The 144,179-nt window shown below is 39.4% G+C and overlaps 2 protein-coding genes across 9 annotated transcripts; both read left to right on the top strand.

Moving 5' to 3' along the window:
* Nucleotides 1–44,179: 44,179 nt before the first annotated feature.
* On the top strand, nt 44,180–50,425 carry LOC104589521 (putative mediator of RNA polymerase II transcription subunit 26b). The gene is made up of 9 exons (XM_010247868.3): nt 44,180–45,470; nt 46,132–46,200; nt 46,385–46,467; nt 47,348–47,400; nt 47,505–47,617; nt 48,994–49,021; nt 49,114–49,424; nt 49,511–49,601; nt 49,717–50,425. The coding sequence occupies exons 1-9, from the start codon at nt 45,024–45,026 to the stop codon at nt 49,839–49,841; spliced, it is 1,320 nt and encodes a 439-aa protein (XP_010246170.1). The 5' UTR covers nt 44,180–45,023; the 3' UTR covers nt 49,842–50,425.
* A 15,831-nt stretch (nt 50,426–66,256) lies between these two features.
* LOC104589532 (histidine-containing phosphotransfer protein 2-like) lies at nt 66,257–124,914 on the top strand. 8 transcript variants are annotated; one of them, XM_088899336.1, is made up of 9 exons: nt 66,257–67,125; nt 67,335–67,482; nt 72,096–72,155; nt 73,761–73,849; nt 74,061–74,191; nt 74,288–74,356; nt 79,074–79,145; nt 111,660–111,732; nt 124,675–124,914. In XM_088899336.1, exons 4-9 carry the CDS (start codon nt 73,790–73,792, stop codon nt 124,714–124,716), a joined length of 447 nt encoding a protein of 148 aa, XP_088755462.1. In that variant the 5' UTR covers nt 66,257–67,125; nt 67,335–67,482; nt 72,096–72,155; nt 73,761–73,789; the 3' UTR covers nt 124,717–124,914. The 8 variants fall into 8 exon arrangements, with proteins under 8 accessions (XP_088755462.1, XP_088755463.1, XP_088755461.1 ...); XM_088899335.1 differs by lacking the exon at nt 72,096–72,155 and having other exon boundaries at nt 66,265–66,906; nt 111,670–111,732; XM_088899334.1 differs by lacking the exon at nt 72,096–72,155 and having other exon boundaries at nt 66,265–67,125; nt 111,670–111,732.
* Nucleotides 124,915–144,179: the final 19,265 nt, after the last annotated feature.

The raw sequence follows: 144,179 nt of genomic DNA, 5'->3' as shown, positions 1-144,179 counted from the left end.
TTGACCACTTTAAGATGAAGGACGCACACCTAGCAAATCTCACCTAAGTGTTTCTCGATAGAAGACATTCTATCAAGATACAGGGGGGCTAAACATTAAAATAGTCAACTACTCATTTCACTTGTTTCTTAATACAATGACTTCTATCAAAAAACAGGGGGGATAAAGTACAGAAACCATTGAACTATACCTACATTCTCCTATGATTTTCTCGTCACTTACATCTTCAAAAATTCCTATGACCCAGAAAGTAAGTACGAGTCAACACGATACCTTGTCAAAAAGACAGGCTGAATCACATAACGAAAAACTCTTAATTCCCATCCAAAAACATTACTAAGTTGAATACCAAATGAGCATGGGGCTACCAAACATACGCAAATAATTTTTTTTCCGCACACAAAGTTTACAAAGGATCTCATTAACAACAGGAACAATCACCAGAGCTAATGCAACATCGCCCCATCGCAAAACCCCAAAGCAAACATAAGCAGGGGCTAATGTAGGTACATAGTGGTCGCTAATACCATCAAAGTACAAAGAGTGTCAAACCAACGCTACATGGATGCTTGCAATGAATCCATAACCCATCGCATGTTTGCAATAAGTTCATCACAGATCTGCAATTGCGATGAACTCATACTCGAAACGGGCTGCAATGAACATCGGTTAACGTGAATCTACAATGATCTATAAAAGACGCGCATGGATTCGCGATGAACTTTGGATGCATGCAAAGTTGTGATGAACCTGAGACCATTATAGAACCATGGAATCACAGTTACACATGCATCTTTAAATTACACATGCGGGTTTAATGAAAGTATGCCCACCAAACGATGACGTCACTCGCGCCATGTCAGTATAATAGAGTCACATATGGAGAGAATCTGTAAGGGATAGGATTCTCTAATAATGTTCCCTTAATAGTCAAACAAAAGGAAAGATCTGCTTTCCTAACAGAAAAGATCATCTTTCCTAACAAGAAAGAACTCCTTCCTTGATAGCCTTAACTTTTTCTCTATAAAAGGGGGAGAGAAATTCTTCCCCAGTAGACAACACAATATGCAACTTTGACCTAGGGTTTCTCATAGGAGACTCTTCCTTCTCTCCTCTCTCATTCGCTCTTCCTCATGTCCTCTTTCTTTCCCATTGCCATCTCCGGACTTTTGGAGACAGACCATTCCCACATTGCCTGATCACCTCCTACTTACACTAGGTGTCTAGCTCTATATAAGATACAACGTAGGGGAGTTGAGAAATAACAATATCATTAAGAATAGTTCTCCCAATACCCTAGTTTGGCTAAGGTTGAACGGAGATTCTTTTTCTCTCTTTTATTTTGAGTTTTTTTAGAAAAAAAACCTAGTCTTTTAAGTGATTAGTAGTTGTAGACCACTTAGATTCAATTAATCCATTGGAGTGCAAATCATCAAGGTTTAATTCTTACAAAGTTTGACCTACATTGAGTTCTTGAATCAAGTTGTGCCATTTTCAGCTTGGAGCTCGAGTTCTGTTGATTCCTTGGGCATGTTACACGATTTTGGAAGCTACATTGTGGCATCATTCTAGCCCATTCAACAGGTGTGGCATGTCGTCCCAAAATGGAGAAACTCTTTCAAAGAACAACCAACAACAACATAATGCCGCAACAACCAATGAACTAGAGCAGTAGGAAAGCACTATCTTCTTGGTTTTGTAACTCGTCAAGGGTAGCGACCTTAGTCTTTACACTTTGGTCCCCAAACATTAAAATGCGACAATTCAACTTTCAAAACATGACAATCTAGTTCCTACCATTGACTAGTTGTTAGTCATTAAGTGACACTTTAAAACGACATAAATGCCCTTCGAGTGTCATCTAATTTTCTTTATCAACTACTCAAACATTGCAAAAAAATTAATATTCCAAAATCCTTGCCTCTTCTATTCAAGAAAGTTAGGGTCACCAGAATAACCACTCAAATGTGACCCCAACTTTCTTGAATGGAAGAAGCAAGGATTTGGGACTGCTAATTTTTTGTCAACGTTTAGATGGTTGATAAAGAAAATTAGATGACACTCGAAGGGCACTTGTGTCTTTTTAAAATGTTACTTTACGACAGATTAACTACTAGTTAATGGCAAGTATTGGATTGTCACGTTTTGAAAGTTCAGGTATTGAATTGTCGCATTTTAGGTTTGGGGACCAAAGTGACACTAAACCCAAAGTACAGGGTACTAATCGGGAATTTTCCCTAAATTTTTTAAAATAAAAATAAATATAAAATTTTAAAAAGTAGAAAAAGTAGACAAATTTATGATATTTTTATTAATCAAAATAAAATAAGAAGTGTAATAAACAAGAATCATTTTTATTGATAGTGAAAATGAAATACAAAATTTAGAACTGACCAAAAATGAATTATTTTACTATTTGGCAAAGATCAATAGTTCAACTTTTGGATCAAATGTGTTAACCTTTAAATATAAAACTTCATAAAATATAAAAATACATAAATTTTGCAAGAAATAACATTCAAGCACATTATCATATTAAACAAAAAAGTAAGTGTGACATATCAAAATTATTTTTACACATAGATATACAAAAACAATTACAGAAAAAAATTGAACACATCTATAATTCTATATTTACACTACTATCAAAAATATGAATAAGATTGTGGAACTTTCTTTTGACTAAAGTACTCATTTTTTAATCTAGTCTCTATTTAATCATGAAGATTAAATTGTAAAGTGAACTACTATTTTTCACCTCATTTAATTCCCTCTAATAAATGAACAAAAAAAATATAAACAAATAATATAAAACATTACAAAAAGAAGAGTTTAACCAAGCAGGTAAGCCTATCAATGATATTTGAAACTTCACAACTCCATCCGATTATCACATATTCGGATGAGGCATTTATGTAATCAGATTTGGATTTTGCAATCAACACCTGATTAATAATAGAAAACAAAAAATATATAAAGAAAAATAAAAAACACATAAAGTTTATATATAAAAAATTTTGGATACATTATTACTCTCATTATCATCATCTAGAATTGTTATGTGCAAAGCACGTGCACACTTACTAGTTTAAGTAAAATGTCTCACATTTTCTCGCAACATTTTAAATAAGTTTTTGGTTATTATATAAAAACTCATCCCCTTTATCTTTCGATAATTCTAATGACCCCTTATCACATAATTTCATTTTTACACGTTCCTATCCATAAAGAGTGATGGTTCCCCCTCCTTCTATAGGTGCATAGTGCTCACTCAGTCCTTCAGAGCATAGTAAACACTAGATTGATACCACATGGACGCTCACGATTAGCCTGCAGCCCATCTTTCCTTTGCGAAGAACCTACAGTGCATCATAGGTCTGTGATGAACACGCTTGCGATGAACCTATTCTTAGCACAAGCCCAAAGAAAACTCACGTTGAACCCACGATGAGGATTCACACGCACCCGGCCCCAGGATAAACCCTCAATCGCTACAGGATCCCGATTCATTAAGAACCGGGCCCGGATATTACCTACACGTGAAACTTCATAGTGATGAACATGACAAGGTGCCATATAAGTCTAATAAGACATCGTCCACCAAACAATGTTATCGCTAGTGCCATGTTAGTTAAGCAAGGCGCAAAAAAGGGTAGTAGCGCACATGGGATATGAGGATCTCCGAGTGAAAGGAAAGTCAATCCTCGGAAAGATTCCCATAAGGACACGTGGCGAAACCCCAACAATGCTCCTTAATGATTGGCAACGAATCAAATATTCCCTTTCCTATTAGAAAACAAACACCTTTAAATCCATCCTTTCAGGATCTCGGGATCTTCCCCATAAATAGAGATCCTTCTCACAGCAAAGACCATCCATATCCAATCACTGGTTACCCTTATCACTAATCTCCTCACTCAACCACCCCATTACTTCCCTTTACCATAGCCTCCCAGTTCTCGGCCTTCCTCTATCCTTCAAAGAGACCACCTCCCTAACCTAGACACCACCTTACCTACACCTTCATTGTTGATCTTCTTCTTTTAGCCCCAAAATTTACTCCCGATGGAGGGGAGGCAGTTCATTGTAGATCTTCAGGTGAGTGATACGTAATTTTTTGAGTTGAATGAATCTTAACCAAAGGGACTCAAAAAATAAAAATAAATAATTAAAAAAAGAGTTGTGGCCCATATGCACCATTATTATGAGAAAGCTAATCCTAACAAGAAATTTTACCATTTTAATAAATATTATATTTATATGTCAAAAATGCCCTTACTCATTTTTCTCTTTTTTTCACTCCTATCACAACACACCAATAGTTTAATTTCAAAGAATGGATTATTCTATCTTTAGAGTTTTGGTTCAAAAGATACTTTTGCAAAAGGCAAAAAAATGAAAAATCACAAAAACAGAATAAAACAGAGGGATATCATTGTAATCTTACAAAATGCATTTGTTTTCCACTAGTAAGAAAATGGATAAATTTAAGAGAATACTTGCAAAATTTGCTTTATCTTGTTCTTGAGTTCAAACTTGGTTCTCGCCTCTTCATTTTATTTAAAATTAGTTGATTGATGAATGAATTGATTTACCTCTGGCCTTTAAAAAGCTTTCACATATTAACCCAAAATCTTAATTCCTTTAGATTAATTACTATTTAACCCTATTAGAGTCCACTTCATTTCCAAATAATCACCTTGATTGAGAAATCCTAGCCATAGGATCAAAATTAAATCAAAATCATTATAATTAACTACATTATATCAGCATAACCTCTAGAGCTATTTATCTATACTATATTATATAGTGCTTAAGTCCCATGTCAAAAGGTCTCTCCTTCTCCCATTCCCCCTTCTCTCATCTCTCCTTAGGCCCAGTTTGATGATTAAGTGGTTGTTAAAAGTACTTGTTAGAAGTATATTCAGAAAATACTTCCTTGAAGCACTTCTTAGAAGTACTTATTTTAACAACCACTTAACGTTGTTTGGTGACCCACTTACCAAATCACCTATTATGTTTTTAAGCACTTATATTGACACAAATGACAATTTTAGCCCTCACTTCACTCATACATATATACAATGCTTTTTAACATATTATACTATACATTTCAATGAAAAATGCCACATCATGACAATTGAGAGCCCACGTGGACCCACACGTGAAGCACTATGTGGACCCAATTAATAATAATAATAATAATAATAATAATAATAATAAAATAAAAATAATAATTGTGAGCATCGAAAAATGGCTCACTTGCCACTTGGGCTGGGAATGGAGTCGCCACCCATCAGATTAGGAAATGGAGGTGATGGAACCCCCGAGAATGGTATCAAAATTGTTTTGGTTCAATAGTGACTCCAGTAGCCCAAGGCACCAGTTAAACCAGTCTGAGTAGGTCTCGGATGGGAGAGGGAAGGGGTAAGCACCCCTCTCCCAGGTCCAAGGTGGGGCCCACAAGGTAATACATGAATTATATCAAGATAACACATGAAACAAGAATTCTGCCTACAAACTCGATGAGCTTAACAATTATTTAATCCAGATTCAAGAAAAGAAATAAAAGAGTAGTTAACCTGTCACTACCTAAACAAGTAAATTCTAGATGAGCATCAGCAAGCACTAATACGCACTCCAGCAATGGACTAAGGACTAAAACATATCAGCTAAAAAAATCTAACAACAAACTAAGAACAAAGACATTGATGGAATCAACTACAACACAAAGAAGATTGACTAAAGAAGAAGAAAAACAAAAAAAAAATATTCAAAGAAAAAGAGGATGAATAAACGTCGAGAGACTAAGAGTTCAAAAATTACTGTTGAACTAATACAATCTACTAGCCAATTTATGACTAAACTAAATTCAAATCTAATTATCGTAGGGGAGGGAGCAACAAAGTTCAAATCGGATTGGATTGAATACAAGAGGTCTACAGGGGTGAGTTCGATGGAACCCACTCCATCGGCCTCCACTACAATCTCAAATCCTCCCAGTAAAGAAAAATAAAATAGAGCAGGTTCAGTTTTAATCTACCTGAGTGATGTCCTAGCTGACTACTAGATGCATTTTCACCTTCAGAGCACTGGAAGACCTGGAATAACCTCTGCAATTCGCCTTACCCGAACTCATGAACAGGGGAGGTTTCAATCTATTGTAGAATGCCCAGATCAAAAGGCGATGTTTAACTTGATGCAAACCGATGAATGAACCAACCTCTCTGAACTAGACAATTACTGAGATCGACTTAGGTTAAGTGCGATAAGTCAGTAGTCGTTTTCAGGTGCGCGGGGTTGGGATTTCAGCCAGAGATGGATGATGCTGCAGTGTTGTCATTGCTACCGGAAGTCAAAGTAGCGGTGATCAACAGGATGAAGTTGAATTGGATGATAGAACTAATAATTTGTTCAGGTTGTTGGGAGCTGAAAGTGACGGTGATCGGTGACAGTAATACGAAGCTGAGAAGACGGAGGGAGACTGACTGTTAACACAGTGAGAAGAGGAAACTAGGAAAACTGGAGAATAGGAGAGAGTAAGAAATAGAGAGAGAGAAAGAATAAGAAAGCTAAAGGGAGCCAGCTAAAGATGGAAAAGGAATAGGGGGAAGGAAAGATAAAGAGAGAGAAGGAGAGAGATCTGTGGGGAGGAGGTCGGAGAAGAGATCGTCGATGACTTCAAATTCGCCGCTGCAACCAGAGGAAGGGAAGAAGAAGAAGAAGAAGAAGAAGAAGAAGAAGAAGAAGAAGAAGAAGAAGAAGAAGAGATTGTAAGACAGTGTATGCCTTTAGATCCAATCAACATGATGTACATTATGACATTTATTGCAAATGAATAAAGTACATATTTGATTCATGTTATTATGGTGATTTTCTGTGTAAACCCCTAGACTCAATTATGATACTGCACTAGGTGTCAGATTGGGCTATCTTTGATATGCCAATTAGTGAGATCCTTAGAGGGGGTCAAAACCTGGGTATGTTGGGACAGTCCAAGAATTCATCCGAGTGGGTGATCATAGTGACATGATCAACCCCTTTGTCGGACAAAGTGAATCATAAAAACATGTTTGCAAAAGATTTTAATTCCTGGGATCCATGTGAGTAGAGAGTGCAGTACTGCACCTTGCAGCCGAGGGAGAGGTCCTCTCTTGTCAGGCAGTGTTTGATCATTATGAATTGAGAGGTTAAGTGTAAGACCATTGAGGGTTATACCTGATGGGCTAATTTTGCATCTACTCGCAGTCCTTGGACCTTCATAAGATGGCTGGACCCAATGACCATTTAGTGTAAATGTTGGGCCCATAATAAGAGCCCATAATGATGGACTCAAGGGTTCACTACATCCAACAGTGAATTCGGCCAGGACTTGTAACAGAGGCTAGGCTGAACCCATGTGGCTGATGTGTAAATCAATGATAGGGTCCCACGCCATACAAAGAGAGCCAAACTAGCCACCATTAAAGAGGAAGTGAGACTGAAAACTTAATGGGCCTAAAAGCCCATTTCGAGCTGGGTTAATTAGATTAATTAAATAGGGGAGGATTTGGGATTTGGATCAGCAGATAAGATAAGGGATTATCCTTATCCACTTAAAGAGTCCAGATCCAAATAAAGATTTGGATAAAAAAACTCCTAATTTGATTAGGAAGGCTGATCTTTATCTACAGATAAGATAAGGGATTATCCTTATCACTTAAAGAGTCTAGATCCAAATAAAGATTTGGATCAGGAAACTCCTAATGAGATTAGGAGATTGTCTCTTTAAGACTATAAATAAGAGAGCAGGGTGAACCTTGAAAACACACTCACTCAATACAGAGAGAAGAAAACACAGTTAGACTGCTCTTGCCTTCTGCTCTTTTCCTTCCTGATCTTGCCGCCCTACCCTGTTCGATCTCCAGTTCTTGGATTGCATCAAGATTCGATCTTGATATTGTTTCTTACTTTCTAAAATGGGAATAGGATTCCCGGATGGCAGTAAAGAAATTTTTGAAATTTTTCCTAACCTTCCTATAGGGTTCGGTCATCCATATGATGGATCTCTCATCCCTTTAAGAGAAAAAGAGTGGAGATCAAATAGGGTTTCTGGTTTGCCGCCACCGCTCTATGTCTAGGTTCGAACGGGGGAAGAGAATGAATAGTGGATTAGGGCAAATGGTTAACATAAGTTGAATTTATATAGGGTAGGGATATTTTTGTAATTTTAGGAAATTTGAGAGGTATTTTGGTAATTTTTGGTAAGTTGGGCTAAACCGGGTCATAGGGTGGTTAAATTGAGGTTCTGGACAGGTTGCTGAGATTTTTGGTCAAAGATGGAGGGTTGAGATGGGTCTGACTACAGAGGGGGGTTTGCGTTAATGGGCTAACAAGATTAGTTGAAATGGAATCCTTTTTATATGGAAGGGTAAATGTGGGTATTTTTGGCTAAAATTTGGCAAGGTGGGATTTTCAAGGATTCTGGGTTGATTAGTGGGGTCAGATTGGCCCAAATGGGCCCGGATTAGGCAGATCTGGATAGGGCTTGGTTCGGCTAATCTGGAGCCTCAGAATGGAATCTATGTTCGATGAAGGGGTAAACGAAGGTAGTTTTGGGAGAAATTTTACAAGGTAGGGTTGTTGGGTAGTGATGGAGGATGATTTGGCCTGACCTCATAGTGGGGGGACACATGGACATGAATCGACATAAGTGACAACTCGGCATGACAGCCTGGCCGTAACTCAGCATGATGAGCTCGCTGGAGCCTAGCTTGATAGCTCGGCACGGGCAGTAGCTCGCTACAAGGTGGTACTTAGGTTACCCCGAGCTCACTCCCAAAGGGGAAGCGACCCGAAGTCCCTCCAAATAAGGAGCTCCGAGGTTCTCCCAAGTAAGGAGCCCCCGAGATCCCCCTTAGTGAGGAGCCCCGAGCTCCTCCCAAGAAAGGAGCCCCCGAGCTCCCCCTCAAGAAGGGAGCACCCCGATCTAAGATCTCTAGGCAAGGGACATCCCGAGGAAGGAAAGACCAGTTACCCTGGCCTTGTCGCGCACAGTCAGGTCAGGAGGGTCCCAGCCTACCAGGCCCGCATCACCTCAGCTTTCCGAGTTCGTGGCCCCGCTTGTGGAGAATCGGTTTGAGGTCTTGGCTGTAGACTCTAGGAAAGATCCCTCTATCCGTAGCCATCACCAGCAGTCCATCCCCTTCCCTATGAAAACTATGTCCGACAATACCGAGGCCAGCAGCACCAATGCGGAGCCCGTAAAAAAGCAGCGGAGACGTCGCCGAGCTCGTCGAACTACAACGCACAACCTGCCCGAGCTCAAGGGTAAGGAAGAGGTAAGCTCAGGCGAAGTGAAAGCCACTCCGCTCCTCTTTGTACCATCCCCTCTGTCTCCTGAACTCTTGGTTGTCCCAATGCCCAAGGACTTCAAACTACCTCCCCTGGACAAATATGATGGATCGTTCGACCCGAACGACCGTGTTAACGCCTTCCAATCACAGATGCACCTGGCAAGGGCCAGTGAGTCCTGCATGTGCATGGCTTTCTCCACCACTTTCAAATGAGTGGCCCGCACATGGTACAGAAAGTGGTGCCCGAGGACCCAAGAGAGCCTCCTTGGCATAGTCTAGAGGGAAGGAGAATCTATTCGATGTTACATCAAGCGGTTTAATGACGCTTGTTTACAGATACTCAACCTAGACCCCGCAGTTCGGCTTACCGCAGCCAAGAGAGGCATCACGCACAAAGACTTCAAGTGGCACGTGGTTGTTAATCGGCCCAAGACGGTAGCCGAGTTCCTCCAGCTCGCAGACCAGTTTATAGGGACGGAGAGGAGGAAATCTACTAGAAGGGTGAGCAGATCCCAGAAAAAAGAAAAATGGAAGTCGAGTCCTTGACCCAGGGGGACAACAAGAAGAAAAAAGATCTAGCTCGGGGGACAAGGCCAGGTCAGCCTTTCTGAGTTCCACCAATAGAGAGGACAGACTACATGCCCCTGAACGCGAAGCGGGCCGAGATCCTTATGGCAATCAAGGATGCCCCGTACGTAAAGGCAGCCCCTGAAAGAGAGACCAGTTCGGGGGACTATCCATGTGATCGTCAGAGGGTCGATCGTCGCAAGCTGGAGCTCGGACATCAGCCCGCGAGGTCGGACGCGCACGGGGTCCACTACCCCCATGATGATGCGCTCATCGTGAAGATAAGGATCAATGACTTCGAAGTCAAGCATGTCCTCGTCGACACCAGCAGCTCGGCAGACATTCTCTTCAAGGCGACATTTGACAAGATCCAACTCCAAGAAAGCGACCTCAAGCCCGCAAGTACTCCCTTGGTGGGTTTCAGCGGAGAGGAAGTCAGGCCCTTGGGGAGAATTACTGTACCTGTGGAGGTCGGCACCTGGCCTAGCATAGTGAGGCTCAACCATGACTTCTTGGTGGTCGCGACTCCCTCCCCGTACAACGCCATAATAGGTCGGCCCATCACCCACGCCCTACGTGCGGTGGTCTCCAACTACTATCTGGCGATGAAGTTCCCTACAGACTTCGGAGTTGGGGTGGTGCGAGGCAATCATCTTGAGTCTCATAAGTGCTATGTCGCTGCACCCACAGAAGATACCGTCTCCATCCCGACTTCGACAGAGGATCTAGCTCGGACACTCCAAATTGGCACTCCAATCGAGGAGCCTCTGCGATCCCAATTGGAAAATTTTTTACTTGAAAATTTAGATGTTTTTGCATGGTCCGCGGCAGAGATGCCCGGCATAGACCCAAGCATCATAACTCACAAGCTGAATATTGAACCTGTAGTTAAGCCCGTTAGACAGAATAAATGCAACTTAGCCCCAGAGCGCTGGAAAGCAGTTGACAAGGAGGTCGGGAAGCTCCTCGCAGCCGACTTTATCAGGGAAGTCCATTACCCGAGCTGGGTGGCCAACCCCGTTCTGGTAAAAAGGGTAACGGTAAATGGTGCATGTGCGTCGATTACACCAACCTGAACCAAGCTTGCCCAAAGGAAAAGCTTCCCACTCCCCAGGATCGACCGTCTGGTAGACGCGACCTCAGGGCATGAGTTGTTGAGTTTCTTAGATACCTATTCGGGCTACAACCAGATCAGGATGGACCCTGCTGATGAAGAAAAGACAACCTTCATAACCGAGCTCGGCCTGTACTGCTACAAGGTCATGCCCTTCGGACTGAAAAATGCCAGGGCAACATTCCAAAGACTTGTAAATAAATTGTTTGAGCCATTAATTGACAGAAATTGAAGGAGGTTCAGAGGTTGAATGGCCGCACAGCCGCTTTGAGTCACTTCATGTCCAAATCAGCAGACTGCTACCTGCCTTTCTTTAAGGCGATTAAAAGCAAAGGCTTTGAATGGAACAAAGAATGCCAGCTCGCGTTCGACGAGCTCAAAAAGTACCTCGCCAGTATCCCGGTTTTAACCCGACCCAAGGAGGGTGATGTTTTGGAGATGTACCTCTCTGCAAGTGACGAGGTGGTAAGCTCGGTACTGATAAGAGAGGTAGATAGGGTCCAACGACCTTTCTACTATGTTAGCAAAGTGTTGTAGGGAGCAGAGACGAGATATACAGAGATCGAAAAGTTGGCATATTCTCAAGTTATTGCAGCTCGAAAGCTTCGCCCATATTTTTGAAGCTCATACTGTCGTCGTCCTCACCAACAAGCCCTTGAGGCAAGTAATACTCAAGCCCAAGGTCTCCGGTAGGTTGACAAAGTGGGCCATCAAACCCAGCGAGTACGACCTCCAGTACAAGCTAGGAACTGCTATCAAGGCCCAAGCCTTAGCCAACTTTGTCATGGAATTCACTTTCAGCACCGAAGTCCCCAAGCCGGTCGAGCCCAAGGCCCCTAGGTCGGGTGAGCCCAAGGTTCCCAGGCCGGTTGAGCTCGAGCACCGTGAGATATCAACCAGTGCGGCTTCTCTCCTAGTTAGATCAAACCCGAGCTGGGATGAGGAACCCTGGATTCTTCACGTAGATGGCTCGTCCAACCAGCATGGCAACGGAGCTGGAATCGTTTTGAATGGGCCAAGCAAGGTGAAACTGGAGTATGCACTACGCTTTGAGTTTGCGGCATCCAACAATGAAGCAGAGTACGAGGCATTACTAGCCAGGCTGGCCCTAGCAAATGAAGTGAAAGTCATGCACATCATCATATGTAGTGATTCTCAGCTCGTAGTCAACCAAGTTACTGGTGAATACGAAGCTCGCGAGACAACCATGATCGCCTACTTAGCTAAAGTCAGAGAGGCTCTGCTCAACTTCCAGTCTCATTTCATCAAGCAAATCCCGAGATCTGAGAACGCTGAGGCCGACGCTCTGTCCCGATTAGCCAGCACTAGGGATAATACCATGAGAACCGTGTATATAGAGAACTTGCCTCGACCTAGCATTCTCAGGAGGGCAGAGGAGGTCGCTCCTGTCGTTCAAGCAGAGCCAAGCTGGATTGATCCGCTCGTGAGCTTCCTGCTACACGGGACCCTCCCTGCAGATCGCAATGCTGCCAGAAGGGTAGAGCACCAAGCGGCCAAATATGTCATAATAGACGAACGGCTGTACCGAAGATCTTACATGCTCCCCTACCTGCGTTGCTTGGGACCTTCCAAGGCCGAGCTCGTGCTCTGCGACACTCATGGGGGCCTGAGCAGCGGACACTTGGGGGGAAGGCTCTCGCCCAGAAAGCGCTACGACAGGGATACTACTGGCCAACGGTGAAGGCAGACGCGATTGAGCTCATCAGGAGATGTGACAAGTGCCAGAAGCACGCCAACATCCACCACCAGCCTGCCGCCGACCTGAAGTATCTCACCAACCCGTGGCCTTTCGCATAGTGGGGAATCGATATACTCGGACCATTTCCGCCAGTGACGGGGCAAAGAAGGTTCTTAGTGGTGGCAGTTGATTATTTCACTAAGTGGGTAGAAGTTGAACCCCTTACAACGATCACAACCCGGAATGTGCAGAACTTTTTCTAGAAGAGTATAGTGTGCCGTTTCGGACTACCCCGAGTACTGATCTCTGATAATGGTAAGCAGCTCGACGATAATAAATTCCAGGACTGGTGCGAAGATATGGGAATCCAACAAAACTTCACCTCGGTGGTGCACCCTCAAGCAAATGGCCAAGCAGAGGTCACGAACAGAGCCATTCTCCGCGGACTGAAGGCACGCCTCGATCGAACTGACTATGGGTAGATGAGCTACCCAGTGTACTATGGGCTTATCAGACCACGGTGAAGACCGCAACAGGCAAGACCCCCTTCAACCTCACTTATGGCACAGAGGCAGTCATCCCATCCGAGATCGAGGTCCCCACGCTACATCTAGAATTGTACGATGACAAAGCAAACGAAGACGAGCTACGCACCAACCTCGACCTACTTTACGAGGTACGGGACCTCGCATACATTAGGACCGCGGCCTACTAGCAAAGAGTAGCTTGGCACTATAACGCCAGGGTCAGGAAGCGGAACCTCCACGTCGGAGACCTGGCTCTTCGTAAAGTTATGGTACCTGAGCCCGGTGTTGGTAAGCTCGGGCCAAATTGGAAAGGACCCAACCGAGTCAAGCGGGTGCTTGGGGAAGGAACGCATGAGCTCGAAACCCTAGAAGGGAAACAAGTACCTCGGTCATGGAATATTGTCAACTTAAGACAATATTACCTATAATTACCGAGCTGAGTGGACCATAAGTCACTCCCAGGGCCTAAGGGGCAAAAAGCCAAGATAAAGACCTCGGCACCCAGTTGCCTCTTCGGCATGGGCAAACTCCATGAGAGTGGACTATTAAGTCACTCCCCCAGCCTAAGGGCTAAAAAGCCGAGCTAAGGACCTCGGCACCCAATCGCTTCTTCGGTAAGGGCGAACTCTAGGAGAGCGGACTATAACTCGCTGCCCCAGTCTAAGGGCTAAAGCGCCAAGCTAACAAAAGACCTCGCCACCACATAAGACCTCATTGGCATGGGCTAAGTACTTTTAATGCCAAGGCACGGACAGATCGGGTGTAAACCCTATGATGCATAGTCCGCCCCGGCATACAGCAGGTTGAACCCGTTAGGGACAACTGATGTCAACTTAAGTAGCCCGAGTGCTGACAGTTCGAGCATATACCCTACTATGTTGCTCGCCCCGGTGTACATCCTGAAGTTACCCCTACTAAGTACTGGGAGACAGTTCGGGGTAACAACAGTTGAGAAACCTCCACTCCGGGTACTTAGCTCGATAGCTTGACAGTTCAGGGAAATCCATACTCCCGTTATTCCAATCAAAAAGAACAATCGCACAAGAAGGTCAAATGCATAACACCTAGCTAAAAATATATTTCATTACCAGAGTTTCATTAGGAAGAGTTTGGTACAAAAAGAGAAGAAAGGAGAAACTGAGCTAATGGGCTCAAAGTACAAAGGCTGAGACTACTCGTCACCATCTCTGGCAGAAGTCTCCACAGGAGTGCCAGCTCGGTCGGCAACCTCCTCGACGTCTGCGACTTCCTCCTCCTCCTCGGAGTCCGGGTCCTCGGCAGCTAAGCGGGCTACCTCTTCTGTGACCAGTGAGGTAGTGATAGCGCTTACGTCGAGCTATGGGAATTCGCGCTTTATCAACCACCAACTGAGCTTGAAGCCCTTGTGGAAGGCATCTACCATCACCCCGTCGAACTCCTCCAACTTGACATAGTCTTGGACAGCCTTGGCCTTGGCCTCCTCCATAGTGCCAAGAAGGATCTTAATTTGCTCCTTAACGTCAGCTTCGAGGTTCTCCACCTTGCGTAGCAACTCCTCCTTCTCTGATGACAATGATGTAACTAGCTCCTTTTGAGCCAGCACGTCACCCTCTAGCTAGTGGATTTTGTCGTGAGCTAGTTTCAGATTGGAGTGGGCTGCACGGGTTGAGTCTTCGGCAGCTAGAGCTCGCTTTAAATGCTGCTCAGATTGGTAGGACAGGGCGTGCACGCATTGTTCACCAGCCAAGAGAATGCCAGTGAGCATAAGTAAGGCAATAATTGTAGGAATTGAAGTCGAAGTTCAACAAGACTTACCACCATGCAGTGGGTAGCCGCTCAAGCTCCGAGCTGAGTGAGCGTTAGCTCGGCCCAGCTAGAGACCTCCTCGGCACACGCAGCCCCTTTGCTCTTCCATAGGCTGTACTATGGGTTCAGAATACTCTGGGCTGGTCCTCGGGCTGATCCCCCACTTCCCGAAGTAGTAGCAACAGTCTCAGGAGCGGGCTCTATAGTTGTCTCGGGAACAGGCTCCGCAATTGCCTCAGGCTCCCGAGGTGAGGGGTTCTCCGACTCCTCCAAGTTAATCACCAGAGGAACATCAGCAGGCCGCTCAGCAGGTCCCTCAGCAAGCCTCTCAAGCTCGGGAGTCAAAACCCGTGGAGACTCAATACGAGCTCTCTTTGTAGCTCGCTTCTTGTCCCCTTCATCTTGCCGAAGAGTTTTTCTGCGCTGAATTTCTCCATGCGGCCTGCAAAAGAGTTCAGCGTCAATAATACTACCAAGAAGTAGAAACTGGCTACTAAAGGAAAAAATACTAACTCTTGACAAGGCAACCCACCGAGACTCAAACCGGCCTCAATGAGCTTGTTCTCGGCGAGGTTGTCCTTGTAGTCGAAGCCAAGCAGCGCCCAAGAATGAAATACCTCACTTGTTTTCTTGTCCAGCCTAATGCCGGAGTCTTGAATGGGCACCATCCAGTGAGTAGGGAAGGGCCACCCCGCAGTGTTACGAACTACAAAGTAGTCCCATTTCTAGGTCGGGACTTTACTAGGAAGTTTGTGTAATAATTTAAAGCCCGGGCGGGGGGACAGGTAGTAAGTCCGCCTGTGCTCGGGAAGAACGCTAGATGCATTCTTCTTTATTGATAAGATAGAAGAAAAAATGTCAAGATCAAGAGGAAGGGCGTAGTCGAAACAGAGGGAAATTGTACCGACCACGTTCTGGACAGAGTTCGGGTGGAGCTGATCTATGGTTACATCGAAGTGATTCAACACTTCAACAATGAGAGGGTGCAGTGGAAGGCAGAGCCTAGCCGCGAGCTATTCCTCAAAAATTACGATCTCATCATGACCGTGTTCCCAAGGGAAGTCGCCCATAGGAAGGTGGTAAGTGTACTCCCTAGGGAGGTTGTACCGAGCTATCAGACCCCTAAGCCTGTCTACCATCATGGTAGAAGGACCAAACTTGTCCGGTACCCGACCTCGATTAGAGGTGGATGCCGGGCTACCCGAGGTCCTCCGCACCTCATAAGTGGAATGTGCCTCGGAGGCACCTACTTGACCCGAGGTACCCACCTTGGGTTCATCTAAGAGACTGTCAACTGGAGCCGGGGCACCCACCTCAGGCTCGTCTAAGAGACTGTCGAAGCTATGGTCTAACATAGCTACGGACTGAGAAATGGGCTAAAGGACGCTAACTACTAAATTGAAAAACTGGAAACGAACTGGAAGGAGCTAGGGAGACTTACCAAGGAAACGCAACCGGACTAGGAAAGTTAGACAAGCTGAAGAACCCAAGCTGAGGACTTTTTGCGCGACCTCAAGGCGAATGCTAAAAACATATGGCAGGGAAAAATGACCCAGGACCCCCACTATTTATAGCTGCAATGCTCGGGCATCAACGGCCAAGATCAAGATGATCTGATGGCTCTCAAGAAAACCGGCTACGCAACCCCCAAGGTGAAATCGGTTTAGCGTGTTTTTTTATGTCCGCGGAGTCTATAAATTGTGTGACGTCTGCGCGTGAACTGTACACGGCTCGGGTCACGCTTGATTGAGTCGAACAGTGAACTGGTTTGACCAACGAACTGCCTAACTAGACGCCTGAACTCCGAACCAAATTCACTCGTCGTACCGTGAACTCCCCGCGCTGGGTCAAGACCCCTAGCACGGGGAATGGGGGCAATTGGTGGAGAATAATTTGGCCCGACCTCATAATGGGGGGACACGTGGACATGACTTGACATAAGTGACAGCTCGGCATGACAGCCTGGCCGCAACTCAGCGTGATGAGCTCGCTGGAGCCCAACCTGATAGCTCGGCACGGGCAGCAGCTCGCTACAAGGTGGTACTTAGGTTACCCCGAGCTCTCTCCCAAAGGGGAAGCGACCCGAGGTCCCTCCAAATAAGGAGCTCTGAGGTTCTCCCAAGTAAGGAGCCCCTGAGCTCCCCCTCAGTGAGGAACCCCGAGCTCCTCCCAAGTAAGGAGCCCCCGAGCTTCCCCTCAATGACGAGCCCCGAGCTCCTCCCAAGCAAGGAGCCCCCGAGCTCCCCCTCAAGAAGGGTGCACCCTGATCTAAGATCCATAGGCAAGGGACATCCCGAACTGAAGACACTTCGGGTAAGCCCGCCGGTAAGCTCCTGCCCAAGCCTAAGTAGCCAACTCAGACTTATTTTGGGCAGAAGCATCTCAGTATTTCAATAGTAGCTCGGTACCAGGTAACTCGGTGTATCGCTTGACAACCGTACCTGCCAGATCTGGAGACTGCACCCACGTCTCTGGCTAGGCGGCATCGTGCCAGCCAGGCTCTGACAAGCGTCCCTTGTCTGGCAGGGTCGTACCCTGCAACGGTTACCTGCACCCACTACCTCAGGTCTTACAATAACGACTGCATGCTGCAGCTGCAACAGAGTATCAGTGGCAGTTACGCTAGAATTGACAGGGCATTAGTATAAAATGGCATCGATCCCCGAGAGAGAGGTAATTTTGGATCTCGCGCTATCTGCACTCTTAGCTCTCCTTGTATTCTCTACAATTCTCTCTCAAAGTTCTAACTTGATCATCGAAGTGTTCCCGTCGGGTGAGCTCCCCGGGAATCCTTCACTGTCTTCTCCATCTCAGGTAGTCCTTTGCCAGTTAGGAGCCAGGCATCGCTAGTTAGGAATGACCGGATCGTGCTACATCAGGTAGTCTAATGTGATTGGTAAGGTTAAATTGGGCCAAATGGGCCCAAAGCGGATGGATTTGGAATCCAGTCAATCTGGAGCCTTAAATGAGATCTTGGTGCGATGGAGGGGTAAGCAAAGGTGTCTTGGGATAAAATTTTATAGGTGGTATTTGAAGGTGTCTAGGAGATCTTGGGTCTGATGGTTGTGTTTTGGGAGATCCTGGGTCTTGAATAGAAATTTTACGGGTTGGTGTTTTGGGAGATCATGGGTCTGATGGTTGTGTCAGATCTAGTGGTTGAGGTGTAAGTGGAGGTCGATCGTGGCCATCATATTGGGATCGGACAAGTTTAACGGTGGATCTGAGGGCTCTCGGGGTGAAACTTGGGGTTTCTAGGTTTCTGGGTGTTTCAGAGAGATCGGAAGGCTCTAATCGGGTGTTTGGGGTGAATTCGAGGCTCAGGCGGTGGACCAAGCAAAAAATGGGTGCTGATAATAATAATAATAATAATAATAATAATAATAATAATAATAATAATAATAATAATAATAATAATAATAATAATAATAATAATAATAATAGTAATAATAATAATAATATATAATAATAACAATAACAATATTAATAATAATAATAACAAATAATGAATAATATTGATAAATAACAATAATAATAATTTAACAAGTATTGAATAATATTTCTAGAAAGTACTTTCAATGCACAATTTTCACAAAACACTTTCAGAAAGTGCTTTTAAGGCGCGGTTTTCATAAAATACTTTTAGAAAGCACTTTCAAGGCACAATTTTCACAAAAATACTTCCAGAAAGTGCTTTTAAAGCGTAGTTTTCACAACATACTTCCAAAAAGCACTTTCAAGGCACACTTTTCACAAAATACTTCTACAAAGTGCTTTTAAGGTGTAGTTTTTACAAAATGATTCCAGAAAGCACTTTTAAGGCACAGTTTTACAAAATACTTTCAAAAAGTGCTTATAAGGCATAGTTTTCACAAAATACATCCAAAAATCACTCACAAGGTGTAATTTTCACAAAATACTTCCAAAAAGAACATTTAAGGTGCATTTTCATAAAATACTTCCACATAGTTCTTTTAAGGTGCAATTTTCAAAAATTTAAAAAACACCACCCTTTTTAAAAAATAAAATAGGATAATGCAACAAATTAAAATTCGGATTATTCAAAAAAAATCACAAAAAAGATCACTAATACCAATGAGAATTTAAAGAAAAATAAAATAGGATAATATTAAGTATACATGTTAATAATAAATCAAAAAATGAAATTTTGATTATTCAAGAAAATATAAAAAACACCACCAATATCCTTTCTAAAAAATTAAATTGGATAATGCAAGAAAATAAAATTCGGATTATTCAAAAAATTCACAAAAAAGATCACCAATACTAATGAGAATTTACAGAAAAATAAAATAGGATAATATTAAGTATACATGTTAATAATAAATCAAAAGATGAAATTTTGATTATTCAAGAAAATATAAAAAACACCACCAATATCCTATCTAAAAAAATAAAATAGGATAATGCAACAAATTAAAATTCGGATTATTCAAAAAAAATCACAAAAACATATACAAAACATAACATAACAAATATTCACAAGTTGTCAACAAATAATTCAAACAATGTTTGCAGTATTGTTTGCATCATTTTCAGCATATGTTTGCATCAAAAATAATGTTTGCATCAAAAATAATTCAAACAATGTCAAATAATATACAAAAATCAAGAAAAAAATCTGTAACTCACATATTTCAGCATATGTTTGCATCATTTTTAAAAAGAAAACGGAAAAAGAACAGTATCACACTTTTTGCTCGGGTGGATCCTAGGAATTTAAACATTTTTTAAACATTTTTCATAAAACATAATATACATACATATATGTATGTATGTATGTGTATATATATATATATACCATATAAATATATTTTGCAAAACCAAATCTAAAATATAGTTGAAATCCACTACCAGCAGTTTAGGCTTCCATCAGAAAGAGTGTAACCCCTATCATTAACTTTGTCCGACAAAGGGGTTAATCCTATTACTATGATTACCCATTCAGATGAATTCTCAAACTACCTCGACATACCCAGGTTTTGACCATTAATGGATCTCATTGATTGGCGTATCAAAGACAGTCAAATCCAAAACTTAGTGTAGTACCATAATCAAGTGTAGGGGTTATGTGTAACTTTCTAGTTTTATCCATTAATCACCAATATCCAAGGCATAATTGGAAAATGGTCATGGTTCAGTGTTTCATCCAAACACACACTGCATGTGATTTAAGTCTAACACTAGCAATTAAGACAAGTTGCCCCAACTTCGTTGGCAGCACACCAGTGTTAGCCTTGGTATGATAAAGTGCCCAAGTCTATCCAATGGTTGAGAACATTCTAAATTCTAGAACGAATTTCTTCATCCATACTACTTATTAGGCAGCCTCAATTATAGCAATGTGCTTGGTCTCGGTCGTAGATTATATTTTTCTTACTACCAAATTATCCAAATATAGACTTTTTATCATTTGGGTCATGCCAGAAACAGGCATCAGTATAATCAACCATCTATAGTGAACTACCATTGAAGATAAGACAATAATCTTTAGTCCTCTGTAGGTACTTTAGTATGTTTTCTACAATAATCCAATGCTCTTGTCTTGGGTATGATTGATATCTACTTACAACACTAACGACTTGAGCAATGTCTGGCCGAGTACACAACATAGCATACATGATGCTCCCTAAAGATGAGGCATAGGGAACCTCTCTCATGTCCTCAATCTCCTTAGAATTCTAAAGTGACATTCCTTTGGAAAAAGTGACTCCATGCCTAAAAAGAACAAAATCCCTTTTTGGAGTTCTACATGTTGTATCTATTGACGATCTTGTCAACGTAAGTAGATTGGAATAATCCAATTATCCTCTTTGATCTTACTCTATAAAGTCGAAGTCCCAAGATATAAGAATCCTCTCTAAGATCTTTGATGGAGAATTGCCGTAAAAGCCATTCATTCACAATAATCAACATTCCTACATCATTTCCAACAAGCAAAATGTCGTCTACATATAGAATCATAAATGTAACCTTACCTTTCATTGTCTTTTTGTAAACACATGGTTCATCTGGATTCTACTCAAATTCAAACTATTTGACTATTGAATCAAATTGGTGTTCTAGCTTCTAGAAGTTTGCTTCAATACATAAATGGATCTATTCAACTTACACACCATGTGTTCCTAACCCTTAGCAACAAAGTCTTATGGCTTCTGTATATAGTTATCTTCAGTAAGATCTCTATTCAGAAACACAGTTTTGACGTTCATATGCAAAATATCACAACCGTAGTGTGTAGCTATAACTAATAATATCCTTATAGATTTAAGCATGGCCACTTATGAAAAAGTTTCCTCATAATCGACTCATTTTTTAGTGTACCTGTTCACTACAAGCCGAGCATTATAAGTCTCAATTTTTCCATCAAAGCCCTTCTTCCTCTTGTAGATCTACTTGCAACCGATTGCTTTCACCCCAAGGCTAGGCCTACGAGAGTCTAAACTCCGTTGATTTTCATCGAATCCATCTTGACTTTCATGGCATCTATCCACTTCAGGGAGTCTATGTCTAACATAGCTTCCATATAAGTTACAAGATCTTCGTCACTATTCGTAGCTTCCATCAAGTAACTTTCTTGATCATAGTTATAACATATTGGAGGTTTAAAAACCTGGGTAGATCTTCTAAGCTGGATATTATTATCTGGAATATGTGGGTTATCTCCCACTACTCCTGAGCTCTCTTCATCAAGAACAATTTCCTGATGATGATTGTTTAGGATGTAGTTCTCTTCCAAGAATTAGACATTCCGATTAACAAACATTTTTTGTTCCCATGGATCATAGGAGAGATACCTTGCATAGTCCTTGGATAGCCTACAAATAGGCAATGACTGGTTTTGGATTCCAATTTGTCCACACTTGTCTTTTTGGCGTGTGCTGGACAACCCCATATTTTCAAATTCTTTGTTTCTTGCCGTCCATAGCACGTAAGGAGTCTTAGGAACCGACTTGGTTGGAACCTAGTTCAGCATGTAAATTGCAGTCTCTAATACATACCCCCTATGGGATATAAGTAACTCTGAATGTATGAGGAGTGATCAGACCATATCTAATCAGGTTTGATTTCCTCTCTTTGACACATCGTTTAATTATGGTGTAGCAAGAGGAGAAAACTATGATATAATCCCATTTTCTTTTAGGTAGTCCCTGAATTCATTAGAGATATATTCACCTCCTCGATGATCGAATGGATTTGATTTGTCTCTCTGACTATTTCTTGATTTATTGTCTAAAAACCTTAAACTTTTCAAAGGATTGAGACTGTCTTATTAGGTACATGTAACCATACTGAGAATAATCATCGGTAAAATTTACTAAATAACAATGTTGATTTTGGGTCCTAACAATCATGAGACCACATACATCAGTATATATAAGGTCAAGTGTGCTTTTAGTTTTTTTAGACTTACTTGTAAATGAAGGAAGGGGAAATCCATCATATGGAAGGCCAAACCATGCAGGATGGTAGGGCGAAATTTCAAAAATTTCTTTTTACCCTTCCGAGAATCAAATTCCTAGTTTTAGAAAAACTGTATTTTTCAAGGATCGTTCTTACATCGAATCGGACTAGATCTGAAACCAAAAAACGGGAGAAGGATACCCGATACGGAATCCACACAAGTAGTTCCCAAAGTGGTAGTTCACGCCCAAAGAGGGTACCAAAACTTGCTTCCATTGAAGATGGCGCAACTTGAATTGAAGTCAATTCAGCAACATAGTCGTTCAGCAAGAACTATATAATCCAACAGCTTGGATCGAGCAAGGGAGGTGAGCATGAATTAAATCTGATATTTTCTTTCAAAAATCAGAAATCAAGACTAATCAAGATCAATCACCAAGTGGAGAATGAACTAGGGTTTGGGCGGTAAGATCAGAAGGAGAGAACTGAGAGCATATTGTGTCTGGAGTAGTTCGCACCCTCCTCCTTTTATAAGCCTTAAAAATCAACTCACCTAATCCAATTAGGAGGAGTCTTTAATCCAAATTTTATTTGAATCTGGACTCTATTAGTGTATAAGAATTATCATCTAATCCTAATTGTTGATCTGTACCCATATTCGCCCAAGTCACATGACCTCAAAAAATCCCATATGGGTTCGGCCCAACTTCTGTGAAACAGCTTGGCCGAATTTACTAATAAGCATAGTGAAGATGGAGCAGTGTAGGATCGAGCAGAATCAACAGTGTTCTCTCCAAAAACCTAATCCTTCGCAAGAAGTAACAGGATGGCACGTGAGCACAGCTTCCTATCAGTCCCTTCACAAGGAACTGATGTCAAGATCGAATCTTGATTTCTTCCACTGAACTGGAGATCAAACTGGTTGGGTAGGCGGCAATAAGAACGAAGCGGCAAGAAAAAATTTCACAGGGTTGCTTAATTCTTCCTTCTGTGATTTCAGCTCTAAAGAGGATGTGAATATGTGTCTTCTAAAGGCTACCGCCCCTTCCTTCTTTTGTAACCATAAAAGATCAATTCATAATCCCATTAGGAGTTTCTGATCCAAATCATATTTGGATCAGACATCCCTTTAGGTGATAAGGATAAACCCTTATCTTATCTGCAGATTAGATCAGCATTCACTTAATCTTATTAGGAGGTTTCCAGATCTGAATCACATTCAAATCTGGACTCTCTGAGTGGATTGGGTTAAGACCCTATCCTATCTACTAATCCATTCCAGAATTCACCCCATATTTAACTAATTAAATTAGCCCAGTTCGAAATGGGCTTTAGGCCCATTAAGGACATGTGCTCACTTAGCCTTCCTAACTGCTGCCCAGTTGGGCTTCCTTGTATGGCGTGGGACCCAAACATTGATCTACACATCAGCCACATGGGTTCAGCCCAACCTTTGTTACAAGGCCTGGCCGAATACACTGTTATGGATAGTGCACCCCCTGAAACCCATCATATGGGCACTATGGGCCCAACACTTACCCTAAGTGGTCCCTGGGCCAAGCCACCTTGTAACACCTAGGGACTGTGGGCAGATGCAAGATTAACCCATCAGGTATTAATTTGTATTGTCTTACACTTAACCACTCAGCCCATAATGATCAAACACTGCCTGACAAGAGAGGACCTCTCCCTCGGCTGCAAGGAACAGTGTTGCACTCTCTGCTTATATGGATCCCAGGAATTAAAACCTTTTGCAAAACATTTCGGAAACCATAATATATATACTTTTATATCTCATATAAAATATATTTTGCAAAACAAATCTCAACGGTTGAAGTCAGTTGCCGGTAGTCTTGGTTTCCATCAATGAGAGTGCATCCCCGATCATTACCTTTGTCCGACAAAGGGGCTGATCCTGTCACTATGATCACCCACTCAGATGAATTCTCAGACTGTGCCAACATACCCAGGTTTTGACCCCCGCTAAGGATCTCACTGATTGGTACATCAAAGACAACCCAATCCGACACCTAGTGCAGTATCATAATTGAGTCTAGGGGTCGGGTGTAACTTTCCAGTTTTGCCCATTAATCTCCAAGGTCCAGCATAATACAGGAAATCTGGTCCGGTTCAAAGATCCAATTAATCCTACACTACATGTGCCTAGGGTCTCACCTTGGCGGCTGAGACAGACCACCCCAACCGACTTGGTGGCACATCAGTGTTAGCCTTATCAGGATAGGTCTCCCCAAACCGACCCACTGGCTGTGAACATTCTAAACTAACACGAGTCTCATTAAGTATCCAGTTTAAGGGTACTACACAAAAACATACCAAAGGAACATAAATCAAATATTTACTTTATTCATTTACAATAAACTCATAATGTACATCATTCTGATTGAAGCTAAAAGCATACAAAAACTGTCTAACAGCTCCCACTTGCACTTATGTCAAATCTGGTACAAGCCGGAGTCTTATGCTTTCCACGTGTTTCTCAAACACTTTCTGTGATAGTGGCTTCATCAATGGGTCTGCTACATTTTCCGCTGATGCTACCTTCTGAATTAGGACATCCCCTCTACCAAAAATCTCCCGCAATACGTGGTACTTCCTCTCGGTGTGCTTCGACTTCGAGAGGGTTCATGGCTCCTTAGCTTGAGCAATGGCTCCATTGTTGTGTGACAACAATGGGATGGGTGATGTGCTGGACGAAACTGCTCCCAACTCGTAAACGAACTTCTTCATCCACACGGCTTCTTTGACAGCCTCACTTGCGGCAATGTATTCGGTTTCGGACGTGGAGTCTACAGTGGACCCCTGTTTTTTCCAGCAAATAGCACACAATCCTATCATGAAAACATATCCAGATGTAGACTTTCTATCATCTGGATCTGACTGGAAATCGGCATCAGTATACCCTTGGATCTGTAGCGAACTACCACCGAATACCAGACAAAACTCTTTTGTCCTTCGAAGGTACACGTAACCATATCGTGAGAAATCATCTTTAAAGGTGATGAAATACACGTGTTGATTCCGTGTCCTAACACTCAGGGGACCACATACATCACTATGTATAAGGTCAAGTGTGCCTGTACATCTTTCAGGCTTACCATTAAATGGTCATTTCGTCATCTTACCTTGTAGGCAAGGTTCACAATTGGGAAGATCTTCTACAGTTAGAAAATCCAAAGGACCATCCTTTACTAGCCTTGTGATTCGGTCAACACCGATATGACCAAGTCGGTAATGCCACAAGCACGTGGGTTTAACTATATCACGGACTCTTTTCTTGGGGATTTCAGCCAACGTAGTTTCAGTTATGTTAGTTTCTAGTGAAGGATGTAGAACATAGAGACCATTCTCTAGTTCCCATTTTCTGGTGAAGCCCCTCCCACATCGGTCTATGACGCCCCTATCATCTTATGAAACACTCAGACAAGCCCAACAGCAAATGAATAGCCCATTTTCTAGTGCGTTTCCTCATTACGGAAGGACCCATCCTCATGCTAATGATGGAAGGCCTTTAGAGAGTTCTTCATATGAATCTTCCTATCACATGCACTCATATTAGCTGGAGGGAATAGAAAATTACGCCCTAGTTTGATCTAGGTCAAACCAAAGTGGCTCCCACTGACTTTCATAAAGTCAGATTTTGGTGGGCCCAAATCAGCTAGGGTTCCACACGTAACCTCTCCATGAGGTGTGGGGCCCACCATTGAGGGAGGTCATACAATGACCAAAAGGGACACCATGGCAATGATGTGCATTCAGCCATGGTGTGTGCAAGAGCCACTATCGATTCAACATGGGCCAAGCACTTGTGGCCCATGTACGTACCACATCACACATCCATACATCACATGCAAGGATAAAATGATCCAATCAATTAAATATTTGTAAAGCCCATTTGAAGCCCATTTTAAATCCATAATATTAATCATTAATATTATCCAGGTATATGGGTTGAATTAGGGTTGATCAGTTCGGTCCATATAGCTTTATCCGCAGAGTGGGCTTTTAGCAGTTATAACAATTTAAAATTGGGCCTTTACAGGTTGGGCCGAATTAAGCATTCAATTAATTATCAATCCCCAGGCCCATTTTGGGAAAAATTAGGGCTGACATTCAACCTTGATCGAACCCTAGATTCGGTCCAAACAATTTGAACCAATCTTGGTTCGAATGGGTCTAGGGTTTCATCTTTAATTAAATCTTTAATTCAAGAAAATAATCTGAAATTAAATACTGATAAAAGAACAAGCAAGAATCAATCAAATAGGGCTGTTCGCACAATCCATCCTGCAAAACAGAGGTTAGATCACAGTTTGCAGTTTCATAAATTGCAAATCATAGATAACGATTCTCCCATCTATGAAATCTCCTTCCTAGTGCCGCCAGCTTCGATCCAAAATAAAATAAATAGAAATCCTAATTTCTATTAATATTACATTAGATCGAATACCTATACATTCAGCCTAAAAAATTAAAAAAAAAATTATTTTACAAACCAAAAGTAATAAAAATATCTAGAAACTGCAAAATCGTAGGTTCCCTGCGCAAATCAAGATTTTGATCTCCTTTTGTACGAATAACCTATAAATCAAGAAAATCATAAAGAACAATTCTAAATAATAATCAGATTTATATAAAAATTAATTTCAGATTATTCGCCCATAATTTTGGGAACAATTTCCCAAAACCCTTCTCTGCGCAAATCGGGTAGAACGCCTTCTGCCCAATTGCGTAGGCTCAGATCTGAAATAAAGTGGTTCAAGATTTGAATCATGGCTCTGATACCACTGAAGTGATGAGAGATCCGTCGTATGGATGCCCAAATCTTGCAGAATAAAGTGGGCGAATTTCAAAAATTTTTCTCCCTTCAATTGGGAATTGCATTCCCTATTTTAGAAAATCATATTTTCAATGATCAATCTTGAACCATAAACTGAATCAGATCTGAACAAAAGTAGTAGAGGAGGATTATACCTGATGCGGAGAAATAATATCTCCCAACGAACGTGTTCACGCCCAAGGAAGGATCCAAAGACTGCTCCCACTGAAGATGGCTCAGTGTAGGATGGAGCAGAATCAGTAGTGTTCTCTCCAAAAACCTAATCCTTCGCAAGAAGTAGCAGGATGGCACGTGAGCACAGCTTCCTATCAGTCCCTTCACAAGGAACTGATGTCAAAATTGAATCTTGATTTCTCCCACTGAACTGGAGATCGAACTGGCAGGGTAGGTGGCAATAGGAAGAAGGCGGCAAGAAAGAATTTCATAGGGTTGCTTAATTCTTTCTTCTGTGATTTCAGCTCTAAAGAGGATGTGAATATGTGTCTTCTAAAGGCTGCCGCCCCTTCCTTCTTTTGTAACCTTAAAGGATCAACTCCTAATCCCATTAGGAGTTGCTGATCCAAATCATATTTGGATTAGACATCCCTTTAGGTGATAAGGATAAACCCTTATCTTATCAGCAGATTAGATCAGCCTTCTCCTAATCTTATTAGGAGGTTTCCATATCTGAATAACATTCAGATCTAGACTCTCTGAGTGGATTGGGTTAAGACCCTATCCTATCTGCTAATCCATTCCAGAATTCGCCCCATTTTTAACTAATTAAATTAGCCCAGTTCGAAATGGACTTTAGGCCCATTAAGGTCATGTGCTCACTTAGCCTTTCTAACTGTTGCCCAGTTGGGCTTCCTTGTATGGCGGGGACCCAAACATTGATCTACACATCAGGCACATGGGTTCAGCCCAGCCTTTGTTACAAGGCCTGGCCGAATACACTGTTATGGACAGTGCATCCCCTGAAACCCATCATATGGGCTCTATGGGCCCAACACTTACCCTAAGTGGTCCCTGGGCCAAGCCACCTTGTAACACCTAGGGACTGTGGGCAGATGCAAGATTAGCCCATCAGGTATTACCCTCTATGGTCTTACACTTAACCTCTCAGCCCATAAGGATCAAACACTGCCCGACAAGAGAGGACATCTCCCTCGGCTGCAAGGAACAATGTTGCACTCTTTGCTTATATGGATCCTGGGAATTAAAACCTTTTGCAAAACATTTCGGAAACCATAATATATATACTTTTATATCTCATATAAAATATATTTTGCAAAACAAATCTCAACGATTGAAGTCGGTTGCCGGTAGTCTTGGTTTCCATCAGTGAGATTGCATCCCCGATCATTACCTTTGTCCGACAAAGGGGCTGATCCTGTCACTATGATCACTCACTCAGATGAATTCTCAGACTATCCCAACATACCCAGGTTTTGACCCCCGCTAAGGATCTCACTGATTGGTACATCAAAGACAGCCAAATTCGACACCTAGTGCAGTATCATAATTGAGTCTAGGGGTCGGGTGTAAACATTTTACAAACCATAATATATACTTTTATATCTCATATAAAATATACTTTGCAAAAGCAAATCTCAACGGTTGAAATCGGCTGCCAGCAGTCTTGGTTTCCATTAGAGAGAGTGCATCCCCGATCATTACCTTTGTCCGACAAAGGGGCTGACCCTTTCACTATGATCACCCACACAGATGAATTCTCGGATTGTCTCAACATACCCAGGTTTTGACCCTTGCTAAGGATCTCACTGATTGGTACATCAAAGACAGCCCAATCCGACATCTAGTGTAGTATCATAATCGAGTCTAGGGGTTAGGTGTAACTTTCCAGTTTTGCCCATTAATCTCTAAGATCTAGGGCAATATTGGAAATCTGGTCCGGTTCAAAGATCCAATTAATCTTACATTGCATGTGCCTAGGTCTCACCCTGGCGGCTGAGACAGGCCACCCCAACCGACTTGGTGGCACATCAATGTTAGCGTTATCAGGATATGTCTCCCCAGACCGACCCACTGGCTGTGAACGTTCTAAACTAACACGAGTCTCATTAAGTGTCCAGTTTAAGGGTATTACACAGAAACACACCAAAGGAACATGAATCAAAGATTTACTTTATTCATTTACAATAAACTCATAATGTACATCATTCTGATTAAAGCTAAGGGCATACAAAAACTGTCTAACACACGCCTAGGGTTGCCAGGTGATATGAGCGCACTTGGGGTTGCTAGGAACTTCCTGGGGTTTCCAGAAAATATGAGCGTGCTTGGGGTTGCCAGGGTATATATGAGCATGCCTGGGGTTGCCAGGGTATATATGAGCACGCCTGGGGTTGCTAGAGAATCTTTGAGCGTGCCTGGGGTTGCCAGGGAATCTGTGAGTGTGCCTGGGGTTTTCAGGAAATTTAAGAGTGCAATCCTGGGGTTGCCAAGAGATATGAACGCGCCTAGGGTTCCCAAGGCCTTCAGATGGAGCATGTGGCATTGTGGAACCAGCCACAGCATCACGGAACATGTCACGACATCCTAGAACAGCCAGGGAAAGTATGTGATGTTGCAAGAAATGCGTCAGGGAACTACAAGTAATGCAATGAATGGGGTGAAATCTATTTTAAAATCCATGTGGTGAATGAATAAACATTTGTTTAAAATCCATTTTAAAATTCATAAATCGATTCAGATCCATAGTAAAAGACTATATTTGAAAACATGTTCTTTATAAACAGTGATTGAACATAATTTCTAAACCAAATAATAAGATATTTTGGGAAGCAGTATTGAAAGCATTTTTTTTTTAGATTAACTATTTGATTGGGAAGACCTTGCTGAAATAGTGTTTTCAGACTAGAAACGGAATCGGATCCCGATTTATGTTGTTTGGGTCATTAAGAGGCTGAAATTGGAATCAGCCATGATTTCCAATTTTGCCCTTAATCAAAATAAAAAGCAGAAAATGCATGAAAATAGCAAAAAATACAGAAATTGCAGAAATTTTGCAGGAAAATGCAAATTTTTCAATAACTTTGTAGAAAACTCAGAAAAATGCATGAAAATACTAGAAATTTTGTAGGAAATTGCAGAAAATGCATGAAAATATCTGAGACAGTGTTTGGCATTGCTTTGTTTTATGCCATAGCAGATTCACCATAATCAGCACTGCCCTAGTGTTTATGCAATGCTTCTACCAAAAAAAAAAACTCATTTGGTAGGGACAATGCTGTCTAAATCTACTACTTTTGGTTATTAAAGGTTTTGCTGCAATTGGTATGTGGCAACTCAGAAAAATGCTCTGCATTTTCACATTTGAAAGTTTCAATGTGCCACATCAGAGGGAGGTTGCTGCAACATGCTACACCCCCAATCAAGTTAGTCCAGAAAATTGAAAAGCACTGATGAGTACCTAGGTACCCACCTGAATCCAAATCTAATAATGAGTAAGCTGCACCACTTATCTTCCCTCTATACTTTTGGTGAGACACTGATACATTACAGTTTACAACTATGCATGACTTTTGAGAATCATAAGTTCCCATTATCTTCTCGCCCGGCCATTGATGGACACTTTTATGGTGCGAGGGTTGCAACTCAAGCTACAAAACACTTGGGAAGGGGGAGGGGGTGGTGACTGGTGAGTTAATAAGCAATCAACAAAAATGGTGTTTATGGACTATATGTCCTGGTGCTAGTTTCCACCCATCGGTTCCCTGCTTTTTGCTCTTTTGACCAGAATCATCCTGACAGACCATCGTGAGCATCAAAGGAATCTGGGTTGTGGGTGTTAAGAACTAAGAAAAAGAGACATATATTGAGGAGAAAGAAATTATCTTCATCAAACTGAGAACAACACTGGCTATTTAAATAGCCTTACATAACAAACTGAACAAGAATTAAGCAACCCATGTCTAACAACTCCTAGAAACATGGTAAGACTAAAACAAACAACTAATGACTCACTTAAGAATAGGGATTTATTGGACTAAGCAGTAACAAACCAACTCATCATTTCCTCCCTTAAACTGAATGCCATAAGCATCAGTTTATATCATTTTCATAACATACTCCTAATGATGCTCGCAGCTTCAAGAAAACATCTAGCTTGAGTGGATTTGTCATTATATCAGCTAATTGATCTTGTGTGCTACAATAAACTAATTCCACAGTACCAGCCTTTGTGAGCTCTCGAAGGAAATAAAAACGCACATCTATATGCTTACTACGACCATGCATTACTGGATTTTTCGAAAGCTTGATTGCAGAACTACTATCACAATTAATAATAGTTGTCTTGCCTTGATTCTGACCCAGTTTTTCCAACACTCTTTTCAACCATACAGTTTGGCAAGCACACGAAGCTGCAGCGATAAATTCAGCCTTAGTGGTAGATAGACTTACTACTGGTTGCTTTTTTGATAGCCAAGATACTGCTCCTGAACTCAATAAAAATACATAACCTGAAGTGTTTTTTCTATTTTCCAAATCTCCAGCATAATCACTACCTGTGTAAGCAATAAGTTCATTGTTTCCTCCCTTCTAATAGAAGATTCCAAAATCAAATGTTCCCTTCAAATATCTCAGCACCCTTTTTGCCACTTGTAAATGAAGCTCAGTAGGATTCTCCATATACCTACTTATAAGACCAACTACGAACATCACATCTAGTCGAGTAGCAGTTAGATACATGAGACTACCCACCATCTGTTTAAAGTGAGTCTTGTCTACCTTAACTCCACTTGCATCATTCACCAGCTTACAACCTAGAACAATAGGATTGTGAATTGAATTGCTTCTATCCATTTCAAACCTTTGCAACACCTCTGACGCATACTTTTTCTGATTAATAAACACACCATTTGATTTCTGCAACACTTTGAGACCAAGAAAATACCTCATTTTGCCAAGATCAGTCATGTCGAACTCATTCTTCATGGAATCTTTAAATTCTGAGGCCATCAATTCATCATTTCCAATAAAGATGAGATCATCAACATACAAACTGATAATCAAAACTTTACCTTATTTTCCTGTCTTGATGAACAAAGTATGCTCGTAGTCACATCTTTCAAAACCTTCTTTCATGAAATATGCTTCTATACGACTGTACCAAGCACGAGGTGCTTGCTTAAGCCCATAAAGTGCCTTTTTTAATTTATAAACCTTGTGTAAATGTCCTTTTTGCACATAACCACAAGGTTGTTCCACAAAAACCTCTTCTTTTAACTCACCTAGAGAAACGCAGACTTTACGTCTAGCTGATAGATAGCCCATCCTCTTTGAGCTGCAAGAGCCACCACCAAACGAATTGTTTCCATACGTGCCACAGGTGCAAATACTTCTGTATAATCTACTCCATACTGCTGAGAATATCCCTTCACTACAAGCCTCGCCTTGTACTTGTCTACTTCTCCATTTTCATTAAATTTTGTTTTATAAACCCACTTCACTCCAACTTTCTTTCCGCCTTCAGGTAACTCCATTAATTCCCATGTGCCATTCCTCTTTATTGCTTCCATTTCCGCATCCATGGCTTTCCTCCATTTCTCGCTTTTTACTGCATCTTCAAAACGAATAGGATCAATAGTTGCACACATGGCCAGTTAAGTTTCATTGTCTTCTTCAGAGTGTCCTTCTCCTGTTTCATAGTCTTGCATCCAAACTGGTGGTCTCCTATTCCTCCCTTCATTCGAGCTAGGTGAATTTTCGACCAAAGAATCAGGGGAAAGATTCTCCTCTTCTTCTACATTAGCATCAATATCAGACTCACTTCTCTCTTCATTGTCATAAAAAATAGTCGCTTCCTCCTCTCGATCACCCCATTCCAAATCACACCCAATTGCTTCTTCATACTTCTTGTCCCAATCCCAGCTCTTGTCTTCTTCGAACACAACATCCCTACTTATTATGATCCTTTGTGAAGTAGGATCATAAAGTTGGTAAGCCTTTGATTCCTCACTGACTCCCAGTAAAACACATCTCAAGCTTTTATCATCTAATTTTGTTCTTTTACTATCAGGTACATGAACATGAGAGATACAGCCAAAAACTCTGAAATACGCAACCGAAGGTTTGATTCCACTCCAAGCTTATTCTAGAGTCTTATTTCTTACGGCCAATGTTGGACTTCGATTCAAGATATGCACCGTCCAATTGACTGCTTCAGGCCATAAGGTTTTAGGAATTTTCTTTTCTGAAAGCATACTACATAATATTCATAATGGTTCTATTCTTTTGTTCCGCAACTCCGTTTTGTTGCGGCGTGTATGCGACTATCAACTGTCTTCGTATACCATTTACATCACAAAAGTTATTGAATTTTTGTGACGTAAACTCTCCTCCTCGATCAATACATAAGCCTCTAATGGATGTGTTTGTCTCATTTTCAACATGAACCTTAAATCTTTTGAAAGCATCAAAGGCTTCTAATTTTTCTGTCAAAAAGAAAACCCATGTTTTTCTACTAAAATCATCTGTAAAGGTGAGCAAATACCTTTTCTTGCTGTTGGAGATGGGCTTGTTCGGTCCACAAATATCAGCATGTACTAACTGGAGAATTTGTGAAGCTCTCCAGGTGCTCTTCTTTGGAAATGAATCTCTTTGTTGCTTTCCTGTCAAACAATCCTTGCATAGCCTTGAAGGAGACTTAAGTTGAGGTAAATCATTTACCATTTTCTTTTGCTGAAGAGTTTTCAAGCCCATAAAACTCAAGTGTCCATATCTGCAATGCCAAAGCTGCACCAAATCCTCAGTGATTGTGTTGAAACACGCAGATTTAAAGGCTAAGATATAGCATGTAGCACAAACATTCTATTTACAGACATCTTCGTATCCATGATCAAGCCTCTCTCATGATGAAACACCTTACACCTTCCATGTTGAAACAGAATAGCAAGCCCCTTTTCTTGCAATTGCCCAATGCTCAATAGGTTGTTCTTCAGCTCCGGTACATAGAATACTCCTATGATAATATGTGCTATTCCATTCACCTGCAACCTGACGTTACCCTTTCCCATTACAGCCATGCTTGAGTTGTTGCCTAACTTCACTGAATCTCTGAAATTCTCATTCAGATCTAAGAAGTATTCTTTCTTCCCACACATATGATTGCCGCATCCGGAGTCAAGGAACCACAAATATTCATTGCTGGCTTTGTTCATATCCATGTGTGCCATCAACAACATCTCTTCTTGAGTTTCTGCATAATTGGCCTCCTTCTCCTTGCTTGGACATTCCCATTGAAAATGCCCAAGTTTGTGACAATTGTAACATTCCGCTGTGGTTTTGTCGAAGTTTTGTCTGCCTCTTCCTCTAGAACTTCCACGTCCTCGACCCCTTCCTCCTAATTGATATCCATGAGTGATCTTCAAAGCATGTTCCTCTTCAACATGGGCACTCATACATTGTTCATGCACAAGCAGGCTGCTTTGCAACTCATCAATGGTTAAGGTGTCTATATCCCTAAACTCCTCAATGGAACATACAACATAATCAAATTTGGGAGTCATAGATCTCAAAATCTTTTCAACAACAACAACATCTCCTTTGTTTTCACCATTTGCTTTCATCTTATTGGCTATGGTAAGAGTTCGAGCAAAATACTCGTTCATTGATTCTCCTGCCTTCATGTGGAGAATTTCAAATCCCTTCCGAAGTGCTTGCAACTGTGCACACTTGACTCAAGTCGTTCCTTGATATTTTTGTTTCATGGAATCCCATATGTTCTTTGTTTTATCCTTGTTAAAGATCATTTCTAGGATTGAACGATCTAATGCTTGAAATAGATAGTTCTTCGCCTTCAAATCTTTCAGCTTCTGATCTTCAATGTTCTTTCTTTGTGCATCTGTGAGAACAACACCTTCTGTTGCTACAGGAATTCCATTCTCTATTAAGCCCCAATATTCCTTTAAACGCAAGAAGTTCTCCATGAGCATTGCCCAATGATCATAATGCCCATCGAATCGTGGGATTGCTGGTTGCACAAATGAACTTTCTGCCGTCATACATTTGAAGACTACTGCTTCAAACTTTAATCAGGCCCCTTGGAGCTCTAATACCAAATGTTAAGAATTAAGAAAAAGAAGAGACAAATATTGAGAAGAAATAAATTATCTTCATCAAACTGAGAACAACATTAGCTATTTAAATAGCCTTACATAACAAACTGAACAAGAATTAAGCAACCCATGTCTAACAACTCCTAGAAACATGGTAAGACTAAAACAAACAAATAATGACTCCCTTAAGAATAGGGATTTATTGGACTAAGCAGTAACAAACCAACTCAACAGTGGGTGTTTGGGTTAGCGAGAGGGCTCAAAATGAAATATCTGCTTGATGAGAAGGTAAACAGATGAATCTTGAGTTGAAGTTTGATGAATATGTATTTCAAGAGGTCTTAAGCCTGATGGTGGTGTTTGATCTAATGGTTGAGGTGTAGATGGAGGTTAATCAGGACCATCAAATTGGCCTTGAGTAGGTTTAACGATAATTTTGGGGGCTTCCGAGTTAAAATTCAGGGTTGTTTATGTTTTTTGGCATTTTGGAGAGATTGGAAAGGTCTGGTTGGGTGTTTAGGGTGAAATGGGAGTTTAGACAGTGGATCAAGTAAAAATCGGGTGTTGACACTACCTTACCCGTTTCCAGTTCTCTGATTCTCTTTCTCTTTCCTCCTTTTCCCTTACCAAAGCCTTCCAATAGACCACATGGCAAGAGAACTCTCTATTTGCCAACTAACATGACCTATTAGGAAACAAATTCATAATGATTTCAACACTTTCAAAGCAAATTCTTCGTTTTCATCATGGTTGGAGACGTGCTCCCCTGCTTAACTCACTCGATGGCAGTTGTGATCCAAACGGATTTCCTACTCATTTTTCCTACCTACTCTCTACCCGTGATGAAAATAGAGATGTGTGGCTAAAATTCACGATGAATAGGAAAAGTGAGTAAGAAATCTGGTTTCGTTGTGATCAGCAACCCAGGTATGTATTCGTTATTTTGATTTTTTTTTTTTCTTCATTTATTTGAATTATTTTCTTCATTTTACATTTTTAAACTATTTATTTGTTCAAATGGGGGAGAAATCAGTTGATTTTAACATTTCGACTGCCCTTGATATGCTATTGTTGCATTGTTGCATTGTTGCCACTCTGTCAAGCGAACGACGTAATGGTAATCAGGTTAAGAAAATAAGAAGACAACTGTCTTCGGGTCGGGTTGGATTTTATTACCAGGTTAGGCTAGCTTTGTTTAAGCCATCAACCAATTACCAACCTATTAGTTAGTATATAGGTGTAACAACGCGTGCTGCAAATGTTTTTGTTATGTCAACTGATAAGATGAGACGACACGTTTTGCTTTGTGTTGTAGTATATAAATGTTGTTGTACACGTTACATGCGTTAATAAATTAATTAAGTCTATAGTGATAAATAATTAAATTATTAATTAGCAGTATTAATTAAATTTACACTGTTAATATTGTTAGTATTTACTGTTAATACTGTTAATTAATAAATTAATTAATACTGTTAATATATTACAAATAGATTTTTATTAATAAATATAAGTTTGATAAATATTATTAATAAAAAACACCAAAAAGACTATACTTTTGAAAAATTATTGATATAATAAATAATAATAATTGTATTTATTTATTTATGATTATTTTAAATTATTTTGAGTGATTTTTTGAAATTTTATGTAATGTTTAAACTATTTTTGGTAATTATTTAAATATTGTTAATAATAAATTAAGCAATAGGAATTATATGAAAATAACTTAATAGTAAATAATCATAGTGATTGTTAATTAATTACTTTAATTAGTTAATTTATTGTTCAATTGAAAGTAGTTAATTACTTATGAATTAATAATTATGGAGTAATTACTCTAATTAATTTAATTATTATTGATCAAAGTCAATCTAAGTTGAGTTGAGTTCCCACTGGCAATGATAGCTTGGAGCTCGTTAGATGAGATCAATAAGTCGAGTCTGCAAGACTAAACACGTTAGAGAGCCCGGGGGATGATTCGGGGACTCTGACGGTAAAAACGTGAGAGAGCCCGGGGACTTTGAGGCTCGGTTGTAGCATGCCCAACACATTTGGAGATGATAAGGCTTATCCGTCCATTGCTTACTAAGTACGCCCGCATAGCGTCGTGGTTGCCCTTATCTTGTTCCTCAGGTGGGTGTCACATCCGCACGTCTCAAGGGCGCTAAGTCGTATGAATGGATTAGAAGGAACATGCCATGTAGGTCGGAGTCATCCTAAGGTTAATGTGATCTCTCAGGTTGCAGATTGCCTGGGTCAAAGAGGTAGGTTGGTGTTCGAAGAGTCGGACGTGCGTCCTGGTAAGGTCGAAGCTCACTTTCGCCACATGAGCCAATCTATTGAGGCACGTTCAAACGAGGTCATGCCACATGTGATGCCGAGGTGTCGTAAGACGGTTTTGGTTGCCACTGATAGATTGTGACTAGGCCCTCATCAATTTTATTTAATCATGAATTAATTATTATAATTAGTTTACATCTAATTCATTATAATTAATAATGTTTTAAAATTTGACTTAGAACTAGAACATCATTAACCATTGATTTCTGGGTCATCAATTCGATCATCTAATTCAAATGGATTAGCTTGTGTCATTTTAATAAATTAAAAGAAATTAAAAAAATAAAATAAAAATTCGACATACTAGAACTTGCCACATCAAATGGCTTCTTCTTTCTCTATTACCCAAACTGAACAATTATAGAGGGGGTGCAAGATTCCTTCTAGAAGCCCATGGAGTAGTCACCTGGCATGGCAATCTCCCCTTTTTTGCTCCATTAATTTAAGGAGAAAACCCAATAAATTAGAAAGATAATTTATCGCAATTCTGAATCATGATAAAACAAGAAGAAAACAACCCAACATTATTCTTTCTATCATCTTGTACCCTCTTTGAAAGTAACCCCATTCACCATTATTCTATTCCCATTGCTCTCCATTCTCGACAAAGTAGGGGTAGTACTTCTCTCAACCCAAAATAACACTCCTACTTTCCTAAGCTATTCATATCCTCTCCTAATGCATCCCACATTCTTTCTCTTCCAAGTGAAACACCGACATCTTCTCTTCTTTCAGTTCAACAAAGAGAACCCATTCTAAGGGGGCGTTCTTTTTTTGGATTTGGAGAGGGGGGAAAGTTGGTCAATGGGATGCTACAGTTGCAGCACCATTTTTTGTTTGGAATCATTGCTGCCAGTTGGGACGTTTCTTGGAACAACAACTTTTTCTATTTGGTACCAATGCTCCATGAAACATTTTTTGCACTTCTACCCATTATCCACTACCACATCACTGCCCTATTGGCAACAATGAGCTACAGCTTCAGAAAACGCCAAATTTGGTATTGCTCCAAGCCATACCTTCCCGATTTCCAAGGCGTGGCTTGGAGCACCGTTTTCTATGAAAAAATGGTTTCAAACAAATGACTATTTTCTACAGCATCGTTTTTTCCTATATGGCACTAATGTGGCACATAGCAATGGTTCCAAACAGACATTAAGAATCCCATGTTCTTTTCTTAGTTTTATGTGGGGATGAGGGTAAGTTTATTTTCCTAAGTCACTTATCTGGGAAAGTGATACTCATCTCTTAGATGGATAAATAACTTTCCCATATAAGAGAAAAGTTATCTACACTTGAATAAGACAAAAATGATTATTTTAATAATGATTTTTATGACTAAAATAATCATTACTTTGAATAAACACTTAGCTACATAATTACATTTACCCGAATGAGTAACTTACGAAAACTAAACAGGCCCTAAAGGTAATGCAAGAATTTTTTTCGTTTTTCTCCTATTACACGACGAAATAGGGGCTCCTCCCATTGTGTATGCAACTTATCATATTCTCCTATTGTAGTTCATCCATAAACAGTAGACCACCAGTAGGCATCCTTCCGCTCCTCTCTCACAAACTGTAACCTTATTGTATCGTTGTTGTATTAAAGTACCCTTATTGTCATAATCAGCTCACTTGTCTTCACCTCAACGCCGGTGCTTTTCGTCTAAAACGTAGGGTGCATGTACTTGCCATCTGAACCTCAGGAGCATGTGCTGGAGACGCAGCAACCAAAGCGGATCCCCACCGCATAAAAGGGGTAGAAAGTTATGTCAGAACGGACGTTGGCGAGAAGGAAAGAGGGGAAGAAGAAGAGAGATGGAAGGAAGAGGAAGAGAAAAAGGGAAAAGAGAGAAAGAGTGGCCAGACGGGTGAGGATTGTCGGTGCCGCTGTTCGGGTGTCGCGAGGTCAGGGAAAATGAACAGTATCTTTCCGATTGATTCTGGTAAACACCGGATCCCTGCCAGAGTCGCAGCAAACAAATGATGGGTCTCAGCAACAAAAGCGGCGACCATTTCTCTATCACCCACACAACACCACCGTCGGAACCGCTGCTGCAGCCCTGCCGGACTGACGTACTCGTTGTTAGGTTTGCTGGTTGAAACCGATGGGACCGCAGGCTGCTTGATTCGTGCTCTATCTTTCCCATGGATATTCATGTGGCCACACCGAACATGGGATCGGCGCTTCGAGAGGGTACCATGGGGGCTCTGATCTACAGCTTGAGAGGGTGAGTGTCTACTGCATCAAGAAAAGTTGTAGTCAGTTCATTCCTCGAGCGGTTCTTATGGATCGTCGCCCCTTCACCGGCTCCTTGCATTTAGCGTGAAACAGGGGGAAGACAAGGACGAAAACAGAGGAAGATATCCTCCAATGATGACCTCTGTTTGCAACTCTGCAAGGCTGCAACTCAGACGAGTACCGGGAAGCTTTGAGATTTCCTCAAGATCTTCCACCTCACTCTTCAACTCCCTGAATTGTTGGACTACAATCTGGTATTTGGCTTCGAGCATCTCGATCTCAGTCTTGTGAGCTAAGATCTTGAAGTTCAACAATGCGTTCTTCTTGTGCGTTCATGGCCACTTTTCTCAGTCTCGTGAGCTAAGATTACAAGGAGCCACCACCAGCTCTATGGTTTGAGCTCGAGGAGTTGAAATCGTGGTCGTTTAGGAGAGCTGGAATTGTAGTGTTCATGGCCACTTTTCTCTTCTTGAGCATAGCCATTTTAACCGTGATGGGTGTGGGAAGGGCTCCAATAAGTGTGCTTCGGTGGGTATTCAAGGGCTTGCCAGGGCTTTTGGAGGCATGATCTTTAACCCTTGTCTAGTGCACCGCTGGTATCTCAGGTTTGCAACATGTTTCCTTTATTTAATTCTTGAATTTTTCTGTTTGCGCTTCAGTTGACGTTATCCTCGATGACGCCCTTTCTTGAATCTCATCAAACATTTTTTGCATAAATTGTTGGGTTCTTCATATTAGAAGATCGGACATTGAGGACAGGTGGTGGTCTGATTACGAACTTTGAAGTCGAGAATTAATGGGAGACTAAAATGTGTTGGGGAACGAAAGATGTGAACGTTTCCGATGGAAAATGGAGAGACGGAGGCAGAGGTGGAGACGAAAACGGAGACGAAGATGGAGTAGCAATCTGCTTTCTATTTCTAAATTTTTTTATAAATTGAGTTTTATTTTGAAAATTTGAGAAATAACGAAGGAGTAATTTCGACATTTTGTTTTCCTGTTAGTACTCAGAAACAATAGATGTGGTCTAAGACCATAGTTAAACGGTAAGGGTAGAGTTTGTCAATTAGCTAAACAGTATGGGTAGATTAAGAAATTTGTCCATGTAATTAAATCACATTATAATTAATTAACGCTAAAGGATAAAATAATTAATTAGGTTAATACAAAGGTTCATATTATTTGATAATTTGAAGTAATTATCATCCTAAGTTTTACTAATTTTTAGAATTTAATGGTTATTTTTATAAAGTTATACTAATTTCATCTATTTTATCATATTTTATGGAAATTAGTGGTTATTTTTCCCTAAGTTCTTCTAATTTCTGGTAATTTCTATTATATAATAATTTATGATATTTCTTGGTAAATATAATATTTTATGGAAATTAGTGATTATTTTTGGCTAAGTTGTACTAATTTCTAGTAATTTCTATTATACTAATTTATGAGAATTCTTGGTCAATATATACTTATTTTTTATACTTATTATATGATAGTTTATTGGTCAATTAGTGGAAATTAGTTCTATTATATAATTTCTACTAATTTCTGGTAATTTCTATTATATACCAATTTCTTGGTAAATATATACTAATGTTATATTTATTATATGATAGTTTAATTATAGTAATTTATCGATTTTATGGATTTTAGTAGCTATTTTTGGAAATTTCTACTAATTTATGATAATTTTTCGCAAATTATTTTAATGTATTTAGGATTATATTATTTGATAATTTCAAGTAATTATCATCCTAAAGTCTACTAATTTGTGATAATATCTTTTGATTTATTTTTAGTAAATATTGGTAATTTATGTCTGATAATGGTAATTTCTTTTAATTTATATTTGATAATTTTTATAATTATTTGACAAAATTTAAAAAAAAATCAAATAGCAATATTTTTAACTTATAATATGTAACAATCTTCACAGCACAAAATCTATAAATGTAAACCAAAGCAATTCAAGGTTCAAAGTATCTACACATATCAACTTGTATCGGCCAATATATATCATGTCGGTGGCTTCCTGATATGCCCCTATAGGGGTTGTATCAGGTCAGCCACTGGTTCAAAGAGTAGCCAAACCTTAAACCAGCCCCTCTGAACCGATTTTGAAGAAAAAAAAATTAAAACAAAAAAAGCACCGACATAGGGTATATTATTACCCAGTGCCAATATTTAGAACCTTGAAGCAATTCATTAAGCTAATAACATTTTTAACTAACATTGTGTAACAATCTTCAAAGCACAAAACCCAAAAATTTAAACCAAAGAAATTCAATAAGCAAAAAGACAAACATTATTTTTGCTGATTTTTTTTAACATTATTTATTAAATATTTAATTATTAACAACATTTATCAATAATAGTAAGTAATTATAATATTTTATTAAATAATCAGTAATGATAGCTTTAATAATATTATTTAATTATTTTTAATATAACAATAATTATTAAATTTATGAATAGGGTTGATTAACAATATTCATTAAATTAATAATTACCAAAATTAAATTAAATTAACAGTATTTATAATTTTAATTTAAAGTAAATATCTATTTATTAACAATATTTATAATAACAGTAATTATTAATTATACTCACTAATTATATATTTATTAAATTACTGTAATAATCAGTAATTATTAAAATCGGGTTAAAATAAATAGATTATAGTATTCCATTTGGCGAAAGGGGAGACCACCCCTTTCGTATTAATATATATATATATATAGTAAAGATATGTTAATTTAATATAACACATTAATTTAATTTGATTTATTATTTCCAAATTATAGTTAGATTTTATGTACTTAGACTTGGTTAATTAAACTTTATATTAATTTAGTGTATAATATTTAATATTTTAATTAACTTAAAACTAATTAGTTATGTTAGTTTAGATAATATATTAATTTCTACCAAATTATTAAGTGATTAAGTATCTCATTCATTGATCTATTAGCATTATATTTTTTATTAATTATAATTGTAGGGATGGTGATTTTCCCCGTAAAAATGGGGTCTTGCCCCACTTCACCCCGAATGGGGTAAGTTTTCCCCGATCTTAAACGGGGATGGGACAAGGACAAGGTGGGAATAGTAAAAATATTTTTGCCCCAACTAGGCAAAAACTCATGTAACTCTAATTAAACAGCAAAAATATTTTAATTACATTTTATAATAACATGTTTATTGTTTACAAAAACAAAAATATTGTTAAGTAAACATTTGAGAATTAATTCTTAGTTGACTTCTGGTTAATATTAAAAATTAAAAATAAAAAAATAAAAAATACTCAATATAATAATTCATGTACAATAGTTGCATATGTTTTGTGCCTTGAAATTTAGCAGAAATAACATAATAATAGCTTTATGCATTTACTAATTTGTAAAAAATTATATATTATATGTTATAGTATTCTTGATTGATGCATTATTAATAAAATTTTATGATTTTTATGCATCCAATGTATTAACTATAGTATATTTCTTCACATATATTTTTAGAATATACATTTTTTATATATTTATAATTAATTATAGCTATATTAATCTTAAATATAATGTTATTAATATATTTATGGAATTTATATGCATTTTTGGCGTATCCATGTTTTTTTGTCTGTATCCATGTATTTCCAAAGCGTATCCATATCCGTATCCGTATCCGAACGGTCCAATACAAAACTCAATAAAGATACTTTAATCCTTGTGTTTGGAATTAATATAGTTTCTTGAGAGGCACCTTTCAGAAAAAAAGATGCTATATAGGCATGTTGTTTTCTCAAAAAACGTTTTTTAGATTTTTTTATTTTTTTTTATTGTTGCCACATAAGCATTTTTCAATGCCATATCAGCAGCTATTGCTATTAGAAAAAACGGAAAAACGATAAAAAACATTTTCTCATATCACACATTTTCCAATTTCTAAAATGGGGTTTAAGAAAATATTTTTCGGAAAAATGACTAACCAAAGTAACAAACATCATGCATTTTCTGAAAAGATGGGTTTCAAATGTGGCGCTGATGTAATGCCGTTTTTTAAAGAGACGGCATTGATGCCAAACACATTTAATTCCTCTCAAATCTTAATTAATTACTCAAATCTTAAATTATTAATTATAATCAGAGACACTCAATGAAACAAATAAAATCTTAAGTTCTTAACCAGAAAGGCAGAAACAAAGTCGGTTTGATCTGGTTTCTGAGTCTCGGATCATCGAAACCCAAATCCAAGTGTTTGTGCCTCAACAGGACCCATGGCCATGGGCATCAGGGCATGAACTAGGGACAAGTCAAAAGACGCGGCGATCGAAACTTCGAAAGGAAATATTAAGAGAGATTTTCACGAGCCCGCTTTTATCTCTTTCGTCTCTACAAAAATTCGCGTCGTTTTCAAGTCCCAGCAATATCATTATATTTTTCCGGAATTAGAGCGGAACAGAGAGATTTTCTCTCATCCCCTCCTGCCTGAAATTAGAAAATTTTCTCCTTCCGAAGAAGCCTAAATTCTCAGTGGGTCTCTTTCTCTGTTTTGGTTTCTCCGATCGAAATCCGGAATCAAGTTTTGATGCGAGCGGTAACAAGTGATACCTATTTGGAATTTTCTGGATTGGAATCGTGAGGAACTCGGCCTTCCGTTTCTGGGTCGGATTACGAGAGCTTTTTACGCTGTAATCTGATCCGGGAGCGGTTTGGGAGGCGGTTTCTTGATTTGGTGATTGCTATAGAGATCGGTTTGGTTGGAAGTCGGAGTACCCATTTGCGTTTTCTGATCATTACCGTTCAAATTTCGATTGAAACCGCAATAGCTTTTGCTTTTTGGTTCTGGGTCGTTTTGTTGAGTGGTTTTTATTCTTTTTTTTTTTTTTTCTGACAAAAGTGCGTTCGATTACGGCTGACAAACGTAACTGATATCTAGTTATTTTGATCAAAACATGCGAAGATCGGTCATCTGTTTCTGGGCATTTTCCTCTCGGTCGTAAGAAGATAAAGACCGCTTACTGGTTAGTCTGTATTGTTGGAATCTGACTCCCGGCGCCGATTTTCATCATGGATGCGAAATCCGGCGGCCTTGATTACTGGAGGAAGTATTTCCGGGGTGCTACTTCGGATATCTTTGAGGTTATTGAGCATGCGATCACGGTCGCTTCTTCAGATTGTCCAGAAGAGTTCAAAATGAGAAGGGATCGAATTGCAGAGATGCTCTTCTGCTGTCGAATGGCCAGGTGTTTTGGATGTAATCGTGTGGAGTTGCAAGTACCAGCCGAGGAGGAAGGGGATGGAGATTGTAAGAATGGTGGTGATTTTGTGGGTCGTAGCGGTAAAGAAAGCAAGGTTAATAGCAGCTCCAATGGTAACAATCAAATGAACACTATCCGAGTTAGCAATTACAGCTATGATGAAACGGAGGCACTGACGGAGGAGATTGAAGAGGAGAGTCAGATTGTTAAGGAGGTTCTAAGGATCAAAGATGTTCTTTCAAATAGTCAAGATGAGGTCTGTCTCATTGAAACCACTGCCACCACTACTGCTGCTGTTGTTACTTTGTTAATCTGTTCTGAGCTAGTTATCTGTTATTGCAGCTTGGTTATAGCTTGAAAGGGTTGGTAGAGAACATCTTTCTGAGTATTATTCTGGAGTCTCATTGTTGTTGACCAGATTGTTTTTGCTGAAATTTAACTTGGGTTTGAAGAGTTTTCCGTTATAGGGATATTTACTGCTTTCTATTGGCTAGACTGGAGAATTTGTTCCTGTAGTCTAGTTGGAAGACTTAAATAACATATAGCTCTTTCAAAACTTTCAGTTCTGATTGAATTGGTCTAATTGTTGATTGTTGGTAGACTGATTACAGTTTGGCTGTTCCAATGCAGCTGGAGGATCCAAGTAACTTGATTTTAACTTCTATGGTTACCATTTGGCTGCTCTAGTTCAGTTAGAAGATCAAATTAACCTAAGTTTCATGATCAGGAAAAAAAAAACTAATTGTTGCTTTTCTGTGCTTTCCTCTGTTGGTCGGACTGCTTTGATTGCTTTTGCGGGATAGGTTGTTTGGTTAGAATTTGGCATCTCCATGGAGTTGGAACTTCTCATAGACTAAAATTTTAGCTTTTCTGAGTTTTTATTTCTGATTAGATTTCTCTGGTTGCTGGTTTTGCAGTCTGAAGGGGTAATTTTTGAGTCATTAAGGAGGCTTCAACTGATGGCACTCTCTGTGGAGACTCTGAAGGTTCATATTGAATTTAGTGATATCTTGTTCATTATGTCTAAGGAAATTCGAATGTCTGAGAAGATGGAACTTTCTTTTCTTATTCCTTGAACGTTGAGAAGTTAGAATTTTCTTTGCTAGACTTAGCTTTCTATTTTCTTTTAGTCAACTTGGTCAATTCTCTCATTGAGTTCCGTCTACTCAGGCAACAGAGATTGGAAGGGCTGTAAACAATGTCCGTAAACATGGATCAAAGAAGATTCGCCATCTTGCACGGACTCTAATTGAGTATGAAATTAGTGATGCTGGCTAGTGGTTCTAATTCTGTTTTTTACTTGCGTATTGTTTGTAGATTTAGGATCCATTCAGGCATAATTTATGCATTTCATGCTATCTGGAAACTTCAAAAGGGGGGGTCATGTTTCAGACACTTGAATTTATGGTGTAAATTTTGTGTTGGTTACCCATGTCCTGTCCTTGCAGTACCTGAGTACCATCTTATAGATTACACCTAATTTGCAGTGCATCATACTTCCAAATTTATTGATATGGATAATTTGTTTGGTTTGTTCCTGAAATTGCCATTGCTTTGTTTGTTCCAGAAATAGCCTTGCCTTCCAGCTCATTCTATGCCTTCTTGACATATAGGCTTCTTGTTTCTACTAAATTTTCTGGTAGACTGATACACCCAACTCTTCAACTTCTCTGTATATACACATATGATCCAATTCCATTTAAATAGATGCAATAACTTCAGTATCAAGCTTCTGTGGATATAAATCTTCAACTTACCTTTAGTGATAAATGAAGATTTTAAGTCCAAGGAAACTTTAGGAATTCCGTTCTGTTTTTGAAAATCATCGGAACAAAATGGGTTGGAAATTTATATGTAAGAGATTAAAGCAAAATAGAAGGATCGTTAGAGATATAGATCATGAAATGAGAAGAAATTTGAAGTGGATCTGTATTGGATAAGAATAAGTTAGAAAATAGGAAAAAATATGGGATTTTGTTAGAAATAATATGATTTCATTTCTTGTTTTTTAGGCCAAAATTTCAAAACTTGAATGCAATTCTTTTCTTTAATAGCAACTATGGATCATCAGACCTATGGTTTGTTAATTAAAATGGTTCCACTTACAGTTCAACTCTTTATTGTCAATTGCAGTGGGTGGAAGGTTATGGTAGATGAGTGGGTAAGGTACGCTAATGCTATTGCAGGTAGATATTTATTCCTCATGTTAATTTCTAGAAATGTTCTATGCTTTCTCTAAACTGTCTATTGTCGACCAATAGCTGAATTACTTGTGAATTGATGGGTGCAGAAGGTTCCCCTGACTCTGTGAAGCCTTCTATTGATGAGGAAGGTCTCCCATCCCCTCCATTGGATGAGGGGGCTTTTTTCGCTACACAGACAACTGGGATAGAGCTTTCTCAGGTAGATGTTTTATAACAACTCACATTTTTAACTTGTGAATGTAGAGATATGGAGTGATATGACCATGATTATATTGTACGTTGCTTGTAGAGATATGGGGTGTTAGCAAAAATGACCACAATGCATATGATTTTGGCTGTCTCTATTCTCTACTATTAAGAAGTGGGTTATTTATCAGATGGATGTGAAAAATGCCTTCTTGCATGGAGATTTGAAGGAGATAGTTTATATAAAGCCACCTCCTAGGTATAATGTTATACCTAAGATGGTTTGTTGATTGAAAGTCTTTGTATGGCCTCAAATAAGTGCCTAGTGCCTGGTTTGAGAAATTTAGGTCCATCATTACTGATGTTAGGTTTACTTAGAGTTCTGCAAACTACTTCCTATGGCATCACTCTGTTGTTGGTATATGTGGATGATATTTTGATTACTGGAGATGATGTTGATGGTATTTCTTCCTTGAAACAAACTCTAAGTTGCTTGTTCAAGATGAAAGATTTTGGTCCTCTGTCTTACTTCTTAGGCTTGGAAGTGTCTCATGATTATTCTAATCATGGGTACTTTGTCAACCAACAAAAGTACGCTCTTGATTTAGTAAAATCAGCTTCTCTGACAGATGATAAACAGGTTGATACACCTCTTAAACTTAGCCATAAACTCTCTAAGGGAGATGGTGAACTCCTTGCTGATGCTACCTCATACCAGCATTTGGTCAATGGTCCCATACAATGACTCAACCAGGCATTTCATATGCAGTTCAGATTGTCAGTCAGTTTGTCTCTACCTCGCAGAAGCCTCTTATGTCAACAATTCATCGGATTATTTGTTACATTTGGGGTACCCTGTCTCATGGCCTCTTCTTTTCTTAAAGCCTATGTTGATGTTGATTGGGCTGGGTGCCCTGACACTAGACGCTTTACTATGGGGTGGTGCTAGACGCTTTACTATGGGGTGGTGCATTCTTCTTGGAGCACTGAGCAATGTCCTTGGCCTGTAGTGAATTGGTGTGGCTCCGTGCTCTCCTGAATGACATTAGTCTTTCTTCTTCTTCTCCCATCCTTCTCTATGATGATAATATCAGTGCAATCAAGATTGCCTCCAACCCGGTATTCAATGAAAGAATAGAGCTCTAACATGTGCTCGTGGGCCATATTACCCTTCCTCATGTGTCTTCCGTTCTTCAACTGGCAGATCTCTTTACCATGTGCTCACCATTAATTTCTCAGCGACAAACTGATGCTTATTTCCCAGCATCAGTTTGACTGAGGGTGTAGAGATATGGGGTATGGGACCAAGTTTATATTGCACATTGCTTGTATTTTATCTTGTCTAACTGAACTTTGCTTCTCTTGTTTTTTAACTGCACCGGCATGAAGTTTTTTGATGGCATGGATGATGATGGAAGTAAGTCAAATTTGAGAAAGTTTTCTTCCTTTTCTCTTCTTCAATTCAATATCCAGGCAACTCATTATCTTGGTCTGTTAACATTAATGTAGATCCTCGAAACAGTGAGGAACTTGACAAGAATTGTGAGAATGGAAGAAAGACATCACTGGATCACAATATCATCCCTAAGAGGAAGCAGCAGCCTCTCCATGAGGCAAACATGTTAGCTAGGGAGAATAAAGACCAACAGGTCTGCAAACCAGAACCAGTAATCAAACAAACAAAGCCCTTGCCCCCCAACTCTGGGCCAGGGAGACATCCAAAACTTGGATCAGAGCACAAAGCCAATAATGTAACAAAGTCTCAGCAAAAACCAGATCTGGTTGGAATTCAAAGGAGGTTGCCAGCTGGTCAACAAGATGTAAGTATTGCAAGTAACAGTTGACTGAAGATCTATACAATTCATTCTTTGTCCTCCATCTGATCCTGGCCTTTTTTAACCATCAGAAGCCAAAGTGCTCAGACGAACTTTCAGTCCGAGTAAAATTGGAAGCTACTAAGAGGAAGCTTCAGGAAGGGTACCAACAAGCTGAGAATGGTTTGTCAAATCCTTACCTGCTTTTACATTGGATTCTCTGCTACGATTCCCATGTGTTTTAGTAGTAAATATCTAGAACTGAATATGATGTAGTATGTCTTTCTTCTTTATGAAGCAAAGAAGCAACGGACAATACAGGTTATGGAGTTACATGATCTCCCTAAGCAGGGAATGGGTCATAGGAATCCCCAAGTGAGACCTGGTAACCATAGCCGGCATTGGGCAAATGGACGGCGTTAATGGCTCCAATTTTTGTGAACCGGATTTCATTACAACGTTGTTTCTTTCCTTTTCAAAACCAGTAATGGAAGAGCAGCAAAACCCCTCTGGCATGCTGTGAGTTTTGACTCGGCTCATTTTATACATTGAAATACCAAACATACCCAACAATTTGCTGGAGTGCGGAAAAGATGATTGGAGAACTTGTCCAAGGGACCAGGCCTTTGAGATCTTATTTGAACTTCAAGATACAATGTGGCCAGGCACATTGAGGTATAGCCATGGTTTCGGTTCTTTCAAATTGCAATCGACATGGAACCTTAATGTGAATCTGTCCATGTGACAGTTACCTCTGAAAAACCTTTTTCTCTTCCCTTCATTTGCAACTCTTTCAATAAATTACTGGATGATATAAATACCATTACACTGATCAACTCCGGAGTTATCCATATATGTATAGTCTTTTTGCTTCTAGCTTAGGCAATCAATGAATCCAAAAGCTCTGTATCTAATACTTAACCCAAATTCAAGGAAGAAATTCTGTAAATTCGGTGTTGGGATCTCCTTATGTTTGAGATGAGGTGATTTGTAGTAGTTCTTCGAAATAACCTTTGTAAGCATTATATTTGAGATGAGGTGATTTGTAGTAGTTCTTCGGAATAACCTTTGTAAGCAATACTGTTTTGAAGAGAATGAAGTAGTTGAAGATAGTTTGGTCGTCGCATTGCAAGGGCCAGGCGGCCGCTTACATTGGTTTGGATTGACTGTTCCCTTCAATTTGATGGGGACATGAATTTGAGAATTGACCATGAGATGAGACTATTCACAATTTCACATTAATTGGTCACAATGATGGGAACCTCAAGGGTTGAGGCCGGCGATTGACCAGTACGATCTCGTGGTTCAGGTCTTAGACAACGCCATTATTAGCGGGAAAAACATGCCTAACTAATTTTTCTTCAGAAACAATTTACTAGAAATCCTGGTAAACAATGAGTTCATGCAGCTTCTGGTTCTTCCCCCAATAAACAAGGTGGGGCCCACGACAAACAATCTCCAAGTTTCCTACTTAGTCTTATATTGCGTCTTTGTCCATAAGAACTCGAGTTGTATATATAATCTCGTTACTTACCAACACTTTTCAAGAATTTAACAGCCTGAATAGGGGTCTGGAACCAGAATCAGAATGACCCATTTTGGTTCCAACCGTTTGGCTGAGTGGAATTAGAATTTTATTTCCATTCATGGTGGAATGGCATTCCTCCATTTGAGGGAATGGCCATTCCTTTGATCTTATTATAGTTTATTCAATTTCTAGTTCGGATTCCCGTCTGAACCAATTATACTAATGGTCTGTTTGGTTGTCAAGAAAGGATGGGATGAAAAAGGAATATATATTTTTTTCCTATTTTTGTCTCAAGTGTTTTTTTTTTTTGTGTGTTTTCTAAGAAAATTTAATAGGAAACATATTAAATCAAATTTGTCATCCTTTCCCACCTTCAATGCCGCCGTGGTGCAGAAACTCTGTTGTGATATACATACAGAATTGGTGTATAGCTTCTTCATATGTGGTGTACGAGCAATAAATTGCTCCGCTAAATTGGTGTACCTACATGCATGGGAGCCACTGAATCCCATGCACTTGGTTCTAACTAGCTAGTAAACAATCAAAGAGATGAAAACCTGCTCAATGTATCAATCTAATAGATGAACATTTGTTCACCCACTCATGGTAGGGTTGGTTAAGAAAACCTGTTCAAACTCATGGTAGAATTCATTCATGCAAAAAATTCATTTGACAAACCATTTACATAACACCTGCCAATCATTTACATAACACCTATCAATCATAAACCCATTCATTATAGATCTAATAGATGAACACCTGCCAACCTATTGACCTAACATATCACAAAAGGGAAGCTTGTTTAAATTCAACCATCAAAGTAATCATTCTCTCATCTATGCATGAGAGCTATTGGATCCCATAAAATGAGATCTTAACCTGCTAGTCAAGGAGTTCAAAACCTGTTCAAATCAAACAAATTTTCAACTATTCAGAACCCAACTATGTTATATAGCAAGTTTAAGTCCAATAGTGTTTCAAAAAAGGAAGGGTCAATCATGTCAAGTTTAAGTCAGCAATGTTTCCAAAAAACATACTTAGTCATGGCAAGTTTAATTTCAGTAGTGTTTCCAAAAAAGGTTTAGTCATGGCAAGTTTAAGTTCAGTCACTCAGGCCCAACTTTATGTCCAACCAAGCCTTCATAAACCCTAGAGCCAATGCATAAAATTCTATTGCCCAGTTTTCAGATTCCGGCAAGTAGTCGATTACCTTTATGAGGAAAGCAGGGTTATGATCCCCCAAACTAAGTACATCCTCGTAAATCTTTTCCTTCCTCAACAACCCAATCCCCTTCTCAACAACAGTTGCTAGTGTCTTAATGCTTGCTGCGATCTTGTGGACCTCTTCAGTAACTGTAGTTGCGTATGACTTCCTCTTCCCTAACTTCTTCCATTTAGCTGAGCTACCCTCTTCTGGTGGCTTAGCCTGAAGGGTGGAATCACCAATATTGTCACCCTCATCAACCTCATCGAACATTGGTTCCTACATCGTTGGCATACTTGTTTCATTCATGGGTGTTGCCTCACGCCTATTCATTTCTTTAGCAATGAATGCCCCAGATCCAGTGACTTGATCATTCCCACACACTATGGCAAGTTGGTCATAGTTGGGGATGGGCTTTCTCCTAAATTGCTTAGCTTCTAGGTGCCCCTATTCATTCATTATGGATCAATCTAATAAGGTCGAATCTATTTTACATATTTTAATGATAAGTTTACATATCGTATTAAAGTTTACCTAGATATATTCAGCCCAAACACGGGGTTCTACATCAATTGTCTTGGTGATGTTGTTCCAAGAAAATCGACTTGATTTGATTATGTTGGAAATGGTAATGAAATTCTTCTTTATTGTCTTCATACGGTTTCTAATATGATTATGATTGCATTCCAAACCAAATTTATTGCTTATCGCTTTTGTAGTTGCATTGTATGCCAGGGCTTTAAAGCTTTTGTCTACTTTGTAGCCAAGAGTGGCCTGTTCTACTAGAGTATTAATCAATGTATTGTCCATCTCAGAAGTCCAGCTCATATTAGACTTACTCATCCTACCATCGGTTTCACTGAACTGAGTATCCATATCTGATTCACACCAAACAAGCAACATCACACATCTAACATGACAATTCAACCAAGTCATAGCAACATCTGAGACATTCAACCATACATATAAGCCAAGTTCTTTTAAAAGTTAGGCTTGTTTAAATACTAGGGTGCAGTGGCAGTTTCATAATTTTTGGAAAATTCGGGGATATTTTTGTAATTTTGGGATTGGGTCAAATCGGATCCAGGGGTCAATCCAGAGATTCTGGTTCAATGGTAGGGATTTTTGGGCAAAAAATGGAGGGTTGAGATTGGTCTGACCACAAAAGGGGTTTTGTGTGTGTGAGTTAGCAAAATTGACCAAAATGGAATCTTTTTATATGAGAGGGTAAATGATGGTAATTTTGGCTAAAACTTCACAGGGTAGGATTTGATAGGGTTGGATTGGCCCAATTGGGCCTAGATTGGACAGATTTGGAAAGGGCTTGATTTGGTCAATCTAGAGCCACATAACAGAATCTTGGCACAACGAAGGGGCAAATAAAGGCAGTTTGGGGTGAAATTTCACAGGGTAGGGTTTTTGGGTAGTTTGAGATGATTGGAAGGGTTAGATTGGGATAACTGGGCCTTTGAATGTTGGGATCTAGAAAAAGTGGTCTTCTAATGTTGGACACATCTCAATTTCCCCAAAGGAGAAGACCATTTTCTTTGAATCACAAACTCAAAGGCCGTCTTTAGCAAATGCCATTCTAATTGTGCCAATGATAAGTTCATAACATTTTCCCAATGTGGTGTCCCTTCAATGGCTCTAGTGTCATCTACTTTTTCGATAATTTGATCTCTAAGGGGTGCACAATATCCTAGATATTCAAAAAAGGCTTGGTCCATTTTCTTTCAAAAAAGAAAAGAGTTAGGTGGCCATTACTGTAACACCCTTAGTTTATTTTAAATAAAAGAGCGTGTACACCAATGAAGTATCATTTAATACTGATTAAAGGATGATTAGTCATTTAGCCATATTTGTACTTATTGGATACTTCTAGATTTTGAAGCCACAATGGTTATGCAAAGGAGCAGTGTATCTTTTAGTATTAGTTAAAGGGGTGTCAAACCCTTTACCATACGTATACCTACTAGACATTCTAGAATTTAGAAGCCATAGGGCAAGGTCGAAGCGCACTTACTTATTCTAGGTTAGTCAAGAGATGAATTATCTTTTGATATTGGTCAAAGGAGGGTTAGACCCTTGCCATATGCGTACCTACTAAATATTCTAAGAAATAAGGAATGTCAAAATGGTCTTTTGATGCTACTTCTCAAGAGTTTAACTCTTAAAGTTATGCATTTACTTAGTCTTAAGATGGCCATAGAATGAAGCACAAAAGATGTCAAAAATGGCCTTTTGATGTTACTTCTCAAAAGCTGATCTTATAAAGGAATGCATCTACTTAGCCTTAAGATGGGCACAAGATGAAGCACAAAAGATGTCAAAATTGGCCTTTTGGTGCTACTTCTCAAGAGATGATCTCATAAAGGGATGCATTTACTTAGCCTTAAGAACAACAACCTTGAGTGGCAACATAGGCTTCTTTAAGTATTTCAAATGAGAGCTTTAGATTTTGAGAATTTACAGGATTTTGATCTTGATTGAGCTTTTTTTTTCATTATTTCTACTATCACTAGACTTTGATCTTGGGTGTAACATTGATAGCTTAAAAGATATTTTGATGTTTTTAGATTAGATTTTTTTTTTCTCTTAAGGGATTTAATGTTTATTTTGATCTTTACCTCTAAGGATGGCAACCTCATGGTGTAACATTCTTAGTGTCATAGTCTTAATTACCCTAAGGTTCTTCTATCTTGCTTCCATCTGAGGCTTCTATTTATGGATAATCTAGGTGCAATGCATGAAATTATTAGAGGAGTGCTAGACTCTGAAGTTCCAACAATGTTGCTAGCCTTCAAACCTCCAACCATGGACAAATGGGCTTCTTTGGTTGGTGGCTAGTTTGAAGGCTTTTGGTGGAGCCTTTAAGGACCAAAATGCAAAGGCACACACCTACTATCCTTCCTTTAATAGGTGAGACGAGATTCTAATTCTATTTACATGAGAGTATGTGTGAATTGCGAGTATTCAAGCATGCAAGAAAGATACAAAGGCAAAGCAAAGAGTAAGGGGAGAGTGTAGCCATGTGTTCGAGTTTATAGATAATCTTACAAATTTCTAGATGGCTACACTTGGGGACTAATAGAAGCTAATTCCTTTTGATGCTCGTTCATCTAAAACATAGAAAAAGAAAGAGCAGAACAAGAAACAAATATAATTTATTCTTAGTTAGAGACAAGGCTAATCACATTCAGTTATAGAGGAAGAAAAAACCACAATTCTTGAGAGATCACCAAAGGAAAAGATGGAAGGGGAGAAGAAAAAACCCAAAAAAAAAACAAAAAAACAAGGGGGCTGCCATCCATAAATTGTAAAATTTTTTTGCAATACTGAAGGCTAATTGAGATAGAGATCCAATGCGCTACGATGGAGGATATGGTGCGACAACAGAGTGCAAGAAAGGTAGACAGGGTGATTTTAGGTGCAATGAAGGCTTTGAGAGGTGAATTGTTGACGTTTTGAGGTGCAATAAGCAAGTTTCAGGGCGAGATGAGTAAGTTTTCAAGTGTGATGAGCAAGTTTTCAGGTGCGATGAGCAATTTTTCAGATGTGATGAGCAAGTTTTCAGGTGCGATGAGCAAATTCTGAGGTGTGATGATGATGAAAGGAGGTACGATTTTGGTGTTCTAGGTTGCGATGGGACTAAACCAGGAGCAATTTTGGACTCTTACTCTGCAACTGAGATGAAATGGGGTGAGATTTTGAAGAAGATGTGTTTTTAGGTGAGACCCTGTGAGCGATTTGGCAAAGGTACTATTTTGGATGAAACCTTTTTGCAATTTTGATAAAGAGGTGGTTCTGGGTGTGATTTCAATTAGTGAGGGAGGGATTTGTTGCGCCAACCAACACTAAAACATGATTTTGAACCATGCTGGGAAGGTCTATCACACCCAGCCTTCCTGAGGTACGATTTCAAATCACAACCTGGCAAGAACAATTTTTTTTTAAATTGTTAAGTCTTCACAATGCACAACGAAAAGGCGTGAAGTTGAGCCCAAACGTCTCCCTATAAGGTCCGAAGGACTCCCTAGTGGAGTTGCCGACTATGAACTCTAGAAAGCTCATGGGTGGCTCAATGAAATGGAGTCGCCACCCATTTTTAGAGGAAATGGGACCTCATTTCAGATTCGAAAATTCAATTTACTAGCTTTAATAGTGACTCTGTTCTCCCTAGAAAAAGCACACAACCAAGAGATTCTAAATTCGGAAGGATTGGGAGAGGGAAGGTGGTAGGCACCCCTCTCTCCAAGCTGGTGTAGCAGCCCAAAACAGGAGCAATTTAGGCTCAATTTCTAACAAAACACCAATGAAAAGGGTTACTCAAAACTCTAGAAATCAGGTGAAAACACTCCCAACTTTACCCAGAATTAATTTGAGGTGATATTATCGGATCTTAAGTACTGATTTCCCTAAGACCCTCACCTCTCTACCTCTTTTTCTCAATCCAGATAAAATTGGGAATGCAAGTTTCCCATGGTTTTGGAACCTCAAGCAACCTAGAACACTAAAATCAAAGAGTTGCGAATGAAAGACTTACCTCTTGTGTGCAACCTTGAGGAAGGTTTTTCAATAACTAGAAAAAAAACTTTAAATGAAGCTTGGGCAAACTATCGAGTTGGGATGAGTGTTTCTGGCTTTAAGTCTTCAGTTTAGAAAGCAGTGGAAGCAGATTTGGGGCTTGAATTTTAAGGACTTTGGGATTTTAGGTAAAATACATGTATTACAAAGGCTATGACAATGCTCTTCTCTTTTCCCTTCCTCAAGCTCGAGTTGGCCTCAATTTATAGAGGAAAAAGAAGGGAAATGGGTTTGAAACTTGTCCAGCTACAGTGCCTGGGATTCAACAAAACTCTTTCACTGAAATAGGCAAGGTTTTTTAGAGGAAAGGGCCTTTAGTTGACCCTTTATTCTTTGTGCAACAGATTTTCTTGAGTTTGGAATGGTTTTTATGGATTTCATGCGTCCAATGAGGGCCTGAGAATGTATGGAGATGGTAAAGTGAGGGAGGTTTAAGGTTTTCCTTCGAGTCGTCCCGAGTTCGAAGCGGGGGAAGGAATAATTAGGATGAAAGGAGATGAAAATGAGAGGTTTATCATTTTTCAGAGAAAAGAAGGAAATGGAAGTTGCAGATCAAAACATAGTAGATTAGTAAGAGCGAGGGAGGGAGAACCGTTGGTTGTAAATTTATTGTTTCCCTCCCTATGTTGTAAATTATGTGATATATTTAATTAATTAAGGAATCCAAGCCCAAGTTATAGAAAAAAAAATTGATTATTTTCTGTGTGTAAATTTTACAGTTTAATTTTGCTTATTGCAATATAACTTTTGTTTTCTGGGGGAGAGAATCCGTGAGCCACAGATGGAAGATTGAGGGAGCATTTCCAATTTTCCATATTGGATCTCCTCTTCAACTCCCATCCAAATATGCAATCCACGTCAAACAACCTCTCTCGGCTTCTTTTCTCTCTCTCTGAACCGCGTACCTCTGGTAGATTTCATTTCAGTTCAGTCCTCAGTCCTCAGCTGAGATTATATATGATGCGGCGCGATCCAGGCACTCTTAGCTGGCGGCTGACAGGCTCCTTGCTGGCAACGAGCGGCACCTGAGAAGATGAAAGGAAGGATTCCCGGGGGCTTGCCCGGTGGGAATACTCCGATGCTTAAGTTAGTACTGTGTATGGAAGTAAAGAGGGCAAATGAAAGCTAAGAGTGGAGGTCGCGCTTATCACTATATTCAAGAGGTTGGAGGGCTCAAAAAGAAGTTTCTCCTCTGCCCTGAGGACTTTTATAAGAGCGCTCTTGTGAGATCGGGCATAACCGCCACTGGGTCCCTGCCACAGCCGTTACCTGCCAGGGCTGCGCAAGTGGCCATTGGGACGTACTCCTTACCCAGGCGAGTGACACGTCCCCAAAGTGACAGGCACGCCTCCGCCTATTGAGAGACGTGGGCGCAGACTGTCGAAAGGACAGGGACTGCGCCGTCAGTTAGGGACGTGGCCCAATCTGACTGGTACGGCCTATTAAATAGAAGCTTCCTGAGGAATGCTCGTGCGATTCGCGAGCTACTTTGCAACGAGCTTCGAATACTTCAGAAGTACCTTTAGTAGAATTGGTCATCGGTTGACTTGCCTTGTTCGGGAGCTCGGGCGAGTTGGCTTTCTTAGCTCGCAAGTTAAATTTTGCCTCGGAATATCCCTTGAGATAGCTCGGGGGACCTAGAGCTCGCATTGTGGCGAGCCCCCCCTTTACCCCGCTACCATGTAGCGAGCTGCTTTATGAACCTATCACTTAGCCGTACCAGAATACGATGTTGAGCTGTCGCTTACGCTGAATCAGCGTCCACATGTCGCCGTTTCATAGGTCGGGTCAAATCATCCTTCATCAATATATATTATGATATTCAGCCTTCGGAACTTTGAAATATAAAAGACGGGGGTAGGCCTGCTTGGTTGATAGGGCGTTGGTGGCTCCCTCATTACACCCAAGTAGAGCGGGAAGGCACTGGTACATAGTAGGCGTACAGTGTATACAAAAGCATTCTTCGCTATTATGAATGGACGATGACATGGGCTAGCTGTTTCTAGAACCAGATATGATCAACGGTCAGGATGTGTAAACATGAGGATCCAACAGAGAGAAAAAGAGAGAGATCTGATTTGTGATTTGTCATTTGCAAAGGATGCTGCATACAAAAAACCGGGCTCCCCCCCCACGTACCATGGACTGACTGAATTATGAAGCAAAGCCCATAATTTGGCACCTAGGGTGTGCCCACTATCTCAGTTGCTGTAGCCTGTAGCCTGTAAGGAGATGGAACCAATGCTTCAGTTATGTTATGAGCAGAGCATTATCAGAGACCATCACATGGTGTGTGTGTGTGTATGTATTCACTATTCAGAGACCCAACTCCCAAGTGAGGGCCATAGACATGGAACAACAAGGCCTGGAGCTGCTTCATTAACATCTTTTTCAAGAATAAAAGTTAAATGGGGAGGACTGAGGGTGAACTTTGTATGGATTCATCATCTTAAGAAAAAGGGCAATGCATGTGCGTGCACTGCATTGCATTTGCAATTTTGCATGCATCGGTATTCGGTAGGAGCTCCCTCCCCCTCTCTCTCCCATTAGTCAGTCATTACTCAAAAAAGTTTTCTTTTTCTTTTGAGTCTTGTGACGACCCCTAATGGTAAGACCTGGCCGCTACCAATAGCCTATAGCCTATAGCCTATAGGGAGTACTGTCAGTTTGATTTCACATATATAGGATCGAATCCGGATCCGCCTCGCGTTTCCTGATGTCTGGTAATATTTTTCCAATGCCAAGGGCCTGGGCCCGGGTCTGGGTTTCAACTTGCCAACTGCCAACCTTACCCCTAAGACACCTGGGTTATAGGTGAAGTCCATCTGACTTTTGGTTTGTGAAGCGAAGAACACCTTATAATTCATCGGTCAATATTTGAAATGAAAAGGGTAGCTCAATTAGCCACCCTCCTACAAGCTACAACTCTCAATTAAGCTTCTTCTTTAGACATGAAGGTCCCCGTTGTTTGCTTCCACGTCCTGATATCACATGTCTAACCCAAGCTACAACTCCATTGCAGTTTCTGTCTATTGATATTATCAACTTAATTCATTTGCAACACCAAAAAGAACCCAGCCAAAAAGGATTCATTGTTTATATATAGTGAAGTTTATTTTTTTTTTTAAGCTAAAACTCATTAATAGTAATAGAGAATTGATAAAGGGGCGGGGGGGCAAGCGGGGGCCTTTTGGGCCCCCAACCATGTTTCCATGTCGAAGATAGCTGGGTCGTCAAGACTTCTTTTTCTGTAGACGACTTGACTAGCAGACCAATTCATAAACCAGGTCGAGAATTGAGCGTTTGGCCAACTCTCTTACTCTAGCTCAGAAAATAAGTAGAATAAAAATAAATAAATAAAAAGACAAGAGCTGATGGGTTTGGGTCGAGTCGTGGATTGCTACGTCACAACCCCTATGTTGACGTTTCAACCGGCAAAGAATATCATTCTTGGCCTTTTTCTCGGTAATCTATCATTCTTTGGGCTGGGCATTCCAACAAATTATCAAGTCCATCTGAAGAATAATCAATTTTTGAGTTCTGGGCCCCTATTACTATTAGTTTAGGTTAATTGTAAGCTCGACTTGTTTTACGGTTGCTAATAGATTAAAACACGAATGAGAGCAGACATGAAGACATATTCTTCTATATGCACGTCTGGGAACTTATAGACCATGCGATTGTCTTGACTTTGACCAATGGATATCCATGGTCATGGACCCCAGACCCCCTGCAACTACGTTTCTGTGTCTATCTCTGAGAGCATCGAATGAGAATTTAAAGCTATGAGATAAGTTGTATACTACCTAATCAATGAGAATTATATTCATCAAAATTCAAAATTATTTAGGGGCCGGGGTGGTTTTGATTGGTCAAACAAACATTCAATATAACGATTTTGATATTTGTCTTTTTTTTTATGGATTTAGAAAAGTCAGTGTGCTAAGCTAATCACATGGCATATAGCAAGCTAACAACCCTTTGTTTTTTTTTCGCAAAATAAAAATAAAAAGAAAAAAAGAAAAAACCTCTTTTTTCTTGAAAATAACAAGTCGGCTTATCTCGTCATTATAAGTCTAAAAAGAAGGGTTTAATAATTTTAAGAGCGTTCAGACCTTAATGGTCAAGTTACAGCAAGTGAAAGTACGTCACAGTAGTATACCTGAATCGGAGAAATTAATCAGAAATGTCCTCCTCATCAGATTATTATATATGGCACAAGTAGAGATTATTTCTACTTCTTGTTCTTAATTATGTTGGTGAAAGGAACTGGATTAATTGTTATGATATAATATAGTGTAGGCCGGCCTCAAATTGGCACATAAGATTCTGAATGCCCAATTTGTCAAGGAAATAGGTGAATTTCTTTTTCCCAAGAGTCTTCGTCAAGATGTCAGCCAATTGCTCTGTGGTTCGAATATGCCGAGTAACAATATTCCCATGTTGCAGCTCATCGCGAACAAAATGACAGTCAACTTCAATATGCTTTGTCCTCTCATGAAACACTGGATTTGCGGCTATATGCAGGGCTGCCTGGTTATCACAATATAAGTGCGCAGGTTCGTCATGCACCACTCCCAAGGACAATAGAAGTTTCTTCATCCACTTCAATTCACAGCATGTTGTAGCCACCGAACGATATTCTACTTCTGCCTAGGAGCGCGACACAGTGTGCTATTTTTTTGTTTTCCAAAAAATTGGTGACTGCCCCAGCATAACGTAATAGCCGGTCAACGATCGTCGTGACAACGGGCAGCTTGCCCAATCAGAGTCACAATAAGCATACAAACGCAAATCGCTATCGGAACGCAATACTATACCTTGTCCAGGATACCCTTTCATATATCACACTACACACAGAGCTGCCTCCCAATGTTCTTGTCGCGGGCTTTGCATGAACTGGGCCAGAATATGAACACAATAGCACAGCTCAGGTCGTGTGATGGTTAAGTATATCAACTGCCCTACTAGTCTTCGATACTGATTCAGATTGTCCATTAGAGCGCCCTTGGCCAATGCAAGATGATGATTTTGTTCAATGGGCACTGATGCTGGTTTGGCTCCCAATAGTCCCATATTCGGGATTGATAGTGGCAAAAAACATAAATTTGATGAACTTTTGAATGTGGTTTTGTCCTTTCTTGATTTCAAATGGAGTCTATTTGGTATTTTGAGCTTTCTAAGCCTATTAGGCTCAAATTCATTGGTCCAGATATTTTAATGAGGTCAAGTAAAGAGCTGACACCAATCCCCACTCTCTTGCGATCCTAAGTTGGGATAACTGATGTGGCAATTCAATCTAGTGCATCAAAATGGTGCCTTCCTAGTTTAACGGTCAAATAGGCGAATTAAGATGTGAAATTTGACGTATTAGGGTGTTTTTGGGTCTCTAAACATGTTGGTGGGGTCTGATTGCTCAAATAAGGCTTGGATGATGGAGATCCAAGATAGGTAAGCTTTTGATCAATAAGATTCATCAAAACAGAATCATGGCTTGATAATGGGCCAAATGAGGGAATTTTGAGATGAAATTTGGTGGGTAGGTATGGATTGGGATTATGAGGCTGTTGGGAGGGTTTGATCGTGTCAGGTATGTATAGTTCACAGGTTTTAGGCTCGAGAAACGTCGTAGTGTCAGACGTATTGAAATGGAATCTCTGATGAATGATAATCTAAATCAAGGAATTTAGGGCTGAAATTTTGTGTGATTTGTTGTTTAAGGATTTTGTTTCACATGATGGACTTTGATCAGGGATCAAGTATGGTGATATGGCATAGTCAAGATCATTGAATGCGAATCATGTAGATTTAACGATGAATTTATGGGCATTTGGGCTAAATTTTGATTTCTTAGGGTTTTGGCATGTTATAAAGAGATGGATATGATCCGATCGGGCATCCAAAATGCAGGAAATGGATTAAAGAATGGACCGGGCAAAAATTGGGTGTTGACAATACCCTTCCTTTCATTAACGTTCTTCATCATGGGTTGCAATCATACAGGCTTAGCAACTCGAATCCTTGTTTGAACTGACTGAGCGAGAATGTTGTATTTTTCACCCAATAAAGAGGTACCCAAGTCATCCATTTTATTTAAAAAAAATCTTTTTTTTTTGTATTAAATGTATGCACTTGTTTAATGATGTCGGTGATGGGTAACCTCTCCTTCTCTATTTTTTACTGAAAATAATAATATAAAAAATTATACCAACTTGTAATGGATGTGAGAGAGATGTTATGAGAGAGACGGGGAAGACCTCGGGACGGAGATGAATTCTCACATAGGAATTATTGAGCTGAGGACGGGAAAATTTGGACTTTTCGGGCAAGTTTTGGTTAGCTCCGAGCGGACTAAGGGTGGTATTCGTGTAGGAGGACAGGTGGCAAGCTTTGATTGTTTGGGGCGCATGTAGGGTGTTGATGCAAATTCATACAAATGCGGAGATATTCCCGATGCATGGCTGTAAAAGGCTATGTAAACGGTCTGAACACGGTCTTGTGAGTACTTAGAGATGTAAATCGGGTTGTGTCGGGCTTGGCTACGGGTTGGGCCGAGCCGAGTCAGACTATTTTTTTTTACATTTTGACTTTTTTATTTTTTTGCTAAGTAAAACTAAAATACTTAACTTTCCTTTGAGAACAAATTGAAAAAATAAAAATTATAGCAAAAGAATGAAAAAATACTTAACAAAATACAAAATGGACAATAAATTGAAAAAATAGGAATTTTATTTCATTTAAATTTGAAACTTGAACAATAAACTGGTCAAAAAATACTTAACAAAATGGAATAAAATATAAAAAAAATATAATACAATTACCAATTGAAAAAAAAAATATATTGTTGAAAAAATAACAAATAATTTAAATAAATTTGAATAGAAAAATTTACAATAATTTTAAAAAATTCTATACAAAAAAATATTGTCTTCATCATTTTTCTTCAAGTTCTACCTCCATCTCCATCTTGATTTTGATCATCTACTTCAAGTGAATTATTAGGTGTAGTGTCATGCCCTCCTTTGTCTTGTAATCTATCTTTAACATCTAGCCAATCTTTGAAGCAGATGCACATCTTTAGACTTTCATCATTAATGCAACCTTTCATGTCATCCAACACCCTAGTACCTGCATTAAAGCAAGACTCCAATGGAATCATAGGCAATCGAGGGGTTAGTAGATCACATGCCATGGCAACAAGGACTAGATAATTTTTTTTCATGTCCACTCCATTGGACTAAAATATCAAAATTATTCATTCCTTATGAGTTGAAGGAATCACTTAAACTATAAAAAATTGCTTGTAAATAAAAATTAAGTTCAGTAAATGAACTTGTTGATGAGGTGGCAACAAATTTCTGCCTCCAACTTACTAGAAACCAAACTCTATATTTTCCACTACTAGAACTAGTTGTTTTAGAAGTGGAAGTTGAACCTATATAAGTTGTAGATTTTTTATGCCCTATCATTTGAGATTCCTATAAACTATACATTTCAAATAATAAATTATTAATATTTCTTTTTTGATTTCCAACTTCAATATCCATATTTTCACAATATGATTCAAGTAAAAATGTCTAAACCATCTTTCCTAATCCTAGTATCTAATATTGTAGCTAAACAATAAATAGGAGAAATGTTCTCCCAATATTTTTTAAACTTATTTTCCATTATTTCAATAGTTCTTGTGAATTGTGGATTTTTCTATATTTTGCAAAACATTCACTAATCATGAATAATTGATTAACTAAAAGATAACTAGTTTGGTAATGAACACCCAAAAATTCTTTAGTTACATTATAAAAATTATGTAAAAAATATCTTATACAAATTGCCATTTCCTACCTAATCTTCCTCAAGTATAATATCATGTGACGTTGTTGCATTATAAGAATCAGCAAGAATTTGTTTGTAGGGAATACAACTTTCTAACATAAAATAGGTAGACTTTAATATATGTTGAATGTTTAACATAAAATGTTTGTATTTTAAACAATAATTATGACAAATATTTAAATTCTTGTTTTCTTTCTCCATAACTTTTAATGTATATAATACAATTTCTAATTTTAGAAATATGATGAGAAATAATATTTAAAGCATCTTGAATACATAAGTTTAAGATGTGACATACACATCTAGTATGAAATAATTTACCATTTAAATATGATTTTAATTGAGATTTTAAAAATTTATTGTTGAATCATTATTATTGGAATTATCAAAACTAATAGAAAAAAGTTTATTATTAATTCCATAAGCATGTAAAGTATTTAAAATACTTGCAGCAATAGTTGGGCCAATATGTCAAGCCTAGTAAAACTTAAAATTCTTTTTTATAAAAACTAGTTTTCATCAATAAAATGGCTGATAACACAAATATAACTTATATTAAATTTAGAGGTCCAAATATTAGAAGTAATTGCAACTGTATAATTAAGATGTGATAAAATAGAAATTAAATTTTGTGTATGTGAATACAAAATTTTCAAATCATTTGCTCTAATAGTATTTCTATAAACTTTTTTTTAAATTGAGGATTTACAAAATTACGTAAAATATTTTCAAGTTTATTATCCTCTACTATTAAAAATGGTTGTTCAACATGTACAATATATTTTGCCAACTCTTACATCATTTTTTCTTGTGAATATTTAAAAGTACCAAACCCCATGCCTAATTTGTGTTTGTGATTTTTTCTTTTCCTTCTTCTTGTTTCTCATGGTCAGTTAAAGTCACTCCTACATTTTTGGCAAACAACCCTTTTTCCTTCCTTTCAACCTCCTCTATTTAAATAATTTCTAAATCCGGCTAAGTCAATTTAGTTCCCTTCTTTTTCTTTCTCCCAATAGCAGTATGGGTGGGAACTCTAACAATGTTAATAGCATCCATATCAATGTTAGCGCTATCATGTTGCAACAAAACATTGTTGGCATTGAACATGCTAGGGACTTGGTTTTAGGAGGAGCTGGCTAATTTTTTTTTAATTCAAAAAAAATAAAAATTAATTTAATTACACTCACCTGGATTGCCAATTCAAAATCTCAACTTAATTTCAACGATCGAAGCTTCCAAGCCTCTCAAATTGCTAACTTGAGATATTTGAGCAATCCTTCTTTTGTTGAAACTTGAAAAAAGAGTGTATGAGAACTTGAGAGAGTATGAAAAGAGAGTTGTTAAATTGGTGTGATGAGAATGATAGGACTATTTATATGAATTGAAAATAATTCAATTGCTCAAAATAGCTTAAAAACTAGTTGTTTTTTAGTTGTTAGGAGAGGCATTTTAGCCATTGTAAAATTGTTTATCACTTTATTCAAAATGCTCTCAAACTAGTTATATAGCTGTTGGGAGGCTTTTTGGCCATTTTTATATAACTATTAATGTCTTTCTATATAACTATTGGGGGGTGTTTTTGTAAAACCCCCTTAAAAAGCTGAAAGTAACTATATAGAGGGGGAGGTCCCAACTGCTAGTTTATTGAATGGGCCACTCTCAATCCATTATGGGGCCCACATGTCAGCTCGTCAAGATCTTTATGCGAAAGTCTTTCAAAAAAGAATTGCCAAACGGCCCCGAATTCGTTGGTGAACCATCCAACATTGCTCTTTAACACCGTGCTTTATCGTAGCCTGTCGGATCCGGATTCAGTTCTTTATTGCCTTGCATTGGGAATATCTCGCATGATAGAGATGTTCCCGACGCAAGGCTGTTCGAACGGGTCCACTGATTGAAGCCGATCTCAGCCTGAGGGATGCCGGCGTTCTGCCGCCGGGTATGAAAGGCCGGAACAGCTTCGTGAAGGAAGCCCAGCATCATCCAAAGATTGCTACCGCCGGATAGGAAAATGTCGAAGAATTGAACTGGGACTGTGTTTATGCTTATGCGTCTCGACGGATCAATGTACCGAACACTCTCCGCCAGCCAGTACCCGTTTTTGGAGGCAATAGTCAAGGAAATAACCCGAGATCTTCTCTGTTCCTGCTCCTTCTGCTCCATCTGTCTCTATCTCTCCATCTCCAGTTCCCACCATCAAGCCCACACGGACAAATCCAAGAATTGCCACTGCTGGATAAGGAAAATGTCGAAGGATGGGAACTCGGACTGCGTTTATGCGTCTCGACGGATCATTGTACAGAACGCTCTCCGTCGGTCAGTACTCGTTTTTGGAGGTAGAAGTCAAGGAAATAATGGTAGATGCTATTCTTTCTTCCTCCGTAATCTTTTTCTGTTCCTCCTCCTCCTCCTCCATCCTCGCCTCTGCTCCTCCCGTCTCGCTTGCCGTTTATCTCTCCATTATAAGTTCCTACCATCAAGCCTTCCTCTCGTCTCAGTCCGCCACGCCTCTCTTAGCTGCATTCTGCAGGGACAATTTTGTCCGGAAAAAAAACGTAACCGATTTTTTCGTTCAATTCACTGAACTTCGTTTTGTTATATTTCTATTTATTTTTGCAAAAAATCCAAAAATGGTTTCCAAGTAAGATTTGGAAACCACTAGTCTGTAATGTCTTTTTACTTGCCTAGGAATAAGGAAGCATTCCCAACATCCTCCGTCTCTTTCCTCCGCATCACTACTGACTGAGACCTATCGTTCTTCTAGACTGATCCCTGCAGGAAACGTATGGAGAAGAAGCAGAAAGTTTAGGAGAGGAAAGAAAGATAAGAAGCTTCAAGCATAACCTCATTCTGCTCGGCCAACTGCAGGCTCTTCGCTCAATCTTGAACCAGAGTTCAAGCTCAATAAGGAGGTAACTATCCTCTCCCAATCTATTTTCTTTCATTAAACTGAAGCATGTAGGGTCTTTACTTTTTTTCCTTCTTTTCTGCTATTTGCAAATTGAATATGTAGCCAATGTGGAAACCTGCTGGTAGAATTCGAGTTCCCTCCCTGGTTCCAGTGGCCAGAATAGTTTCTTCTTATTTTGTTGCTTTTTGCAATAGTACTACTTATCTTTGCTTTTCTCTTTTGCCTGAAATATAGACCTGAAACCCCATCCGCTTGCTTGCCATTACATATTTCGTCCCGAGGTTTCTTGTTTCAATGCTTTGCAGTAAATAGCAACTGTTCTATTACTTTCTTTTTTCATGAAAATTCCATGCAAAGCATTCTCTTCTGCTTGCTGTTGCTCTACTTATAAAATTCTGGGCCTAACCGTTGTTTTCATTTGTTCTTCTACTGTTTTGAACTTCACCCTGACTTTCGTAGTTTACTAATCTTGTTGGATCAATTGGGGGCCCAACTGAAGGCGGGGGTGCTTCACCTCTTCTCCCACTTAATAATAGTCTCTCATCCTTTCTGGTTTATTGGGTATTGGAGCTCCTTTTTTAACCGAATTCCAATTGGTTCTGTTGGGTCCTGCTTCCCATATATTAGCAAGTGGCGTCTCTTCCATTTTTCTGCGTGGATCCCTGATCAAGAGTTTGGGATTAAATAATCTAAACCTGAAAAGGATGGCATTTCGGAAGTTCCAACTTCCAAAATATTATGTGCAATATATACTTAGAAGTGTTATCAGACTCACACTGGACTGAATGGGCAGACTGTTTGAACTGGGAATGAGCCAAAATGGTTTTTGGGTTGCCTGGTTCTTAGAAATGTCAACTTGCTCAAAGCATATCCCAAATACTTCTTTTAATAGATTTTATAACTGTTTTTACTATTTATTATTTTATACTTATTTTGATTTCGTATAGCTTTAAAAGATAAGCCAGAGCAATTTTATATTTTACATTTTTTATTTGAGTGGGTTAAAAGGTTGAACCTAATGATTGAACCGTTTGATCCCTGATCCAGTGACCAAAACAGTTCTATGTCCAGTCTGAGTTTGACAACATTGGTACTTCGTTAATAATGATAAAATTAATAATTATGTTTTTTTTCCTTTTCTTCCTTTTCCTTCTTTATTCTCCTTCCTTTTTTCTGTTACTGAAAGTTTTCTATCCATATTAATAAAAAAAAAAGTTTTCTATCCATGCTTATTAGCTTATTATAGATTTCTTGTTCTGTTATTTGCAAGCTCTGTAGTACAAAAATATAGTTTTTGGTACTGGTACCAAGAATCATTGTGCAGCTGTGAATTTTAAATGTTGCACATACAAGGTGTGGTGGCTGTTTGATAACAGCTGAACTGGCTGAACTGAATGGCTTAGTGCTTTGTCTTTTAGTGAATGCCATTCAGGAGATTGTGCGATGCTTAGTGGCTGAAGTTGAAATTGGGTTGATCACTACACCTTCATATATTTTGTTATTTAATTATTTTATCCACCAAAAGACAAAGCAATAAGCCATTCAATTGAACATCACTTCAGCCATTATCAAATAGACCATTAATGTTGCACCCCTTGTTTTGGTAGAAGCAGGTCACACAGAGGTGCTCACGGTTCGGTGGGCATTTTCTTGAACCGAACCGGTAGTACCGGTTTTTGGAAAACCGGTAACCGGTATCAAACCGAAACTAGTCGGTTAACCGCTGGTTCGGTTCGTCGGTTTTTCGGTTTTTTAGTTTTTACAATATATATTATAAAAATATATAAATATATAATAAAAAATTATTGATATATATAAAATATTATATTTTAAATAAAAAATAATATATAATATATTATAAATATATATAATGCATATTTATTAATTTATAATATATAAAAAATATAAAATATATATATATATAATATACATAAATATATAAAATATATAGAAATATATGTATACCAGTCGGTTTGGTTAATTGCCGGTTTTTTACATTGGTTAACCGAAACCAAACCGGTACCTTCAGTTTTTTAAAAACACCGAACCGACCGGTTCGGTTAACCGGTTTTTTGGTTTTTTTGCTCACCCCTAGTCACACATGGGCTTCACAATTGACAAAACTATTACCAATGTCAGAAAGTGTTGAAGTAGAGCATGGCCACCTGCTTTGTTTAGCATTCTATGGCTGCATGGAATTTATCAGTTCCAGTACTGAAAACCACCAACTTATATTGTAGAAAGGCTCTTCTTTCATATATTGATTATTTATTTATTCTTGTGTACTAAATATTCTTCCTAATCTTTTATAGATTCTTGTTAATAAAACCTGTCTATTCCTTGCTATGGTGGTTTTCTTTACAAACTTCAAAATGTTCCCTTGATTGAGACAAGGAAATATGTATTCCTTGTTTCTCTAACATGCAGAATATGATATTTTCTTTAGACATTCTTTGTTTCTAATTAAGGGATTGATCTCATCCTTCCATTGGGATGGATGGCCAATAATGATTTCACACTATTTAAATCACATTACTCTATGCTTCTCTTTATAGACTCAAATTTAATTCAACACTTAATGGTTCTAAGTCTTGAGGCATAGTGTAATTCATAGAGCAGTATATTGTTAAATAGCTCTTTCCCTCAAGAATCTAAATGGAAATAGTTCCTGCTTTATACTCTCATGGTTTTAATTGTGAACTAATTAAAATGATAAAGTTGAGCTTTATTAGAAGAAAAAGACAAAAGGTAAAAACCACTAATCAACACGATTTCATTGATGCCCTTTGTCAAATCCAATTGAAACTACAACCAATAACTTTACTTCTTCTCTTTCTTCTTAGTTAATATTTTTTTTTCTTCTTTATTTATGTTAAAAAAAAAAATAAAAACTTTACTTTCCTGAACATGAATGTTAGTTTTCTATATGCCCAACCAAACGTGTTAGTGAGCTGAATATTTCTAAGATTTGGTAGACCTATGATTTCTGTACTTAATATACATGTAATGCGTCTAGGATGATTGCAAAGCACAAACTCTAAGAATCTAAAATGATGAACTCTGATTTGCCATAGCTTTCACTTCTATTTTAGAATCAATTAAAGGACCAAAACATTACTCCACCATTATAATCAGATATCTTTTAAGACTTAAGTTTTGCATATCCTGCAGATCTGACAAGTAATGTAGATTTGCTTTTGAGATGCTTCAGTCCACAATATGAGTTGAGGGTTGTAAGTGATCTGTTGGTACTGTTGGAAAAAGTTCTACGAAGAGAAGGATTGCTTTTTTAGGAAGTTGCAAACTTCAAAATTTTATTAATGTCTAAAAATAATGAAATACAATTAGTTTGCCAAGTACCTCAATTTATGTAGCTAACCTCAGTTAGTTTCCACTTCTTTTTCCTCTTACAAGTTCCTCCCTCGGATATCACACCCCAACATTATCTTGTTTCTGTTCACTCCTTGTTTTTTCCAGTCTGTCAGCAATACAATTAGCTGAGTGCAGTGTCCATTTGTAACTCATCCTCAGCTCTGAATCTAGATAGGAAATACCAGCTTTTATGCTAGTAATTGTTCCATACATAGTTATGTTACTGTGAGCTTCTGATACGACAACAATAGATTTCAGAAAGGGCATTCAAGGGGCAATCTTATTGTAAAGTTCTGGCAAAGTATTTGAATTTTTGTGATTGTTGGTTTCTGAACTTTTGGGGCCATTGCTTGATGCAATGGTAAAACCTTGGATGACAAGCATGAGAAGACTGGTTTAGCCTGAGATAGACCACTTTGTACCAACAATACTAGAGGTTTCTATTCACTCCGTCCCTCCCAAGACCCTGGATAACCGGACCAGCATTGGGTAATGGACATTTTAAGTTGGTGAACTTTATTAATGAGAATGTTGTATACTTGATGCTTGAATTGTATTGGAACCATGGTTTTTAGCTGTTATCGACAAACAAATATAAAAAAGTTAAAGAAATTAATTAATGTAGATAGAGATGGATCATACTGAGGAAAAAGTGATTAACAGGTATACTGAGTTGATAAGGAACTGCTGTTTCTTGAAATGTCAGATAAAGTAGGCATCCATCTAAGGAAGGCTTCTCTTATCAAGTTACTGTTAGGTTTAAAGAAGTGATTACAACTTTCTTTTCGGGCTAGAATTGTGATTAATTATTTTCTTTTATTGCATCAAATCCTTTATGAACTTTCCAATGTTTCTTTCCCTTTTTTATTTGTTTTAAGTTGTGGATCTTGATTGGTACTTGAATAGGAAAGTTCAAGGTGTTGAGCATATAAGCCACTATTCCAATTTATTGTTTCTGTAAAACTAGAAGATTGTCAAAGCAGAAAATACCTGTTGGGACAACTTACTACCATGATAATCTTATATTTGTTTTTATGGACTGTGGCAATAAGGAAATGGTATGAATGACTTACAAATTAGATGCCACAAATGAAAAAGAATATCCAGGATGAAGAAACCTTTTCATTGGCAATTTGATCATTAAAAAACAAATACTGAGAGGAACTTCACACTGCCTTGAGAAAGGATGCCTTATTAGTTACCATTTTTCCACCCTAATATTTTAGCTTAAATTGTATGCAGATTTGTGCTTTTGTTTTGAAGATGAGTGATGAATTTGCTAATTGGTAGACCTATTATTATGTAAGTGAATGGACCTTGTATTTATGCTTTTGTTGAATAGATAACTTAATTTGCTTGGCTTGACTTTCCTTGTCAACTGGTAAAAGTGCAGTTTTTAATTGATTTTATTTTCTTTTAAATTATTATTAATTATGTTGGTAATGGGGTGTATGTGGGACTCATTTCAGTTAAAATGATACACATGGTATAATTGCTTTCTGTATATGTGTATTTTGGTATAAAAATGTGGGTCAGCATTTAGTTTAAATTGGGCACTCAATATTTGCTCAGGCAAAAATACTCTCTAAAGGAGTCAGCTAGCCTGTAAGCATAGTTTTCAAGGCGCCAAGGCGAGGCTAAGCGACAAGGGGGTGCCTTTCGCCTAGTCTACTAGGCGGGTGCCTAGGTGATGGATTTTTTTCAAGTAAAAATGTGTATCCTAGGGTAGTTCCCTAGGTTCTATAATCATATTTCCTTAATAATTATCCATAATTTTCATGAGAAAAGTATAAACTTCATGTTAAAGTATAGGAAATCAACATATTCCAACATATTCATGAGAAAAAAGAAGAAAGAAAAGAAATTTTAAAAAATATAAGGGCCGAACCCCTATTTCTGTTATAGGAAAAGAAGAAAAGAAAAGGTGGAAGAAGAAAATTGGTATATGGTATAGACACACAAAATTAGTAAAGAAAAAGAAGTAAATGTGTTGGTTAGACAACATTTTATGTTCTTCCTTACTTGTTGATTCAGGTTTTGAAGTTTTTCAGGGTTCAATACGGCATTTAGCAATGTTTGTGTTGATTAAACCCTAACAAATAAGAAAATAATAAAAAGAAATTAGTATATAAACACACAAAATGAATATTTTAGTTTAAAAATGTCTATTTTAAAATTATAACCTCAAAAAATTAAGAATATAAAAGTTTTGTCTAACACACTGTAGAAAACTGCTAGGCGAGCCTCCAAGGGCGCCTTGTCGCCTAGGCGTTGCCTTGACAACTATGCCTGTTAGTTCCTTTGTTGGGGTAGGGGTGGTCAGACCTTCTATATTGGAGCAAAACATTGCTTCAGCATTCTAACAACTAAAACTGACATGCTTGATCATCATCTAAGGACAAAAGATGAAAGATTTAAAGTGGCATCGGCAAGACAGAATTTTGTATACACTGGTAACCATTGACAGGTGGGATTTGTACAGGTTCAAGTGAGTCACACACTGTGTTGGGTTGCAGAAAGATGCCCTTACAGACTTAATTGTCCTCTTGGCTTCATTGCATGTCTAAAGCTGGAGGTTACTCGCACTTTGAATGTGTCAAATGGTGTTAGGTCCTGCTAAGTTTCTTGTGGGTGGGCTCACCAACAGTTGAAAATGAATTTAGAAAAACTGAGTTGTGGATAGAGTGGGTAATTAATGAACGCACACGATTTTATTCTTCCATTTTTTCTTAGAAATTAAATATCAGATTTCAAAATTTCTAGCAGATTGTTGTCCTTTTCCTGACAATTGAACACAAAAAATAATCATGTTTTTGTTTTCTCTTCTAATCTACCAAAAAAGCCTAATTTTTCTTCTTTCATTATTTGTGTCTCTTTTGTCTCTCTCTTTTTTTTTTCTCGTTTCAGACAATTCTCTAAACAGTTTATGGTGAAAAATGGCTTTGAAAGCACTCAAGTCACAGCTCAAAGCAGTATTGGAATCTCTGTATACTGAGGTAAATGATTTTCTCCTGATCTCTATAAACTTCATTGTAAGAAACTTTTGGTTTTCTAAATTTCTCTTAAGTTATCCTGCCAAAAATTCTATATCTTTTCTGCAGCAAAATAGTTTTTTAGATTTCTTTTAGGTATTGAGGAATTATTGAAGGCTTTTTCAAATTCATTGCTGGATATTTTGGTGAAACCCATTCATATTATTCCTTATAGGGAGTGTTGGATCACCAATTTGATCAACTTCAGGCTTTACAAGATGCAAATAATCCTGGATTTGTCGTGGAAGTGGTCACCTTGTTCTATGAAGACACTGAGAAAACCTTAAGGGAATTGACCAAATATCTGTACTTTCTGACCACACATGGTTTTATTCTTTTTTTGTTCATCTAGTTATTGGATTACTCTAGGTTAACTTTTATCTGTGTTTGATCCTCTCATAGGGAACAACCTATTGCTGATAACCAAAGAGTGGATTCCTATGTTCACCAACTAAAAGGGAGTAGCTCAAGGTAATATCGCTATTTATTTCGTCTGATGAAGGGCACAAGCTGTACACTTGATTCATCAGAGTTTACCATTAGACAAATATGACCTGAAAACTTGGAACATATCTTTATTCACTTGGCTGATCCCAAACTGTCCATTTATGTTAAATTCTTTTTGTATGGGTGAAAGTGAGAAATGTTCACTACTTGTCATTATAATACTGCATGTTATTACTTGGTTTGTTTGACATAATTGTTACATCCATGTTGCTTTCATTTTAAACCACCTAGCTAGTGGATCCCATGTAGAAAATGTCTTTAATATATGGAACAACATGGATGGATTTTTCTTTTATGCATAAAATTTGCATGGAAGATCATCTGCAACACCTGTGTCTTTTTTATCAATATCTACAACACCTGTAAGAAGAAACAATCTTTTACAAGTTGAAAGGGCTGGAAGGGCTAGGGGCAGACCAAAGACATGGGTTGAAGTGGTAAGAAATGATTTAAGTGCTGATAATTTAACAATGGAAATGGCACTGGACAGAACAGGATAGCGAAACATGATTCATGTAGCTGATCCTATTAGTCGGGGACAAGGCTTAGATGATGATGATGATATTGTATGGTTCACTGCATTATGAAAAGCATGTATACATAGAATCATTTGTCAGGTGGTTCAAGTAATCCAATTGAGTTATCTTTGTGATTTGTTTGTGATCCATCTATTTTTGCATATTTGCTACATGTTGCATTGATGCAGTAGGCTGTTAGCATCTACATGGATAGAAGAATTTGATCCACCTTGGAAGCCCAAATGTAGGTCATCAGATCAGATTGAAAACAAGGATGTAAAGTCCTGGAAACAATTTCTGTAGTCTTGTAAGGGAGTCTGCAACAGTGCTGCATGTACACAGACGGGAATCAGAATCCAGCACTTGTATGGGTGTCTGACTTGGCAAGATGAAAAAACAAGAACTTGTGGACACATCTAAAGAAAAGCATACACTTATAAAATAGCCTATATTTTTTCAATTCTAACATTTTTTACCTACAGAAAATGTCTACAAAGTTTATATTTGTTACTTAATGACATTTTATAGGAAAATTTACATTTTTGTGTAGTCTTCTGTTCATTTATCAATGAAGCAATGAAGGAAAATAAAATCTTACATAGAAGTGTCCTTAGAATCTATGGAGTGTCAGAATCCATCGTGTGCCTGACATGGACATTTCCTCCATTTAGGGGAATCCATGCCCTATTGGTCTAGGGTGAAGAACTGTTGGAAAACAGAATTGGAGTCCACACCTTGTGGTGGGCCAACCACCTAAACCTCCCCCTAGTATGTCTAATAAGACGTTCTATGCAACCAAAGTTGTCTGTGGTTTTGGAGATTTGTGGTGTAAGTGGATCAAAAGTTGCCTGCAAACGAGTCACTTTTCAATGATTGTGAATGACAGTGCACAAATTGACGGCAGAGATGCAAGCCCCAGAAGAAGGCTTGCATAAAGCTCAACTTTGACGGCAGCAACCTTAGCAATCCTAGACCTTCCAGTATTTGGGGCTTGTTTAGGAATGAAGAGGGACAGATTGTTGCCTTATACACTGGCCCAAATGGAGTGGGGGATGCAGTTAGTGCAGAGATGAAAGCTGCTATACAGGGTGCATAAATTGCTAAAGAATTAAACTTTGGGAGGTTGATCATTGAAGGTGACTCTAAAGTGGTAACTGGGTGGCTAAAAGAACCAGAGACAGTAGCTTAGTCTTTTAGGGGAGAGATAAGGATATTCAAGTGGCTTACTTCTAATCTCACAGTGAGAGTTCAGTGGAGAGGAGGTTGGCAAATGGGCTTGCAGACCTACTAGCTAAGCAAGGGGTGAACAGGGATCACTTATTCTGGGCTCAATTGTAATTTTACTTTGTTTTGTAAGGCAGCAACTCGCGCCTTCTGGGAGAACTCTGGCTTGTATCCACTTGTCAATTTAATTTATTTATTCATGCTTAATCTTTACATGTTCTTAGTTCACTCGACTACCTACCTCCCCTCAAAGAGTAGCTTAAGCTTTTGGGGGAGTGATAGAAGGAAACACCAAAGGTGTTGAAAAGTCATACTAGTAATTACAATAATGCCATTGGCATTGTCCCCCCTTCAAAATACATGTATAGCTCCACCCAAGATACACACGATGACACTCTGATGGCATGTCGCGGACACTGTGGATGGCACTTGATGGCGCGACGAAGAGTTCACTTGTGACATCAGGGCAAGGAGTAGTACCACGAGGAGGGATTTCATCACTTGTAGTCTCCATTGGACAAGGGGAAGAAGGTTTAACATGAGGAGGGTCTGGGGAAGAAGTAGGAGTAGGAGCTAAGACAAAATGGTTAGCCTCTGAGGAAGTCTCTTCCACTCCACTAGTCTCCCCCTGTAGAGGATTCCAGGGAGGCTTAAAGAAGGATTGTGACTCAATAAAGGTGACATCCTTGGTGCTGTGTCCAACTTTGTTGCATTAGAAGCATTGCACATTCTTTCGCAAGTTTGGCCTCGCTGCAGGTTTGGATGATGAGGCTTTACCAAGGGTTATAAAACTTACAATGGTAGGATTGAGGGATTGTGAAAGCTGGGGGGCAGAGGGTTTCAAGGGTTGCTAGGACCACAATTTTTCCACTCTTTGTGCTACTTGCTAGACATCAAAGATGGAGTAGATATGTGAGGCTACTACCAACTATTGCCTCAGGGCTGGTTAGAACCCTTAAATATATCGGGTGACTATGATTTCCTTGGCCTCGTGCAGGCTTATCTAGGTTAAGAGGGATTGAAACTCAAAAGTACACTCATCTACAGACTTAGCTCCTTACCTCAAGGGCTGGAGTTGGATGAATAGGCTCTGATGGTAATCTTGGAGAAGGAACCCTTGCTTGAGTTTGGCCTGCATGGCTTCCCAAGTTCTGACATTGGGATTACCTTACTGGCATCATATCTGACAAAGGCTGCCCCACCAAGCCAAGGTTCGGCCATGTAGCTTGAGGGATACCAGCGGAACCTTCTTGTCCTTAGGAACCATCTTTTCATGGTGAAAGGTTGGCAGACTTTGCTTTAGGCTGATTGGTTGGACATTGGACTGCGTTAGGATGAACGGAGTGAGCCAACGAGCACTGTAGGAGGTAGAATTCGCGAGGCGGGTGGAGGAGCCTTGCCAGCTTATTTCCACAGCTTGGCCTTGCGGCCTCGTGAGATGACAGTCTCATGGCTCAGCAACCTCGTGACCTTGCTATTTGTCAGCCTCGCAGGTTTTGCGACTTTGTGGCCTCGTGAGACAGCAACCTCATGGAGTTATGACCTTGTGAGGTTGTTTTGAGCACGAGGTCGATTCCCGTCAAGGTTCAAAGTATCGATACGATATGCCCCGTTTCGGGCGTATCGTATTGTATCTTTTGGTCTCGATACACCTATTTACAGGTGTTTCAGGACCCCCATTTATTTCAATAAAAAAAGACTTAAAAAAATTCCAGAAATCAAGTTTTGAAAAAAAACATTAAGCGGTTAGTTTTTAGTACCGATACGCCCCTGCCAATACACGGGCGTATCGATACTTCGAACCTTGATTCCTGTGACTTTGCAGCTTAATGGGATGTGACCTCGCTTTGTCCGTGCATTGTCTCTTTGCGCTGTGCTAGGATAGGACCTATTCCACTGGACCTTGTGGGTCGAGACCTCGTCTGCTCCTTTTCCTCTGCCTTGTGGGCTGCATCAAGAATCAGTGGTGATTAATGCAGCAGTAGGGTTTTTAAAGGTCTGGCTGTCTTTCCATCTTGTATTTAGAAATGATACTTTTTCTTCTTTTTTTGAGGGTGGACTTTTTTGGGGGTCCCTAATTGGATGTCGTGTACATCTCATTGTACAAATTTTATTATCAATACATTGTACTATAATTTACCTTTCTCAAAAAACAAATAAATAAAATAACAATGAGCCTATAGTTCTATCAATAAATCATGTTGTTACCATTTCTGTTGATTGATAGTTAGCAAAGCTTTGTTGAAAATGATCAAATATAGATGGGAAAAATAATAAATTCTTTAGGGGATAAAGGCCCCAAACCCACATCTTTTTGTTAATGAGCTAAACCAAAATAAGAATCTATCTCAACCTTGACCCTGTGAAGATCAAGCAGAATTATCCTGCAGCAATGCTATAACATTGCTCCGATCAAAATCTAAAATTTTACCATCAGTTAATTTCACCAGCTTCTTGTTTCTGTTTGTCCTATTTTCTATTATGGTTTTCTTTATTTTTCCCTTGGAGTTTCCTATCAGGATACTTGCAACCTAGTTCATTTTGTGTATTGGGATGAAGTTTTTTTCTTAAAATGTAGAAAATATATATGATCTTTATTTACTTGAGATGTTTGTATGTACAATGCTTTCAAATGGTATTCAATTTGGCTGCAGTATTTTATTAAGAAAGCTACATTCATGTATTAAAATTTTGGTCATTCTGTTATCCATGTGCAAATTTAAGGATTCAAATCATGAACTATGAGATGTAATCATGTAAAGAGAAAGATAATAGGATTCTTGTTAAAAGGTATGGATAATCAGATAGTTAAAATTATCTGACTTTTTTATTTTTCTTCCCTGAAATGCTTGCACATGGGATACGTGAACTGTGGTTCAATTTCTTAAGTGTCATGTTTTCCAGAATGTGGATGCTTCTAATCATATTTGGTATTGCAGTATTGGTGCTCAGCAAATAAAACTTGCTTGCATTGATTTCCATCAGGCTTGCCTGGACAATAATAAGGATGGGTAGGAAGTCTTATCTCTATTTTACATGGATATTTAACATTTTAGGCATATACTCTTATGTATATTTTCAGTATTCAACTCAACTATATATATATATACTCTTCTCAATGCTAAGTTTCTAAGTTTCCAATATATTTTTTTACAGTCCCATACCATTATCTGCATTATATATTTATATGAATTCTTTTGTTATCCATCAGCATTTCTTCACATTTTTGAATGGGGTGTTGCCTGCATTGTGCTACTAATGTTTATTACTTTGTTTTGTCCAATAATAACCAGCACCAAATGAGTGTTTGAAATATTAGGTTAACTTCTTCTTTGGAGGGCATGGACTCTAAACTATGCGTGAACATTGCTTGAGAAAATTCTGCATTGAGCATCATTTTCCTGGTGGATTATGTCATTCTGAACAACCAAATAGATGAGAAAACTGCAAACATTTTTTGTGGGTTATATTTGCGTACTGTCAACTGGCCCCAAGGAATATATTCTCATCTAGCAATTTTTTTTCGTGCTTAGTGATAAATGCAGTTGCTGAATTTCATTCTTCTTTCCCCACTGGGGGGAATGGGATGGGGGGCTTGCATTTTTTTGTCAATAACAATAGCTTTATCAAGACACAAAGCCAAGAAAGGAACAGGGAGAGATAAACTCTCTTAACTCTCCCAGAAAGGTACAAACAAACCAAAAAACAAGAAAATTAGCAATTACAATTGAGCCAAAACATTGCATCCCTATTCATCCCTTGCTTTGCTAGCCCATCAGCCATATGGAATTGGCATTTCTTTTGACCCAAACCACTTTAACTTCAATATCTTGAGTTAACCACTTTAACATTTTCCTTTCATTGCTGTAATTCCAGAACCTGCTCCTCTCATCATTGAACCATCCCACCACTAGCTTGGAGTCACCTTCTATGATTAGTTTACAAATGCCAATGCCCATATCTTTGCCCTCTTAACCCCTTCCAAAGCTGCCATTAGTTCAGCCCCTAGAGAGTCACCTTCTCCAATTGGGCCAGAGAAGAGGGCAAAGAACTTCCCTTCCTCATCCCTAAAAGCACCTCCAATTCCTGATGGCCCTGGATTTCCAACACTATTCCCATCAATATTTAACTTGATATACCCATTACTTGGGGGGGGGGGGGGGGGTCCAAGAAGGAATTACTGCATTCTTAACCGGGGCTGAAAAAGCAATTTCCTTCCAATTCCTTGAAAAATCTTCCATTGCAAATCCTTAAAACAGATCCAAGGATTTATCCAATGTACTACTCTGTTGAAGACCACTTCTATGGTAGCTTCTTTAGTTCTTTCCTTGTTTGAGAATAGCCATGAGTTCCTCTCTTCCCAGATAGACCAATAACTAGCAGCCCGTACACACCTCCACTTGATCCTTCCTCTCTGCTTTGGTCAGCTGAAAGTTGTAGAGGCAAGAAAGAGTTGCACGTCTGGTGGAGACCACCTACACCCAAACAAAGAAAGAAACCAATCCCAAATATCTTTTTTTTATCAGCACAAATAGTAATTTATTTATAGAGATCATTAGTGTGGCCCCCACTGTTTTTTAGTCTAGCTTAAGGGTAGTTTAGCCCTTTCATCCTTATTTTTAACATTAATATAAATTGCAGAGTGGGGCGACAATCTCAGTCATTACACTCTATTTTCTGATTTCTTTTCTTCGTGGCTTTCTTCTCCTCTTCTCTCTCTACTCTTCGTCTCTTTCTCTCAATCTTATTCTGGTTATTTTATATAAACCTAGGACTGATTCCAGTCCTATTTGACTACATGGTATCAGAGCCAACCTAGGGATTCTTATGCAGAAATCTCAGTTTTTTAGGGTTTCAATCTTGGATTGAAAGTGGTGGCAGAATTTTTCTGGGTAAGTCAGTATTTTTTCTTGAGATCGAACCTAAAAAAAGGTGTTCTTTTATCAGTCTGGGAGGTCAATCTTGGATTGAAGGTGGCAGCAGAATTTTTCTGGGCAAGTCAGTTTTTTTTCTTGAGATCGAGCCTAAAAGAATGTTCTTTTTATCAGTCTGAGAGGTGCGGCTGGAAGGTCTTGATTTTTCTCCTCATGTTTTAGGGTTTCTTTCTAACCTACGATTAGTTTTAGGGTTTCTCAGACTGAAATCCTAAAGATTTTGTTGTTGCTAATTCTAGGACAATATTTAGACTTGTTTCAGCTTCAAGAGTGGGTTGTGCTACACTCTGGAGAATTAACAAATCTGTTTTCTCCTTTCTTGGTGGCGGCCGAACCTTCTAGGTCTACTGTTGAGTAAATTCTGGGTGTAACTTCACCTCTTTTAAGTCCTAAAAGTTCTGTTTTGACCTATAAATTGAGAAGGGCTGACGGCAATGGAGTTTAAGAACCAAGGGGAGAGTTTTTTGGAGGCTGGTGGTTCTGGTAACATACCTGAAAACAGTTTTCAGATCACCATTGTCAAGTTTGATGGATCAAATTACTTGGAGTGGGCTCAATCAGCCTTGATGACTATTGGAGGTAGAGGGAAACTGAATTATTTGTTGGGGGATGTGAAGGAATCAACCGAGGAGGACCAAGCTTATGCCAAATGGACTTAGGAGAACTATTTGGTTATGACATGGCTGTGCAACTCCATGCACCCACACATCAGCCGAAACTACTGGTGGGCAAAAACTGCTAAGGAAATTTGGGATATCATGAAAGAAACCTACTCTCAACCCTTTAATGTAGCTAGGGCTTATGAGCTGAAATGTGAAGTAAATAATCTTAAGCAAGGAGAGAAACCAATTTCGGTTTACTTCTCAACTTTGAAATCCTTATGGCATGAAATTGACCATCTAGAAACAATTGAATGGGAAAGTCAGAAGGATGCACAGACCTATAGAAAGCAAGTTGAAACTAATAGGGTGTTTGAGTTCCTAGCTGGTCTGAATTCTGAGTATGACATTATGAGGCAACAACTTCTAATGAGAGACAGTGTGACTTTATCACAAGCCTACTCCTTGGTGCACAGTGAAAAGAGTAGGAGAAAGGGTATGTTGCAGCATCAGCCGTTTGAATCAGCCTTGGCAGAAATTAAACCTAAGTTTGGGGGTGATAAAGAGAGAGATTCTAAGAAGGAAGACCAGAGGGACCTAGTATGTGAACATTGCAAGAAACCTAAACATACTAAGGACACTTGTTGGAAGTTACATCGGCACCTAGTTCCAACAAAATTCAGAAATAAAAAGGGGAATGCTAATGTGGCGGTTACTACTGACAGCACAACCTCATCGGGCACAAGAGCCACATCCCTAGACACCTTAGCTGCTGTCCGGGCTGCTCTGACTCAGTTGGAGAGTGAAGTTGCTAATTCAGCACCTTTGTCTCAGCTATCAGTCACAACTTCTACTCCAACTTCAGCCTTTGCTCATTCAGGTACACAGGCCTCAGCTTATCATGCTTCAGCCCCAGGTAACACCGAACTTTGTTGGGTTATAGATTCAGGTGCATCTGATCATATGACTGGCTTGTCCTCACTGTTCACTACCTACCACTTATCCTCTAGCAGAGACAAAGTGTCTATTACAGATGGCTCTCTTGTTCCCATCTCTGGGAAGGGTGACATCAAGTTGTCTAATGCTATGACTTTGTCTTCTGTTTTGCATGTTCCTAAACTTAGTACTAATTTGCTTTCTGTTAGTAGCATTACTAAAATCCAAAACTGTTCAGGAACTTTCTTTCTTGATCGATGTGTATTTCAGGACTTGGAGATGAAGAAGGTAATTGGGATTGGCCATGAAATGAATGGAATCTACTAGCTTGGAGGGATCTCACATGGGGAAGTTAGTGAAGTTGGGAGGTCTTTTGTTTCTCAGTTTGTTGTCAGGTTATGCTTTAGCATAATCGATTGGGTCATTTATCTTTTAAGTGTTTGAAAGTTGTGAGCTTGCAAAGCATTGTAGAACTACATATTCATTGTGAGCTTGCAAAGCATTGTCCAACCAAATGATCTTTCTTTTCATCTCCTGGCTCCCACAAAAGATCCCTCATCAATTTTTCTAATTGCTTTGCGATTTTCACTAGGATTCTAAAGGTGGAGGGGTAATAGGTGGGTAAATTGGATAAGGTGGATTTGATCAATGTAATTCTTCTCCCTAAAGAGATATAGTTTCTCTTCCAAGATGCTAATTTTTTAGCAAATCTTTCCACTATTGGTTTCTAGAAACTCTTTACTTTAGGGTTTCCTCCCAACGGCATACCTAAGTACTCTAGGGGCCAAGCTCTCACCTCACAACCTAGGATCTCAGCCAAAAGTGACAAGTACTCCTCTCCTAAATTTACCCCAGCCACGCATCTTTTCCCCCAATTGACTTTCAAGTTTGATAATCTTTGGAAACAGTCAACTAAGGCTTTCAAATTCCTTGTGTTTTTTCTCAGTGCAACTCTCACAAAAAATGAGTACGTCATCCACAAATCGTAGATGTGTCACAGCAACCTCATTTCTTCCAATTCTCCACCCTCTGAAGTGGCTTTTGAGATCAGCCTTAGTGATCAATTTACTCAAGACCTATGCAGTGAGAGTGAACAAGAAGGGGGAAAGAGGATCTCCTTGACTTAGACCTCTTTTATCTGGGAAGAAATCCTTTGCCACACCATTATTCAAAACTGAGAAATGTGCTGAGCTAATACAGCCATTAATCCACTTCCTCCATCTTTCTCCTAGACCTCCAATTTGCAAGTTAAGCCTACTTCTCGAAACCTTTGGTGTGGAGGGGAAATTAAGAGAAGTTAATTTATAGAGTACACCCAGGGGGAATAGGTTTTCTCCAAACCTCTTTCACAAGAAAATAAAAGCCACTAGAAGTATCAAGAGAAGTTAGGGTTTTGAAGAAGGAAGCACAAGAAAACATACTAGAAGGTGAAGGAGTCCAAATTCGCCTGTCAAATTTAGTAGGGTCCAAGAACACTTTATCAAGAATATCCAAAAAGTCTGATATACTACCCACCTCTATATCCCTAACTGCTCTTCTCAGACCCAAGTCCCAACTATACCTAGATCCAAAATTGGAAGGTACCAAAAAAGTAGAGACAACCTCATTATTTTGTAGTTCGATAGGGAAAACAGAGAAGGAAACATGTCTTTTAAGGGGGAATCCCCAACCCAAACGTGTTCCCAAAATTTAATGCGATCACCAGAGCACAAATCATACCTGATCCTTGGAGAGAACAACAGTAGAACATCTTGGATTGCTTTCCAAGGAGAAGCTCTTGTAGCCCTAGTCTCAATTCCAGCATCCCAACCAGTAGCTGCAAGCCCATGAATACTAACTATTACCTTATCCCACAAATTATCCTTCTCACTAGGCAATCTCCACAGCCATTTTCCTAAAAGAGCCTCATTTCTCTTCTGAATATTTCTAATAACTCTAAATTAGATTAGAAAGAAATAGAGCTTTTTCTTAATGAGCCAACTAAAACAAAGCCAGAATGTTACTCATAAGACTGCAATTTCAGTTTTGTTAATGTGAAAACAAATTTGATAAATTCAATTGGAACTCCTTTTATCAAAATTCATTGAAGCTTTTCTAGCTTGATAATGTATTTTAATATTTAGGAAGGTTTATTGTGAGTTATCTGCGTTCTTATGGTGAATAGTCCTTTTTTCTTATAGGTCTTTCTATGACCTTTTGCATATACATTGTTTCTTCTGATGTTTCTATTCAGTGCAACTCAACTCATCTAAGCCTTATCTCAATTGTATGGGATCGACTACATGAATTCTGTTTCGCCATCCTGCTCTGTTCAGTGCCATGTTCATTGTTGAACTATGGGCCCTTAGATCATTTCTCACTGCTTTAATCCATGTTCTTTTTGGTCTTCCCCTAGCTTCTGTAGATCCTTCAACTTGTAACACGATCACTTCTTCTCACTTGTGCTGTAGATTGCTGTAGATTGTCTTTCTCTGGACATGACTAAACCATCTTACTCTACCTCATTTTATCATCTATTGGAGATATTTCTAGGTTCTTTTAACTACATTTCTAGTTTTCCCATTCATCCATGTCAAGTTCTCAACATTTATATTTCTGCTACATTTATTTTTTGGAGATGTTTTTTGACTGCCTAACACTCAGCTCCATCCAACATTGCTGGCCTTGTAACCATTTTTTGAAAGTCCATTTAGCATAAGTGGTGTTCTCCTATCACATAGGACACTGGATTACTATGATTAGTGTTTCGTACCAATTAATATTTATATGCAGAAACCTAAGATTTACCAAGAATGGGAACCAATGACAAGAAGGAAAAATTTGAACCTGTGATGAAATGGAAGAAAACATTATACATAGAGGCAAAGAGATCTGCATTGAGGAAATAGCCATCAGCAGGCAGGCAGCAATGAAAAATGGGGAGGTTGATAAATCAAATGGTTGTAGAACTTAGAGGATGGCTTAGCATTAACATACATTTCAAAGAGAATTGTTTTTTCTTTTTTGTCTGTTGAGTTTTTGGGGGCTCTTAATGGTATTCATATGTAATGAAACATTTTTGTACAGTGAACCTGATATACTTGTACATCTTTCTTTTTATTAATACAATTTTACATTACCTCTTGAAATGAAAAAAAGTGAAGTCTAGGAAGTTGGAGGAGAGTACTGCCTTCATCATTGCAAGGTACTGGACTGGTTCAGCCGTTCAGGGGATTCCTAGATGGTGCCATTCACACTGACCGAAGAGTATATTGGTGGAATTCCATGACAAAGGATTTAAGACAGTACATGTCTGAAAGGAGAGAATGACAAAGGGTGGGTCATTTTTGGAAGTGCTACAGCAGTATATGGTGAAGAAGAAAAATAGTGCAATGGAGTAAAAGAAGAACAGGAATCAAATAGCAAAGAGAAGAAAATCTTGCTCTCCATTACAACAATACTTGGTGAACAAGATAGTGAATGGTTGGAAATGGAACAGGCACTGAAAAAGGACAAAGGTTGAAGAAAAACTTCTATATCAAACCTTTCAAAGAGTGGAAAGCTTTAGTCATTATAGAAGATATTTCAGACTTGGAGGCCAAGGCTATACATTTTTTCTTTTTTTTTTTATCAGTAATAGAAAACTTTCATTAATTAAGAAAAAAGTTTAAATACTATGGTGGGGGGAGGAAACCCTCTTACCCCACCTCCAAAAGGAAAATTACAGTTAGTCCAAAACAAATGACTTCTTCCCACCCCCTGTTTAGCCAAAGCATCTGCAAATGAATTGTCACATCTTTTAACCCACTGGGCACGCACATCCATTCCTTGAGTTAGCCACTTGAATTGCCTTCGTTCATTAATGTATGTCCATAAACCATCATTTGTCTTCTCTATCAAGCCAATTACCACTTGCGAATCTCTTTTGATAATCAACCTGTTTATATTCAACTCATTAGCCTTTTTACCCCCTCCAAGAGGGCCAGAATTTCTGCTCTCAGTAAGTCTCTCCAACTCCAATTGGTCCTGAAAAAAGGGATATTACTGAACTTGCCTCTGATCTGAAAACGCCACCAACCCTTGATGGCCCTGGATTTCCTTCACTACTCCCATCAAAGTTGAGTTTGACAAAACCTTCCGTCGGGGGGTGCCACAAAGGATGGACATTGATTCTATTTGGAGCCAAGATTGCTATTTCCTACCAGTTGTTCACAAAGGTCTCTATTGGAGCATCATCAAATAGGTTCATTGTTTTTACCCATTGTGCTACCCTCAAAGTAATCACTTCTATAATTGTGTCCCTGCTTCTTTCTTTTTCAGCAAATATCCTTTGGTTCCTTTCCTCCCAAATTGTCCAATAAACTGCTGCCCTGGTGCACCTCCACAAGATTTTCCCCTCTTTTTGATCCAGCTACCAACTGAATAGATGAAGAGGCTTCGAATGCTTGACGGGGGGGTCCACTTGCAACCAAATATAGAGAGAAACCACTTCCAAATAGATGAAGTAAAAGGGTAGGATATAAGTAAATGAGAGCAAGACTCACCATTGGCTTTACAAAGGGTACACCAATGCAGGGACAAGCACCAAAAAGGCTTCTTTCTTTGAAGTTGATCACAAGTATTAATTCTTTCCAAAGCTATTTCCCAACAAAGTGCTCTGACCCTAGGTGGGACCGGTCTTCCCCACACTTCTTTAGAAGGAAAGGGAATAGCAGGAGAAAGAGAGGGTTGAGCTAGGGCATTGAAAAAGGAGGCACAACTAGAAGAACAAGAAGAGGAGAGGGGCCAAATCCGGGAATCCCCCTTTGATGGTTCTAAGAAGACCTTTTGAAGTACTTGAACCAGGGACCACATGGTGATTTAAAAGGCATGCTTGAGGCACACCTAGGTGCATAGGCGAGGCGCATTTTAGGGTAAGCGCTTCACCCAGGTCCTAGGCATACTCTTTTCAAAAGGTGCATGCCCGGTGGCCTTGCCCAGGTCCTAGGCGCATGCCTGGTGCGCTTAGGTGTGCGCCTTGCACCTCAGCCCAGGCGTGCACATTTTTAAAATTCTGTGCTTTTTCCTTTTTTTTTGAGCCTAATGTTGTTCATTCATTCATTCCAATAAAATATTTTCTTAAAAGGCAATTAAAGTTATAAAAGAATTAATTTTTATGTGAGAAATAAGAATTTAAGACCCTAACATGGACTTCTTTGTGCTTGCCTCGAGGGGCATGGTACAAAGGCAACTCGTAGAATCAAGAATGCAATATGTTTGCTTTTATTTTTACATTTCATTTGAATACACGCTTTACATGTTGTGTTTATGTATTTTAATTTTAGTTGTTGAGCAAGAGCAAGAGCAAGAGAAGAGAAGAGAAGAGAGGAGAGAAGAGAGGGAGAGAGGAGAGGAGAGTCGAGAGGACTGAAAGCCCCTACAGAACACTGTAGGCGAGTGCATAAGTTATTATTTATACTAGTCTAGTCGTACAACATAAAGAAGGAGAAAATTACAATAGTACCCATGCGGTACTAAACCTGGCTACAACATCTGTCAGCACTCCCCCTCAAGTTGGAGCATAGATATCAATCATGCCCAACTTGTCACAAAGATCCTGATGTCTGGAATGATTTAGACCCTTTGTAAAGATGTCTACAAGTTGGTTCTCAGAGTTGACATAGGGAGTACACACTTCGCTTGTGATGACTTTCTCTCTGATAAAATGCTTGTCAACTTCGATGTGTTTTGTTCTATCATGTAGCAATGGATTGGCAGCAATGCTTATAGCTGCTTTGTTATCACAGAATAGAGTCATAGGTTTGTCCACTGGGAAACCCAACTCACTCAACAAATTCTTTATCCACATGCCTTCAGCTACCCCATGGGCCATAGCACGATATTCAGCTTCAGCACTGGATCTAGCCACCACATTTTGCCTTTTACTCCTCCATGTAACAAGGTTCCCTCCTACAAAGGTGCAGTAGCCACTAGTAGACTTTTTGTCACTTTAGGATCCAACCCAATCTGCATCTGTATAAACTTCAACTTTTAAATGCCCGTGCTTTTGAAATAACAGGCCAGCACCAATAAACTTCTTTAGATATCGGAGGATTCTCTCTGCTACGTCAAGATGAGAGGACCTAGGAGCATGCATGAACTGATTGAGGACACAAACAACATATGCAATGTCTGGGCGAGTCATAGAAGGTATAACAATCTCCCTACAAGCCTCTGAAATTGTTTCATATCCTTGAGAGGTTCACCTTGGCTGTCACCTAATTTATGGTTGGGGTCAATGGGAGAGTCAACTGGCTTCACCCCCATCTTCCCAGTGTCCTAAAGTAAATCTAGGACATATTTCCTTTGAGAAATAAAGATACCCCTCTTTGATCGGGCAACTTCAATTCCAAGGAAGTATCTGGCAGGTCCTAGATCCTTCACTTCAAACTGAGTGGCAAGAAAAACCTTCAACCTCTGAATTTCATCCTCCCAGTCACCAGTAACAATTATGTCATCCACATATACAATTAGGGCAGCAATTTTACCTTCTCTTCTTTCCACAAACAGTATGTGATTTGATTGACATTGCTTGTATCCTTTCTGCTGAACTGCAACATGGAATCTGCTGAACCAAGCTCTTGGTGATTGTTTCAACCCATATAAGGACTTCTTCAACTTGCACACTTTCTGTTCATTGCCTTGAGCCAGAAAACTAGGGGGTTGAATCATGTAAACTTCCTCTTCAAGGTCACCATTCAAGAATGCATTCTTGATGTCAAGCTGGTGTAGATCCCAATCCAGATTAACAGCAAGAGAAAAAAGAACTCTAATGGAGTTCATCTTGGCAACAGGGGCAAAAGTTTCTGCGTAATCAACTACATACACTTGAGTAAACCCCTTTGCCACTAAGCGAGCTTTATACCTCTCCACTGTTCCATCAGCCCTATGCTTGATAGTGAACAGCCATTTACATCCAACTGGAACCTTTTCCCTTAGGAAGATCAACAAGTTCCCATGTGCCATTTTTATGAAGGGCATTAATTTCTTCCTTCATGGCATTTGTCCATTCAGGAACTAAAAGAGCTTCTGCCACATTCTTGGGGATAGAGACACTATCAATAGAGGTAAGGAAAGCCCGGAATGAGGGTGAAATGTTCTCATAGGAAACAAAGTTGGAAATGGGATGTTTAGTGGTGCACAATCTAACACCTTTCCTGTGAGCAATAGGACGGTCAAGGTCATTAGCAGTAGAGGAATCATTTTCAATAGAATCAGGAACATCATTGGGAGCCAAGTTACCTGAGTGAGTATGATCCTCCCCTAAGGAGTCTGGTGGCACTGGAGGTACAGCTTCCGGATTCTCCACAGCTCTTGAATTTGGTTGGCCTTTGCGACGACGAGAAAAAACATGAAAAGGCGGAGGATCAGGAAGAGAAGGGAGCTGAACCAGTTTCTCCTCATGCTTACACTCCTCCTGAGGAGAAATAGGAAAAAAAGGCTCATCTTCAAAGAAAGAAACATCCATGGAGACATAGAATTTCCGAGAAACAGGATCAAAACAACGGTACCCCTTTTGAGTGAAGGAGTAACCAAGAAATATGCAAGGGATAGCACGAGAATCCAATTTCCCACGGGTGGGAGATAGATTTTGGACAAAACACCGACAACCAAATACACGAGGAGGAATAGAAAGAAGGGGAGCCTTAGGAAAGAGAAGCTGATGCGGGGCTTTGTACTCTAACCAACGAGAGGGCATACGGTTTATAAGGTAAGTAGAACAAAGAACAACTTCAAGCCAAAAATGTTTGGGGACATTCATATGAAGTAGTAAACCCCGAGCCACTTCAAGGAGATGTCGGTTCTTCCGTTTGGCCACACCATTTTGTTGTGGTGTGCGGGCTCAAGAGCTCCGGTGAAGTGAGCCACGCAAAGCAAAGAACTCCGTGAGGTCACTATGAAAAAATTCTTTCGCATTGTCTGACTGAAAAATTTGAATTTCAGTATGAAATTGAGTGAAGACCATCCGCTGGAAATCTTGAATGATTTTTGGTACTTCTTCCCTAGTTCGCATCGGATATACCCAAGTATATCTAGAATAATCATCAATGAGGGTAATGAAATACTTGTAGCCACTCTCAGATGGTTAAGTAACAGGGCCCCATACATCAGAATGAACAATGTGAAAAGGAGACTCAGATTTACTATTTTTCTGAAGAAAATGAGTTCTACAATGTTTACTTAACTGACACGTTTGACAAGAAAAATCAGAAATAGACATTGACTTAAACAAATCTGGGAATACAACTTTCAAAGACTCAAAAGACAAATGTCCAAGACGACAATGCCATAAATAGACTTTACTCTTATAGGACTGAGTCATAGACTCTGTAACATGAAGACCAGCTTTATTCTCCAACATGTAAAGTCCATCAACCATACGTCCCCTACCAGTCGTCCTCCCCGAGGCCAGATCCTGAATCACACAGTGAGAAGGGAAAAAAGTCACTGAGCAATTCAAGGAATTAGTAACACTACTAACAAAGAACAAATTAATGGGAAATTTTGGAACATGAAGGACGTCAGAAAGGGTAAGACCAAGAGGAAGAGAGAGGGTTCCTTGACCAACTATGGAAGTGTATGATCCATCAGCTAGTCTCACCTTGTCTCTTCCAGAAAGAAGGTGATAGGTTTGAAAGTAAGAGGACGTACTAGTCATGTGTTTTGACGCTCCAGAATCAATGATCCATGGAGAGTCAGGGGTATGAGAAGCAACATGGAAAGCTGTGGCAGGGTTACCTGACGTAGATGCAAATGAGGTTGAGGGAGGAGCATCCATCTGACGAATTGCTCTACCATAGAGCTCTAAATGGTCACAAAAGGAATTCATAATGTCCTCCCTCGGGTCAGATCCAGTGAGATGTGTCTGAGTCATAGTAGAAATGGGGGGCTGATTCTCCCGAGTAACCATGTTGGCCATGTGGTGTTTCTTCGTACCTTGCTGTCCGGACCTCTTATTCACGTCTGAACCTTGCTTCTTAGTCAGATCTTGAGCCCATTTTGGTTTCCCATGAAGATCCCAACAGGTATCTTTGGTGTGTCGGGGTTTCTGGCAATGAGTGCACCACAATTTGCCCTTATCTTCTGTTTTTTTCTGGAAATCTCCTTTCCTGGAAGAAGATCCCACACTAGTAGAGACACCCCCTTTTGCTACCAACACAACTGCATCCCCACCAGGGCTGTTCATCAGATTTCTTCTGCTCTCTTCAGATTGTACAAGAGCATAGACTTCCTGAACTGATGGGAGATCCTTAAAGCTAAGAATCTATACTCTGATAGATCCATACATAGGATTCAGACCATGTAAGAAGGCAAACACCCTTTGCTGGGAGACAAGTTTCTTGTACATTTTGGCATCCTCATCACACTTCCAATCCACACTCTGGTAATGGTCCAACTCCTTCCAGACAGAGGTCAAGTCAGAGTAATATACTGATAAACATCTCTCTCCCTGTCTACAAGTAGATGATGCTGCCTGCAGTTGATAAATCTTGGCATAGTGTCGCAATTCTGAATATGTAGATTTTGCTTGTTCTCAGATTTCATTTGCAGTTTCAGCCCACATGAAATTCTTCCTTATTTGAGGTTGCATAGAAACCAAGAGCCAAGACATAACCATACTGTTCTCCTGATTCCATCTATCATATTCAGCATTCCCAGAGGATGGTTATTTGATTCTCCCATTAATATAGCCTATCTTCCCCCTTGCAGTGATGTATAACTTGATCCCTCTTGACCACTCTAGGTAATTTAAACCATCAAGAGGGACAACAGCCATAGGAAAGGATAGGTCACCCCCACCCATTCCATTCAGCATTGAGGAAACTCCAGATGTGGCTGAATCTTCACTACTCATGATTTCGGGTTTAAGAAAAAAACAACCACCAAAGGGGTACTGCCGTACAGGGCTATTACAGAAACAGGTCCTTCTGACCTACGGTTTCACTGGGAGCAAAGACTGAACACTGCTGTTGCAGTACTGGAACAGGTCTGTATGACCTACGGTCTTGTAGGAATCCAAAAAACAACACTGCAGTTGCAGTACATAACCAGGTCTGTATGACCTACGATTGTACAGAGGTCATATGACCCCCCAACAGAATGGAAAATACAGGGTGAAGTTCACCACACCCCTAATCGGCAGGCTTGGTAGCCGAACAGTCAATGACTGAGATCAATACAACATCTGCTTCAGGGCATCAACAGTCCATCAAAGGGGTAAAGAAATACAAAAAAGATTCAGTTGAATACCGCTGCTTTGTTAAAGAAATACAATCCATCAACAGTCCATCAATCGGCTGAACAGTCAATCAGTAGGGCAGCCGAACAGTAGATGAACAGTACCTCTTTTAACTTCAGATGATAGCCTCTCTGTAAACCAGAACTCCCTCTACGAACCTCAGATGATAGCCTCTCTACAGTCGAACAGAATGAATACAGCTTCTGGGCTGGAAGATGAAAAGTCTCTATAACTTCTGGGTCGAACTGAATACAACAGATTAGCAGTTCGATGGATACAGCTCTGGGAGATGAAAAGTTTCTATAACTTCTGGGTTGAACTGAATGCAACTGATTAGCAGTTCGATGGATACAACTCTGGGAGATGAAGAGACTATCTGCTCGACATTGAACAACAGGTTTGCTTGACACCACCCTTCAGGCCTGGATGATTTGCTCTGATACCATGTTGAGCAAGAGCAAGAGAAGAGAAGAGAAGAGAGGAGAGAAGAGAGGGAGAGAGGAGAGGAGAGTCGAGAGGACTGAAAGCCCCTACAGAACACTGTAGGTGAGTGCATAAGTTATTATTTATACTAGTCTAGTCGTACAACATAAAGAAGGAGAAAATTACAACAGTACCCTTGCGGTACTAAACCTGGGTACAACAATATCTGTCAACATTAGTTAATAGGGTTTTTTAAAAATTTATTTTAAAATTTAAGTTTATATTTTTTATTAATATTATGTTTAATATATTTTTGATTTTTTTTAATTTTGGCATTTTTGAATTATTTTTATTTTTCAGCTTTTTTTTTTTTTTGTATTTTTGCGCTTTGCTTCAAAAAGGCGCACGCCTTGCCTTGCGCAAACTCAGGTGCAAATTGGCCCTTGCGCTTTTAAAACACTGGGACCACATCAACTCCATCTCATAATCTCTGAGACCTCGTCTGAAACCAAAATCCCAATTAAGCTGAGGTCTTGGACCAATAGGTGGAACTAATGATGAGGTAGTTAAGTTTTTGTACCTAGAAAGGGAGAACAAGGAAGGGAATTGGTCTTTAAGTGGTGTCTCCCCCACCCACACATGTTCTCAAAACCTTACCATGTTTCCAGAACACAAGTTAAGTTTTTTGTACTTGTACATTTTTCTTTGATGACTAACTTTGAAACTTAACTAAATAAACTTAGAATTAGTATGAACAGTATCACCCTTGGATAGGGTAGCGATTACTACCCTATCTATATGAAAATATACAAATTATAACCAAGCCCAAAATAATTGATTTCTAGTAACTCCCTACTTAGCTAAGGTGTAGGCTAAGGCTATACATTCACCATTGCGGCTGCTCCTTGGTTGAAAATGCGTCCTTCGACTAACAAGAAGGTATTTGAAAAACATGGGGATGCTATTGAAGTCAGAACCTATGGTCTACCCTTCTGTATGTGGATGCAAGAGGTCCTAGAAAACATTAGAGAAATATGCGGCGGCTTAGTTGAGGTAGCAAAATTATCTTTAAACCACCACCTTCTTGTAGTTGTTCAAAGTCCTCCCATGTGGCATCTTAGGGAGGAAGGTTACACCACACCATCAGGGCCTGTCTTCGGGTCTTCTTACCATGTTTCACCCACCTGAAGTCCTTAATTCTCTAGGGCTCCCAAATTAATTCTCCTTCATCCATGAACTGAGGAAGGGTGGGGCATAGCTTGTCTGTGGAAGCCAAGCAAGGTTTCAAGAGGCTGACATGAAAGATTAGGTGTAATTTAGTCTCAGCTAGATGTTTTAGACAGTAGGCTATTGACCCGATGTGCTCAATCACCTGGAAGGGCCCAAAGTAACAATGGGCCCAGCTTCTATGATGCTCGAGTTGCCAATGATGTTTGCCTATAAGGCTTCAAATAAACCCAGTCATCTGTGGAGAATTCCAACTAGAGGTGTTTCCTGTCATAAGCCATTTCATGAGCTGCTGGGCCCGTTGAAGGTGAAACTTGAGAGTCTTCAATATGTGGTCTCAGGCTGATAACTGACCTTCTACCTCATCCACTGTGGAAGTGCCCGGCTCATAAGGAAGGATTTGTTGGAGGATCATGTCCGTAGAGCACATTGAAGGGAGTTGTGTTGGCTGACCCCTAGAAAGTTGTGTTATGCCAATAGCAGTCAGTGGGCCCAATGTTTGGGCTTCTCCCCCACAAAACACCTTAGATAGGTCTCTAAGCACTGGTTGACTACCTCAGGCCGCCAGTCTAAGGGTGGTAACTGGTAGAGTGAAGTAACTGCACCCCTTGTGCTGAGAAGCTAGCCTCCCAAAACTTGCTCATAAAGAGTGGGTCCCGGTCAGTGAGTATGGACTGAGGGGTGCTGTGGAACTTGACCACCTATTGTATATAAGCACGAGCAACTCTGGCTGCTTGTATACAGGAGGGGAAGGCCGATGTAGTGAGCATATTTACTCAACTGATCTACCATGGCTAAAACCACCAATTTCCCGTTGGATTTAGCAATCCGGTTATGAAGTCCATGGTGATTACCCCCCAAACTCAGTTGGGTATAGGTAAGTGTTGTAACAGTCCAGAAGGGGTTTGAATGCTGTATTTCTGTTGTTGACACGTTGCACACTTGGCTACATACTGCACCAAGCATTTAATGCCCTTCCAATAGTAGTGAGCTGCCAACCTCTTATAGGTGCATAGGACCACTAAGTTCTCCCCCCCCACCCCTGGTGGAGTCATGAAAGAGTTTCAGTAACTCTTGGTGGTGCTGGGATTTCTCAGGTACTACCAATCAGCCCTTGTAAAAAAGAGTGTCATTTTTCACCTCATATCTAGTGCTGACGATGGGTCGTGGTTATATTGGGCCCAAAGTTGGGCGAGGTGTCTATCTTCCTTGGCTTCCTTCTTGAGTAGGTCTAGCAAGGGGTAAATGGGCCAGGACAGGCTTGTTAATTGAACATCTTCTGATCTAGAAAGAGCATCCGCCACCGCAATGGAGGGCCCAAGTTTGTACTTGATTTTGAAATCATAGCCCAACAGTTTATAGGCCCATTTCTGCTGAAGCGGGCTCATAACTTGCTGCTCTAACAGGTGCTTAATACTCCGGTGGTCTGTTCTAACAGTAAACCTTTGGCCCAGGAGGTATGCCCTCCACTTCTAGATGGCCAAGGTAATGGCCATTAATTCCTTCTTGTAGGTGAATTTAGCCTATGCTCATGGAGAGAGGGCCTTGCTGAAATAGGCCAGTGGCTGTCCCTGCTGCATCAAGACAGCCCCAATACCCTTTCTTGGTGCGCCTGTCTCCACCACAAATCCCAAGTTGAAGTCAGGTAAGGCTAGTGTGGGAGGGCTTGTGACAGTCTTCTTAAGCAACTGGAAAGCTTCCTCGGCCTGTTCATCTCATTGGAAGACCTGTTTTTTTAATAGGCATGTGAGGGGTGCTGCCATTAGTCCATACCCTGGAATGAACCTGCAGTAATATCCAATGAGCCCGAGTAACTCTCTAAGGCCCCTTTTGAAGGGATGAGAGATCCATTATATGGATGGCCGAACCCTGCAGGTAGGTTGGGCGAAATTTCAAAAATTTCTCTCTCTCCCATCTGGGAATCACATTCTCTGTTTTAGAAAAACTGCATTTTTCAAGGATCAATCTTGAACCAAGAACCGAACCAGATCTGAAACAAAATAGTAGGAGAAGGAGATACCTGATACGAAGAAATAATATCTTCCAATGGAGGTGTTCATGCCCAAGGAAGGATCCAAAGACTGCTCCCACTGAAGATGACACAGTGCAGGATGGAGCAGAATCAGCAGTGTTCTTCCAAAGAACCAAATCCTTCACCAAGAATTTGTTGGAGGGTTGGTGAGCACGAGTCCCAATCAGTTTTTCTCCAAAAAACTGATATCAACACGCTTCTTGATCGCTCCTACAACAATGGAGATCGAACTGGCTATGGTGGCAACTGGAGGAGAACGCGAGGAGGAGATGGCGCAGTCACACTGTTGCTGTCTTCTCTCTACGTGATCTGAGATCTGATATCTCTGGTGGAGTTGGATGTAGAATGGTCTGCCCCCTCCTCCTTTTATAGTCTTAAAGAGATTAGCTCCTAATCTCATTAGTTGTTTCCTGATTCAAATCCTTATTTGAATCTGGACTCTCTTTAAGAGATAAGGAGAGACCCTTATCTTATCTGCAGATTAGATCAGCCCTCCTAATCTATTTAGGAGTTTCCAGATCCAAATCTATATTTGGATCTGGACTCTCTGAGTGGATAGGGATAAGACCCTATCCTATCTACTGATCCAAATCCCAGATCCGCCCATCTTTAAATAATCTAATTATACCAGTTCGAATTGGGCTTTAGGCCCATTAAGTCTATGTGCTCACTAACCTTCCAAACTGCTGCCCAGTTGGGCTTCCTTGTATGGCGTGGGACCCAAACATTGATCTACACATCAGCCACATGGGTTCAGCCCAGCCTCTGTTACAAGGCCTGGCCGAATTCTTTGAAAAGACAGTGAACCCCCTGAAACCCATCACATGGGCTCCTAATGGGCCCAACACTTACACTAAGCGGTCCCTGGGCCAAGCCATCTTATAAAAATCCAGGGACTGTGGGCAGATGCAAGATTAGCCCATCAGGTATTACCCTCAATGGTCTTACACTTAACCTCTCAGCCCATAATGATCAAACACTGCCCGACAAGAGAGGACCTCTCCCTCGGCTGCAAGGAACAGTGTTGCACTCTCTACTCACATGGATCCCGGGAATTAAAATCTTTTGCAAACATTTTGAAACCGTAATATATATATGTATATCCGAAAATAAATATATTTTGCAAAACAAATTTCATCGATTGAAATCGGCTGTCGGTAGCTTTGGTTTCCATCAGAGAGAGTGCATCCCCGATCATTACCTTTGTTTGACAAAGGGGCTGATCCTGTTACTATGATCACCCACTCAGATGAATTCTCAGACTGTCCCAACATACCCAGGTTTTGACCCCTCTAAGGATCTCACTGATTGGCACATTAAAGACAACCCAATCCGACACCTAGTGCAGTATCATAATCGAGTCTAGGGGTTAGGTGTAACATTCCAGTTTTGCCCACTAATCACCAAGGTCCAGGGCAATACTAGAATTCTGGTCCGGTTCAGGGTTTCAAGAAAACCTACACTGCATGCACCTCGGGTCTCACCCTGATAGCTGAGACAGGCTAATTCCAACCAACTTGGTGGCACATCAGTGTCACCCTTAGCAGGATAAATCTCCCCAAACTTATCCAATGGCTATGAACATTCTAAACTAACACAAGTCTCATATGTGTCCAGTTTAAGGGTATTACACAGAAACACACCATAATAACATGAATCAAATATGTACTTTATTCATTTACAATAAATGTCATAATGTACATCAATCTGATTGGAGCTAAGGGCATACACTGTCTAACACTTTTGAGATGTGGGCTGGGCCCAATTCACCATACAAGAGATCTTGTTTGGGTCTGTATACACCTTCCCACCCATCACACATGCCCCAAATAATTAATTTGAGTTTGCTCGAATAAGCATTTAAAGGGCTTGGCAAATTAGTAGTGCAAGCGCATCAAGTCTAGTGCACTCTATAAGTGCCCCATGTGGGTAGTCCAGCTCAGGCTATAGACTAGGTTGTCATCGAAAAATACAAGTCTGAATTGACGCAAGTGGGGTTTAAAAATCTCATTCATGAGCCTTTGGAATGTAAAAGGGGGCATTGGTTAGGCCAAAAGGCTTTACCAAGAATTCAAAATGCCCATTCGAAGTAGGAAAGGCCATCTTGTAGATGTCTTATAGGTGAATGCAGATCTGATGGTACCATGACCATAGATCCAACATAGAGAAGTATTGTTCCTAACACAATTCATCATAAAGCTCTTCAATCAAAGGGATGGGGTAATGGTCTTTTACTGTAATGTTGTTCAAGGCCTAGTAGTCAATGTAGAACCTCCAATTACCATCTTTCTTTTTCACCAAAATGACTGGTGAAGAGAATGGGCCACTGCTGGGCCGGATGAATCCCTTGTCCAATAACTCCTTCACCATCCGCTCTACTTCCACTCTCTGGTAATGGGGATATCTGTAGGGTCTTACGTTGGCTGGAGGGGCGAATGAACTTGTGGTAAGGGGTAAGATCGTGGATTTTATGGTCATGGTTTCGGGTCAGGGGTAGGGTCGTGGTTCCTAGAAAACATCTGAGTAATTGTGGAGTAGTTGCTAAAGCTGTTGGGTTTTATCTGGAGTGAGGTCCATGTTGTTAGGGGGAGTGGATATGGTTGGCCCAATGGGTAGTGAGCCCATGCTCATGAGGAGTAGAGTCTCACTATGTTGGCAGTTCTTAAGTTCAGCCTAATTATACATAACTAGGCCTAGAAGTTGCAGCCATTATACCCCAAGGACTGTGTTCGCTCCTGAAATTTCCAAGGGATGGAGATCTACATTGAACACGTGCCCTTGCACTTTTAGTTCCACGGCCCTACACCTTCTGTCACAAATAAGGTGGTGGCCATTGGCCATGTTAAAAGCAAACGGGGGTATGGCCTCAACTGGTAACCCAAGTCGTCGGGTCAACCTGGAAGTAATGAAGTTCAATGAGCTCCCACTATCGATTAAGTATCGCCACTCTTTGTCCTAGGACTTTACCTTGGACCCACATGGTTTGTGGGGCTTGATAACTCGTTAAGGCTTGTATGGAGATGACATAGTATTCTACGTTAGGAACCACCTCCATTAGTTGAACCCCGGGTGTCTTGTTTGTTCTATCCAGTTCTTCCCCAGGTTCATCCTCCTCTACTTGCAAGGGGTGCACATGTTGTGCCTTGGACTTATGTCCTGGAACAAATTTTTAATCAATGTGATAGCATAGGCCTTTCTCTCATCGGGCCTGCATTTTGGTCCAAGACAGCTTCTGGTAGGGAAGGATCATGGCTCCCCGTTTTTTGGTGGATGGTGGAGAGGGATTGATGTTGGGGGTCAGTAGTAATGGGCCTAGGTTCGGGTCAGCCTTAAGTGGAGGGGTTTTCAGTATTGGGTTGGTGGAGGGTAATGTGGGCCAATCGATCTTCCACAGCCTGTTCAACCTCTCTTCTTGAAGCTTGGCCAAGACAACTGAAACTATTAGAGTGGATGGTTGCATGGCGTTCACCTCAATCCTGTTTGCTGAAATAGAGCTGTCGAATGAGAGGAGAAGAAGAAGAAGATATGAGATGGGCGGCAGAATAGTTCTCAGCCAGCCCTAATCTATTATATATAAGAACATTACATAATGTTACATAAATAGACCAGAATGTCCTTGATTAGTGATGGGACACCTAGTCAAAATAAACACTAAATAAGATTAGGCCCAGTAACTAAGGCCCAATAACTAATGACTTAAGACCCAACAAAGATAAACATACAAATTAAGACAGCCGAACCAACACTCCCCCTCAAGCTAAGCATGGATGTCAATCATGTTTAGCTTGCCAAGTAAGTCCACGAATTTCATTGTAGTTAGCCCTTTAGTCAGAACATCTGCAATCTGCATCTCGGAGGGAGTATAAGGGATGCAGAGTTCTCCTGAGACAATTCTTTCTCTGACAAAGTGGCGGTCTATCTCAATATGTTTCGTTCTATCATGTTGCATTGGGTTATTTGCAATGTTGATGGCAGCCTTGTTGTCACAGTACAACCTGAGAGGACACTCAATCTTTATTCCAAGTTCACCAAGCAGGATCTTAAGCCATAAAAGTTCAGCAACACCATGAGCCATAGCTCGATATTCGGCCTCTGCACTAGATCTAGCAACCACATTCTATTTTTTACTCCATGTAACTAAATTTCCTCCAACAAAGGTGCAGTACCCAGAAGTAGACTTCCTGTCCCCAACAGAGCCAGCCTAATATGCATCAGTATATCCTTCAACTTCAATTTTACTGTTTTTCCTGAACAGAATCCTTTTCCCCGGGCAAGACTTCAAATATCTGAGGATCCTTTCCACAACTTTCATGTGAGGGATTTTAGGAGTGTGCATGAACTGCCTGACAACATGTACAACATAAGCAATGTCTGGGCGAGTGAGGGACAGGTAAATCAACTTCCCCACTAGCTTTTGGTATCTTTCCTTATCAAGATAGTCCTCTCCTACTGACTCCTGTAGACCATGATTTTGTTCTATTGGAGTATCTGCTGGCCTACACCCCATCATGCCCGTCTCTTGAAGAAGATCAAGGATGTATTTCCGCTGACATATATAGATGCCCTCTTTGAATCTTGCAACTTCAATCCCAAGAAAGTATCTCAGTTGGCCCAGGTCTTTGATCTCAAATTCAGCAGCCAAGACCTCCTTTAGTCTTTTAATCTCTTCCTGATCATCCCCTGTAATTACCATATCATCCACATAGACAATAAGTGCTGTAAGTTTTCCATTTCTCTTCCTTATGAATAGGGTATGATCTGCCCCACTTTGAGTGTAACCCCCTTTCTTCATGGCCCCACATAGCTTCTCAAACCAAGCTCTAGGGGACTGCTTAAGACCGTATAGGGCTTTTCTTAGTCTACATATCTTCTTGCCAAACCCATAACCTGGTGGAGGATCCATGAACACCTCTTCATGCAGGTCGCCATTCAAGAAAGCATTCTTCACGTCCAACTGGTGTAGCTCCCATGAGAAATTTGCAGCTAATGATAATAGAACTCGGATTGTGTTGAGTTTTGCCACCGGAGCAAAGGTTTCTTTGTAGTCAATCCCTTTTTTTTGAGTAAACCCTTTTGCTACCAGTCTAGCCTTGTACCTTTCAATGGACCCGTCCTCCCTATGCTTCATAGTGAACACCCACTTGCATCCAACAATGCCTTTCCCTTCTAGTAGATCCACTAATTCCCAAGTCCCTGCTTTCATTAAGGCCTTCATTTCTTCGTCCATAGCCTCTTTCCATTTTGGGTCAGATATTGCCTCAGAATACCTAGTAGGAACATGCACAGAAGAGAGAGCAGACACAAAAGAACAATAACGAGGAGACAAATGTGAGTAAGACACAAAATCAGCAATGGGGTGTCTGATAGTACAAGAACGAGTAGACTTACGAAGGGCAATAGGAAGATCCAAGTCAGAGGAACTGATAGGATTACCTTGAGTTTCTGAGACAGGTTGATCCGAGTCCAATTGGTTGCTGTCATGAGTTGGAGGGCCCTTCTTCCTTCTGTTGTAGGTGATTGTGATATCTCTTTGCAGCCTGTTGGAGTCTTCAGTAATATTTGCAACATCACTAGTAGTAGTTGGTACAATGGGAGCCTCACTAGATTCACCCGGGATACCACAACTAGGTGGATTAGGAGGAGAAGATGGGAGGCCTGAGGTAGAGAGAGGCACAAAGAATGGGGGAATAGAAGAATCCTCTTCCATCCCACTAGTCTCCCCCTGAAGATGATTCTGGGAAGAATGAAAATAGGATTGAGATTCAAAGAATACCACATCCTTTGTGACATTTTTTCTTGGTGACTGGATCATAACACTTGTATCCCTTCTGAGTAGGGGAGTACCCCAAAAAGATTCCCTTTGTAGCCCTAGGATCCAATTTGGTCTTCTTCGGATCCTTGACATGTATAAAGCATACACAACCAAAGACTCTCGGTGAGTCAGGAAGATGAGGGCAAAGAACAGAGAAAGGAGTTTTCATCCCCAATACCTTGGATGGCATTCGATTTATCAGATATGATGCAGTAAGGAGTGCTTGAGACCAATAGTTTTTTGGAACTTTGTGCTGAAGTAGTAAGGCTCGAGCAGTCTCCAATAGGTGCCTATTCTTGCGTTCAACAACCCCATTCTGTTGGGGGGTACTAGCACAAGATGACTAATGAATCATTCCAGCATCCTCCATAAACAGATTCAAGGACCTTTCAAAGTATTCTACAGCATTATCTGACCTGAATTGTTTGATCTTCATGCCAAATTGTGTTTCAATCATTTTGCAAAATGTCATGGTTACCCACGACACTTCTTCTCGTGCTTTTAATAAGTAGATCCATGTGCATCGAGAATAGTGATCAATAAATCTGATAAAGTATCGAAAGCCATCAACATAAATAATGGGAGAGGGGCCCCAAACATCAGAGTGGACTAAGTCAAAAGGAGCTTGAATGTCATTACTCGAAGTTGAATAAACAGTTCTACATTGCTTTGATAGTTGACAGACTTCACAAACTAACTCTTGACTTGAAACACCTTTGAATAATTCTTGAAACAACACTTCCAATGATGAAAACGGTAAATGACCTAGCCTAGCATGCCACAGATGTAACCTAGCTATTGACTCCACATTGGATTGACTACTAGTAGCAGATGTTTGTAAGGCCGAACTGATGTCTGCATCAAGGTAGTAGAGACCTCCACACTCATGACCGCTGCCAATCGTTCTCTTCGTCAATCTGTCCTGAAAGACGCAATGAGTAGGAAAAAAGGTTATGCTACAATTCAAATTTTTGGTAAGCTTTGAAACAGATAAGAGATTTGAAGAAAGATTGGGAACATGCAAGACAGATTTGAGTGAGAGGTCCTTGCTTAGGTCAACCACTAACATCAGCAACCCTCATTTTATCTTGGCCAGACATTAAATGATAGGAAGAAAATAGAGAAGACATGTGTGTCATGTGGTCAGTTGCACTAGAATCAATAATCCAAGAGGCAGGATCAATAGTACTAGATGCACTAAAGGCAGAGACAATACCTGATCTGGCAAGGGAGGGGGATGGAAGAGAATTGGTCCTTAGACGGGCTAGGGCCTGACTAAGTACCTCTACCTCATCGGCAGTAAAACCCAAGGACCCGGTTCCAAGGGAATTAGTAGTCTGTCCCATGGAAGAAGAAGTAACTGTGGATGAGTGTTTTGAACCATCATCACTTTGACCCGTAGCCAGATTCACACTTGCAGATTGACCCTTCTCAGGAAAAACAGTAAAATTGAAGTTGAAGGATATACTGATGCAGATTGGGTTGGCTCTGTTGGGGACAGGAAGTCTACTTCTGGGTACTGCACATTTGTTGGAGGAAATTTAGTTACATGGAGGAGTAAAAAACAGAATGTGGTTGCTAGATCTAGTGCAGAGGCCGAATATCGAGCTATGGCTCATGGTGTTGCTGAACTTTTATGGCTTAAGATCCTGCTTAGTGAACTTGGAATAAAGATTGAGTGTCCTCTCAGGTTGTACTGTGACAACAAGGCTGCCATCAACATTGCAAATAACCCAGTGCAACATGATAGAACGAAACATATTGAGATAGACCGTCACTTTGTCAGAGAAAGAATTGTCTCAGGAGAACTCTGCATCCCTTATACTCCCTTCGAAATGCAGATTGCAGATGTTCTGACTAAAGGGCTAGCTACAATGAAATTCGTGGACTTATTTGGCAAGCTAAACATGATTGACATCCATGCTTAGCTTGAGGGGGAGTGTTGGTTCGGCTGTCTTAATTTGTATGTTTATCTTTGTTGGGTCTTAAGTCATTAGTTATTGGGTCTTAGTTACTGGGCCTAATCTTATTTAGTGTTTATTTTGACTAGGTGTCCCATCACTAATCAGGGACATTCTGGTCTATTTATGTAACATTATGTAATGTTCTTATATATAATAGATTAGGGCTGGTTGAGATTAGTCCTTCCGCCTAGATCTGTTCTACACAGATCTATCTTAGCCGAATGGCTACAGTCTGCTGTATTGCGTCTATTAGGGCATCAACCTCTGGGTCTAACTCCCCTTGGGCCCTACAACCAAGGGAAACCCTAGATGTAGGTCCAACTGTGTTCTACGACCAACCCTAGGGTTTCTTTGCAGCAACCAAAAAAAAAAAAGAAGTGAGAGAGTTAACTACGAGTAGAAGAAGAGGCGGCTGCTGTAACCAGTCGAAAGATTAGCGCTCTGATACCATGTTTGCTGAAATAGAGCTGTCGAATGAGAGGAGAAGAAGAAGAAGAAGAAGATATGAGATGGGCGGCAGAATAGTTCTCAGCCAGCCCTAGTCTATCATATATAAGAACATTACATAATGTTACATAAATAGACCAGAATGTCCCTGATTAGTGATGGGACACCTAGTCAAAATAAACACTAAATAAGATTAGGTCTAGTAACTAAGGCCCAATAACTAATGACTTAAGACCCAACAAAGATAAACATACAAATTAAGACAGCCGAACCAACAAATCCATATGTCTTCCCGGAGTCCTCCAATAAAACAACCAATCGGGGCTGCCTCTGGCCAGCTATGTACACGGGTAGCAAGGCGTTCAAATTCCTTCTGATACTTCCTTACAATTCCAAGCTATCTTAGTCTTGAAAGGGACTCATTAAAATTATCATATCTTTTGGAGCAAAAAAAAATATGTCATATCTATAAGGGCCAAATCTCATGCATAAGACCTCAGTGAAGTCTAGCCAAGTGGGTTTGAGGGTGGGTCTTATGGTACCATTGGTACCACAAAATGGCCTCTCCATCCATGTGGGTGGAAGCAATGGGCACCCGTTGGTTAGAAGGTGTCTCATGAAACTGAAAATACCGCTTGAACCTATATGTCTAGGGTACAGATTATCACCTAGTAAGAAGGTAAGTCGATCTTGGTCACCTTGATTGGAAAGGCTCCTCCTTGACATCCTCCGTTATTGCTAGAACCCTCTGGCTCCTGATCCTTGGGCACTATAGACATTCATTTCTAACTGACCGGCCAGAGCAGCCAAGGTCTCCTTGATGTCTCACAATTCTTCGGTGGTCTGTCAAACCTCACCTCGATCCGATTGATCCGTTCATCCACCGTCTTAGACCTGGTGCTAGTCATCTATTAAGCTCGGCTCTGATACTAGTTGTGATGTAGGAGCTGAAGAGTCAAAATTGGAATTTTATGAAAATTTATGTATTTCTATATTTTTGGACAATAGGGGTATTTTTGTTATTTTTCAATTTTCTATGGGGTTCATTGATAAGGTTTAATTTGTATAGTTACAGTTTGTTTATGTTTAATATTTCAGTCATTGGGTAAGTAGGATTAGAGTTATTGAGTCTTCTTTGAATTGAAATAGGATATGACAACTTAGTTCAAGTCCTACTAGGATTATTGAATCTAATAGTTTGACTCCTAAGACTATTATGAGTATAACAGTTTGACTCCTAGGATTATTATGAGTTTAGAGTCTATATATATGTATGGACGTTTTACTCAAAGGCAATGAAGTTTATTGAGTTTTCTTCAGTTTATGCTAGCTATGGTGAGTGATTCTCATGCCCTTGAGTGATTCTAGGCACCTTGTGAGTGATTCCAGGTATTTTCTCTCTTATTCCTTCAAGAAACCACTACAGCCATCAACAGCCATAAAATTCTGATCCAAGATCCATTCACATTCTCTAAGGATTGGAACTGAGCTGGTCCTACATCAGTTGGTATCAGAGCTAATGGTTTATTCACTATGTTCTCACAAAGTGATCGATTCTATAGGCCTAGGGTATCTTCTGAACAATCTTACAGGTCTAAAATCAATGATGGTTGGGTTTCTAAACCATATGAAGGGTCTTTGGTTGATTTATTTGAGAAGATGGTGGAAGAAAATAGATATAATAATGTTAGCTACGGGAGTAAGGTTTTCAAAAATGTTATAAAAGAAAGAGAAATATCAGATTTCAAACAAGATGATGATCCACAAGCATTCTTTGACTGGGTTTCTGAACTAGAAGAATATTTTGATTGGCATGATATGTTTGACAAACAAAGGATTAGATTTGTGTTTATGAAGTTGACAGGTCATGCTAAAGTATGGTGGAGAGATCTTGAACAACGACTTGAAAGAGGTGATGATCCAGTTAGTACATGGGCAGAGATGAAGAGGTGTTTGCAAGAAAAGTACATCCCATTAGACTTTCATGATGATCTATATATAGAGTTGACTAATTTCAAGCAAAAGAAGAAGCAACAGGTTACAAAAAATAACTTGAAGTCAATGGGAAGAAGGTACAAAATTGGAAAGAAAGTAGATGATTCCTTGCAAGTTGATGCCTATCCTAGAGCCGAAGTTGATGATGAAGCTAAAGAAGAAGAGTGTCAAGCTATAGAAGTTGTAGATATTAAAAAACAACAGGGTTCAGTCCAAGAAAAAACAGAAATTGCTGGAGTTTCCAACACTCATGATCAATTTGAGGTTAATGATCAAGAAGAAATAGAAGTGGAGCAAGTTAAAGAAATTCAGATGCAAGATAAAAATGTTTTGATTGTAGTAGATCCTAGTACGGAAGTAAGTGACTTTACCTTACAAGTCCAACTAGAACTAATTCAAGAATTACAACTTGGCATAGCACAAGTTCCACCAAAATCAACAATGGAAGGAGTCCTAGAGTTTGTTGAAGAACCAAGGATAGCAGAACACAGAGATGGTGATTCCTAAGCTAGAGGTTGAAGGAAAAGTTCCAAATGTTGCAGTTGAAGGTTTGGATAAGTGAGGGGAATATTCATCACAATGGTTAGTTGATGAATTAAGTGTTCAAAAAACGAATGTTATTGATGATTTAATAAAGAGGGTTATGGAAGGAAGTGTTTTAGAAATACATTTCTTTCAAGATCCTTTTCTAGTTCTGTGTGTGACCTCTACTTTACAGTTCAAGCATGTAGCTGTGGGAAGTCCTACTCCTTTTGTAATTGGGGCATATCAAGTTCTTCAAAACTTGAGGATGAGTTTTTTGAACTGAGGGAGAATGATGCAGGAGCTGAAGAGTAAAAATCGGAATTTTATGAAATTTTATGTATTTCTATATTTTTGGACAATAGGGGTATTTTTGTCATTTTCAATTTTCTGTGGGGTCCATTGATAGGGTTTAATTTGTATAGTTACAGTTTGTTTATGTTTAAAATTTCAGAGTCATTGCATAAGCAGGATTAGAGTTATTAAGTCTTCTTTGAATTGAAATAAGATACGAGTATATGACAACTTAGTTTGAGTCCTACTAGGACGTTTTACACAAAGGCAATGAAGTCTATTGAGTTTTCTTCAGCTTATGCTAGCTATGGTGAGCAAGGATCAAAATTTCGATACGAATCGGCCTGTATCAGCTGATACATATCGTATCAGAGCCTTCCCGATACGCCTGTACTGATATTTTCAACCTTGATGGTGAATGATTCACATGCCCTAGAGTGATTCTAGGCACCCTGTGAGTGATTCCAAGTATTTTCTTTCTTCTTTCTCTCCCTATTTTCTCTCTTATTCCTTCAAGAAACCATTACAGCCATCAACAGCCATAAAATTCTGATCCAAGAAGACCATTCACATTCTCTAAGGACTAGAACTGAGCCGGTCCTACATCAAGTTGATAAGACCCTCACTTAGGAGCTGGTTCGAGGGAGCTCACCCTCCTGAAATGGACTGAGAGATGAGGAGAGAAGAAGAAGAAGAAGAAGAAGAAGAAGAAGAAGAGATAAGAGAGGAGAGGAAATAGGGTTTCTCGTTTCCACTATCAATGATTATTACAAGATATTTATACTCTTATGTTGAGAATGGATGGTAACTGCTAACTGATTCTCGCTCAATTCTCCTGACATGGATGGCGCATGTAAACGAACCTCAGGGGTGGCGTCAAGCAAGTGATCCAAGGAGGATTCTGGGTTGGGCCTTGGGTTTGCTAGGCCTGGGCCGTAGAAGTAGGCTGGTCGCCCTACCAGTCCCATCATTTGCAGTGCAGCTTTAGATGGATTCTTCGAGAATTAAATCAAGTGGCTGATAGTCTAGGTAAGTCTGGGCTGGGATGGGATTTTTTGCATAGTGCTCATACATTGCCAATTTAGTGGGCTTTGTCTTTTGTTTTTGTTTTGCTGACAAGGCTTGTACATCCCTCCCATTTTTTGATTTTAATGAAATCAGTTATCTTCTCTCTCTAAAAAAATGTATTGAGAAGAGAAAAACAGGATATTTTCCTAATACAAGAATAAGAATCTAAGTTAGTTGAGATAGAGCATAATTACAATATGGAACAATAAGAGAGGAGTTGGTTGGGAGATGCACAATATTAGTGAAGGTGAGAGAATGCAGAAGATGGATTTGAATGGGTAATGGCTAATGTATATGGGAGGAAGTATATCCGATAAGAAGATTATGGGAGGGCCCTTGGTGCATTCTAGGGCATTTAATGTGATAAGATTTACTTGCAAAACAACTAACCCAAACACAAACATCACAACCAACATATTGAATTTTAATCAATTTATTATTTTGGTGAGTTGAAGGACCTGGTCTTGTTGTAGGCAAGTAATATAGACAAACTTTTAGGAAATATCTATTTACTCTAAATTGGATAGCATCCTTTTTACTATAGATTGGGAGGACCATTAGAGAGGGTTATATAAACATCCTTTGGGGCCCCATCGTTCTTCACATTGAAAACATGTTGCTGAAACATTGTTTTTTATCAATCAAGTCAAACTATAGTGGAATGGAGTGATAGATGCTAGATGGAAGATCTCCCAATTTTGCAAAATACTTGAATATGTAAAGAACAACATAAAAATGTGGAATAAAGATAAGGTGCCAAAAGTCAAAGGTGGGAGTTGAAAATTGAGATGGAGACTTGGTTAAGAATGGAAGAAATAAGTTGGAGGTAGAAATCTAGATGCAAATGGCTGTGACAAGGTGATGGAAACACAAAATATTTTTTCTCATTGGCTAATGGAAGGAAGAGAATAAAAAAAATCATGTCAATAGATTAGTGATAAATGGGGAAGTAATAAGTCATGAAGAAGGGATATCAAGTGCTTTCTATAGACCATTTTATATCTATTTATTGTTGACCTCTAGAGATGAGACAAGTAGTAGAGGAATTGAAAAGGTTGACAATAAATAGGTTGAAATGGAAGCATTAGAAAGTAAATTTGAATTGGAGGAGATTAGAAGGGCAGCCTTCTCCATGAGCAAGGACAAAGCACCAGGTCTAGATGGTTATTCAATGGAAATTTTGCGGGACTATTGGGAAATACTGGAATTTGATTTGACGGAAAATATTTAATGAGATTTATGATAGAGAAATCATCAGCTCCGGTTTAAATGCTACCTTTATAGCATTAAATCCCTAGAGGCAGATAAAATTTGTCAACTTGGTGAGTCGAACAAGAGAGGAAACAAACATTTTAGGGGTGTCAATAGAATGAATTGATCCCCACCCCTAAGAGCCCTTTATATATATATATACAATTACAGAAAAGCCCTTAAAGGGCTAAATCAATGTGAACTAAGTCATATTCAGCCCACAAGTCAAGTTTGCCGCATAATACTCCTGTATCTTCTTATCTCCTTGAGAATAAGCAAAGATTTCAGATTCTATTTGATAATGTCTTGACATGTTAGACTGATGATAAACTTTCTTCATGTAAGTATTCATCTCATTTGCTGTCCTCATTCTCCTCATAGGTACAGAAACATGAGGCACAATAGAAATAAGGATCCAAAAGACTAATTTCCCATTATCAAGCTTCCATTGCTGAAAAGCTTTCACTTCAGTTTCATCTTGTTTAGTAACAGTGCCATTCAAGTAACCCTCTAATCCTTTTCCTTCAACAAAGAAGTCGAAGTGGAACTTCCACATGCTGTAATTAGTTCCATCAAACTTCCCAGGCATGACATCCATTTTTTCAGCCATCTCCAAGAAAGAAACACAGTCCAAAGGGAGAAGACAACACTGAAGTCAATACTTAAAACTGCTAGGCGTCTTTTCCAGGCAGAACAGCAACTTCTTGAACTGATCAAAACAGCCTCTAGAGAGCTCTCAATCCAGCAATCGAAGATGGAATAAAAATCTCTTGAAACACTCTCCTAATCCAATGAATCAAATTTCTTTCACTGCTGATCAAATCACCTACTCTGGTACCATGTGAACTTGGTGATTCAAACAAGAGAGAAAACAATCATTTCAGGGGTGTCAATAGAATGAATCGACCCTCACGCCAAAGAGTCCTTTATATATACAAAGATATGTATAATTACATAAAAGCCCTTACAGGGATAAAAAAGAGAAATAAAGAAAGAATACGTAAGATACAACAGGGACTATGAATAGTACAATACAACTTTAGGACTCTTCACAAAATCGTCCTAAAGATTTTAGGTTGATCAGATTGTACAAGATTATAGTAAAAGCCTTAATATATTTCCATTCATCACTACATAGTTTAAGGTTCCTTTATGCAGGAGAGTCAACTTGTGGACCAAATCTTTTTTTTTTTTGATAAACTTATGGACCAAATCTTGATAGTCAATGAGTGTTAAGAAGTAATGAGAAGAGGAGAATGTTGTTTTAAGACATATTTAGAGTGCTTGCTTTGGTTGATATGGCTTTAGTGAAAAATGATTTGAGGTTTTACAAGTTAACCATGGATATGGCTCTAGGTAGAGTGGAATGACAAAAGTGGACTTGTGTAATGTATGACAGAACAACTGCAGTTGGGATAAGCAGCTATTTTTTTTTTTATCAAAAAAATTCATTGGGTTGATTTTTTAGTATTTTATAGATGATTTTGTAAAAATTTTTGTAACCTTTAGTCAATATTATCTTCATCCTCATTTACAATTTGTCAATCTTAATGTATTCTTTCCCTTACTTTTATAGACACTTGTCAGTTTGTCTAAGCTGACGACTATGCTTCCCCCTTTTTATATTCTGTTACTGTCTATGTATGTTATTTTCTGAATATTTACTGCTTTCATGGCATTATCATTGTTAATTCCCTTGCTTTTGATTTCTTCTATTTTGCATTGATATAGAAATCTTGTACTTAAATGTCATTCTCTTTTAGGTGTTTGCAGGCCCTTAATAAAATTAAGTATGAATTCTATCATTTACAAAGCAAATTCAAGACTGTTATTCAGGTAATAGTTTCATATCTGCTAATAGATAGGAGTTACATGGAACTAGTTTCATATCTCCTAATATTGGGTTATCACAAGCTGAAGTGCTGAATAGGCTGATGTTGGTATAACTTGGATAATTAGATTCCCTCTTTTTTTGGGAGTGGGATCAGTTATGGAATTTTTATTAGCAAGAAAGAAATTTAGAAAATAGTAAGTCTATCAATAGGCAAAAGGAAAAGACAACAATAACAGGCCCAAAAGTGGTGAAACACTAGTGATGCAAAGAAGCAAAAAAACAACTAGGGAGGGATAAACCAGTACCACCCTGCCTCCTTTTTTTTGGGAGGGGGGGGGGGGTCAGAAATGGAATTTTTATTAGAAAGCAAGAAATGTAGAAAATAATGTCTATCAATAGGAATAAGGAAAAGACAAGAAGAGGCCATGAACCAGTACCTCCCTGCCTTCCTATCTGACCTTCAAACCACGAACTGTACATTGAGTGTGAATCAAATCAAATGGTGAACACTATAAAATATAAATGTTTTATATTTTGTTACAAGAACACTATAAAGGAAGGAATTTTATTAATCATGGGAAATATAAATGTTTAGCTAGAAAGGAATTTATTTTGTTACAAGAACACTAAAAATTCTCTCCTATCTGCGGGAATTGAATGAGAATGGCCCAACCCAAAACAGGTTGGAAGCAGTTAACCTGAATCCAGTTCCAAACAGTCAAGCCCTTAACTGAATCCTGGTCAGTCTAATCTTATGTGATGAATCCACATGCAGTTCACTTGGATTTTCAGTCTGGATATTGGGTGGGATACTATAGGAAATACATGAACGCTTGGATATACCCAGTCAAGAATTTTTTTTTTTTGATAAAAGATAAGGTAAAATTTTATTCAAATAAGCCAAAAATGGCAGATTACAACCAAGGCCCCTAAGACAAGGAGCCGAAACTCACTTTAACAACTACAATACATCATAACTCAAGAAAATTCCTAGATCTCAGCTGAGAACAGAGGACTGAAGCTTGAAGGTCCTTCGCCGCAGCCACCCAGGAAACTAGCTTGCCAAAAGCAAAGGCAGTCAAGCAATCTATGCTAGAGGCCTTATTTTGAAAGATCCTTCCCGTTTCTTTCCGTCCAGACTGTGCACAAGATGGCTGCAGGAAGGACACTCCAAATGTACTCTGCCAATTTTGAACCACCCTTCAGCTCCCAACTCCATATCATGCCCAGTACTGAATAAGGCATTTGCAGCCCTAACCCTGATAAAAAGTGGTTCCATATTGTGGCTGTAACCGAACAGTGGATGAACAGGTGCATACCATCTTCATCCACATCTCCACAAAGAACACATAGCTGGTCCTGAATCTGAACACCCCTTCTAACCAGGGAGTCTTTCGTAAGGCATCTATTGAGAGACGCAGCTCAAACCAAAGTATTCACTTTTGAAGGCACAGAAGGGTTCCAAATCTTCTCAGCTGGAATTTTTGGATGCACAGCTTCATTCAGAACCCCCGCAAAAGAGCTAGCCGAGAAACTACCATCCACACTAAACTTCCAGTTCCAAGAGTCCTCAGAAGACAAGTCAATGGACTGCCTGTAAAGCAACTACAAGAGATTAGCAACTTTCCCAATTTCCCAGTCCTGGAATGACCTTCTAAAGGAAGGGCTCCAAGTAATAGTGCCCCCACTCACTTCAAACTAACTAGCCACCGATCCATTCTGATTTTCTGCAATCTGAAACAGCTGAGGGAAGACTTCAGCCAGACGTCTACTATCACACCAAGTATCCTTCCAGGACCGCAAATATTCCCATTCCCCACCTTTGGAATTAGTCCACTACTCATCCAAGGGAGTACTTCCGTGATTTTTTTCCACAGGGAGCAACCTAAAGGATCAATTGATTAGTGGTTACCCAGTCCCCACTGTCAGTATCATATTTTGCTGCAATTAATTTCCTCCACCATCTGTCTTCTTCTTTCTCAAATCTCCAAATCCATTTTCCCAAGAGAGCTTTATTAAACAATTTTAGCTTCCTGATCCCCAACCCCCCTTTATCCTTAGGGCCACAAACCTGATCCCAGTTAACCAGATGAAATTTCTTTTCCTCCTCCCAACCCCTCCAAAGAAAGTCTCTCTGGATTTTCTCAATTCTTTGGGCTACTTTGACTGGAATTGGGAAAAAAGATAAAAAGTAGGCCGGAAGATTAGAGAGTGAGCTTTTTAGTAATGTGATTTTTCCCCCCAGCAACAGATACTTGGATTTCCAAGACATAAGCTTCCTCTCCACTCTCTCAACCACTGGATCCCACACCACCGCAGAGGTACATTTAGCTCCAAGAGGGAGGCCAAGATAGGAAATAGGCAAATATCCAATCTGACCAGGTAAAATCTCCGTGCGCTCTTCAATATTCTCCACTTTGCCCACCAGAATCAGTCTACTTTTGGTCCAATTTACTCTCAAACCCGAGACCACTTCAAACCAACTAAGCACCCCCCTTTAGTTGATCAACATCCGCATCAATGAAACACAGAGTATATTCGGCAAACTGTAGGATCTGAACACTTTCCCCACCCGGAGAGACCTCAAAACCCTTCCATAGACCCTCAACCCCCACCTGCACAAATAGAGTTAAAACTTCCATTACGCATATGAACAGAAGAGGGGAGAGGGGATACCCTTGTCTTAATCGTCTAGAACTTTTGAAGAATCCCATGGATTTCCCATTAAGCAAAACTGAGAACTTTGGAGAGGAAATACATACCTTAATCCAATTTCTCCACTTCTGTCCAAAGTTCATTTTCTTTGCGCCAAGTCCAAACACTTCCAGTTTACATGATCATATGCCTTTTCCAAATCCAGCTTACAAAGCAGCCCTGGTTTACCTTCTCTTATTCTTGAGTCAATCAACTCATTTGCCACCAACACACTATCCAACAGCTGTTTACCCGGCGCGAATGCAAATTGATTCTCCTCAATGATCACACTAAGGACCTTCTTCATTCTTTCTGCAAGGGCTTTGGATAGAATTTTATAAAAACTATTTAGCAAACTAATTGGCCTGAAGTCTTTAATGTTTGTTGCATCTTCCACCTTTGGAATGAGGGAGATGAAAGTGTTGTTCAAACTTCTAACCAATGATCCATTTTGGTGAAAGTCATGGAACACCTTCAACAGATCCCCTGGGGATTTTTCAGTCAACACCTCCCAACACCGTTTATAAAAAGTGTTAGTCAAACCATCCGACCCTGGGGATTTTTCAGTTTCCAAATTTTTAATTACCTGCCATATCTCATTTTCTGTGAAGGGCGCTTCTAACTCCCTCTATTGATCCACCGAAAGACTTTTGAAGTTAAGCTCTTCTGGAAAAGGCCTTCTTGCCCAGTTCTCTTTGAACAACTCTGAGAAAAAACCAATGATTTAAAAGGTGCGCCTAGGCGCTCAGGTGAAGCGCATTTTAGGGTAGGCGCCTCGCTTGGTGCTCCTAGGCGTGTGGCTTGCGCCTTAGCCCAGGCGTTCGCCTTTTGAAAATTTGTTGCTTTTTCCCTTTTTTGATTATGGCCGTTGGGCCGGGGGCTCTGCCCCCAGACCCCCGTGCCACTCCCCTCGAGGCCAGCCCAAACAAGTCCATGTTAGGGTCTTAAATTCTCTTCTTAAAAGCAAGTTAAACTATAAAATTATTATTTTGTGTGTGAAATCTAAGAATTTAAGACCCTAACATGGACTTGTTCGGGCTTGCCTCGAGGGGCGTGGCACAAAGGCAGCTTGTAGAATTAGGAATGTAATATATCACATTAGCTACTTGATGCAATTGAGAAAAAAAGAGATTGTGGGTTTTATATGCTTGAAAATGTTTTATATGTTTGATTTCATTTTTAAATTCTCATTTGTATATGCTTTACATATTATATTTATGTATTTTAATTTTAGATAATAGGTTTTTTGAAACATTTATTTAAAAACTTAAGCTAATATATTTATTAATATTATGTTTTATAGTTTTTTTATTTTTTTAATTTTTTTTTGCATTTTTTTGAATTTTTTTAATTTTTTTCGAATTTTTTGCATTTTTTTAAATTGTGTGCCTTGCCACAAAAAGGTGCGCGCCTCACCTTGCACCTCAGGCACAAAATGGCACTTGCGTGTTGCACTTTTAAAACATTGGAAAAAACCAGTGACAATGTGTTTCATTTCTGTCCAGTCTTCACCCACTTGCTCTCCCCATTCAAGTTTCTCAATTTGATTTACTTTTTTCCTTGCTTTTGCCATTTTGTGAAAGAAACTGGAGTTTTTATCTCCTACTTTAAGCCATTTAACTTTGGCTCTTTGCCGCCACTTTAACTCCTTGTAAGCTAATGAATCTAAAGTCACTTTGGCTAGAAGTCTCTTCCTTCTCTCTCCTTCTCTAAGGGGTCCCACTTCTTCAGCCGAATCCAGTTCTTTAATTACCTCCAGGCACTTTCTTTTCTCTGTTTCCATTTTTCCTTGAAGGCCCACTTTCCAAGATTTCAGCACCTCTTTGATCCCTTTAATCTTATTTGCCAAGATGTAAGAGCTGGTACCCTCCACTTTAAAATCCGCCCATTTCAACATAAGCAGAGGAATCAACTCCTTTTCTTCGAACCAAGCATTTTCCATCTTAAAAGAGGGTTTACTTCTCACCTGATTCTCCACCTTTCCACATAGTAACTGAATTGGAGAATGATCCGATAAAGGTCTAGGAAGAGCAACTTGTTCAATTTGTTGGAATGCCTCTTCCCAACTCAAGGAGATTAAAAATCTATCAAATTTAACTAGAATCGTGGATTCTTGGTTATTTGTCCAGGTGTATTAATCCCCCATTAGAGGCAAATCTAAAAGATGAAAGAATGGTAGGATCCATCTAATGGACGCCATAAAGGTTGCGGAATGGGTGGGGCGAATTTCAAAATTTTCTACCTCTCAACTGGGAATCGTATTCCCTAGATTTAGAATACAATATTCAAGGATCCTACTTGAACCATAATGAAACCAGATCTAAACCAAAAGATAAATGGGAGGAATATACCTGATCCGGAGAAGCAGTATCTCCCAAAGTTGGTGTTCACGCCCAAAGAATGCACCAAGATCCATTCCTGCTGAAGATGACATAGCTGTGGATGGAACAGAACCAGCAGGGTGCGTCCTACACACTGGATCCTTCGCAAGAACCCTCTGGAAGCACTAAACACTGAGTCTTTTTCAGTCTTTCTTACAAGACTGATGTCAAGAACAGATTTCTTGACTTCCTATTTCTGCAAAGATCGAATCTTGCAAAGGTAGATGGTGGCGGCAGGAGGAGAACTCCAAGGGCGAAAAAAGGGTGAACTGCTTTCCTTTTTCTCTCTGGAGTATGAATGAGATCCAATCTCAATTCGCAGGGAGTTTTTTTTTTTCACCAAAACCCCAGTTCGAATTCTGATGTATTTCCCCTTGTTTTTCTCCTCTTTTCTTCTTGATTAAGAAACCTCCTAATCAGGAGTTATCCCAATCCAAATCTGTATTTGGATAGGGGATTATCTTAATCCTATCTGCAGATTAAGTTAGTTTACTCCTGATCTTATTAGGAGGTTACCAGATTCAAATCTAATCTGAATTTGGTCTCCTGGAGTGGATAAGCTTAAAGGTCCAATCCTTTTACTAACATTAATCTCAGATTCGCCCCATAGATGGGTGATCATATCAGCCCAGCTTGAAGTGGGCTTTTGGCCCATTAGATGTTCAGTGTTTAACTAGTTTCCAATTTGCTGCCCAGTTGTGCTTCTTTGTATGGCGTGGGACCCAAGCATTGATCTACACACCAGCCACATGGGTTCGGCCCAGCCTTTAATACAAGGCCCATCCGAATTCACTGAAAGACTCAGTAAACCCCTGAGCCCATCATATGGACCCTATGGGCCCAACACTTACATTAAGTGGTCCCTGGGCCAAGCCATCTTATAAAAACCCAGGGACTGTGGGCAGGTGCAAGATTAGCCCATCAGGTACTATCCTAAATGGTCTTACACTTAACCTCTCAGCCCTTAATGATCAAGCACTGCCCGACAAAAGAGGACCTCTCCCTCGGCTGCAAGGAACAGTGCCGCACTCTCCACTCACATGGATCCCGGGAATTAAAACCATTTGCAAACAATTTGAAACCGACATATATATATATATTTATATATATATATATATATATATATAAATATATTAATTTTGCAAAAACAAAATTCCAACGATTGAAATCAACTGCCGGCAGTTTGGTTTCCATCAGGGAGAGTGCATTCCCGATCATTACCCTTTGTCCGACAAAGGAGCTGATCCTGTCACTATGATCACCCACTCAGATGAATTCTTAGAATGTCCCAACATACCCAGGTTTTGATCCCCATCTAAGGATCTCACTGATTGGCATATTAAAGACAGCCCGATCCGACACCTAGTGAAATGTCATAATCGAGTCTAGGGGTCAGGTGTAACTTTCCAATTTTGCCCATCTGTCTCCAAGGTCCAGGGCAACATTGGAAATCTGGTCCGGTTCAAGGATTCAAGTAATCCCATACTGCATGTGCCTCGGGTCTTACCCTGGTGGCTGAGACAGGCCATCCCAACACTTGGTGGCACACCAGTATCAGCCTTGGCAGGATAAATCTCCCTAGATTTATCCAACGGCTGTGAATATTTAAAACTAACACGAGTCTCTATAAGTGTCCAGTTTTAGGGTCTTACACAGAATTAAACCAAACAACATGAATCAAACATGCACTTTATTTATTTCCACTAAATAGTACATCAAATCGGATTGAAGTTAAGGGCATACAAAACTGTCTAACAAAAGATTGGCATGATTAACAAAATTAGCAAATCTTCTTCTGTTCCTCGAGCTCTCATTACCATTATTTTTTCCCTCTGAAAATCTCACTACATTGAAATCTCCTCCAACCACCCAAGGCAAATACCCCTGATCTTTCGACTCTAACACTCCCCCTCATGCTGGAGAGTATGTCATATAGTCCTAGCTTGTCACAAATATAATCTACTTTGCCCTGAGACAACCCCTTTGTAAAGAGATCTGCCCACTGATTTCCTGAGCTGACATGAGATGTAGTTATCACTCCACTAATCACTTTCTCTCTTACAAAGTGGCAATCGACCTCAATATGCTTTGTTCTCTCATGGAAGACTGGATTAGAAGAAATGTGTACAACATCCTGATTATCACAGTATAACCTCATGGGTTTGTCAACTGAGAACCTCATCTCCTGTAAGAAGTTCTTCAACCATACTAGTTCACAGTGGTATGAGCCATAGCCCTGTACTCAACTTCTACACTGCTCCTTGCCACCACTATTTGTTTCTTACTCTTCCAAGTTACAAGATTGCCAGCAAGGAAGGTACAATACCCTGTAGTTGATCTCCTATCTAATACAAAACCAACCCAATTAGCACCTTATACCCTTCTATCTCAAGAGTTCCTCCACTTTTGTATAGCAAACCATGACCTGGAGCACCCTTCAGATACCTAACAATTCTTAAAACTGCTTCCCAATGAGGAATCCGAGGATGTTGCATAAACTGACTCACCATACTTACAGCAAATGATATATCTGGTTGTGTAATAGTCAGATAGTTCAACTTTCCCACCAACCTCCTGTACCTTTCAGGATAATCAAACTCTTCACCTGCATCAATACTCAACTTAGCATTTGGTTCCATAGGTGTCTCGACTGGTTTAGCACCTAACAGTCCTGTTTCTTCAAGTAGGTCGAGAACATATTTCCTTTGACATAAGTTAATTCCATGCCTGGACCTTGCAACTTCTATTCCCAGGAAGTACTTCAGCTTACCCAAATCTTTCGTATTGAAGTGGTCTTGTAGGAATTTCTTCAACTTGTCAATCTCGTGACTTTCACTCCCAGTTATGACAATATCGTCCACATACACCACTAGCAAGACTTTCCCATCTTTTGAGTCATGGCTGAACATAGAATGATCTACCTGACACAGTTTCATCCCAAAGTTCTTCACTACTTCATTGAATCTGCCAAACCACGCATGTGGAGATTGTTTCAGTCCATAAATTGCCTTTTTAACTCTACAAACCTTACCATCCTCCCCCTGAGCAACAAACCCTGGTGGTTGCTCCATATATACCTCCTCAATTAGATCACCATGCAAGAAGGCATTCTTGATGTCAAGCTGCAAGAGAGGCCAATCATACATAGCTGCTAAGGAAATCAATACCTGAATTGAGCCAATTTTAGCCACAGGAGAAAATGTTTCCATGTAGTCCACACCATTCAACTGAGAATAGCCCTTGGCCACTAACCTGGCCTTTAATTGTTCCACACTACCATCTGGAAGATACTTCACTGTGTAGACCCACTTACACCAACAACATGCTTACTGGGAGGGAGAGTAGTAAATTCCCACGTGTGATTGTGCTGTAGAGCAGACAATTCCTCTTCCATTGCTTGTCTTCACCTTGGAGAGGTAAGGGCTTCCTGGACAGTTCTGGGAGTGGAAATAGAGGATAGCAAGGATATAAAGTGGTGATAGGAAGCAGAAAGGTGAGCAACTGAAACATAATGTGAAATAGGATGAGATGTACAACTACGTTTACCTTTCCGCAACGCAATAGGAAGATCAAGGTCCGAGGGAGAAGGTGCAACCACAGGATTTGTCGATGAGGACTGAATTGGAGGAGGGGCCGGTGCTCTTCTGTGAGTATACACTTGTCAAATTGGTGGCTGCTCAGTAGTAATTGGCACGGGAGAGGGATCCGCAACTGTAACAGGAAGCACAGGAAGGGGGTCCTCAATTGGGACAGGAAGTGGAACTTAAACTACAAATGGGACTGATTCAAAGAAAGTGACAGCGGAACACACAAATGACATGAGAGTTAGGGTTATAGCACTTATACCCTTTTTGAGTCCTGGAGTATCAAAGGAAGATGCATTTAGTAGCACATGCATCTAACTTGTCTAAACTAGGTCCCAAATTTTGAACGAAACAAACACACCCAAAAACTCTAGGGGTAAGAGGAAACGGAGACAAAGTAGGAAACAAAACTAAGAAAGGGGAATGACTTCCTAGGATGGACATGGCATTCGATTTATGAGAAAACATGATGTTAAGATAGCATCACTCCAAAAACGCTTTGGGACATTCATATTAAGCATCATGGACCAAGTAGTTTCAAGTAGGTGTCGATTCTTCCGTTCAGCTACACCGTTCTGTTTTGGGGTGTAGGAACAAGAAGTTTGATGAATTATCCCATGGTGCTCTAAGTATTGCTGAAATGGTGTTGAGGTGTACTCTTTTGCATTATCGAAGCAAAGGATTTTAATATGAACTCCAAATTGGGTACATATTTCAACATAAAATTTTTGAAAAATAGAGAACAATTCACTATGATCTTTCATAAGATAGAGCCATGTCATCATTGAAAAGTCATCAACAAAAATTACAAAATACTTATAACCATTGTATGACATTACTTTATTTGGACCCCAAACATCAGAATGAACTAAAGAAAAAGGACTCGAGACAGGACTATCAACTTTTGGACTAAAAGAGACTCTATGGTGTTTCCCAAGCTGACACGACTCACAATCCAACAGTGAAAGATGACTTAAGGACGGAACCAACAACTTTAGGGCCTTGAGAGATGGATGACCAAGTTTGTAGTGCCATTGAAGAGGAGTAAGAGATGACTGTAATGCTATTGGCGGGCCACCACCATTAAGGTAATACAATCTACCTGCCTCATGCCCTCCACCAATCTTCATCCCCATCTTGAGATCCTAAAACACACAAGAAGAGGGATAAAAGGTTATGGAACAATTAAGTGACTTGATTAATCTACTAACAGACATAAGGTTAAAAGGGAACTTGGGAACATATAAAATAGATGATAAAGATAAGGAGGAAAGATCAACATCACCAACACCACAAATGGAAGATGTAGAACCATTAGCAAGAGTAATTGTTTAGGATGTGGAAGACGAGGAAAGTGAAGAAAATACATTTGGAGTCCCAGACATATGATCCGAGGCTCTAGAGTCAATGATCTAGTGTGAAGGCTTGGAAGCCAAGCAAGCCATACTTGAATGGGTAAGGGTAGTTGTGGATGATGTCTGAAGGAACTTCTCATATTACCTCACGTGGTACACTCATCATCTCCTTTCCAGAAGCACTAGTAAATGTGGAGGGAGTTCGATCAGTTTGCTGTTTTTCACTAATTGTACCATTGCCACTACTCACAGCATGGTTAGCCCAAGTGTTGGGTGGACCATGTAAATCATAGTAGAAATTAACAGTGTGCCCCTCTAATCCACAATATGTACATTTCCTAAGTGAGGGAAGAGTAGACCCCCCCCCCCCAGTATTTGTGCTCGAATAGGTTCATATTTAGCCTTTAGACCCACCAGAAACCTTGTCACATCAAGCTGCTCTCGCTGTTGTTGCTGAACCTGAACATCTGGTGTTAAAGAATGATATACATTAAGCTCATTTTAGATATTTCTCATGTTAGCATAGTATTCTTCCAAGCTTTGGTTGCCTTGCTTCAGGTTAAAGTACTCCTGGTACAATTGATATACCTTAGTTGTATTATCTTGGCCGGAATAAAGTTTCTTAGCATGGTTCCAGATTTCTTTGGTTGTATCTAGGAACATAAAATTCACACTAATTTTAGCTTCCATGCTATTCCACAATCAGGTCATAATTTGAGCGTCCTTCTACTCCCAATCACTGAACCCTAGGGAATCAGAGGAAGGTTTTTCCTCTCTCACATGCTTTACCTTTTTCTTGGCCTTTAAGAACACCTCCACCAAGTTGGCCCACGGAACATAGTTCTCACCATTCAACTTAATAGATGTCATTTGAACATTTAAGTAATCTGGAGAAATCATAACACCTGTTTTATTGTCACTCCCATCTCTGGTTGACGCCATCTCAACTAAATCTCCTCACTTCACAAAGGAATCACTGTTATAGACAAGGTGTTCACCTTTGACTATGCAGCACCACACCACACACTACTTAGCAAAGTATAAACATCACCACACTACTTCTGTCATGAACTCAGCAATCGAAAGCCCTACTTTCAACGCATATGTCCAAGTATAAACAGAAGAAAAAGGAACTGATATGCATACTTATCGATTCACACCACTACAGAAATGTATTCTAGACCAAAACACAACAGCCGCTGTCCACTAATGGGCGAGAAAAAAAATCTGTTCATACCTGTCCACAAACAGCCCTCTTCGTACCACAGAACAGAGGGCATCTAGTACACCACTTCAACGAACACCACCACAGCAACTGGAGGCATATTTACCTCCAAAAGCAAAAAATGACCACTCCTTTTTTGGCCCCTTGTCGAGCTTCCAATCAGTCTAGGAGAAAAATAAAGAAACCTGATATGGCTGGCGGCAAACTCAGGAAGAAGAAAGGGCAATGAGAAAAGAAGAAAAAAGAAAAGAAAACTGGTGTCTTATTGCTCTGATACCATGTGAATAATTCTATTCAGTTCTAGATTTGAAGTAGAGAAGAATAAGAGGAAGAAGAAGGGTTCGACCAGTTGAGGAAAAGTCACCACACCAGTCGACCCACTTTGTATTTATATTAAATAAACTGAGTTACAAGAAAGACAGTATTGTCCCTTACAAGTGATGGGACACAACTTAAACTTGAATAAAACAGACCTTTCACTTCTAATTAGATAAACCAAAAGACCAAAATACCCCTGATCTGTCGACTCTAACATTAGTGAACATACCTTGAACCCCCCCCTCCACTTCCAGCACTACTGAGACTGTAAATTCACCAACATGAGAAGAAATTAAATTACATTTAGACCTGCCCCACAAGGTCAACAAACCTCCTGCACTGCCCCTAGCTAGCTGCCTTACTAACCCACCTCACCTGACCTTGACCCCAAATGCTTCTTACCATATCTGCAATCCATTACTTCCACTTTGTTTCTTGGAAGAATACCACCTCTGATTTCCACTTAGTAGATTACAAACCACCATTCTCCTACGCCCAAAGCACAAGCCCCGAACATTCCAAGACAAAATAGACAGATCCATTAAACACTAACAACCCTGAAACCCTCTTCCCTTCCTCCCTCCCCTTCTATTTTCCCCCCTCCCCCTTCCCTGCTGTGGCATTCAACCTCCACGCCAATCTCAACATGTCCCTGTTCTGCTTCCACCCTTTACCCCCTTTCTTCACATTACCTTTACATTTCTCCTCCCACCACCTCCTTTCAATTGCTTCCAAATAACTAATTGTCTCCGCCTCCCTGTCAAGATTATATCTGGATCTATATTATATTTATCCAGAGCAACCATCTTAGAATATGTGGGACCATGGAGTTTTGTTGTAACAAGTCCAGAGATTGCTGAGAGCACGAACTATGGTATGCTTCATGTGTAGTGTGTATTGTATATATACTGACACTTTTTTGAAGAAAGTCTTTAATTTAAAAATATACTATACACGTATTTACATATAAAATATGCTGAATTTTCTTAGCTTCAAACTTTTAAATGAGACCATATTAAACATGAACATACATGTGGTTGGTCTTTATCTTTTTATGTTTATTTGATTTACTTTTTGCCATATTCCTTGTTCTTCGTTCCATATTGTACACCAATTCTTCTAATATCATATTTATGTTTCTACATGTGTTTTGTTTGATAGCTATGATTTCTAACAACTCAGTAGTTGTCATTCTACTTTGTTTGGTCTTTTTTTATGAGATTAGATTAGATGCTTAATATGGCATGACTTTCTGTGAACAATTATGAGTTTGCATTAGAATTAGCTTTAACACTGTTAAATATTCATTAGGACCTAAATAATAATGACTATTAAGCTTTTCTTGTTGTAATGATCCCTTTTCTCCTGGATCATCTGTGGAGTGCAGTTGGAGAAAAGAATCCTTGCTTATGATACCAAACAACAGTGACGACTACTAGTCTCCCTCTGAATCCTTTTCCAGTTGTGACAACAATAGTTTGTATATATATTATTTCTTCTTGTTTATATTGAATGAATTCTTTATTTTTTAAGAGAAATATCTCTTTTTCTAGGAACCAAACTGCGTATTCCATTTTGGGTTAAAAAACAAACCTTTTTTTTGGTAAAGAATCTTTACAACATGGAGTATTATTCGGGTTAGAAACTATTGTCAAATTTCTTGCAACTTTCTGTGTTGGGGATTAATACTTGTCTTTCGGTGGGTTTGGAACCCAAAATGGGGTCCTGCCTATATCTTGTCGTCCTGCATACTGGCCTAAGTAAAATTATTGTATTCACTGATGCTGTATTTGATTTGAGAGAAAATAAGAGAGAAACAGAAAGTTGAGGGAAAGTTATTAAGTTTCGCGAAAATCCTTAATTTAAAATTAACCCTTGCGAAAACTTCATTCAGCTTGTGCACATATTTGGTGTAACAATAATTAGTGGTTGTGTATCCAAGAAATTATTATCTGATCTCCGAGAAAAATTAACCCTAGTTCAACATGAGATCATTTAAAATTCGAAATAATATTATTGATGACATAAATAAAAGTCAAAGAAACTTCCTGTGGTCTAAGAGTAATGGAAGAAAGTCCATTCATTTGATGAATTGGGATGAGATGGGGTGGTTTGGGCCTAAAAAATCTTTATTGGGTTAACGAGGTCTGTTTTGCTAAGTTAGGATGGAAAATATTAAATGATAAGTAAAAATTTTGGGTGCAAGTGGTGATCCAGAAATACTTGAAAATGATTTTTAATCCAAAAAATGGAATATCTTGGGCATGGAGAGGTATTCCCAATTCTAGATTTTAACTTAATAGAGGCATCGGGTGGATAATTGGTAATGGTAGAAAAATCAAATTTTGGAAAGATAAATGGATTGATCCAAGTCCTATTGAGAAATTGATAAACAGAGAGTCCACCAGTGAGGATAATGATCTCCATGTTTGTGATTTCATTGATCATGAAAGAAAAGTTTGGAGGGAAGATTAAGGCTTGTAGCTTGTGTCGAGACAAATTTGGAATAACATTAAGTCTATTTTCCTTCCTTCCGATACATGTGAGAATAAATTGATTTGGAGATGTAATCCCAAAGGAAATTTCTTTTTATCAAGTCAGCTTCCAAGGAAGCTAATGTGATGTTGAGGGCGCTAAGGGCCAAATTTAGTGCTCAATAAGATTTGGGGCTTAAACTCCCCCACCCCCACCCAAAAAAAAAAAATCAATACTTTCCTTTTCTTGATTTTAAATGCTCATTGGCCATCAAAAGTTCTCTCATTTCTAGAGGGCTTACCATTGATGGACTCTGTTGTTTCTGTAGTGAAAATGAAGATGGTGATCACATTTTTAGAAAGGCAAATTTCTTAAAGTATCCCTATGGTTTAGGAAATTGACCAATTCTACCCTTATTGTTTACGTTTTATCTTAAAGTATCCTTAAGTTTTCTTACAATTGTCTAAGACCTCCTTTGCCATTAACTTTTTGTCACACTATATTTATATGTGACATCATGTGATTGATATGTTTTTTAAAATTTTTAAAATACTCTTTTTATTACGGTGTCAAAGTGAAGGTTCTAAATATCGATACTGCCTGATACGCTGGTAGGGGTGTATCGGGCAGTATCAGTACTGTTTTATTTTTTATTTTTTTTACTTTTTTTTTCTCAAATCTGGTTAGGGGGACCGATTTAAGGTTCCCCCACCGCCTGAACCGATCAAAACCTCCATACACCCTCTGTAAGGGTGTAGAGGGTGTATCGGAGTATCGTATCAGCCTATACTAAATGATTTTTTGAACCTTGGTCAAACTATAAACAAGAAAAACCCACTTGTCTTCATCTCCGTCTCTGTCTTCATGTCCATCTCTGTTTCTGTCTCAGTCTTCTACAAGGAAAATACCCTTTCACAAATTGTTAAGCCATTTTAATCAGACTATTAAGAGAGAAACGGCAATAGCTCGCTAGATACAACTAAGGAGAGGAGGAATCCTAAAGAGCTACATGGAGGTGAAACAAAAACAAAATTAAGGCAAACTTTCGGAATATCTTTTGGGCACCCATGGCATAGCACTGATATTTTGCTTTTATTTTGAAAATTTTCAAATTGTAATACACACGACACGAAATAGCACTGATAAAAGCGTCGAGCACTTTGGTTCTTTGTCTTTTTCATATATTACCGTTATTTCTTTGACTGTTTCTTCTTGTTCTTTGAAGAGAAAAAAGGCCACCCTAGATCGTGACCCCAGAGGTCTTTCAGGAAATCCGTCCGGACAAGCTCAAATTCATGGATCAAGTTGTTGATGTTCAACTTCAACACAACCTATTGGCTATAGGGAGGGAGCCCCTAATTGTCTTCTCAAGTAAACTTTTGATCGTGAACCCAACACTTAAAAGGTCCTCCAAGTCTTGAAGGTTCGTCAAACTCAAGGCATTGTTGTTGTTGAGGGTGAAATCAGATTCCATTAGCGGAGGTGATGCAAGGATTGAAGACGATGAGGAGGGTTGTAAGGTGAGAGATGCATCCATGGCCTCCAGCATCTGCAACCAAAAGGCAAAATCGAAGTCCGCATCAAATTTTTAGACGCCATTAATTCCTTCTGCTGCTGTACTATAGGGCACATCCCAGCGACAAAAAAAACCTGGAAGTGGTGATGTCCTAACAAGGGTATTTTTATGACTTAAAAGAATAAGGGTGGGCAGCATTTATAAAAATTTTAGGGAAAATCATAATCAGAGCCAAATGAGAAATTAAAAACCAATAAAACTCTGACGGTGTGTTCAATAATTCAAATTATACATGTCATCAGATCTTATATGGTTGTTGCCAACCTGAGATCTGATTTGAAAATAAACAGAAGAAGCTTTCAATTTCTCTCCTGCTAGTTTCCCCTTCGTTTTAACTCCCTCCCACCCTCACTCCCACAGCGTCTTCCCTCTACTCAATGAATTCCATCTCTTGCTGCCCCCTCTCTCCGTCTATTTTCCTCTATTTTTCTCTCCGGCTCTCTCCGTCTCTTGCTGCCCCCTCTCTGTATCTCCACCTCTCATTATCTGTCTGTCTTTCTTAGTTGCTTATGCCAGAGGGAATACATCGAGCTTATTCTTGAGTGCTGGTATTTTTTGAAGTGCTACTAAGTGGTGGTTTAAGAAAGATTCAAATACCCATACGGACAATCAAGGTACGTTACCAAGTGCTGGTTTTTGTTTTTGCTATTCATTTTGAAGCAATAGGACGTATTAGGATGGAAATGAAACCTAATCCCATTCAAATACCCCTCTTATTCCAATTCCCATTCCGATTATTTTCTTAACCAAACAGACTATGGGAATAAGACCAATCCAATTCCGATTCTCAGGGATTTTAATTCCGATTTGAATTCGGATTCTGATTCCAACTATGAACCAAACAAACTATGGGAATAATACCATTTCAGTTCCGATTTAAAGGATTTTAATTCTGATTTGGATTTTGATTATGACTATGAACCGAACAGACTATAGGAATAGACCATTTCAATTCTGATTCCTAGGGATTTTAATTCTGATGCGGATTCGGATTCTGATTTTGATTCCAACTATGAACCAAACAGCTATGGGAACATTGTTGGTGTAGAAACATTGGATTATGTATCCTAAATCAACCCGTGAAGAAAAATGGAGAATACACAAAACGGTAAACAAAAATTCAAGTAAATAGAGACAAAGACACAAGAATTTGCGTGGTTCAGAGAAAATCCTCTTACGTCCGCAGGAAGAGAATACACTCCAAAGAGATTTTTCATTAAAATTGTAAAAGAAGAAGAAGAAATAGAAGATACAAGATAGCCACTCCTTTTATAACTGACTTTGTGGTTACTATGCACTAATAGCCACTTTCTACAACTAACTTTATGGTTACCATGCACTAATAGCCACTTTCTGTAACTAACTTTATTTTTTAGTCAATTCCAACATTCTTCACCTTGACTCGAAAAGAAAAAAAAAATTATTCAACTCTCTTCTTCACCCGCCTGCATTTCTCTATCTAGAATACCTCCTTTTCCTGGGGCCTTCACAACTTAGCACTACTGTATGTTTGAAACATTTAGGTAGTGCCTGAACCTCTCCCTTGGCAATGGCTTGGTCATCATGTCTGCTATGTTCATTTGAGAAGAAATCTTCTCCAATTAAATGTCACCATTTGCTACAAAATCTCTGAGCCTATGATACCGCACATCTATGTGCTTAGTCCTTGAGTGGTATACTGAATCCTTTGCAAGACATATAGCACTTTGACTGTTACAGTGAACACAAATGTTCTTCTGATCAATTCCAAGCTCTTGAACCAATCCTCTCAACCATACAACTTCCTTAGCTGCCTCTACTGCTGCCATGTACTTTGCTTCTATAGTAGAGAGAGCCACCGTATCTTGTAATGTAGATCTCCAACTAATAGGACCTTGACCAAGAGTGAAAATATATTCGTAGTAGACTTTCTTTTGTCAAGGTCACCCACAAAATCTGAATCTACATACCCAACCACTTTGTTTCCTTTCAAACCATTTTGAAATAGTAAACCTATATCTTGGGTACCGTTCAAGTAGCGCAGAATCCACTTTACAACATTCCAATGCTCTTTCCCCAGATTAGCCATAAATCTGCTCACAACACTAACTGCTTGAGATAAGTTTTGTCTGGTGCATACCATAGCATACATAAGACATCCAACTGCATTGGCACATGGTATATGTATCATCTCCTCACGTTCTTCCTCTATCATTGGACAATGTAGAAGAGATGGTTTGAAGTGTTGAACTAGTGGTATACTCACTGCCTTAGCTTCCTTCGTATTGAATTTGGTCAATACCTTCTCAATATACCCTTTTTGGGTTAACCACAACTTCCCATTGTGCCTATCTCTTTGAATTTCCATACCCAAGATTTTCTTTGCTCCACCTAAATCTTTCATCTCAAATTCCATGCTGAATTCCTACTTTAACTTAGCAATCTCATGCAAACTCTTACAAGCAATAAGCATGTCATCGACATAAAGTATCAATTGTATAATGGAGTCATCATGAAGGAAATGAAAATAAATACAACTGTCGTACTTACTTATGACATAGCCATGTGAAGTCATAAAAGTGTCAAAGCGCTTATACCATTGCCTCGATGCTTGCTTAAGGCCATAGAGCGACCTATTGAACTTGCATACCAGTTGTTCTTTGCCTTTCTCGACAAACCCATCGGGCTGCACCATATAAATTTCCTCTTCTAAGCTCCCATGGAAGAAAGATGTCTTCACATCAAGCTGTTTCAACTCCATATCCCACATAGCTACCATCGCCAACATGATTCTAATGTTATAGTGTTCACTACTGGAGTAAAAATATCATTGAAGTCCACTCCTTCATTTTGTGCATATCCTTTTGCTATTAACATTGCCTTGTACCTAACTGGTTCGCTTGCAGATGAAGCATCTTTCTTTCTGTACACCCACTTGCACCCAATAGCCTTCTTACCCTTAGGCAACTCTACTAACTTTCAAGTTTCATTCTCCCAAAGAGAAGCCATCTCCTCTTTCATAGCACCCATCCATAGTGAGATGTCCTTATCTTTCATTGCCTCATTGTAGGTCATTGGATCATCACAATTAGCTGTTAATGCATATGCAACTGTATCATCAAATCTAACTGGTCTCTTGATGTTCCTTTTAGCCTTGCCTGCAGCAATGAGATATGGTGGTTCCTCTTGTGATTGTGCAACTTCTTGGCTTTGATTAGAAGAATTTGTAGCAATTGGTTCACTACTCATTTTCTCTTCCTCACTTAGAACCACCTGAATTGAGGTACTACTCTTCTCACCATCTCGGATTTGCTGCTGATTTTTCTTCAACATATAAGCTTCATCAAATACAACATCTTTGCTTATCTCAACCTTCTTGGTGTTAGGATTCAAAAGTCTGAATGCTTTCACCCCTTCATTGTATCCCAGAAAAATGTAAGGTTTTGACTTAGCATCAAACTTTGTCATCTCTCTATCCTGCAACAAGACAAGACATAACAAGGGCATCCAAAAATTCTCAAATTTAATCAATTGAATTACCGGTACATACCTCTTCTACTGTCTTGAGTCCCAATGCTTTGGGAGGTGATCTGTTTGCCACATAACAGGCCATATTAATTGCCTCAACCCAAAATTTCTTTGTTAAATCTGCAAAGATTCTCATGCACCTTGCCTTCTCTAGTAGTGTCATGTTCATTCTTTTTACTACCCCGTTCTACTGTGGTGTGCCTGGAGTAGTAAGATGTCGAGTAATCCCTTCAGCTGCATAAAATTTTTCAAAACTATGTAGAGGTAAACTCTCCATCATTATCTGTCTATAGGTATTTTATCTGCTTTCGAGTTTGTTTCTCCACTCATGCCTTCCAAATCTTGAACTTCTCAAAAGCTTCAGATTTATACTTCATGAAGTACACCCAAACCTTTTTGGAATAATCACCAACAAAGCTAACAAAATATCGTGATCCACCACTAGAAGTCACTAGGATGAACCCCATGTATCTGCATGCACATACTCTGCTTTCTAGCTTGTTTCTCCACTTTTCCTTTCAAATCTTGAATTTCTCAAAAGCTTCAGATTTATGCTTCATGAAGTACACTCAAACCTTTCTGGAATAATCATCAACAAAACTAACAAAATATCATGCTCCACAACTAGAAGTCACTGGTGATGAACCCCATGTATCTACATGCACATACTCAAGAATCTCCTTGCTTCTTTTAGTAGATGCTATAAAACTGACCCTGCATTGCTTTCCAAAAATACAATATTTGCAAAAATCTAATTTGCAAGATTTAACACCATCAAGTAATTTTCTTTTGTGCAGTTCTATCATGCCTCTCTCGCTAATGTGTGCCAATCTCAAATGCCATAACTGACTAGAATCATCATCTAAAGTGGATGTGATAGTTGCACCCCCAATGATAGTTTTTCCAGTTAACCTATATAATGATCATTTCTTCTCTCTTATAATGAAAACCATGGCATCCATTTTAACTTTTATGACTACATCAGTTCCACTATATGTACACCCAAGATCATCTAAAGCACCAAGTGAGACTGAACTTTTCTTAAGATTTGGGACATGTCTAACAATCTCATCAAACATCTTGATTTTAATTGTCCCAATCCCAATAGTTTTACACTTATCATTATTTCCCATAAGAATTGTGCCACCAACATGTGACTCATATGTAGAAAACCAATCTCTATAAGGACACATATGATATGAACATCCAGAATCATGTATCCAAGTATTCAAGGAATCCATAACTAAGGAGATCGTAAAAAGATCTCCATCATTCTCTGTATTGGAAGTAACACTTGCCTCGTTTGTAGCTTTTCCTTTCTTCTTTTGAGCCTTTGCAAATTTCTTGCAATCCTTTAGCCAGTAACCATCTTTCTTGCACCACTTGCGTTGTGTTTTCTTCAATTTGGATTTTGATCTGCTTCTATTCTTCTTATCTCCCATCTCTTTAGATCTGCCATGTTCATAACCCGAATCCTTTGCAGTCAAACTTTCACTATCACTAAAGGTAGGCTTTCGCCGCATCTTGTTTAACAACAAAGTACTTGTGACCTCATCCATCACCAACGTATCCTTTCCATACTAGATGGTCGTCACCAAATGGTCATACGATTCTGGGAGAGATGAGAGGAGAAGAATCGCCTTATTTTCTTCATCAATCTTCACATCTACATAAAGAAGTTGCACAATCAACCGATTGAATGTATTCAAATGATTCAATAAATTGGTTCCATCGGCCATACGCAAATTGTATAATTACCTCTTTAGGTACAACTTATTGGTGAAAGATTTTGTCTTATACAATTTCTCCAACTTTGTCCACAAGAATTTACATGGTTCAGAGAAAATCCTCCTACGTCCACGGGAAGAGCACACACTCTAGAGAGAGATTTTTCGTTAAAATTGTAAAGAAGAAGTAGAAGATACAAGATAACCACTCCTTTTATAACTGACTTTGTGGTTACTATGCACTAATATCCACTATCTGTAACTAACTTTATGGTTACTATGCACTAATAGCCACTTTCTGTAACTAACTTTATTTTTGAGTCGATTCCAACAAACATACCATTCTAGTTCCGATTTAAGGGATTTTAATTCTGATTCGAATTTGGATTTTGATTCTAATTCTGACTATGAACCAAATAGATTATGGGAATATACCATTCCAATTCTGATTCCCAGGGATTTTAATTCTGATGTGGATTCGGATTCTAATTCTGATTCCAACTATGAACTGAAATGAATATGGGAATATACCATTCTATTTCCAATTTAAGGGATTTTAATTCTAATTTGGATTTGGGTTTTGATTTTGATTTCGACTATGAACCAAACGGACTATGGGAATAGACCATTCCAATTCCATATTGATTCGGATTTAGATTATGGTGTTGAACTAGACACACCCAATTTTGCATTTTCTTCAAACAATAAAACTCTTTGAAAATCACCACTAGAAACAAGAACACAAGGGTTACAATTGAAGCAACATTAAAGAGACTTTAAATTTGTCTTTGAAAGAAATGGAGGAATCACAATTGACTGGGAAATAGGATTCTCATTCCTAAGGGAAGGAGAGGAAATGACCATTCTCTCAAATGGGGGAATGCCATTCCACCACAGGCCATTTGAGTTCGACTGTGGGCCTCCATTTGTAAAAGAAAATTTTCTATTCATTGGTATATGCTGCATTTGTCTTTTTTAATTAAAATGTTGATTTTAGTTAGCAAAAAAAAAATGATGATTTAATCTTAAAAGTGTTTACTGGATGACTGGCACAACAAATAAAATGGTATTATGTAATTGTATATATAGGGATCAATCTTTTGGTGTTCCAATTAACAGCAATATAGTTTATATGTCATTTGTATCTACTGTATGTGAAAGGTTCAATGTTGACTCACATATGATTGAAATGAAGTATACAACCAATGTGGATCCAAATCAACTCATCACTTTGAATTATCAAGAAGATTTGATGACTTTATTGTTGTTTAATCAAAATATTGCAAGGTGTGTGTGGTTGAAGCATGTGAGTGGGAGATACATGCCAGTTGCATAGGTGGTGGACTTGTTTTTCGAATACACAAGTATCAACCTATTCATACTCATACAGCAAGCGATGAATGTAACACAACATTACGGAAATCTAATAAGTTTATCAGTGATTTGATCCTTGAGAAGGTTCGTGACACCCCAAAATATTCTCCTAGAGACATTATGAAGGATTTTAATCGAGATTATAACCTTTCATTATCTTATCATCAAGCATGGAGAGGAAAGGAGAAGTCTAAATTTTTTATTAATGGTGTAGATGAAGACTCCTACAAGCTTGTCCCTTGGCTATGCCATAAGATAATGGAGTCTAATCTTGGTTCTGTTGCAATGTATACAGTTGATCCACTTGGTAGGTTTCATCAGCTGTTTATTGCATACCACGCCTCTTTAAATGGGTTCCGAGCTGGTTGTCGACCTATCTTATTTGTTGATGGTACTCATTTAAAGGCAAATAATAGGATGTTTCTAGTTGCATATGCTATTGTGCCAAGTGAGAGTATATATCAGATTGTACATGGTTTATGGAGAATTTGAAGAATGAATGATGATAAGCAAACAATTATTATTTTCATGGTTTTCAAAACTGGATTGGTTCGGACGGTTGGATCAGAAAAACCGGGAATCAGTCAGGTGACTGGTTTCAGTTTTTCCCAAAACCCATTGATTTTGGTTAGTAAACTGCTGACTCGGACTGTTAACCGTTTGAATCGTTTGAATGGTTTTGACCATTTCTTATTTTTTTTAGAATGGATCTACCGTTCGGTTGGAATGATCGGACCATTCGACCCGATAACTAAACCCCTGACCGGTTTAGTCTCCTGGTTGGTTTTAAAAACCATGATTATTTCTGATCATGGGAATAACATTACTAATGCAATTCGAAGTGTTTTTTCAATTGAATACTCGTGCATGTGAGGACAGAGATAAAATTCAATACTACCTTTGCACATTTATCATTAACGTGCCAAAAAGTTACAGATTGGGTTAAAGATAGTGAGCCATGCTATTGGGCTATTGCTTTCTTTCCTGCCAAACGATATGACCAAATGTATTCTAACATTGCAAAGGCATTTAATGATTAGATTTTGGAGGCAAGGGACCAGCCAATTATAACATTAGTTGATATGATTCGGGTAAAATTGACGGAGTTACTTTGGAAACAACATTGTGAAAATGAGGCTACAACGGTGGTGGGTCCATGGATAAATGAGAAATTAAGGATATTAATATCAAAGGGTGTTAATCTTCATGCTCTTTGTACCTTTATGTATGAATTTGAAATTACTAAAAATGGCAATTGAACAAAAGAATATGCGATTGCTTGGGATGGAAAATGGTAGGAATTGTGAGCATGCATGTCGTGCTATTAGTGTGTGTGGATTTGATATTTATGATTTTGTGGATGAGTGTTATTTGACTAATTCCCAAAAGATCATATATTGGGAGTGCATGCATCCAATGAACCCATGCGTTTCAAAATTGAACCGGATTGGATGGTTAAATCGAAAAAATCGGAAACCAGTTTCAGTTTTTTCTAAAATCGGATTTTTTTCAAAAACCGTTGATTTTGGTCAATAAACCGCTAACTTGGGAAGTGAACCCGATAACCGGACCCTTAATCGGTTTGGTCTCTGGGTTGGTTTTAAAAATCATGATCCAACCTTGATAAATCAGCTATTGATTCAGATGAAAACATGATTGAAGGACTCTCTAATGCATTCTCTAGTGGTGAAATTAGCATTTCACTAGATTTAATGCTACCAAGAACTAAGCGTCCTCCAAGTCGTCTTAGATAAAAAAGAATCAAATCACAACCAATTGAGCAGAGAGATGTCCATTGTAGTCGATGTAGAGAGAAAGGCCACTATCTCCATACTTGAAAAGTTGCACTTTCATAGTGTATTAAGCCACTTCACCAAAGTAACAACAATCCAAGTATATAAAACCATATATGGCCTCTCTTAAATGTAATTTATTTTCTCAAAACTTAAATGCCTTCATTACATTTTATTTTTTGCTTCATCTTACGGTTTATCTTTATATTGTTAATAGCAGCTATTAAATCTCATTTTTTCATTTCACTTTACTTAACTTTGTTGAGCAGCATTGGAGAATGTTCATGTGGATGGACATTGCAAAAGTTAAGGGGTCCTAGTTCATCTAATACCATGTGGATAGTGTTAGACACTTATGCCCTTAGCTCTAATAAATTTGATGTATTTATTGGCATTTATTGTAAATGAATAAAATGCATAATTGATTCATGTTATTTTCTTGTGTTTTTGGTTTAGAATCTTCACAGTCGTTGGATAGATTTGGGGAGATTTATCTTATCAAGGCTAACACTGATGTGTTGCCAAGTGGGTTGAGGTGGCTTGTCTCAGCTGCCAGGGTGAAACTTGAGGTACATGTAGTGTGGGTTTTCTTGAAACCCTGAACCAGACCAAATTCTAGTATTAACCTGGACCTTGGAGATAGATAGGCAAAACTGAAATGTTACACCTGACCCCTAGATTCGATTATGGTACTGCATTAGGTGTTGAATTAGGCTGTCTTTGATATGTCAATTAGTGATATCCTTGATCAGGTCAAAACCTGGGTATGTTGGGGTAGTTCGAGAATTCACTTGAGTGGGTGATCATAACAGGATCAGCCCCTTTGTTGGACAAAGTGAATGATCGGGAAATGCACTCTCTCTGATGGAAACCTAAACTATCGGCAGTTGATTTCAAATTATTGAGATTTGTTTTGCAAAATATATTTATATAGAGATATACTTATATATTATGGTTTCACAAAATATTTGCAAAATGTTTTAATTCCTGGGATCCATGTGAGTAGAGAGTGCAACACTGTACCTTGTAGCCGAGGGAGAGGTCATCTCTTGTCGGGTAGTGTTTGATCATTATGGGCTGAGAGGTTAAGTGTAAGACTATTGAGGGTTATACCTGATGGGCTAATTTTGCCCACAGTCCTTGGGCCTTCATAGGGTGTCTGGACCCAATGACCATTTAGTGTAAATGTTGGGCCCACTAAGAAACCATACTGATGGACTCAAGGGATTCACTGTATTCAGCAATGAATTCGGTCAGGCCTTGTAACAAAGGCTAGGCTGAACCCATGTGGCTGATGTGTAGATCAATGCTAAGGTCTCATGCCATACAAAGAGAGTCAAGCTAGCCAGCATTTAAAGGGAAAGTGAGCTTTGTGACTAAATGGGCCTAAAGCCCATTTCGAACTGGGCTTAGGTGAGTTAATTAAAAATGGGCGAATTCTGATTTATAATCTAATTAGGATTAGCTAAAGGATAAGATAAGTCTTATTAGTTTAAGAGTCTAGATCCAAATATCAGATTTGGATCAAGAAACTCTTTCCTAATTGGATTAGGAAGCTGATCCAAAGAAAGCTATAAATAGGGGGCAAATTCACCAATTTTATGCACTTAGCAATCTACAGAATTCTCCTCTAGTTCTTGCCGCCCTTACCCAATTCGATTTCCACCTTTGGATCTGATCGAGAATGATTCTTAATATTGTTTCTTACTAGAAGAAACAACCTAAAATCATGCTCACCATCCCCTTACGTGATTCTTGTTGAAGAATTAGGGTTCTTGTTGAAGAACCACTTTGCTGATCCTGCCTCACCATAAGTTGTGTCATTTTCAGTGGAGGAGGGTTTTGGTCACCTCTTTGGGTGTAAGCACCTATGTTGGGAGTTACTGTTATTCCGTATAAAGTATATTCCTACTTACTTCTTTTTTATTTCAAATTTGGTCCGGTTTATTTCAAGAACGAACCTTGAAAATACAGTTTTCTAAATTAGGAAATAGGGTTTCCAGAAGGGAAAGAAAAATTTTTGAAATTTCATCCAACTTCCTTGCAAAATTGAGTTATCCATATGATGAATCCCCCTTCCCTTCGGATAAATACATTATGAAACTAATGAATCTTCATTCATACAAATTCAAACTTTTCATAAAATAGCTGAACTTGCTTTATAATGTAATGAAATTTAAATATGGCTAGGTTATTGTGTATGGATGTTAAGGAACCTTCATTAAAACATCTTGTTAATAGGTAGTACGGTCTATTTAATGTTGTATAAGTTTCTTCAATGGTCTCTAATGAATGCACTAAAAACACTTGCAAAAGTTGGCCTTTCTATGTAGTTATTCGGATTTGATCCCATACCCCTATTTCTATATAGATGCCAAATGACTATAGGCATGGTCATTAATAGGTCCTACAATTAATCTTCCAAGCTTCCGGTTGTTTTACTTTATACGGTCTGCTTAATACCGTATAAATATCAAAACTAAAGTTTAAACCTAAATGAATTTGGCGTGGTAACTTATCAAATCAATTAATTTGTTTAAGAGTTTTTTATAAATTTTTGTCAAATTTAAATAATGTTCTGATTATCCTACCTTAATTTATACGGTCTCGTTAATACCGTACAAGGATCAAAGCTAAAGTCTAAATTTAAGTTAACTTGTTGTGGCAAGTTATCAAATCTATCAACCAAATAAGCTCCAGAGTGTGTGTGGTGCATGCGTGCGCGCACGGTAGGCTGCAGGTGTATGTGCACGGCTAGTGCGTGCGTGGCCGGCTGTGGGCGCGTGCGTGGCCGGCTACAGGTATGTACGGGCATGTGCGTGCACGCGCAGCAGGCGGGGAGCGTGTCTCTCTAAGAGCATTAGAAGCCAAATTAATTAGCCATTCTTTTCTTAGGTCCTACCATTATCCTTCGAATCTCCCAGTTATTTTACTTTATACAGTTTGAGTTATACCGTATATGGGTTAAGACTAAAGTCTATACTAAGTTAACTTATTGTGCTAACCAATCAAATCAATCAATATGATCAAGAGTTTATTGTAAATTTTGTCAATTTTTTAACTTCGTTTTGATCACAAAACTATACAAAATTGGTATAGTATTCTTTTATATGGTTTGATACCCTATAGGTGTGTATGTCATAGCACATAATCCACTTGTATCCCTTGTACCATATAAGTTTATATGCCCCTGTACTCAAAACACAGAAAGATTATCATACACAAAAAAGATTCACTACAAGAACAACAAAAACCCTTTAGCAAAAAATATACTTAAGTTTGAAATAATTATTACAACTTCCAAATTCCTTTAATACATTTAAACTAATATCTACATATAAAAAACTTGATCCTTAATGTTTGCATAGACAAATCTTGAGTGGGTCTGTTCTAGGCATACGTCTAATCTATAAAAAAAGTAACAAAAATGAAATTAGAATTCAGATGTGTGTATGTAAATCTACACTTCTAAACCTATATAGAACTTATTTCTACATACCTGTCAATATCTCCATGGTTTTGGGTGGTGAAAGTTACTTTTACCTCTTACAAGTATTACACGTCCAATTTGATCATGTCTTGGCCTTTTTGTATGGTTAGGACTACTTTCCTCACATTTAATAGGTTTTTTCCTTTGCATATTTGGTGCAATCCTGCCTTCACACCTATGCACAATATTCCACAAACTCAGTATTATGAAATATGAAATAAATACGAAGTCATAATGAATAAAAAGGTTAATCATATAAAAATTATATTTCTACTTCATTATATTATTGAGGACTTGGATCTATAGTTGTTGTACTCCTGTCTCTCCAATTGGCAACATATGCCATTTCATCACTATACTCATGCGTTTCAATCAAAAGTGCTTCTTCCCACTCTGCTTGAGTTCCCATGTGAACCTTACTGCTCATACCAGGCTCATCTCCTCCAGTTTTAATTCTAGGAGTTCCATCTTTATCATTAGACAAACTTTTTTCAGCATTTTTGATAGGGCCTCCTTCATCTCCAATTTTGATTTCTCAAAAACTTCAGCAAAGAGAGAATTCAGACCCACATCACCTTCCAATATGTGCATTATGTGAGGTTGTATTTGAGTTATGAAACACTTCACCAAGCCCACTTGTATATACATATAAACTAAAATACAATTAACCAATTTAGAAATATTAGGTATAGTGGGATAATGTGAAAGAATATAAGATAAAGAAGGAAATTAGCTTACCATCTCTTTCAATTCATTATCAGCATAACCTTTGAGTTCATACCGATCAATTAGATCATCAATTCCATTAGGAGGGTGGATTTGGGGTCTTCTAATTGACATATACCATATTGTCACGGGGCTAATCGATGGGGCCCTGTGCGGCACTCGAATGTGACGAGTAAGCCTAAGCAACAACACAAGAAAAGGCAACAAAGATGGCACATAGATTAGTCAAAAGGCTATTTGTATTGCAATAATGGATGGCAAACATAAGCACACAGTTCATTGTCGATGGTACCTCTTGCTTAACCTTTACATGCTCTTGATTCACTCGACTACCTACCTCCCCTCAAAGAGTACATTAAGCTTTTGGAGGAATGACATAAAGATAGATCAAAATGATGAAAAATCATACTAGGTAATTACACCAATGCCATTAGCAATCCCCCCATACAAAGTACTAGCATTGCCTCACCCAAGACACATACTTGGACACTCGGATGGCGGTTGAGGCATCATGGATGGCACTTGATGGTGCGGCAAAGATAACACTTGTGACAGTCTCTCCCACTCAATTTAGTCTTTGCCCTCGAAAACGGGCTTCTGCTTGTGACTCAGATCTGCTGTTGATGAAGGAGGGTTCTTCCGCTGCTCCATGAACTTTGTCTCTTCCAAGGCTCGGGCATAAGAAGACCTATGGCTAGTTCCTACGTTAAGTCCTTGCCTGGCAACTTCAAGGTAGGATTTTGGATGTTCTGCTTTGGTGGTAAGAAAGTCTTTGGCCAAGGCTAGGTCAAAATGATGGTTTGGATTTTTCGGTGATTGGTTCCCATGATGATTTGTCCCCCAAGGGTTGTTCCTCACAAGGTTCCTATGAGGATTGGCTGGATCAATGTGGTGGTGGAAATGACACCTAAATGGTTTAGGTGGTACTCGCTCTCACCGATGATGGTGATAGTGGAAGTAGTTGTGGCTGGAGACGGCCTTGGGTCTTCCAGGAGTCTTCTGTGTTGTCGGCTTGTGGCGCTGACATCGGTGTTGATCCTGATGTTGATGTTGACATTGGTGCTAGTGCTAGAACGGCTTTTGGGGAGATTTCTTCTTGGTGACAACTTCCCAACCCTTTCCGGTGCTGATGTGAGATGATTGAGAGGGGGTCTTCCTTGTTGACACGGCACTGGCTTCATGGTTGCTTGTTTCTTGGTACAACTGTAAGGCTGAAAGCTGCTTCCCATGTATCAATAGGGCTGATGCTACGGGAATCATGCAAGGGGAGTGCTCATCCAAGATAAGTAAGCTGTTGATGTGCGGCATAAGTGCTACTTCTGCCTGTGTGAGGAACTCCACTCCAAGAACAACCTGAAAATCATCCAAAGGTACCACAGATAGATTGATGGGTCCTTTCCAGGGTCCAACTTGGAGCTCTACTCCACGAGCCATGTCTTCTACTGCTTTAGCCCCTGAGTTGGCAACCTTGATCCACCCTGTTTGTTTGGTGGTGGTCAAGCCGAGTCGCTTTTCCTTCGCAAGCGAGATTAAGTTATGGGTGGCCCCAGTGTCCACCAAGGTTTGGGTCAGCCTCCCATTGAGAGTCATGTCTACATATTTCAGCCCCTTGTGGACTTTGGTGGACCGTTTGGATGTGGCCTCTTTCTTAACCATGGCATTGATGAGTTGAAGGGCGCCTACTCTTGGTGCTGTTGTGGGTTTCTCTTCATCACTCTCTTCACTGTCACTGAATTTGGCGATGAGAGCATTAATTTTCTTTAGTGTTGGACAATCACTCGTCCAATGTTTTCCATTGCAAACATAACAAGGTGTTGGAGGAGTAGTGGGTCTCCTAGTGTACCGGTGGCCCTGATAGATTTGGGCTCCTTGTGGCTTCTTCCCTTGTTGGTAATTGTTGGGCTTGTCAGCGGGCGCTGGTTTCTCTTGTGTAGAGGTTGATTTTTTATCTCTTCCACTCAAACTCATGGTACATGGGCTGGATGGCTTTTGGTCTTCTTCCTCTGACTTCCTTAAATTGACTAGTTGCTCGGCCACTGCCATGGCTGTTGCTAAGTCCTTCACCCCGCGCCGTTGTAGTCCGAGCTCCACCCATGGTTTGAGACCATCCATGAAGTTGAACAAGAGGTCCTTGTCGGACATGTCAGAGATCTCAAGGGTTAGGGGCTGAGAACTCTTGGACATAGTTGTGCAACGAGTCTTGGTGCTTCAAGTTATTCAGCTTTCTTCGTGCCAAGTACTCAACATTTTTGGGGTAGAATTGTCACTTGATCTCTCTCTTGAAATCGACCCAGATGTTGAGGGTCCGAGTGCCACGTTCAATGTCCTAGCAACATCTACACCACCATAACATTGCAATATCATTTAAATACATGGCGGTTGTGCGTACTTGAGTTTGGTCATCATGGATGCCAGTCGCGGAGAAGTACAGATCAAGTTGCCACAAGAAATTTTCAAGCTCCCGAGCATCACGAGCACCTGAGTATGGAGTTGGTTGGCACACCTTGATGTGGGTGGATGGAGCAGATGAAGGGCTAGTGGAATTTGCCATGGCTCTTTTCATGATTGTCAGCTCAGCCCTCATCTCATCCAATTGAGCTTGGAAAATGTCCATCATGCCCTGAAGGCTGCTTTGGGAGGAGCTGGCTTGTGACTATTGCAAGGTGTTGTGGATGTCTCGAAGGGCTCCGTTGAAGCGGCTTTCCAGCTCAACCACAACATTCTCTACAGTCTCCATGTTGAGATGGAGTTCGTCGACCCAATCTCGAGTCTCACCTATTGTTGCCTCACAACGTAGGATACACATGTCCATGCTAGCTAGCTGGTCGACTAATTTGTCATGCTTGCTAGCTTTAGTTGAGCGGCCCTTCGGGGCTTGTGTCTTGGTGGGTTCGTCGAATGGAGCCTCGTTGGTATCGTGGGCTTGGTGGAGCTCATGTAATGTGTCATCGGCAATGTCGCGGTTGCCCTTCATTGTGCTAAATTAGGGATGGTTAACAAGGTCCAATGTGCGTGTAGGAGCTCCTGGTCTGATACCAACTGTCATGGGGCTAATCGATGGGGCCCCCTGCGGCACTCGAATGTGACGAATAAGCCTAAGCAACAAGCAACAGACACAAGAAAAGACAACAAAGATAGCACACAGATTAGTCCAAAGGCAATTTGTATTGCAATAATGGATGGCAAGCATAAGCGCATAATTCAGTGTCGAGGGGATCTCATGCTTAACCTTTACATGCTCTTGATTCACTCGACTACCTACCTCCTCTCAAAGAATACGTTAAGCTTTTGGGGGAGTGACATAAAGATAGATCAAAAGGATTAAAAATCATACTAGATAATTACAACAATGCCATTGACAATCCCCCAATACAAAATAGCAGCATTGCCCCACCCAAGACACATACTTGGACACTCGGATGGCGGTTGAAACACCATGAATGGCACTTGATGGTGTGGCGAAAAGAACACTTGTGACAATGTAGCATATTCTTATGATATGGATCGTAGGATGCTTTCAATCTCACCCTCAACAACAACGTGATTCGCACAAATAGCATCCTATGCTTCAATCTCTTTCTTGAATTCTATGTACAGTCCTTTGCACATGATATACAGTCGTGCCTTTTATATCGCGGGACAGGTATAGGAATGTGTTGTTCTAGGCCAAACTGCCTCATGACCCTATCAGGACAGAAGAAGCCATGTATGTGCACATCCCAATATGGTGACAAATGTTACCACAACAGGAGCATCTATGTCATTTGAATATGGTTGCCATATCACCTGCATCATATGGATCGTGAAAATTGGAAAAATAAAAAAAAATAATAATTAATCGAGTAACTAATTATTACTAATTCATTTGCAAATAAGAAATTTTACTGAGGCTTCTTTTAATTGGTCATATATATTAGCTAAGAGGGAGAAGGTTTGACTTCTCCCTTCCTACCTCCCTCTTGGGAAATTATTCTAAAATCACATATTTTATAGTATGATTTGTTAAAGTATATCACTTTAAATATTTTTAAAATGTTAACACTATGAAGTAAAGAAGTTTCCTAAATCATCTGGTGTCCTATTGTGTCCAACACAAGTAACTAAGCCTATAATTTTTAAGTATCCCTACAACATATATGATGGAAATCAGCCCAACAGGCCCAAAATTTCTATTTTGTCTCAAAATTTCTCCGAATTTTCTAACACATTAAGATGCATACATAG

The sequence above is a fragment of the Nelumbo nucifera genome, chromosome 2, assembly GCF_055504915.1.
Source record: "Nelumbo nucifera cultivar China Antique chromosome 2, China Antique-T2T, whole genome shotgun sequence".
Lineage (NCBI taxonomy): Eukaryota > Viridiplantae > Streptophyta > Magnoliopsida > Proteales > Nelumbonaceae > Nelumbo > Nelumbo nucifera.
The sequence above is the reverse complement of the archived record's forward strand: the minus strand, read 5'-3'. Positions and strand labels throughout refer to the sequence as shown.

What these genes read in the sequence shown, in the direction of transcription:
- LOC104589521 (XM_010247868.3), top strand. Translation starts at nt 45,024, where the DNA reads ATGGATGCGAAATCCGGCGGCCTTGATTACTGGAGGAAGTATTTCCGG. An exon ending in GTACGCTAATGCTATTGCAG is followed by an intron (nt 47,401 to 47,504) that starts GTAGATATTTAT and finishes TGATGGGTGCAG; the next exon opens with AAGGTTCCCCTGACTCTGTG. An exon ending in TGCCAGCTGGTCAACAAGAT is followed by an intron (nt 49,425 to 49,510) that starts GTAAGTATTGCA and finishes TTTAACCATCAG; the next exon opens with AAGCCAAAGTGCTCAGACGA.
- LOC104589532 (XM_088899336.1), top strand. Translation starts at nt 73,790, where the DNA reads ATGGCTTTGAAAGCACTCAAGTCACAGCTCAAAGCAGTATTGGAATCT. An exon ending in TGGAATCTCTGTATACTGAG is followed by an intron (nt 73,850 to 74,060) that starts GTAAATGATTTT and finishes TATTCCTTATAG; the next exon opens with GGAGTGTTGGATCACCAATT. An exon ending in CTGGACAATAATAAGGATGG is followed by an intron (nt 79,146 to 111,659) that starts GTAGGAAGTCTT and finishes ATTCTCTTTTAG; the next exon opens with GTGTTTGCAGGCCCTTAATA.